We start from the raw sequence: 143,800 nt of genomic DNA on the forward strand, positions 1-143,800 counted from the left end.
TCTTCTGATTATGAGGCCACCCAGACAATTTCTGACCACATTACCTTAGAACCTGAGACTCTGTATAACTTTCTAAAATTAATATTTGTTTACATATTACTATTATCTGGATTTCCCAATAGAAAACTTCTTCTATTGTACATTTTTTTCTATTCTGGCTCAGCAAAAGTCCTTTTAGATACTGTCCATGGATGATTTCCACATCAATGCTGTAAAAACACCAACTGAGAGAACACTGACCAATGCTCTCCATATGGCAACTCCTCTCCTGACCATTCAGCCATCTGTTGATGGTAGGGAGAGGCAGGGGGCAGGAGCCAGGGAGAATAAGGGGCAGGAGCCCGGGAGAATAGGGGGAAGGAGCCCGGAGAGAAACGCAAAATGCTAATTTTTGTCATTCGTTAAGGCTTCAAATATTTTCAAAAACAAGAACTGAAAATGTTACTTGACTTTCATTTAGTGTCTTTAGAGACTTCTAGGCCGACGGGCAAAGAAAAATTCACCTTTGGGCTCAAAATGAGGCTCAAAATGAAACCCTTTGACAGTGGTTACGTCATAGGTCATTCACTTGAAAGATGTGGGTAAGAGTAGCAAGGCTGAAAATGAAGGAAAAAAGAAAAGGAAATGCCTAAGGACTGTGCAGCTAAATGACTAGGATGTGTTTTGAGTCTCTTAATCTACAGGGGACAGGAGCAGGACGAACAAGGGTGGGAGTCAAGAGATAGAGGTATGGGAAGTGGGAGGTTCTGACTCCACTGTCCCTTCCCCCACTTGATGCAGCACCTTGTCCCTAAGTAAAAGGTAAAGTCTGCATAGAGCCAAGTGGCCCATCAGGCCAGGCTTATCTTGGTTTCTGTAGCATGAACCGACTAGGAGTATTTCTACTACCCCTGGATAGGATGCTAGTTGATCACAGAGTTACCCCCACGATTAAATTCACCAGTACCCATATGTACACCTTTGTGGAGAGAGGCACTGTGAGAGTAAAAGTGTCTTGCCCAAAAACACAACACAATGTCCTTGACCAGGGCTCGAACACGGACCGCTCGATCCATTGCTGAGCGCACTAACCACAAGGCCACTGCACCTCCCACCTTGTCCCTTAGGCCTAACCTTAACCCTAAACCTAAAAAAAGGAGTCTGTAGATTTCAGTCAACTTTACCTCTTTTATCACTTGTGTATTTGACAAAATTTCTAATTTCCTCGCTTTCTGCCATTCAGTTTACTGTACTAAAGCCTGATTTTAAGTGATTCGCAACTACTGACGGACCTTGTTTTTGCAACTTACAACTTCAGACTTTGCACAAAATTTCTCACTGGAGAAAAGCAATGTTGTAGAACTTAAGTGATGAACTAAATGTAATAAATATTAATTTGTAAGAAATGTATCTGTTCTTTAATACATGCTTTTGTGTCTGGTATCTGAGTTAGATGCAGCGAAGATATATTACCAATGGTTTGTAGACAACAGTAAGCCAATTCAGAGACACAGTGGCATAAACAAACCCACTTGTTAGCCAATTTATCACAGGAAAAAAATAAATACATATAATTACATATATATAATTTATTGCCATCAGGTGCTATAATGTCTTGTAATAAAGTGGTTACAAGTTAAGTAAGAATCTTACAGAAGGGAGGATGATACAATATTATTACTAAGGGGATCATAATTAATTTCATATTGATTCAAAGCATGTGATATGTACATGTATGATTGCAATGTAAAAATTATTTTGTAGTGATTGAGCAAAGCTCATCTGAATTAAATTAAATGAAAGGAAAAACAACAACAGTCAATTATTTATATAAGTTGATAAAATGCACATGTCAGATAGGGAAATAGAAATCGAAAAGCTTCAAATGACTGAGTAAACAAAATAAACTAGTGGGTTTCATTGAGGAGTTGATTACTGCCTCTCTGAAATGTTGAAAGTCTTTTCAGCATCAAAAGAAGTGAAACTTGACCACATTCCATAAGTGGAAGCGGTTTCTTGTAAAAAAATACAGGTGTTTGGGCATTTTAAAATATTTAGTTACATGTGCATACATGTACAAGGAAACGGTCTTGAAAATTTCCATGTACTATCAACATTTAATCGATGTAAACAAAAAAGACCTCAAGCAAGGAAAAATTGTCAGTGAACCGAACATATTGAGCGGTCTTGCATGTTTTCAGTATTTCTAGCGTTCACTGCGGCCAACAAATCACAATATTTTCGATTTCTACTCCCTTCGCAAACGCCACCATTATATGAATGTAGGCTTAAACAATCTTTAATGATACAGAAATATCTTGTGAATGAAATGAACAAATGTAACAAATGTTTTATTCTGACAGCAAACGACAGGTACAAAAAATTTATTTCACCCGTTCCAAAAGGCGCAGAAAGTCAGAAAGGTGATAGAAACGCCAAAACGCCAGTCTTTAAAGACAAATTCTTATCAAAGTTTCTTGGACGCGTTGGAAATGTAATCTCAATGAACAAGCACCACACGTCGGCGCAAAGTGAGTGTGAATAAAACGATCCCGACTTACATGTAGTACCTTAACCATTTCGCGCAAATTACACTTTAAATCCAACCAGTCTTCAAAATCCTTGCAAAACCTGCATACAGGACCAATCTTCTACTTTGCTGGATACCCATCGTTGATTTTGACAATTCTGAGGCGAGGGCGGCTGAAGCAACGCTATCCACGCTTCGTCCGCTCGAGCTGGCTCGAGTCAGCAAACTACACATTACTCCACACAAAATGACTCCCCTGTACCACTATTCTTTACGAACATTGCTTGAGTATTAAAGACCCATTTAAGGGCGTCAAGCTCACCAATAACGAGAAGTATCAAGGATATTTTCAACCTTAAAACGAAGCAAAACACCGATCTCAGAGAACTGATCGATCGAAGGACAACACAGCCCGATGGTGATGACCACTGACCAGTTACTGTGACGTCAAAAAACGTATTTCCGCGGTGCCGTCACGCTCTCTCAAGCATGTAATACTGAGCCCCTCCCAGGGGGGGTACATGGATGTAACATACGTACCCTGCTTCCAGTTTAATCTCATCCGATCATTAATAAATCCCCTTATCACTAATTCCCATCTGATAAGTAAGTAGGTAAGCAAAAACCTTTAACTAAATACGATGAGATTAAAAATATTGAGCCCCTCCCAGGGGTTTTAGGGAACAAGGGAACTGGAGCATGTATTTTCAGGGAACAGGGGATATGTTCAGTTTATTTTCAGGGAACAAGGGAACTCTTGAGTAGATTTTTGGGAACAAGGGAACACCAATCTATTTTCAATAATATGTTGGTTTTTTTTTTTAACTTTCCGAACCCCTAAGGGACCGTTCATTTTTTATAAGGTAGGGGGGGCTGGTGGGATTTGGGGGGGGGGGGCCATGCGAAAAAAAATGGCTTTCGAGGGGGGGCCATCCCAAAAAAATAAGGGAAAAAGGGGGGGTCACGTGAAATATTTTATTAAAACTTTAAAATGGCATAATGTTTGAAATACAGTTAACAATAAAGATTAGCGAAAAAACTGAGCAACGACGTTTCGGTGTCATCCTGGCACCATTTTCAAGTTAAAAAATATTTGTGCGAAAAGTAAACTAATTTATACCAATGGTAGAAGTGCGAAATTGAATAAATTAAGATTAAGATAGCTGTTCAATGTTCATGTTCATTCCAATGAGGTGTCAAACACTGGTAATGAGTTCAGTGTCTGTTCAAAGCCTAAACAAATACTTTTGCGCGAATGGAGTCTGACTGTGTGTTAAGGCTCGGTTTCTTCTTGCGAATCCACAACATTTCGTGGATCAAGCAATCGAACTTTCCCTGACATTTCTTTAGGATCTTAAAGTTGTTAGTCAGGTCACCAACCAGATAAAGGTACAGGAGTAGTTGTTATGGATAAGGCAGAATATGTTCGCCTTTTGAGTGAATCTTCCATCAACGATACAGCTAAATTTACCGCCGTAAGTTCGGAGAGACCCAAGACGCGTGGACGACCGCTCAAAAACTACCACCCTTTACTGCAGAAAGAGAAACACCTTGAATCTGTCGTGCGCAAAATTCTCCCAAAACAGATTGCCGACTCAGTTTGCCCGAAAGGATCACGACTCGCCCATCTTTATGGTCTGCCAAAGACTCATAAAGAAAAACTGGCGATGAGGCCCATTCTATCCGCCACAAGTACTTACAACTTCGCCCTCGCGAGATGGCTCGACGATAAACTGAAGCCCCTGTCGATCAACAGCTACACAATATCTGACACATTTTCCTTCGCTGATGAGATTCGCAATCTGAACCTCAACGAATCTGACATCCTAGTATCTTATGATGTCTCTTCGCTATTTACGAACGTCCCACTACAAGAAACCATCGAGATCCTTGCTAATAGAGCTTTTGTTGACAACTGGTTCAACAAAACACACCATCTAAACATCAGCAAAGCTGATCTAATTGAACTGTTGTCAGTAGCAACAAAGGACCAGCTATTTCAATTTAACGGTCAACTCTACCAACAAATTGATGGAGTAGCGATGGGCTCTCCCTTGGGTCCCCTAATGGCCAATACTTTTCTTTGTTCTATCGAGGAAAAGCTACAAAACGAGAACAAGTTGCCAGACTTCTACAGACGCTACGTGGATGATACACTAGCCACAATGAAAGACATACCAACCGCAGAAGCCTTTCTGAAGACTTTGAACAACTGTCATCCATCCATATCCTTCACCATGGAGATCGCATCTAACGGTAAGCTACCATTTGTCGGCATTGAAATATGCAAGAAGGGCTGCAAGCTGGTAACAAGTGTTTACCGTAAACCCACAAACACTGGTCTCCTCTTACACCACCAAAGTCATGTCGACAACCGCTATAAAAGATCTTTAGTTAAAACCATGTTAAACCGTGCTTACCGCTTGTCCTCAACATGGGAACTATTCTCAACAGAATGCGAACGCCTTAAACTGATCTTTTCTAACCTCAAGTACTCAGATTCTCTTGTGAACTCCACCATCACCCGTTTCGTTAATTCAGTGATGTCACCAGACACAAGATCGACGCCTCCAACAGAGAATATCTACCGCATTGTCCTGCCTTTTAAAGACCAGAAATCGGCGGACATAGTAAAGAAACATCTCTCGGACTTGAGTAATAAACTTGATCACAAACTACAGCCGGTGTTCAGAAGCCGTAAAATTGGCGATGATCTCAAAGTACAAGAGCCAAAACCACCTTTGATCAATCAACAGTGCGTTGTTTATAACTATATATGTGATCTGTGTGATGCAGAATACGTCGGTTACACTAGCCGTCATCTTTACAAGCGCATTGAGGAACACCGATTTACCGCCATCGGAAAACACCTTCTAAATGAACACCGAGTTGATACAGTTGGTGACCTGACTAACAACTTTAAGATCCTAAAGAAATGTCAGGGAAAGTTCGATTGCTTGATCCACGAAATGTTGTGGATTCGCAAGAAGAAACCGAGCCTTAACACACAGTCAGACTCCATTCGCGCAAAAGTATTTGTTTAGGCTTTGAACAGACACTGAACTCATTACCAGTGTTTGACACCTCATTGGAATGAACATGAACATTGAACAGCTATCTTAATCTTAATTTATTCAATTTCGCACTTCTACCATTGGTATAAATTAGTTTACTTTTCGCACAAATATTTTTTAACTTGAAAATGGTGCCAGGATGACACCGAAACGTCGTTGCTCAGTTTTTTCGCTAATCTTTATTGTTAACTGTATTTCCAAATTTAATCTTATAATGTTTGAATATCAAAAAAATTGCTATAGAATAAACATAGAAGGCAGGATACAAATTTATTACAAACTTTCCTGCTTTAAAAAAACGTTTGGCGACAAAAAGCATTTGTAGCTACTGAAAAGAAGTATTTAACACTGTTATTTTCGAATGCAACTTTCACTGGCACTCATCTTCATCTCCGCTGTCGTCGAGTTCTTCGTCGCCGCTTGTGCTGCTATGGGAGTCTCTTTCACCAATGCTGCAAGAAGCAGCAATGCTTTCCGTCAGAGTGTACTCTTCAGGGTACATGAAGGTGTAAACATAATCTCTGACTTCCCGCTCAAGGTTGGTGGTGATTCTGCTTCTTGCAGCATTGGTGAAATAATTCCCTTCCAAGAGCTGTGCGATGTATGGCCCATCTCTTCTAAATATCGACTTGGCAACATCCTCAACTTTAAGACACTCTTCCGGGACGGCCGTTCTAGGAGGGTACACAAGGCATTGTGGAAGATCATTTCCTAGCGGGTTTCCAACACAGATTCCATAAACTCGTTGGACGTTGTTTTCAGTCCACTTCCTCTTTCTTTCATTTGACTTTCTGCGGTTTTTTTTTCCTTCTCCTTTTGTTGATGTGCTGTTTGAGTATGCCTTTGAATATGCTGTTGTAATTGCTCTTCTTATTTTCTAGTGCTTCCATGTCCTGCGTGACCTTCGTCAACTTAGCTTCTGTACATTTGATCTGTTTTACATTAAAACTGTGGGCAAATTCTTCGCCCTGCTTTAAAGTAAGCCCATTGGACTGAAAGAGTGTGGAATCGTGTTCCTTTACATCTTTCAATATGACATTCAACTTTTCCACCATTGCTCTGTGCTCTTTGATGGAGAAGTTCAGTTTTCTTCCATCACTGGGTTTCAACTGGTACCCTTGCATGGAAAACTCACTCGCCCTTTCTGAACAGCCATCCGCACCTAGAAAAATTGCTTCTTTTGCTTGTAAGATGTCAAACTGCCTGGATCGTTCAGCTGTAAACCTTTTCTTAAACGACTCGTCGCTTTCGCCATTATTGCGCATTTTGGAATGAGCCTCTTTCATGATGCTCATGTAGTAATGCGCTCTTTCCCCGATTGGATTAACAATATAAAGAAGAAAGAGCATGGAAGTGGCAGGCTGGTTTTATCTGACCCAGAGAGCGTTGCTCTATTTGCAGATAAGTTTATTGTCAAATCGAAGTTTGTGGTGGATTATCTTCAGCATCTTGAAGTGCTGGAATTTAAAAGGAAAAAGAGAGCAGAAGAAAAGGCAAAGTTAAGTAGGGAGGAGGATTATCCTTGGACTGAGTTGTGCGAAGATCTAACCAAGCTTAAAAAGCTACGTGTTCCAGAACTAAACAAGTACTCAAACCACCACGGGCTGAAGCAGCATTTGAAAAGCAGCAAGAGTGAGAAAGTAAAGGCAATTGTAAGACATTCATGCTTGCAGCAGAAGAGTCCTCTCAGAGCTGGCCAACCAACACTGAGAAATGCCAAGACATTGACACAAAATGACAACAGGGCAAGTGCTGACAGCAGTGAAACGGATGAAAGTGACAATGATGAGTATGACAGTGATGCCATTGACTCTGGGGGAGAAGATGACTCAAGTGACGTCATTCTTGCATTCATCAATTCAGATGAGGAAGATGCCAGTGAGAGGCCAAATACCACACACTCAGGGCGAGCCATAACTAGGAGATCCGAAATTGACTTCTCTTTCTTTTGATTTGTTTTTTAAACAACAGCTCTCTGTCGTATAGAGATTGTAAATATTGTCTTCATAGTGAGCACAATAACGTGAAGTAGGGGGATAATAGAGAAATATTAAAAAAGTTGAAATCTAAATATTGTTTGTTCAAATGTTTTTTTTGGGGGGGGTCATCCCAAAAAATGACCGCTATAAGGGGGGGCCATGTGAAAAAATTGGTAAGCTGAGGGGGGGTCATGCGATTTTTAAATGGTGCTTCCCAAATCCCACCAGCCCCCTCTCCCTCATAAAAAATGAACGGTCCCTAAAATATAAAATCTATTACGGTTAAGGTTGAACAAAAATCTATGTGCAGTTGTATTTCAGGGGAATTACCTTAAGGTTACCGTATACCTTCAGGGGTGTCTCACGTCCAAGCGATGTAGCGCGTCCGGTTTAAGCTGTAGATACCTAAACCCCTATATCAAATTAAAGCTTATAGAGCTGGCTATCAAATCATACCAAAAATTTTGAAATAAAATGAAGTGCCGATTTTTTCACGGCCACTAAATGCGAACGTCCTAATCACCTTTTGGAAGCTACAAGTCAAAGCGAATTTTGTTTTTCGCCAATTTATTTTTTTCCTCGGTTTCAGGACAAAAAGCGCTAAAAAAAGCGTGTCTGCGTTTTGCCATATTCAATTGCAGTAAAAAGTCACAGAACATTTTCAAAATAGGATTTAAAAAATGTGAAGTGATCGTACAAAAATTGCTCTCGGAGAAAAAATATTTCGAAATAAACAATTCGCAGACACGTTTTTGGTTTTTATATGTTAATCTAGCTACTGTTCAAATTTGAGGGTAATCAAACAAATCCCCTTTGAGTTGTAACTCTTTAAAGTGTCTGCTTCAAGCGAAAAAATTTATTCGAGAAAACAGCGCTAAGAAAAATCTCTTGCTTCGCAAACAAACTCCGCTCACAAACGCCTTCAACTGGGTTCTCAGATCACTGAGCCAATCAGCGCTTGGAAAATTTACTACCATTAACTCGCGGTGAAATTTACGCGTGAATCTCGAAAAAACCCTTGTGTTTCGCAATGCGCTCAAGGCTCGGTTTTTCTTGAAGCTGGTCTGGCAAAATGGGGAAGACGAAAAAGGATACGAACGCTAGAGTGGCTGGGCGACGAGAACAAACTGAACAAAAGAAAGCGTGGCGGAGCAAATGTGCATGGATAATATTCCAATGGATCTCAATGAGTTGGGCGATTCATCGGTATCGGACTCAACAAAAGAGTCAATGTACACGTCGCTGTTATAGCTGTCGAGTTCCCAAACTTTTACAGAATCTTTCTCTACTCTTGACTCGATCTTTTTGCCCGCTTGATACGATAGCTACAGCTTCATCCGCGAGGCCAACTTTCGCTTCTTCACTCATTGATGTGTTTTCATTCGTTCTTCGCTTTTTCGAACTGGTAAACAGAGTTTTCCGTGGTCCATGTTTACTTATAACTTAATAGAATTACATCTAATACGAAAAATGCTTGGATCTGAGTAGCCAGCCAATTCGTGGTATCCATATATTCCCGCGAAAGTAGTCTCGGTTGATTGCGTACACGTTATAGGGCTGTCAATCAAAAGGGAACTTTTACTTCCGGCCGTAACGTAAAACCTCCATTTCTCCGCCAATATTGAGTTTTTTTCAATTTTGTTTTCAGAAATTAGAGATTACTCTTCAACCATTACTTTGAACCAAAAATCCAAATTTGAAGAAAATTGCCGATCTGAAGGTATACTGTAACCTTAATAATAACTTTCATTCATGCCTAAACTACTTCGTACGTTAACGAAGTACTTACATAGAAATCTGTTAATTTGGAAAGCATAAAATTAAGACGCCATCACACTACGAGGGAGAAATATAAAAACGTAACCATCGCCGGACATTTTGGAATTGTGTTTGAGGAAAACTCGGTCGGGGAAACCACATGATTATCGTAACGTCGTCATTTTCGAAAAGCTCCGTTTCAAAATGTTTTGGCTTTTTTGAAACTAAGTAAATACAAAGATGGCTAATTGACGCCGATTGCTCTTGCCTGTAGATAACGACTTAGGTGTATTGACCACGTGATATGAAGTCCTCATCTCAGGCTTTCAAAGGAAACGTCCTCAGATGTAAGATATACCCTGTAAGTTCCATTATCATTGCTTCGAAATCCTTGAACTAAGTTACAAGGCTTTACCTTAAAAGAATAGCATAGATGAAACTCCTATATTAGCTACATACCAGTGAAGCAAGTACGTAGAGGAACAGGTAGAGGCTTTTTCTCCACCCTCCTCCCTCCCCCTGTTAAAAAAAGACGGCCCGTTCCTATTGAACAACTGTTTATTAATTGAATTTATTTGCCTTACAAGACATAGACTTGCATGAGAGACAATAACTGAGAAATGTCTTAATTGTAGCAATTTCTTACCTTAGCAGGGACCAGTCACCTCACAAATGATGGGCATCAAAACCTCTCTGGTTTGCCTTTGGTTAATAAACCTGCAATGTCTGGCAATTTTTTGTTTCAAATCGTATGTTTACTCAAGTGCTAGCTTGGCATCATTCACCAGAACAGTTGAAAAGTACTCCATGGCAGCATCTATACGCTCATTGGCACCCACTCCCGTTCCCGTAGCGTGGCTGCGATATCTCTAATGGAGCAGGAAAAGTTGGACGAAGCCAAAGAAAGCCTTGCACAAACAGCTTTGACATTATCTCTTGGATATTGGAGGAGGAGTGGCTTTGCCCGTGTCGGAGAAAAACAGTTGACTGCGTCAAAAACAGAAAGAAATTTCGAAACACCAAAGTGTGAGGTGAAATAGTACCTCGGACAAAATAGAAACACTCGCACGCTTGGCACTGTGAAAAGTGTCGGTCTCTTTGGTGGCTCGCCATTTGATGGCCACCTGATCCTTTCTGCCGCCGATTTTAAAGTTGCGCGAATAGGTGGGAGTAATGAGTATGAATTCAACTGCGAAGATTTGATTGCCGCTCGGTCATCTGCACCTCGTCAATTCCAAACTTCTCAGCTATCAATTAAACTCCATCGATCGAAACCCTCTTCTAACCACGTTTGCTTAAACCGTAAAAGAAACCCAGAAAAAAAGGTAAAATTTTTGGAAGTGCTGGTGAGGTGTAGCTCTATGCTTACATCTGTGTGAACAAAGAAAAAGACCGTTAGTGATCAAACAATGATGCACAGTGAACTGAATATAAGTTAACTTTACAAGTGGTTGTCTCGTTGCACTATTATCGGAAAATCACCTCGCAGAGGTCTGTGTCGGAAAATGCCTAGTTGCTTCACCTACATTAGTCCCATGGTATAAGTAGGCGGCAGTTTTCACCTGGTCCTTGCCATGCTTATTTTTTATCCGTTGTATTGTTCAAGTCATGTTTGTGTGTTCTTGGTCCAACACATTTACGGTTCTTATCACGTGATTAATTAGTCGTTCTGCCCAGAATACAAGAGCCCCTGAGAATTCCAGTTCGCGTCATTGAACTAGAGTAGCTACGTTTTCATAAAATTACTTCCAGTTTCGGGTTGCATTATCAAATGGCATCACCGGAAGATTTCTTGATCTTTGCTAATTAAATCAAACTGCTATTTTGTTTTTTGTTTTTTTGTTTTTTTGTTTTTTTCTGCAAAACAATCTTCCATCTCAGTGCCGGTGAATGGTGTAGAATATTGCCTTCCACGTGTACTTAAATAACTAAATAATAACTAAAATAATAACTGTACTGTTAAATGTCAATTCCTGACTGGACCTGAAATAATTCCCAATTCTAAACTTCTTTCATGCCTATATTCACACCTCCCGATATGGGGCGCCGTTTGTAAATTTATTATTTAGACCGAATTTATGCCATTTCCCCCTTATTTATAAATAATTGGAAATGCCACAAAATTTGTTTATAAATAAGACACAAGAACTTGTCCGTCGATATGCAAATAATTATTTTAGGTACGTCCTGATTTATAAATAATCTTTTACCATAGAGTTATTATATATAAATAACAAACTAAACAACTTCAATTATTTATAAATCAGGTCATCTCTAAAATAGTTATTTACATATCATAAAGTTTGTAAATCCCATTATTTATAAATAAATTACTTCGCCGGGAGTGTAAATTCATTATTTAGAAATAATAAATTTCACCTCGCCGAGTGTAAATTTATTATTTATAAATAATGAACTTTACTGAGTGTGTAAATTCATTATTTAGAAATAATGAATTTCACCTCGCCGACTGTAAATTTATTATTTATAAATAATGAACTTCACTGAGTGTGTAAATTCACCATTTAGAAATAATAAATTTCACCTCGCCGACTGTAAATTTATTATTTATAAATAATGAACTTCACTGAGTGTGTAAATTCACTATTTAGAAATAATGAATTTCACCTCACCGACTGTAAATTTATTATTTATAAATAATGAACTTCATTGAGTGTGTAAATTCATTATTTAGAAATAATGAAGTTTCACCTCGCCGACTGTAAATTTATCATTTAGATATAATGAATTTAACCGTGTGTGTAAATTCATTATTTAGAAATTCATTATTTAGAAATAATTAAGTTTCATCTCGCCGAGTGTAAACTTATTACTTAGAAATAATGAACTTCACTGAGTGTGTAAATTCATTATTTAGAAATAATGAAAGTATGAATGGCTGACCCAACGTCTCTTGCCCGATCGATTTCGGAGGCTGTTTTTCGCGCTATAAGTGAGACAGTTAATGCTGCCCTTGCTCAGGTAGGTATGCAGCCTGAAATTCAGCAGTGACAGATCTAGGGGAGGCTCCCCCCCCCCCTCTTATTTTGAATAATTGCGTTTAAGCGAGAATCACGCTTCAAATATCTATTGTGTAGTTCTTATTCACTCAACAATTCGGCAGCTCACACTGCAACAGGAACAACGACAACGACAACGACAACAACTACTCAAAGGCCGAGGTAACAGGTAAATTTTAAGACAAGAATTTGCTTCATGAAGAAAATGCAGAGCTTTTAAAATCGGGCAATCGAATAATGTATTTACTTGCTTAAATAATTTTTTGTAGCCTGCGAACAGGCCCACGTTGGAGCACGAACGCGCTCGGCGTAGCTGAGAGCGAGAAATCGACGGGCGAAGCCGCAAGAGGAGAAAGTCACTTCTTGGCGCCTCTTTCCCGCCGATCGCTATTCCTCTTCGTCACTCGCGCGTTTGACTCAAACGTGAGCCTGCTCGCAGGTTAAATTCTTTGTGACCTTTGTGACCTTTGGACGGATAGCTGTGTGACACACTTTGTTTGGCTTGATCAAGTCACGGCTAGACATGTCTATTCCAGGCAAGTCCAAAGATCGTACACGTAGAAAGCTAAATTAATTTACGTTTAAACCACTGTTGAATAGACCTTTTTCGACTGGGCGGTTTGTTGCCCCATTTCAGACCATGTGATGATACTCTTGAGAATTCTTCCTTTCAAATTTTCAAATAGTTGCGCGTATATGAAAAAATAATTTTTAGATGAATAAAAGAACAATTCTCTAGAGAATATCACGTGGTCTGTAATGGAACAACAAACCGCCCAAGCGAAAAAGGTCTATTTCAATAGAAATCAGACCTTTCACTTAACACGCCAAGCGATTTTTATTTTCTTCGTGCAGCAGTTTCTTTTCTTAAAATTTACCTGTTACCTCGGCCTTTGAGTAGTTGTTCCTGTTGCAGTGTGAGCTGCCGAATTGTTGAGTGAATAAGAACGACATAATAGATATTTGAGGCGTGGGGTGGGGGGGAACGGGCCCCCGGGCCCATCATCCAGATCCGCCACTGCTGAATTTCAGGCTGCATACCTACCTGAGCAAGGGCAGCATTAACTGTCTCACTTATAGCGCGAGAAACAACCTCCGAAATTGACCGGGCAAGAGACGCTGGGTCAGCCATTCATACTTTCATTATTTCTAAATAATGAATTTACATATTCAGTGAAGTTCATTATTTCTAAGTAATAAATTTACACTCGGCGAGATGAAACTTCATTATTTCTAAATAGTGAATTTACACACACGGTAAATTCATTATTTCTAAATGATAAATTTACAGTCGGCGAGGTGAAACTTCATTATTTCTAAATAATGAATTTACACACTCAGAGAAGTTCATTATTTATAAATAATAAATTTACAGTCGGCGAGGTGAAATTTATTATTTCTAAATGGTGAATTTACACACTCAGTGAAGTTCATTATTTATAAATAATAAATTTACAGTCGGCGAGGTGAAATTCATTATTTCTAAATAATGAATTTACACACTCAGTAAAGTTCATTATTTATAAATAATAAATTTACACTCGGCGAGGTGAAATTTATTATTTCTAAACAATGAATTTACACTCCAGGCGAAGTAATTTATTTATAAATAATGGGATTTACAAACTTTATGATATGTAAATAACTATTTTAGAGATGACCTGATTTATAAATAATTGAGGTTGTTTAGTTTGTTATTTATATATAATAACTCTATGGTAAAAGATTATTTATAAATCAGGACGTACCTAAAATAATTATTTGCATATCGACGGACAAGTTCTTGTGTCTTATTTATAAACAAATTTTGTGGCATTTCCAATTATTTATAAATAGGGGGAAAATGGCATAAATTCGTTCTAAATAATAAATTTACAAACGGCGCCCCATATCCCGACAACCCTACAAACGTAATTGATAAGAGATTCACGAACAATCAAGCCACTGACGGCAGATCCAGCGTGTTAAAGGGGAATTGCATTGAAAACGATAAAAGCGCAATCATCATCATTCCGTTTAGCATCAGAGATCGGCCAACAGCACGACGAAACAACTACAGTTCCTTAGCAACAAAGACGGAATACTTTTAAAACCCGTGTTCCTAAGCCGAAAAATCCATCAGAAGCATGTTAAAACCCAAGGAGCTGAAATCATCAGTCACAATGCGGTTCAAGCGATATGGACTATATTGGTTACACACCGACATCTACAACGCGTTGCACAGCATACCTAGCTTTTTTAACTCTTCAATTGAGAAACACATACTCGTGAAGCGCAGAACGCAAAACTGAATTTAATTAGGAACTATACGGTACTCAGAAAAGTGCATGCCGAAACAAATTATTACAGTGTCTCACTAAAGAAGTGTTAATAATCAACGAACACCATCCTCTGACCTACGAACAGACTCTATCCTCACCCTGTCCTTTCCTGTTAGAAACATCACAACGTCGGACTACTTGATTTCGATTGATATTTCTGCTAAATTTAATCGGTTGTTTATAACAGTTGCCACCTGCACGTGCTAATGTGAGATCATTTTTTGTCCGTCTGACAACTGTTATATTCTCATTCATGGTGATTTGTAGTGGTTTCCAATACGCATTGCATCTCTAAGTTCTGTGCCGGCAAACTACCAATAGTAATTAGCTCAAGTTGTGTTTTTTCACCAAACGATTCAAGTAACTCTCCTGATAATCCTGATAGGTTAAGCTCGTACCTGTTCTTGCCTATATTAGTTTGACCGCGTTATGACAACAAGCCCAAAGCTTTCATTAGAGCAAGTAATAAAACAACTGCTAAGCGCCTTGACAGACCTGTCATGTACGACTCTCAGATCTGAATTAACACACCTGCAGCTGCAGTTTATTTGAATTTTAATATTGTGCCCAATATTTTGCGCCATGAAACCTTCAAAGTACATTTAGCTACTCCGACACGGGCTTCCCAACACATCATCGAATCTGTTTTCTTCTTTTTTTCCCTCAAAGCTATTTTGAGCTGTTTGGATGGTAAGTCTTGTAAATGTTGATCTGTTTTCTAATAATTTATTGCGCTAGAGGCAAGATATGAACTTTTAAGCTTCATTAAATGAAGTTCCCTTCAACCCCCCTGCGTTAATGCCTTCAAAGCATCAGCTAGATAAGCCGCTATCGCTTTTATAACGCTCTTAAAACATTTTTGCGGGTTTTTGAGCGTGGGGGTATCTGAAATTCTCGATATTATAGTTTGTCTCGCTCTTTAAGGCTTAAAAATTATCTTGTCATAATTACTTGTTATTCTGGTGTAGTAGGTCGCCAAACTTAATGAATCTTTTGACGACGAAAGTTTTACATCAGTTATTCGCGTTACCTATCATTTTCCTCTCATAAAATCTTCTTATTTAAAGCGAAAGAATATTTTTCTAGAACAATGTCTCAGTGGGGAAACTTTTTTTACGCGGATTTTGAAGGAAAACGCAATTGATCGTATTCGATAAGAACCATACAAGGGTTAAAACGTTTAACAGCCCGAATTGACTTCTCTTTATCATTTTTCATCTATTCTTGTGTATTTTTTTGCTTTTTACGCCACATTTAGAGGGTAAACTGTTTAATTCTCAATTCAGTCGTGATAATTTTGCAACAGAGAGGTTTTCTTTACAGGTGTGACATATAATAATGGACTGTTTATCCTGCCGCTAGAGCATTAAAAAGTATCTTAAATTGCCAAGAAACTGTCTTTTGTTTAAACCAACTTTGCAGGATTAGAAAAACTTTAAAAAAAAATGAGGCATAGATCTCCAAATTTGACGACGTTTAAATAAATATATCTGGGAATAATTTGCGGGATTTACTGTTGTGCAAGGACCTTTATTTTTCCATGGAAATCATAATTTAGCCGACATATATGTGTTCCAAATCTTGATATCTCATGTCTTACTTTAAAAAAAACAAACAAAAAAAAACTGCTTTTACTTGTTTTTCAGTTGTTCTTCGCCTATTTTCTATGTTTTAGAAACATGGGCAATAAAATACTGATTAAATTAGGCGCGAAATTTCAGCATTCTTTCCATGTACGTGAATGAGAAAAATTGTTACGGCAACGGTCAGAAGAAACCAATGAAATCCAGTGGATTTTTAAGATTCCAAACCGTTTTTTCCCGGTCCCGGAACCAGTTTTTGTCCAATATCAAAACCGTTTTTTTTCCGATGCCAAAACCGATTTTCGCCGCTATCAAAACGGGTTTTTTTGCCGATCGTAAAACCGATAATTACTGTTCTCAATACCGGTTTTTGGATCGGCAAAAACTGGTTTGCGATGGGCAAAAAACAGTTCTGGGATCGGCAAAAATCGCTTTTGATATCGGAAAAAACGGTTTTGAGGAAAATCCAGTGGTTATTGCAGAACCCAAAACCAGTTTTTCTCGGTCCCAAGACCAGTTTTTCCGATTCCAAGACCAGTTTTTCCGATTCCAAGACCAGTTTTTACGATTCCAAGACCGATTTTTGCTGATATAAAAACCAGTTTTTGCCGATTTAAAACTGGTTTTGCCGATATCAAAACCAGCTTTTGCCAATCCCAAAACCAGTTTTTCTATTTTTTTTTCGATCTGAAAGCCGGTTTCTGTCTTGTATGAAAACCGGTTCTTGCCGATCTCAAAACAGTTTTTGCCGATCCCAAAACCGACCGGTGTTTGCCGATCTTAAAACCGGTTTTGCTGATCTTAAAACCGATGTTTGCCGAATCCAAAAGCGGTTTTTGCCGAATCCAAACCGGTTTTTGCTTATCCCAAAACCGTTTCTTCCCGATCTCAAAACCGGTTCTTGCTGATCCCAAAACCGTGTTTTTGTTGCCGAAACCCGAAACCGGTTTTGGCGATCCTAAAACCAGTTGTCGTCCAACTTAAGACCACTGTGTTTCTGCTGGTTAGTGAGTGATAACTGAATAGTGAGGGGACCTGAGGACAATTTGTCACGCACTATATTATATGATAATATATAGATTTAGCCGAGCCTAAAAGCGGAACTCCTCAGTATTTTTTCGGAATGCTGTTACTAATGAAAATAATCGAACATGTATGTGAGGTAAATTGCGAACTATTTAATAGTTTCAGCTGGAAATAGGATCACATCAGCAGATCGAGGTGTAAGATGGTGTGATTGTGAAATATAGAGCCATGATTTCAAGGATTTCTGGGAAGCCACTAAAAATCTTGATCACATAACAGAACTGTCTTCTGTGCTTTTTGGTGGCATTTCCTGTTCTTTCCTACCTTATTCAGAAAGACAAGACATTGTTATTAATCATTATATTCTTTCTTAGTTAACATGGGGACTCCCACACAAAAGAAGTTTAAACATTTTTTTGCTGTAGGGACTGATTGAAATGCAGCGGTTACAATACTCAATCCCTAAATCTCTACCAAATGAAATCTCGCAAAAATACCAAAATAGTATACATATGTGAAAAGTTGGAAAGTTTTGTTTTCTAACTTGTCCCCAAAGATACATTTAGCCATCTTCACTTTTGTCTGGAGTCTCCTCCTGCTGAAAGGGTTTGCAATAAGCAAAATCACTCTCGCATGAATGGTAATTGTGATATTTTTTTTTTGGTGATCATGAATACTTGCATAGGCTTCTAATAATAATTTTATTATTCAATTTCCATGTGATTTGTTCTTCTTCTTGACTGAGATTGTGGACTACAGGAGCTGTTATTGGGTTCCATTAATTAATTTTGCTATGATTAAATTATACCAAGAATTATAAGCAAGCTAAGAGTAAGTTATATTATGTACATGTATTTTGTCTGCACTACACAACCAAATGCACTCAAAGGTTATCAGGCATGGGTACATTTGTCAGAAGAGCCCAGCATATCCAAGATATGTTTTGATTGACACATCAATTAAGATAATTTACAGCAAAATGGATAAACAATACATCAATATCCTACATGCACCAAACTGGACATAGGGGTTATGAGGCAATCATTTAAACAACAGATTGAAATAATTTATAAACAAGAGAACACTATTTGTACAACAGTAGAGAACAAATTAGCCTTTTTGGACGTTGCGAATGGCAAGGCTGTCTGTCTCCATTTCGTGTTGGCAAAATATTAATTTATGCCATGTCCAATGCAGATTATCACAAAATTGATTTACAAACACGATAAATATCACTTTAAAGCCAAAAAAGCAATTATTTAAATAAACCATGAGTAAATTATCTCTCAGAAAAACTGATTAATTTAACAGGCACCTTAAATAATTAGTTAATATATGTGTTTCTTAATAATGTAATACAGTGTATCTGTCACAATGTTGCAGCCATGATATTACAACACACAGGATGGGTTGCAGAACTCAACTTCTAAGCCAGTTTATTCAATGACCTTGGTGCAGAAATTATAATCCCATCAAGTTGTCTGTAAATACAGAGAAACCAAACAAATCATTGCAATCTTAAGTAATAAATTATTGAACTCTGTTGCATGTATGTACGCTGTATGTTCCATTAACATTGGGGATCTCTCAGAAGCTGCATCCATCATAAATTAATTTGTTCCTGCATGCATTTGTTTACAGAACTTTTCACACTTTAATATCTCTGTCATACTTATAGTGATCTCCGTGTTCTACAACAATTAGTACACAAGAAAAATACACTCAGTAAGATATTGTTTACAATAAAAATCAATGCCTATAAGCAATCATAAGGACTTTAAATTTATATTTCTTCAGAAATATCTCACCAGGCCATGGTTGCTTTGAAAATCTTTGATGTCTTAATACAGGCTGCCCATGTGTAAACTGTTCATATATTGAATGACAGGAACAGACATGTAATCATACTGTAGCTGCTACTTGAACACCACTGTTATTCAGATAAAAACATATCGATTATAATTTATTATAATCTTTACACACAAACAGATGACATTCCTTTCTTTGATATACAGTGTACTTCATTGTTAGTTGTTTACTCAGTGTTAGTGAATCAAATGCTAGGGGCTGGTACCCCCGGGGGGACACTGCCATATATGGGCTATATAGGTATGTGCCGCTGTGAAGGGTATGGTTTTCAAGCAGTTTACTCTAGGATAGGGTATATAAATCAGAGCGTTTGGGTCTAGAGTAGGATATCATTTTCACAAAATTGACTAGTTGGTTGAAGATTTTAGTTAGACTAAGGAAATCAGGAATTGCCACTCAAAAATATAAAAAAATCAAATCAGCAAGTTTAAATTTAGGCAAATCAGCCTCAACAGTGTCGATAGATGGGGGGATTTGGGGAGTTTACTCTAGTATAAGGTAGCAAAATTCAGCTGAACTAGCTCTAGTATAGGCTAAGGGTTCCAGGGTCCAAGCGGCACATCCCCACCCAGAAATTCCCAAAGTACCTCCCCCGGGCTGGTACCCCAACTTTCACAGTGGCAGGCTCTGCCCTGAGATGCAAAGAAAACTTACTAACTGAAATGAGCTTGGCGACTTGCTTTTGAGATCAAATGCAGTTTGCTTTAAACAAGAAACTGGAACATTGCAAGTTACAACAATGTGCCCAGTCCCAATCAAAGGGCCATCCAGGCTGTTTGGTTGTACATATAACTGTACAACTGCATATGAGTTCAGCTTCCAAAAGAAAATCAGAGTTTGTCAGGATAAATACTGATGTTCTTGTTTACTACATGTAAATCTGAATGTGCAGTACCAGAAGATATTCACACCCAACACCCATTCATGGCCAGTCTTCAAAAATTCCAAATTAAAGTATCAGGAAGATAGAGCTCTAATAGAGAAAAAACCTCCATGTGGGGTATGAATCTTTTCTTGAAGAAAACAATGTCTGAGAAATCATTAATTACAAAATAATGTTTAAGAAATATCTTACCTGGTAATTCCAACTTTCAGAAAATTTTGTAATCTAGACTGTCTGGCCACTTCATATATTTGACAAGTTGACACTGGGCATGTTTGTCAATTTGTGGGCTTCAACATCACATTACAATAGTAGCATTGGTCAACTAAAAACAGCATAATTTGGTTAATTAATATACACTGTACATCATTACGTTGAAATATTGGTGAAGATCATTGCACACCAACAGATACAGAACCATCACAGATATGATATGATATTCTTAACCTCTCTGAAATTTCAGATTATTCAAGATTAACATGCACATACATCATTAAGGACAACCCTAAAAAACTGATTCCGGAAACCGGAATCCGGAACTGGAAACCAGAATCCTGAATCCAGATATTATGAATGATGATAGAAATAATTCACTTCAGTAATGTCTAATAAATAAATATGGGGAAAAACTATTTTGCTGTTATTTACTTTCTTGGCTTTACTTCAGCTACAAACTGTAATTGCTAAAAAAATTTTGACTAGTTCTGAACAACCCTTAGCTATACATCTGGCCCAATTGTTCAAAAGCTGGATAAAGCTATCCATTGGGTAATCACTTTCCAGTCAGGGTTAGTGATTTTTCAGGTGGATAGAGTTACTCATAGCCTGCGAGCAGGCTCTACTATCCGTCTCTAGTGCCTGAGCAGGCTAAATAAGTGTCCAGTGTTTTTCTGCATTGGCATGTCAGCAAGTGCCTTCATGCAGCTTTACCGCTCATGCCCCCAGCCCAAACACAAGAGCCTGCTCAAAGGCTTAGTTACCCATCTTTTGTTCAATCTGGCTCTGGTGAGAGTGCAGTTCTTCTCTAGATCAAATTGCTATGAGAAGACTGGTGAGTAGCACAATAACAACAAGCTATTTTGGTGAGTTTCTGGCAGTCTTTAAGCATCTTTTAACAACATGTGGTCCGATCTGTTAGCAAGTGAGAAGCAGACAGAGGTAAGTGTGCAACATTTCTATAAATTGTTTTAATATGATGGCCGCCAAGAATATGAAATGCTGATTTGTCACAGTATCAGTGTGGAAATAGTGTTGATCCAGAACTAGTTTGGTATCTGTTGGACAAATCAAATATTATATTAAGATGAGCCAGGTTAGCCTTTGAACTTCGAAAGTGGGGGGTGTGACCGTCAATGTACAGGGGGCTGCCACTGACAGACATCCTGTTCTCTATGACATTTTCTATCTTGTTCAGTATCTACTAGACATAAAGGGTAAATTTATACCTCCGGTAAATTGCAGATCACTTATTAAACAAAATGGCAAGAAGATCTTTTAAATCTTATAACCACGCTTTTAAAATTTAACTGTTTTGTTAATACTACAGTCACAACGCAGTGCACATTCCAGAGCAGTCCTTGATGATTCATTGATTACTGTAAACACATCACTTGATCAACACAAACTGTGTCATATCTTATTGCACCATCAGTCTTAGCCTTTGCGAAATCTATGATGATGTAATGGTCTTAATCTGGAAGTTTGCTCGGGACATGCCCATGAATGATACAAAAGGAAACGAGTGTCACACTATTAATAATGCTTTTAATAAACAGCTTTCTTCCTGAAACGTCAAAATTTAATTTGCTTGCGCTTTGAAGTGGTCACGCAAGTCCCACAATCAGGGGGGTTTACGTTATCCACAGCTAATTTTGGAACGGTTGTGTTTTTTCTCCTAGCACTGACTTAAACATTGCAAGTTCTGGCAAGCTCTTGTTTACCTCGGCAAATACTTAATTTTTCTTCATATCTCTTAACTCGCTGCGATGAAACAGCCAAAGAATTCGCTTCATTTGCCGAAACCCACAAGAAATACTCACAAAATTGCACATAAATTAATGACCATCGCTTCTGGCAAAATAAACTTGCAAAGTAAACATGATCTTACAGTGTATTTGCCATGTAGCGAAAATGAAAGCTGCAATGTCAGCGCATTCCATGGCTGACGTAATACCCTTTTTTAGCGTTTTTAGCGTATTTATTATTTCCCTTTGAATCCAACGCTTCGATAAAACCAGAAGAAAATATATATTATACACAAATAAAGAAAACAATATCCGTAACATTGTCCTTGTATTAATGTTTCAACAGCTTATGGCGAATAAACATCACAGGTTGCGTGATTCAAAATTTGGCTGAGAGGAAGTTTGGGTCTGGTCACCGACCACAAAAAAAAAAAAAAAAAAAAAAAAACACTGGTAGAACACGAACCGCGCTCGGCCCATGGCCGTGCAGTTAATTGCCAGCAAGCTTATTTTAGATGCTCTCAGGGTGCTTAGAATTAAATTATGACGCACTTTACTAAGATTTTCATAATTATAGCCCTCACTAGAAATAACGGTTGCACAAATTTCGACAGATGGGGAACTTTTGTGTCAGTTTGAGGTCCTTTTTACTTGGCCGCTTATTTTTTACAGGCAAAAACCTAAGCAAAACAATTTTCGAGTATTTGAAGAACTTGTTTTCTTCAATTTTTGGATTCTGGTTTCCGGTTACTGGATTCCAGTTTTTCATTCTGGATTCCGGCTTCCAGTTTCTGGGTTTTAGGGTTGCCCCACCTTTAACAGAGTGTTTGCTTTACATTCAGTTTACGCATGGCTGTTATCCAGCATAGGCAGACTTATAAGTTTGCCTTCAAAAATAAACTGCAACAACTATTGCATCTTTCATCACCTATTCTTGTGATGAAATGACAAAAAATCCAAGTACAAGAAGTCAAAAGCATAAAACAAACTTACCCGGTAATGCTTACAGTTCCTCTTACTGTCTGCATATGCCTTCCATAAACTGGTACTGCCTGGACATTGTACTCACTATTTTTGTGATCACACCTTAAAACATCACTGTTATATAATTTGTCCTGAAAAAGCAATGCATGAAATGTTATGCCTTTGGCACTCACCAAATACCTTTACATGATGTACAAAGTACACCACATCAACATTCACAATTCTCTTTACTTTCACTGTAACTTTTTTTTATGTCATTTTCCCTAACTTGAAGACAGGACTTCCACATTAGGTGATAATTTGCCTCTGAAATCTCTATGAATTCACAGGGAGTGATAACAATTAAATCGTGACTAATTTTAGCAAAGGAGGCATTCAAATGTCAGATTTTAATGTTAAGTTTATAACTTTACATTACTCTTCGTATATATATATAACCTCTCAATAATTGCACCTGTAGACAGAAGGTGTGCTGGGGGAAGAGATGTTCTAAACTCTCAGAACTTTTCCCCCTTACCTGTAATAGGATGACTATTATGAACTACGATTCGCAACCAACACCAACATCAGGTTATGTATACACATGTATATTTTGTTGTCTCCTGTAATCATAAAAAAATAAAAATTTAAACCCTCCATAAAGTTCATACCCAATAACTCTGCCACATGTAGTGCTGTTACTGGGAATTAATTTAAGTGAAACTGTTGAAACAGCTCTGTCAAAATTGTTTCTAGCAGTTAAGACAGGATAACAGAATATACACGTAGTACACAGCAAAGGCCAGAGATACACACATGTTGGTTATTAGTTAGGATTTTGTGAGCTTCTGTGCTAGGTATGGTGGAAAATAATGGACTATCAAAAATGAAGGTTCCTAAGACATTTTGACAGCAATGAGAGGAATGAATGTATAAATTTACAAAAGAAAGAGAAGTTCTTGCCCTGTCCAGTTCTCTGTCATAAAAATATCATTTACATACATTTATTACATATGGTTTGTGTTTAAAGCTGATATAATGCACACTCTGATTGGCTAATTCTAGTGTATTATTTACATTTGAAGAAGCTAGTCATAAAAGGGGATAAGTGACGATTTTGGTTGCTTTTCTTTTTTCTTGCTCCAAATTAGCTGAAGTTTTGCATGTGGTCTTCAATGTAATAGAAAAATGTGGTTCTGTATTTTTGTCGCTGGTTTTTGCTTTGTTTTCGAGTTAAAACGTAGGCAAAAAACTTGGCTTTTCCTAGCCATGTCTTTAGGAGTTTATTTGTTGAACAGCAAACAGGCAGACTGTTTATAGTGTATGAAGTCAAAACCAAATCCCACAGCATATAGAGCGGAAATCTGGGAACGGATTGTTTACACCGGTTATTGTGACGTGAGCACAACACGTGAATCGATCGAGCGTCAAACGAAATGCCATCAAACAAAAAAGAGATGTGCCGCATTAGAGCTCTGTCAACTAATATCTTAAGCATTGTTTTAAAGTACCTTGTGTGCCTACCTGGTGGTTGAGAGGCATCATAAAGCCTCGATAAACCCGTAAGTCATCAGCACGTTTTAAAGAATCAAAATGTGTTCTGAAACTTCGAAGGCAGCTGATATACCGTAATCGTGTTATCGGCGTTCGAAGTCAGATCGAGCCAGGTAGCAAAGTCCAAGAACAGTTCTTGCCCAAGAAAAATACCCTCTGGTGAGTTGTGGCCCATTTGCCAAGCGTTGCTAGCGTCAAAGTTTGGAAAGCGAGAACTGGTTTTAGAGTGATAAAATTTGTCTTGTATCGACCGCCATGTCTTCCCGCGCACGAGGTGTAAAGACCCTTCCCGGCATGGATTGCGATTACGTTCTGCGGACGTTTCTCGAACTGGTAACTAGATTTAAACATAATAATGGCCAGCAAGTGGCGATCGATTGTAACAGATCTGTGATCCAGTTTGCGTTGATTTTATTTCAAATCGGCATGATTTGTAGTGTTTTGAGCTTCTGGGATCAGGGGACATGCATATGTATGGAGACCCGTACGTTGCGCAGAAGGGTTAATCTGTTAATCTGTCAGCCCTATTTATAGAGCGTTTTCACGTGGAGTCATCAAATTCTTAAATCCAAAACTAAACAGCCGCCAAAGTTGTTATCCTCATCAGGCATAAGAGGTACCAGCGCATTTTGAACTTGGAAGTTATGGCGGTGCGTGACATCAAGCTACGATCGCGTTTGTCGAAAACTATGTTTTATCTCGTGATTTTTTTAGCCATTGAAGACGTTGCCAAATTACCATTTTCAGGAGCCCATCATGGGCTCCTACCATTTTGCTGTTTTCTAAGTGAAACCAACATCCTTGCCGTCACGCGTTAACGTCAAATTAACATTTTAACCTATTTAGACCTGAAATCAACATCATCGAGCTTATGCGCTGCGTAAAATTGACATTTTGCTGGTCTCTAAGTGAAACCAACATCCTTGCCGTCACGCGTCAACGTGAAATCAACATTTAAACCTTTTTTGACCTAAAAGCAACATTTTTGAGCTTATACGTTGCGTGGAATTGACATTTTGCTGGTTTCTAGGAGAAATCAACCTCCTTGCCGTCACGCGTTAACGCGAAATCAACATTTTAACCTATTTAGACCTAAAATCAACATCATTGAGCTTATGCGCTGCGTGAAATTGACATTTTGCTGGTTTCTAAGTGAAACCAACATCCTTGCCGTACCGCGTTAACGCGAAATCAACATTTTTACCTATTTAGACCTGAAATCAACATCATTGAGCTTATGCGCTGAGTGAAATTGACATTTTGCTGGTTTCTAAGTGAAACCAACATCCTTGCCGTCACGCGTTAACGCGAAATCAACATTTTTACCTATTTAGACCTGAAATCAACATCATTGAGCTTATGCGCTGCGTGAAATTGACATTTTGCTGGTCTCTAATTGAAACCAACATCCTTGCCGACACGCGTTAACGTGAAATCAACATTTTAACCTATTTAGACCTGAAATCAACATCATTGAGCTTATGCGCTGCGTGAAATTGACATTTTACTGGTTTCTAAGTGAAACCAACATCCTTGCCGTCACGCGTTAACGTGAAATCAACATTTAAACCTTTTTTGACCTAAAATCAACATTTTTGAGCTTATACGTTGCGTGGAATTGACATTTTGCTGGTTTCTAAGAGAAATCAACCTCCTTGCCGTCACCCGTTAACGTGAAATCAACATTTTAACCTACTTAGACCTGAAATCAACATCATTGAGCTTATGCGCTGCGTGAAATTGACATTTTGCTGGTTTCTAAGAGAAATCAACCTCCTTGCCGTCACGCGTTAACGTGAAATCAACATTTTAACCTACTTAGACCTGAAATCAACATCATTGAGCTTATGCGCTGCGTGAAATTGACATTTTGCTGGTTTCTAAGTGAAACCAACATCCTTGCCGTCACGCGTTAGCGCGAAATCAACATTTTAACCTATTTAGACCTAAAATCAACATCATTGAGCTTATGCGCTGCGTGAAATTGACATTTTGCTGGTCTCTAAGTGAAACCAACATCCTTGCCGACACGCGTTAACGTGAAATCAACACTTTAACCTATTTAGACCTGAAATCAACATCATTGAGCTTATGCGCTGCGTGAAATTGACATTTTGCTGGTTTCTAAGTGAAACCAACATCCTTGCCGTCACGCGTTAACGTGAAATCAACATTTAAACCTTTTTTGACCTAAAATCAACATTTTTGAGCTTATACGTTGCGTGGAATTGACATTTTGCTGGTTTCTAAGAGAAATCAACCTCCTTGCCGTCACCCGTTAACGTGAAATCAACATTTTAACCTACTTAGACCTGAAATCAACATCATTGAGCTTATGCGCTGCGTGAAATTGACATTTTGCTGGTTTCTAAGTGAAACCAACATCCTTGCCGTCACGCGTTAGCGCGAAATCAACATTTAAACCTATTTAGACCTAAAATCAACATCATTGAGCTTATGCGCTGCGTGAAATTGACATTTTGCTGGTCTCTAAGTGAAACCAACATCCTTGCCGACACGCGTTAACGTGAAATCAACATTTTAACCTATTTAGACCTAAAATCAACATCATTGAGCTTATGCGCTGCGTAAAATTGACATTTTGCTGGTTTCTAAGTGAAACCAACATCCTTGCCGTCACGCGTTAGCGCGAAATCAACATTTTAACCTATTTAGACCTGAAATCAACATCATTGAGCTTATGCGCTGCGTGAAATTGACATTTTGCTGGTTTCTAAGTGAAACCAACATCCTTGCCGTCACGCGTTAACGTGAAATCAACATTTTAACCTATTTAGACCTGAAATCAACATCATTGAGCTTATGCGCTGCGTAAAATTGACATTTTGCTGGTTTCTAAGTGAAACCAACATCCTTGCCGTCACGCGTTAACGTGAAATCAACATTTAAACCTTTTTTGACCTAAAATCAACATTTTTGAGCTTATACGTTGCGTGGAATTGACATTTTGCTGGTTTCTAAGAGAAATCAACCTCCTTGCCGTCACCCGTTAACGTGAAATCAACATTTTAACCTACTTAGACCTGAAATCAACATCATTGAGCTTATGCGCTGCGTAAAATTGACATTTTGCTGGTTTCTAAGAGAAATCAACCTCCTTGCCGTCACGCGTTAACGTGAAATCAACATTTTAACCTATTTAGACCTGAAATCAACATCATTGAGCTTATGCGTTGCGTGAAATTGACATTTTGCTGGTTTCTAAGTGAAACCAACATCCTTGCCGACACGCGTTAACGTGAAATCAACATTTAAACCTTTTTTGACCTAAAATCAACATTTTTGAGCTTATACGTTGCGTGAAATTGACATTTTGCTGCTTTCTAAGTGAGATCAAAGTCCCTGCGGTCGCGGCGGGCCGATCCTTTGTTATGATAAACCGAGGCGAGACTTCGACTTATAACAAAGGCTTGGCTTGGTTATTATAACAAAGGATCGGCTCTGTTTATCATAACAAAGGCCCGGCTTCGTTTATTTGCAACCTCGGCGGGAAAAGGGCGTTAGGTATTTTAATCAAAAGTGAACTTTGTCGAAAACGCTCCAAATTTCGCATAGAGTTTTGTTTAGGTATGTTTAGCAATGTCCCGTAGTTTTTGCGATACACCTTGCTTCGTTTTCAGGATATTGCGTATGCAAAAAACCACTCGGTTTTCCTAGCTGCGTCTTTATAAAGCGAAGCAAAAACCAGCGGCAAAAATACAGGAACACGTTTTTCTATTACATTGGAGACCACATGTAAAAATTCAGCTAATTTGGAGCAAGAAAAAATAAAAGCAACCAAAATCGTCACTTATCCCCTTTTATGACTAGCTTCTTCATTTACATGGTATACGTCGGTAAAATCATAAAACATCACATGTGACTAAAATAAAAAATAAAAACGAAAAAGAAATGCCTACATGTAATTCATAATAATTTAAAAATACTTAACACTAAAACAGATCTAATTCTTTACTTTATTCAAAATTATGCCCATGGGTCAATTACGAGCATGCTAAAAGGTCCTAACACAAAGTAAAAGGAAATTAAGAAAACTATTGCTTTTTTCCTGAAAATTGTAGCGACTGAAAACAATGATTGAACACTCTGAGAGTGCATTCTATCACCCTAACAAGATAAAATTTAAGGAGAATAGAGAATTCACAAAGTTATATTACAAAGGAATTGGTACTGGACAGGACAAAGGAAACAGCCAGGAAGAAACTGAAACTTTCTTTGATGAGCAAAAAAAGTATGCATGCACAACAAAGAAAACAGTGAGTGACATTCGGTTAATGAGTTACAATGTAGTTATTAACAAAATTAGTGTGAAGAAAAGAGCAGAGAGAGTGTGTGTGGAGAGAGGAGAGCGCTCTCACCAACTAAATTGTGTATGTATGTATGTATGTAAAAACTTATTTCTATTACCGAGAAATGGTCAGGGCAAGAACTTCTACTCCCTAATTTTTTTTTCTAAGTATGTAAATGTCATTTACACTGTTCAATTTACCGAGTAAAGCTCTTCGCATTTTTTTTTTCCATTAGTACTATCTCACTTTTGAGGGACATTTCCATATTAAGTGTAAATACTGCATATTTGGGGAATAACCCATGTACCCCCAACCAAAAGCAGTGGCACTAATAAAATGAAATAGTAAATCAAAATGAAAGTAGAGCTTTATTTGCACACAGGATTTACATGCACAATCGTCTACTCAGTCGACATTTGGACTATATAAGCATTTCACCAAACCGAACTAATTGGACAGACAACAAAATAAAACGAGGAAATCTACATTATAAACACAATAATTATGCATATCACTTCATCTGAGTATCAAAAGCAAATCCTTCTCATTGAAAGGTAACCCAATGAAAGAGAGGATAAAGAAAATCGTTTAACCTTGCAGTGTTAAAAGTTTAATAATTATTCACGCTTAAATTTGAATATTACAGTGTGCATTTTTGCCGAAGGCTTAATTTAGCTTTGCAATCATTTTATCGGCGGTAGCTTTGCCAGTCTTCAACCAAATTAACCTGGGAATTCACCCAAGCATTTCGCCAAACCGAATAAACTGAACTAACAAAACGAGGAAATCTGCATACTTTGTAATCACAATATGCAAATCTTCCCATAGGAACGTTGAAAGTAAATTTAGCAAATCCTGTTTGTACACCTTTCTTGGTTTTCAACAACAGAAGAAGAAATTCTAGCTGTCTACGAGGCGGCTGTGCCAACTAACACAGAGAAAACTTCAAAACTCGCGCCGCCGTGTTAACAAATACGGTTTTGGTTAAGCTTATTTTTAGACGTGAGGTTATAAGCTTAGGTTGACGACGAAAATCGACAGAAAGCTTAATTTGTTTACAACTTACAACAACCTCCACAAAGCGATTCACTTGCTATTGTTTAGAGATGAGAGAAATTAAAACGATGCAGTTTATAAATTGTCTCACAACATGGCTTCAAATAAGGAAGAATTTCAAAGGATTCCAATTGAAAATAAGCTTATATCGCTGAGGCAACTTGTTAATTTTCATAGCAAACGCAACAGCAAAAGTCACTTACCGCAAGTTAGCAACATCAGTTCGGCCAGTGTAAATCTTCCGGGCAGAAACTTGCAGCAAAAGTTGTGAAGACTGAACTGAACTAATCTGTTTGACAGATCAACGAATCAACCACTTTTTCCCGCTGTGTTTACTGTTTTGTAACACTCGGATATGTTTGATTTCTCTTGTTCATCACCTGACCAAATCATGTGACTTTTCTTGCACGGCTGCACAGCGTCACAACGCGCGAATTTTAAAAAACTTGGCACTGCAGTCTTCTGAGTACTTTCACATCCTATCTATGGCCCTCGTTAGCTTTGGTTAACGGCATTGTTCGGTATTATTTCACTTCCTTTCTCTAGCCCTTGACTCGCTATAATTCACGCCATTGTTCAGTACTGTTTCGCCTCCTTCCCCAGCGCTGGCCCGCTCTTTTTCGCGATCTTCTTCGCTACTTCTTTGCCTGTTAATTCTTGCTTTCTTTTTAATTCCTTCACTGCAACCCTATCTTAAAAACATTAGATCAACCTCCGCTATCATTTGTCGACATAACAAATAGAAATGCGTTTTCTTTTCTTTAAAAATCCCGCCAAGAAAAATGGCATTCTTCTGCTAGAGACCGAGGGTGCATGTCTCTGTCGACCTATTAGCTGGAGTATGGCCGCCATGTTGGGCAACTCCGCCGTCGCCGTCGTCGTCGTCGTCGTCGTGCGTACGCGCCCACGAGCAATACCGCTAGCCATGAAAACCATGAGAAAATTCATTCATGGATTTCCTTTTGTTTCCCATATGATTATGGGGCTCCGCTTGGCGGCCCTTCGGGCCGCCGGAGCTCCGCTATTAAATTAGCCCGTTATTCTTACACCTTTCACACTATAAATTAACATCTCCACCGTTATTTTCTTTTCTCTACTCGATAATGGGTTCTGGTTACTGGTTATTGGATAATAGTTACTTTGGCTTCTTTTTTAACGGGAATGACGTTAAATTAACTCACAGGAACCCATAACTCCAGAGTCTCCATATGAATTATACCCTTGATTCAATTAACCCTTTCCCGTGTCTTTCTATTCATGAAACAGCATTTCCCGCGAGCAATACTGTTTTCGTCGCCGACCACCTGGGCTCAATTTTACGGTTAAAAATAGCCTGCGATGTCGACGCATATTCTCGTGTCCTTCGTCTGTTTTATTGAACATTTAGGGGTATTCCTTCCCTTTTTACAGCCCAGAGAACTTGTTTGAGGTTGAATAAACATTTTTCCTGATCTTGAAGTTATCAAATGTTTAAATTAAACATCGAATCGTGCTCGCGCTCGCGATCGGGAGCCGTATGTTGTTCGATTAGTCTGATAAAATAGCTTATTAATTAAGAAAAGCTTTAGAGCTCTTTGGATTCTTTGGAGAAGGTCGTTCTCAGGGTGAAAACAGAGATTGAGAACTATGTTATGCGATCTCGGATGGTGGCGATAAGAATACGCGAGGATTACCAAGAAGCGCAAAACTACTTGACAACACCCAGCAGTACTTGGGTCACAACCTCCCCCGTCATTGCTCTCTAAAGAAGAACTCATTCGCACGAAGAAACAACATTGAAGTTTGCTTCGAATAGAACAATTTCGATATATTAAATTTCAGCCTAAAACAATAGACCTCAACACGAGGCTCTGGGGAATAAACCCCACAAACTCTAAAGTTATTCCCCAGAGCCTCGTACTGATGTTTATTGTTTTAGTTTGAATTTTCATCATCATCATCTTGCCTGTAGCCCCGTCTGGGGCAAAGGCCACTAATGAGCACCCTCCAGTCATCACGGTCCTGGGCCAGTCGTTGCAGTTCTCCCCACGTGTAGCCATTTCTCCTCATGTCTGCCTCTAGGTCACGGCGCTACGAGTTTCTTGGTCGGTCCCTCTTCCTTTTCCCCTGAGGGTTCCAGGTGACGGCTTGCCTTGTGATGTTAGATGAGGACTTCCGAAGGGTGTGGCCGTCTCTTTCGTTTCCATAGATCTTGGTTGCTGATGATGTCTGGCCAGCGTATCTTAAGAATCCTTCTGAGGCAGGTGTTAATGAAAGTCTGGATTCTTTTCATAGTGGCGACGGTGGTTCTCCAGGTTTCGGCTCCCTAGAGCAATACAGGCTTCACGATGGTGTTAAAGATCCTGATTTTAGTGCTGGTGCCGAGAAGTGATGATCTCAAGACATTCTTCCGCTGTTGGAAAGCTGCTATCGCCTTGCTGATGCGAACTCTTACATCAACTTCTGTCCCCCCGGTGTTATCTACGAAATTGGTCTCTTATATTAGCCAACCTTCTTTCTATTGTTATTTAAAAAGCGCGAATACGGCTTGCCTGACAACAATGGAATATTGTTATAATTGCATTCTAATTGTTCGTTTTAAAGACAGGGCGCGGGAAAGGGTTAAATCCAAGGTTAGTATGTGAGATTGAGGTTCCTGGTCATGGGTTTCTGATTAACTTTAATTAAGTTTTGATTACCCATACATATTATCAGTAATGGTAGGCTAACAGCAAAGAGCTAATGTGAGATTATTTGAACCTCTCAGATCAATGCCGTGAATTGGAGTTTCCAGGCTCTTATTTCTTCTATGGGGAACGATTGATTAATCACGTGATAAGAACCATCAAAGTTTTGGACCAGGCTTTTTTGTGAACTGCAATGCTACCTAGAACACAACTGCGTCAGCGTTAATTTTGAATATACTGGAACACACGACTGTGACTTAAACAATGCAACTCATAAAGAACACGAGAACGACCTGGTGAAAACAGAAGGCTACGTGTACCATGGAACAATTGTATGTAGGACGTCAGAATTTTGCATGTCCGGTCTCCCTCTGCATTTAAATGAAATGTCGACGTTTAAAACGGTAGAATGTTTTTGCAACATTTGTCAATTGAAGTAGTAATCAACATTCAACAGACAACGTCGTCTACCTTCCACGCGAATACCCTCGCATATTTGACTAGTTGATGTGCCGGGAGGGGAGGGGAAGACGAAAGTGCTAAATGAAGGGCTCCGACTGTACAGTAACTTTTTTGGCTCAAGAAAAAGAGCCTTCAAAGACTTTCTACTCTATTTTAACATAGAGAATTGCTCGTGAATTTCGAATTTCTAGTATATTTTAATAGAAGAAAAGACAACATCTGAAACCGGCACAATTAAATTTTTACGCTTTTATTTGACGCCTAATGCCCCGTAGGGTTCCTGGGACATATAACAGCTGGATCTCCGAATTGGTCATTACATAGCTCAATAATAACTTTCGAACTACTTTTGAAAGTCATCCTAGACGACGTGCAAACGAATAATAATGATAAAAAAAAAACGCATTTTTTTTTTGGTCCGTGCTCGTTCAATCGCCACGGTCCTCATTTGCTTAAGCTCTCAGCGATCTTAAGAGACATTAGCTGATCCACTTCTTGCACGGAGTGATTTACTAAACCACTTGTGGACGAAGATATGACATAATGTTCAAACACCACTTCACCTTCTTAACAAAAGAAAAAAACGCGTTTTTTAAGCTATTTTGAATACGTCCAATGGTTACTGTGAAAAAAAAGAACCACAAGGGTATGTGTGTGTATTTTAGCTAATTCAATGGGCGTGGTAATGATTAAAAATAGCTGAAGATTTTATGTCATCGATTTAATTGCGCTTTTTTGTTAATTTAGAATGCTTGTGGCAACGTTCTTTGTCAGATCAACGGAACCTGTCAAACGGGTTTTACCAGCAAAGGATTCCGCTGTTTATGTTCCTCTGGATTCACAGGTGACCAATGTGATCTTGGTAAGAAATCATTTTTTGAACGATAAACAATCAGCGTTGGTAATATTGCAGGTGCAGCAATTCTGAGTAATTTGGCACTAATGCCATCATCTCGGGTGGCTTTATGGGTTGGGATAGAGAGCAGTAATTCTACAACCCTCCTCTGTGTTATTGTCCGGAGGTCAATTTTAGGGGAGTGTCCATCGTATCTTACCAAGATGTTTGTTAGAAATGCAGACGTGAACGGAAGAACGAGCTGGCATGGTCAGTTAAGCCTTTATGCAAACGTTGCACTGATTTCGACGAACATGGTTTTCCACTGACGAAGGGCCAAGCCCGAAACGTCTGGAAACATTACCCGAAATATGGTACTTTTATTCATGATTATTCTTACTGACAACTTTCATGCAAGTCTTTACCCAGTGCCACGCAGCTGTTTGACATTTTTCCGTCAATGTTTTTCAATTAAACCTTGTCTGCCCCCGATTAAAACGGGAGACTGAGGATGGAAGGTATTTCTCAGTAATTTTAAACATTTTATGGACAGTTATGAGGAAGTGGACCATTTTATCACCTAAATTTTTAAATTTCTTAGTTTAGACTTAATCTAATGCTTTGTTTTTTAATATCTTAGTGTGTCTCATATCTTAGTTTTTTATATTATCGTTGCATATTTATGAATAATATTTCTATATTTTTAATTTTATTCTGTAAATATTTATATGAAGGCCACTGGTTTTCAGTGATTACTGTTGTGTGCTACCCTCAATTTATATTATTATTATTATTATTATTAAAATTACTATTGTTATTATTATTATTATTATTGGAAATACGTAGAAACATTGTACATATTATTTTGCTATTATTTATATAATAAACAAAGACGGTAACGCAAAACCTCCAAGATTTCAAAATACTGTACATATTTTTTTGACTATTTTGTATATGGGTATTAATTTTATATTGTTACTGAGATATCGACGAGTGCAAGGAAAAAAAATTCACAGTTGTAATGTGTGCAATAATACTATTGGGCCATACATTTGCACTTGTAAAGCCGGATGCCATTGGGACGGCCATGTCTGTGCAGGTAAAGAAAACCTGTAACGCTTTGAGGCTCTGTCAGTGGATGTAAATAGAAAGGGAAAGTTTATAAATATTGGAGAGAACTCACTTTTCCTCTCTCACCGACGGATCGCTCTGCTAAAATTTCTGCCTAGCCGTTCATACCGTTGGCCAAAAAGTGGGATTGGTGACTAAAGCTGCATTTACATGTTTTTCTTAATTCTTTCTCGTTTTGTTTTTGTTTTCTCGGTGAAGCCATAGATTTTTGCGCTGGGCAGAATCCATGCCAAAACGGAGGTGAATGTGAAAGTACACGCGAAGGTTACTTTTGCAAGTGTGAGGTCGGTTTCGCTGGGAAAATATGCGAAACTAGTAAGTTGTTATATAACAAATTTGTGTATAAATAAAAAAAAAATACCCACCACAAGTGTGTCATCCTTGAAATTCATCAGTTGCACAAGATCCCCGTCGCGGTAGATGAGAGTCCGTATTATGGTATAGCATGTATATGCATTTCTCTTTCTCCATGCGAGCAAGTGAACTGTGCATAATGCAAAAGCATTTACAGCTTTGGAGGTGGATATTCGAGGAGAGGTTGGACTGTATTTTTATTTGATATTATTAACCCATCACGACCTTACTTTTAAACTTTCTCTTTCTATTTCAGAGCTCCCAATAAGCTCAACAATACTGTCGAAAAATGCACCTTATGTCACTCATCTTCTGCATTTTCTTGGGCCCTCTGTTGGGGATGACTCTGAGTGGAAGCTGTGTTACCGCGCTTCCTTACATGGCTGGGATGCTTTTACCTTTCACAGCCGTTGTGATGGAAAGAAAAATACTGTTACAATCATAGAAAGTAATCAGTACGTCTTTGAAGGATACACAGACGCTCCATGGGGTAAATGACCATGCTACCTCCTTATTCCATTCAAGTACTTTACCGCATACTGTTCTGTCTGGGTGTCTTTCTGTCTGTCAATCAGTCCGTCTGTCTGTCTGTGTGTCAGCCATTAAGTCAGTTTGTATGTCTGTGGCTGGTTACTTTAGTTGGTTTGTTGGAATCTGTTTTTTTTTTTGTTTTTAAATTAAATTATAAGACAGGGAAATATGATGTGCTTATTTATACATCTGGTAGAGAGAGGTAAATTTTTCCAAGTGCAAAGTGGTACAGCAGAATACCCCTGGCCAGGGTTCGAACCCAGACCACTTGGTAATGGGTCCACCATACTAAAAGACCATGATCTAACGAATCGAGGATCATGGTCTCTTGGCATACTAACTCTGTGACACAACTGTGCTTCCCTTTAAAGAACATTGCACTGAAGATTAAAACAGCTCGATTTCGATTCATTACCATATTCAATCAGCCCTTGGTAGATAATGAACATCATTGACTTTCACAGGGAGTCTTTGTCCATCGCCAGGGAAATGTTGTTACTTTCCTTTCAACTTTGAGGGGAAGACCTATCACCACTGTACCACAGACGGAAGTTACTTTTCTTCCCTGTGGTGTTCATTGGACAGTGTCTACAACGGAAAGTATGTTTATTGTGGTAAGTTGAACTAGATCTAGGAAACGAAATATTAAATCAGCCCTCAGACGTACATGCAGACACATACCCAACAAGAGTACAAGGGCCGGCTCTCCTCAAACTTGTTCCCAGGGCGTTTCTGGGGGAAAGGCCCCGGGAACGATCGAGATTGGGCTCTTCCAGGTTTTCGTTGTAATGGGATATCCAAATCGTTTTCCTTCAATAGATAGCATTGGTCCTGCTTTGAATGATGGCACACTTTTTGTTGGTCATGCTGCCATTTGACGTCAAATTACGTCATTAAGAGCCACTGCCTCTAAATATGGAGAATCTGATAGCAAGTCGGAAAATTCGAATTTTCTTTATAACGTCAAAAAGACCCTTTTGGTGAACTATTTTCAGAAACATACTTTAACCCTAGGACGTACAAGGGGAGAGGGGTTGTAGATGCCACCCCCATAAGCTTTTTTCAAAGTTTTGAAAATACAAGTTACTCTAAGGAGCTTAAACTTTCAGTAGCTGTTCCTTCATTCTCTGCGAAAATTTTGACATGTCAACTGCGTGTCCATCTTTTTTGACGATGTTATTGCAGCCATCAAATCTCATGTAGGCCTAGCCAAAAATCAACTTTTTTTCTTCCAGTTTTCTTCATAAAATTGTACAAATTCATGAATTATTTCCGTTATTTCTTGACTTTTAAGAAAATAATGCAAGATGGCGGATCCAAGATGTCGGTTCAAATGACGTCATTGAACGCCATATGACGTCATAGACATCATAACCAACCAAAATGGTTTTATCTTGTAGAGCAAGCCCAGGGCTATCAAGTCAATGAAATTTGTTTCGCTCGAAAACCCAATGGGAAGGTCCCATCCACCCCACACCACCCCCCTACCCCCTCCCCCCTTGTACCACGGTAGGGGTACGAGTTCGCTTGTACGTCCGAGGGTTAAAAGTTCCAGCGAGTTCATATTTTTTGTGAAATCTAGAAAAGTTCGAAATACTACTTAATCAACCAAGTTGGCATATGGAACTTACGCAAAATTGTGCATTTTAAACAAGCCGGTACAGAAAGAAGGAAACTTGACTGGATTTCATATTCTCACAGCTTGTGATTTTCGGTTTAATCATTTCTCTGAGCTAAAATTCATTTTGAAGTAAGTACATTTCGTCTACCTCTTGACCACTTGAAAAATACTAGTGTCGCAATTTAATTTACCTGCCAAATTTCAACTGATTTGAGAGAGTCCTAACTCTTCTAGTATACCAAAATCTCGTCAAATAAGAGGTTCTAAAGAAAAAGTTATGCTATGGTATACCATATCTAAATGGCCAGTTTGGCCCGTGAAAATTAAGCGCGCTAGACGAAAAGCTCTATTAAAAGAGTATTTTGACCAATTGCGCCGTTTTCAGACGACCGAGCGAACACTTCGATTTCGCAGTCATTCCCTTTTCTTTCTTTTATATACCGTAGGAGATACAGATGCCAGTTCCAGCCATCATGGTGGTTATCGCACTACTGACAAGGCCTTTATTTATTCTTTAAGCAATAAAGAAGGATTAAGGCCATTTAAGAGTAAGGTGAAAAACCCATCACAAGCAATTTACATGAATCCAAGTTACGGTCCAACATTTGGTGGAGGGCACGATATTTACATTGCTGACAAGGCAAATAGTAATATTAATTCATATGCACAGATTGGTTTCTCGTACAATCGTCCAAGTGGAGTAAAAGACCAGAAAACAATTCTAGCTGGAAGTTTTTGTTTCACTCCTGGTGAGGTGGAGGTATTTTATCTCTTTTGAGAGACCAGCACTACAGGATCATTCACCAGAAGTATTCTAGAGAAACACACAACAACGAGTCGAAACTTAAAAACAATTTAACACTGCTACCACTTAAGGAAGAAAAATTAACATGCTTTTACTTGCAAATCATTTTCTTAGCTATAGCTGAAAATATTTTCTCGATATTGTCGATGATACCTAAACTAAACTGATGTTTTCTTAAGAAAACCACGACGGCAACGGCAGCGAGAACGTCACTAAGCAAAAGGTTTAATGAGCAGAACAATGGCTGGGCACGTGCGTTATAATTCTTGGTACATAATAAAGTGTATTATCGTTTGTCTCACGATGTAGTCGAAACGTCGCGATCTACATCTCAAGTGACTACATCGTGAGACAAACGATAATACACTTTATTATTGCATCTACCACAATGAATAACAACAACCTTTTCCTCGACAATTCTTGGTACATTACGGCGAAAATGTCAGGAACAACGAAGATAGCTCTGAAAAAGAGAAAATCGAATTATCATTGAACAGTGCGAGCAAGAAAGTAAGGTGGTGTTTTATTGTGTTTTATGAAACCAATTTGCAGTGTTGTGGTCGGCTGGATGAATTCTTGTGAACTATGCCGCAATATCAATTGCATTCCCCAACCCTAGCAGAGAGAAGTCATAACTGTTGTACACAAAAACTGTGAATGGATATGAAGTAAGCCGCTGTGCACACGTCCCAAGGTTTTAATGAACACCTTTAAAGGTTTAAAACTTCCTTGACAGATATCCCAGCGATATGTGCGTGTGTGTAGATAAGCTTTTTTACTTGGACATCTTTGTATCGAGTAGTTCATTCCTTTGACTCTATGTGTATAAGCGAACGCATCTTACTTGCTTCTCCCGCGTTTTCAAGTGCTACTAGTTTCTAGTTTTGAGCTGGGAAAAGATGCGATTAAGGGTAAAATTAATGTGATTCGTGACTAAATCGCACCACTGAGAGCCAATCAGATTACAAGAACCACCACTGATCTCAATACACTTGTGCGCATTGCGTACCTGTTTTCTTACAGTCAGAAAATCATGAAAACTGACTTAGAAGGATCTGAGCTAAAATGATCTAGAAATGTAATATTTACCTGAAAAAAAAAGATCGTTACAAATTTGAAAATAATAATAAAGTAGTTGAATAAAAATCGTACTACAAGTTAACCCTTTCGCGGCCAGTGTTGTCCCCAGACAACATTTGGAAAGGTAGACAAAGAACTAATTGTGACGTCATCAATTTCTACGTCAGCAGATTGCTCTGATGAACAACAAACTCAAGAGAGACAACTTTCTACACGTGTGTCCGTTTTGAAAATCGACTGAATGCTGACAGAGCTACTGGAAAAACAAATGTTCAATCATTGATGCAAAATAGACCAATTTCGATATGTTAAAATTCAGCCAAAAACAAGACCTCAGTACTAGTACGAGGCTCAAGGGAATAACTACAGAGTTTGTGAGGTTTATTACCCAGAACATCATGCTGAGGTCTGTTGTGTTAGGCTGAATTTTAATATATCGAAATTGGTCTATTGCTGGTGAAATTGGCCATTACCTCCATAATTGATCAATGTCTCATTTGTCAGTACAAATTCTTTTGCAGCTGATAGAAAGGAAGTAAAGAGTAGAAGATAGTGAAAAAAGAAAGAGAGAGAAAAAGTGAAGGAAAAGGAGGCAGAACAAAACTCGCAACGCATCAGCAAAATAATGGCTTATGCGCATGCGCTAAAGTAAAACGTTGCTCATTAGACTGTGGAAAATAGTGGAAAATCTAGATGAAATGTAAAATATTGTATTCCTAGCAAAATTTAGTGCAATTTAGCAACATTACATGCCAAATAAATAAATAAATAAATAAAAAAATAACGGTAATAAATACGGCTTTTTTGGAGCAAAGTCAAGCATGAAAGGGTCAAAGTACATGTTTGCCTTGCGGAAGGCGCGAGAGATTTTCTCCGATACACTTTGTACATGGGGGAGAGGGACACTCGGGGTGCGTTGCTGTTAACCTGTACCCGCTGCTCCCTGGCTGCACGGTACAAACACCTACAATGTTCCCTTCAATACTCTCCGATCACAGCTTGTACATGGTTCGTGCCAAGTCCGCTGTAGTATCTTCTCGCTCTCCGTTTTTGCCTGGTTATGCTGCTTCGCTGTTGTCTCGTCCCACCATTAAGTCTGCTCCATGTGCTGTTTCATCCGTTTTGTCTTCTCGCCCGTCTTCGTCTGTTGCTGCTTCTACGTGTGGCCTAGCTGACATTGATGTTCCCAAGTAGGTGTGTGAGCCTGATTGTTTTCCGCCTTGCCCGTTTCTGTCTCGTCCACGTATTGACTTTGCTGACCTGTCGTCGCCTTGTTTTTCGCCTGGCTCTGGTTCTGTTCCTGCCGTCAGCTCTACTAGTTCCGGTGCTGTTCCGGCTGTCCAGTCCAGTTGTCCTATTGCTTCCGTTGCTGTTTCGCCTGTTCGTCCTAGTTCGGTTGCTTCCGTTGCTGGTTCGCCTGTTTCTTCAAGTCCTGTTACCCCTGTTGCCGTTCCGCAGTTTCGTGCTGTTAGTTCCGTTGCTGCTTCGTCTCCTGTTATGCCCAGTTGTTCTGCAAGTACTGTTCCTCCTCGAGTTTGGTCTGGTCCTGTTCTGCCCAATCGCCCTGTTCGTCCAGCTGCTGCTCCATATCGCTCATTGCCTAGTCTTCGTTCGCCTGTTCCCACGCCTGTCGTCCGTCCTTTGTTGCCAAGTTGTCGTCCCGTTTTTCCCATGGCTTGTTTTGCGTTGGTTGTGCTTCCTGTTTTGCTGCCCACTCCGTTTGGTTTCGTTCTCTCGTTTTTGCCTGTGCTGCGTTGAGTTTGGATTGTTTGGCTCTGCTTGTTGGATTTTGGTCTGTTTGTTGAATTTAGACTGTTTGTGTTCGGACTGTTTTTGTTTGGTCTCGGTTTGTTTTGGTTGCATATTGGTGGCGAACCTATGTTTATAGGATTAGTCTGTCGACAAGTGTCCTTTTTTGGGTCACCTTTCGCCGTTGCTCTGAAACAGTGTATGTTTGTCCTGTTGTCCGACGTTTATTGCCTGTTCGTCCCTCGTTCGTTTGTCTTTATGTTTTTTGTCTGTAGGGGCGGGGTTCGATCCCTCGGTGAGTTTGACGTGCTGGTGCACCCCCGTTTTTGGTGAACCGTCGTTGTTTGACGGGCTAGTTCTGTTCGACTGGCAGGCATTGCACTCTCCCTTTTTAGGGTGGCCTGGCCATTCACCAAAAACACAAAAAACTAGGAAACCGCCCGATCCTTTTACCCGTGCACGGTCCGTTTAAAGAACCGTTCTAACACTACTAGATTGACACTTTCCGCCTTTGGAGAACACCTTAGGGAAACAGACCACAAGTTAGAGGAAAATAGGTCGACTGTCATAGCAAGAGAAGAAAACAACTTGATGAGAAGAAGAATTTATGAGGCCTTGGAGATTCTGTGCCAGTCCAATCGAGACAGTCGATTTGAACTTCCGGCCCTATACAGAGATGTTTTGGCACGTGACTTGGTTCACTCAAGCTCACATGACAAATATATTCCCGCCATATTCACTTGAGAAAGACGCTGTGACAGTGTCGAAAGCTTGTGATCGCTGAAACATTGCCTCTGCTTTGGTGTCTTGTTTCTTATTGTCCCCTACAGATTCGAGAAAAATTCATATCTTTACTCGATGTATTGTTATTATTTACCTTTCATAAAAACTGCCTTCACCCTTTTGGCTCGTGTAAAACATTTCCTTTGATAGTATATCCAAACTTGGCATATATGCTTATTTTAGCCTGAATACATGTTATTGTAGGTCTAGGCTGAGATATAGAACACATTAAAATTTTTATTTGCCTTAATGCGTGCTCCACCTTGAAAAACATTTCACCGGAAAAAACATTTCTTGACTGGCATTAAAACGCATGTTTGGACATGTTTTCAAAGATCTCAAAGCGTACTCGGATACGAATTCAACATCTATAAAGCCTTATATTTATAAAACGTCCAACTTCAGCATGAACCATAAGGAGAAAAGAAAGCAACATGGATATTAATTTCAAAGCCGTGATCATCTTTCCAATCTTGTGTGGAAAACTGTCTAACGGGAAGTCAAAGTGACCGCAATTTCCAAAAAGAAAAGCTAAAACCGATATGTATAACGTAGTAAATAGAATGTTTTATTCCTAATGATGCACAAATTTGGAAAATTAAACGTACTTCTTAGAGTAACCTAGGCTATTTAGCGGGTATGAAAATATTTTTAACGTCTGTTTGACTACGTCAGTAGATCATTCAATATAAACACATTTAAAAATGGAAACCGCATTTAATATTTAATATGTAAAATAACGATGAGTAAATTTTCAGTGAAGCTACAAAAACCAAGATGGTCTGTTGGCAAAATATTGCATTTTTAGGAATTTTAGAATAGGTGTAATTTCATGCTGCAAAAATAAAAAGTTGATCGCCATCTGGGGAGGAAGTCAAATCAAAACATCTTTATATCCACTACGTCATAATATTTAATTATCTTCCTTAGCTCTCCACAACATATTAAGAAATACGTCAAAACAATACCCCCGAGCACGCACTTAATTCAGAGCTGTGTGACATTCGAATTGTAAATTCGAAATACAAGTATATTTTTTTGTTTGAAGAAAGATAAAAATGTTATCTTAGTTAACATTTGGCATTTCAAATTTACCCAACCTAGCGGAACCCTTTCAAGAGTGGCTCAGTTCGTTTGGCAAAGTTAAAACTGAATCGTGTCGGATAAATTTCAAGAAATTAGCTGCTATGGAGTTGTTTGACTACTTTTCAACTTCCTGCACGACAACCTACTAAAATGTTACAAATTTCCCTTAGCATAAAGTGCTAGTAAAAAACCGACGTATCATTAAATATTCAAACAACACGACTAAAATATTTTATTTTGGTATTATTTCTAATATATCTCTAAGTTAGTCGTCGTTGGTTGTAAACAAATTGCATTTCGGTTTTATTCCATTGGTCAACGGAATGGCATTTTCCACGCGGGATGTTCCGTCCTTGTTCCTTATCTTCCTCGTTGGCTCATTTTCTACGGCAGGTAAAGTGAGTTGCGTCGAAGTTGAAATTGGTCATTTTTTCTAGGTTTTATACGTCCCAAGAACATACAACAATATTCTTCCATCGGAAGATGCTGCAAGTCTGAACACGAGCGGACGTGTTGGGCAAAAACAATATTCTTAAATTATGCAGAGTGATTATAAATTATAAATATTATTGACTTTTGAATCTATTATCGTTAAAAGGTAACTTTTCATTCGACGCCGATAGAAAAGTATGAAATTAGCATAAGAGTGTTGAAAACCCTTCGTAAAACATGCTTCGTGAAACGTGGCGAGATAAAAATTTCATAACTCTCTTTCAAATTTGCCAAACGCGCAAACTTTTCTAACATATTTTTCTCCATACATTTTCGCATTTAGCAGTTGGGAGAAAGTGCGTGCATATCAACAGCCATATTTCCCTTATTGTAGTCATCTTCTTAAAAGCTCTTAACCAGAATGCTTACTTAATAAGTATTTCCAACATGTGGAGAAAATTAGTGCTGATCGCTATTGACACTTGAAGACTTAACGATAACCCTCGATAAAAAAGTACAAATCGCAGCTCCTCGTGTAGAGAACAAAGTTGATCGATAATCTAACGATCAAGGATGAGCCGATCTCTAAGTTTTTCCAAAGGTTTAATCTTTTCATTTTACAAGTTCTTCAACTTTCAGGAAGGATAAAACTTATCTACTGGAGCAGGTGCTTTATTTTCCGTGTAGATGTTAACATAATGTTTATGAGTAAAACGTTTTTATTTTTTATTTTTTCCTCATAATTACGGGATTATAGCTACCGACATGCAGTCGATTTCATTTCTCTGGAAAGCTTCTCCCTTGAATTGAACGCTTCAACTTTCGGACCGAGAAAACTTCTCTTCTGGAACAGCTACGTTATTTTCCGTATATATGTAAACATTAATTTTTGAGTAAACGTTTTTTCGATAATTGCAGGATTAGCTTAGGTCACTGAACGAACAAAATTGTGTAGTGTTGTACATATATCGAGCGATTTTTATATCTTTTTTTCATATTAAAGCTCAACGAACTTTTTTTTATAGCATACTTGTCTCGCACTGTTCACAAAGCGGAAATAAAACGTCTTCTTTGGAAGAATAGTTAGTTAGCTTGAGTAACATGCACGGTGGTGGGCGTACGAAAGACATCTGTTGGGTAATTAATCCTTCTAAGAACTGCTCTTTAGTAAATTTGTTTGCGCATTTTATTATGTTTCTTTAACAACCCTTTTGGCGAGTCTTCCTTAAATAGAAATATAATCTCTTTTAATAATGACGATGTCAAACTGTGAGAACAAACACTGGTCGCATAATGATCACAATTTTTTCAATCTTGATAACATGTTTAGCTAAACTAATAGTTCTTTATAATCTTTATCTTTTTCGTTCTTTGCTTGTTGAAGACTCTAAACGATTTTTGGGAACAAAGAATCAGTCATTAGCATGGGACAAGGGATAATTTTGGATTATTTCAAGGGAACAAGTGCTGTCTGGGAACTATCAGGATAAACTTGATGTTTTGAGGCGAAATTCCAAAAATGCAAAGGTTTTAGACATCCGGAGAAAGTGTAAGCTTTGACCAGGAAGTCTTTTGCCATGGGCTTGATAGATGTCTTAGCGCCTATTTTTCAGTCACATTTAACTTGCTGTGGTATTCAAAATCTAGAACTTCTCATTGCAGCAAAGGATAGTTTCAGGGAAAAAATGTAGGAGCGAAATCATGTGTGAAGAAAAAAAACGGAAAAAATTCATTAACAAGGGATGCATAGATGATATTACACGGTGGCGAGAAGATATGAATTTTATGTTCGAGTGGCAAGAACAATATCTCACGAGTGAGCGCAGCGAACGGGTGAGATATTGTTCTTGTCACGAAAACACAGAATTCATATCTTCGGGCTAACGTGTAATGTTCTTTTTATTATATCGACATACTGATGACGGCGTTTTAAAAGATTTTCCGAAGATTTTCGATCACTTTCCGAAGATTTCCGAACATTCTCCAAAACTTCTCCGAAGGTCACATGAACGTTGCCGAACATTCTCCGAAAATTTTCGAAGATTGCCAAAGATTGCCGAAGACTTTCGAGGAAGACCTGGAGATGTTTCGATCGTACACCAACGAATTTAAGTACAATTTAAGAGACAAATTTGATATGAGTGAAATCATCGATATCTTCACTACTGAGGATATGGAAAATACGCCACTCGAGTCCCGGATGTAGTTTCGTATGAATTTTACGAGTGGTGTATTTTCCAGTAAAACACTCGTGTCTATATAATAAAATCTTGATAGACCATCCTGTTCACAATAATAACGTTCAAACAAGTGAGAGTATACCAATAAAGAATCTTAATGCGAGACTAAATAGCGGGAATCAGAAACTCAATCATCGTTGCACTTGGTCTAAGAAAGAATCATATTTCTTACAAGGAGAACAGGGACTTTAGAAATTTATTTTCTTCTTCTATCCAAGGTGTAACTGCAAAAAAATCTCTTCTATAATCGCTTGAGGACAGTGAATTAGCTCAACTTTGTGGTTCATTTCGAACTTAAACTAGAATGGCTCTCCTTCAAATATATTCAGCCAACCTACATGTAGGCAAAAAAATATACATCAATAATTAATTGAATAACCGTATTCAATTTTTTCATCAAAAATGCGCAATTAGAATGGGAAGTTTACATGTACTGAATAATCTGTCAAGCGAAGACGTAACATGATTGGTTTTTTCTGAGCGTTGTTTTAACTGTGAGCCAAATAATGCCATCTTTCATTAGTCGCTGTTAGCTTTTGTTGGAGCTTAATTCGACCAGACTTCACTGGTGCTTAGACAGCACTGGTGCTTATTCAATACTGTATTGACTTGTATCTGGGACTTATTAAGTGGAGACGTCCGCCGCAGGTTAAGAATGAGTTTTTCTCTGCTTTTCGTTCTCGTGTCATGGATTTCAGTAATTCCTTGTCCAACTCGGGCGCAGGGTGAGTTCGAAAAATTTCCTTTTTACCTGCTTTTTGTTTTATAGATGCTATCTTTATTCAGGTTTCTTCAGTTGGGCTAAAGATGGCTGTTAAATTAGGGTAATTGATCATTTGTGAAACGAATCTATGGTCGGAAATTTTCACCGAATTTCTACGAATTAGCATCACATCCTTTCCATTCTGACTTACGCAGAGTCGGCGCCAAATCTCTCCATGCTGTATTAATATTGTCAAGTGGCGGACACGTCAAGAGAATAAAGAAAATTAGGCGTAGAATCCATTGATATTGTCACAATATTCTGTCCAATTTTGAAAATTAAGTGGCATCTAAACAGGCCTGTCTACTTCTGGTCGTGATCAGGAGTTAGTTTGAAGTCTTCCGTTTGAATCGGGGGCCAACACATTCGCTGATGATCTCCAATTAGCCGTAGATTTGGAAGCAATGTGATAGAATGCTGCAAGCATTTGTGTTCATAACCATTTCATTCTGGAAAATTACGCATTGTCAGCATGTAAAGCGAGGAAGTGACACTAATTTTAAACTAGCTTTATGTCTAAAATATAAAAAGCAAATGACAGCAGTTTGAAGAAACCTTGAACACTTGAATAAAGGTTGATGCCGAGCATTTTCCTCTTCATTGGAAAAGGTGTCTACTAGTTAACGTGAGGTGGTTACCGTAAATCCTTAGACAATCACTCGATCCATATAAGTCTATTAAACAACGTCGAATTTGGATTTTCTGGAAATAATTAGAGGTTACACCTTTTTGGAATTCAAATGAGTTACATGGGACATGCGAATATTCTTTTGCTAATTATCTTATCTGAATACAATATCATGTATGAGAAACGTACGTACATCAGCCATGTTTACCAAATTCAAATTACCTACAAGTTTCTTATCTCCTATTTTAAACATAATTTTACTATGCCACACATGCATTTATGGCAAACGCTTTTCATTAAATCAGTCCGTTTCCTAGCGTGAGAAGTTTAAACGCTTCACTACATTATTTTAGCCAGTAAATCGAAACTTGTATGTTAGAGGAAATTGTTACAGTTTGTCTAAAACCACCCACAATGGAGGCAAATTTGCGTAGACAACAGAACTCCGCTCTGTTATTGATTTGTTCGATTTTGGTACTCGTTCATGTAGGAGTCTTCCTTGTATATTTCGAGAGAAACACAAAATTAAAGCTTTTGACATTATGATGGCCCGAGTAAAGAGAATTCATATTTTGAAAATAGAAATGAACGAATGATCTTTCGTCGTTTTCTCGTATTTTTTTTTTTCACCAACGAAAAGGAAAATAAAACATTGTAGCATACATTAACTTTAATTCAAGATCGTAAAGCAGGTCATAGTCAGCTACTTAAGAACCAAACGTCTAGCGTTTCTACCAAGTTACGGAAACACTCGTGAAAGTAACAGGAAAAAAAAATATGGAAAAACATCCATAGGAACACAGAATTTTATTCCTTTTTTCATTTGTAATAACTAAAACCGCCGTGATCCTGATCATTATCCACCGCTAATTTAAAATAACAATACTCTTACCAGAGGTTGTTTAAGCGAAAATTAAAAGCTTGCAGGGGTTTGACGCAATAGTAGAAATATTATCGAATTAAATGCGAATTGTTTTGTAAAAAAATTTAAAGCCGGATGAATTTCCCTCTACCAAAACCGTTTTGACTAAAACTGCAGCTAAACTGAAATAAGTTTATGATTTAAATCCAATATAGACGTTGTCTCTCGTATTAATTAGCCATTTCCATGTCACTCTAATTTCAGTCTTGTAGCAGGGAAATTTTCCATAAGACATAATCAGACCTCTCAGCCCACAAAAGCTAATATTTCGAAGGGAGGATTTATTCTCCTGCCACAGAGCGAAATTTCGGGTTCCACAAGTAGTATTATTATTTTTTTCCTAACTAAACTTGAAAAGCTTGATCAGCACTCTCTATTGTCAGAAAATTAATATGCTGTATGAATAGACAGGTGGCAAAACCACCGTGGATATTCATATTGATATACCACCAAATTCTCACAAGGACAGTAACTGAGAAATGTGCGATGCTTAGATAGGAGAATTTACATTTGATATCGGCAAGGGGAAGATTAAAAAACAAGCCGTCACTCGCACTTTAAAAAATCGATTTTGAGTTTCAGACCTTTTTTACGTTCTTTGCTAATTATTTCTAAATTATGACTTCGAGGTGTCCAGTCTTCAAAATATTGGTAGTTTGCTATTCCATTTAAACAACAAGTAAGCGATTAAAGCAACAGCGTCGAATGTTTAAGAAAGAATTCACCTGAGGTACAAGTAACATGTAAACAAACACTTTGTACTGAGATTATTTACATCGTGTTGCAAACTTCTGTTTGACTGTTTTAAAATTCTTCTGAAAAACTACTTATTTCTAACACACTACATAGAGAAAAAACACTTGAAAGTACTAGTGAAGTGAAACTAATGATATAATTTTACCTGCGTTTGCATTATTTCTTTGAACTGTGAAATTTATTTTATCTAGTTCCCATAAATAAGATGTTATCAGTGTTATTCAACGCACCTAGTTGATATATCTTTAGCTTTAAGAAAATGTAAAAGGCACTGAAAAGTACCTAAAATTAATCTGGTCCACTAAAAACTGAAATTTCTCGATTTACTATCGGATTTCCTCGTAAATTCTTCTTAAAAAAGCGATGACACTGAAAAGTGAACTCATAAATAAATTATGCAGTTATCATGGATCCTCACAAGACTTAGCAAACGGGAAAGAAAATTGCGACTACACTCTTAGCTCCCCTTTAAAGAAGTTATTTCATATATATTTGGTATCACAGCAATAACGAACCGGTTAGAAATTGAAGTTTCACCGATTTGTTTATACAAAGGTCTGGCAAAAAATCAATCTTGTGCGTGGAGTGTAAAGCGAAATAAAGATATACTGCATGTTGATAGGAGATACTATGTACATAAGCCCTCATCACTCTCTCCTCAATTACTCTGTTCTTTTTAAAATGTTTGACTATTTATTTTTGTTTCAGACTTTAATTACAAAAGCCTGTTTAAAATTTTCTTTTATTTATTATAAGCTCTAGATAAACATGTTTATATTTTTTTTTCAGATGGAGGACGTGAGCTGTACTTTCCAGCCTACTATTCCTATGCTGAGAAACGTTTAGTGAACCACTGGATAAAAACCATGATTGTCAAGGACTTGGACGAGTGTGAATACCGTTGCTACCTGGATGCAAACTGTGTCAGTCGTAATATTAAGAACAAAGATCCTAACGGAACACATGAATGTGAGCTGAATAACTCCACTCACTTGGAGCACGACGGGCATCTGAAGGACAACCATCTTTACTACTATCGCGGCGCCGAAGTAAGCAACTATGAAATTTTTAACTTTGCGCCTTCAATGACTTTGTTAGACTGTATATTACCACCGGAAGCTCTCACTCACAAACGTTTCGGGCTTGAACAAGTAATGAGAGAAAGCAGGCCTGAAGCCAGAAACAAGAAGCGGGAGCTCAGAAGACAACACAAGTCATCCTTGCCGGGAGGAAAGGGTTCGTTGGGGGGGGGGGGGGGGGGAGGAGGGGTGGGGGGTGGGGCAAAGGCAAAAGTCTGTTGTTTAAACAAAGAAAATGAAAGAGAGAGTACAATGGTAGGATAATGCTGACCTATATATATCCAACCAGTGTATAAATATGTAACGAATAATCCCGTGGCTCATGACACAGTTTGGACAGCTGATTTCAACCTTTTGCTTTGATTTTTGCAGTCTGTTGATAAACAGAAATTTACAAGGTGACTTATTTTGTTTCAAATACGAGTAGCATCGTTCCAGTATAAACGTTGTCAGCCTTCTGAGCAAAGTCTCTCGAGCTAGCTGTCAATCCATTTTAGAATATTGCGATCAATATAAGATACTGTGCTGCAACATACTCTTTAGGCTAAAGAGTCGTTCTCGTTATAGGTTTGATGTAAATTTTGGTTGGAATTAGGCGATACGCGTAAAGTATCCCAGTATTATATCACAAATTCAATGGCTTAGATCACACTCGGGTTTTGTTTAATAATACCTCCTTTTTCTTCCGCCTTTTGTCGGGTAACAGAATTTCAGTTTCAAAAGTAAAGAAGAGCTGTATCGTGTCGTTCGAAGATACCTCATTCGTACTTAACCTCGCGCGTTCTTAATTTCGCGAGGTTTTATTTCGCGACTTGAGGATACGATCTTAAGTAAAGAAAATTAAATTTCGCAAAAGTACGTCGACAAAGGTCAAATAACACTTGATGAGGCAATTGCTTGGCTTCGTAAATTTATTACCGTAGTTAATTTCGCGAGCGTTTTTTGCGAGTCTTAAAATTCGGGGAAAATCACGAAAATTAATACTCGCGAAAAAAACTGACTGCGCGAAAAAATATGGGAACTTTAATACCAGATTATGTAAGAAATAATCCTTGGCTAATTTTAAATGATATTTAGTCACGGGTTCGTTGGTAATTGTTGATTATTTTTCCTTAAAAATATTCAGTATTTATGTGGTCTTGTTTTCAACTAATTAGCTCTCTTCCTCCGATTCACCGTTATCTTCAGCTTGTAAATTCGCCAAAAGCCCTTAAGCACAGTCATCAAATTTTCCATTTGCAGACTACTTCTAGGGAAACGGGCTCCTCGGATAAGGAACTGGGATATTAAAACAATGGGAAAGCCGTGAAATTAAATCTGCTTGTGAAATTTCCCTGCAATCGCGAAATGCAGCTCCGAAATTTTCGCGAAAATTACTCAGAATAAGCTAACTACTTTTTGTTACTTTGATTTAGAATCATTGTGGAAAGAACCAGGAGAAGTGCCAAAACAACGCAACTTGTCTGTCCGGTTTTACGAGTAAGAAATATCGATGTGTGTGCACTCCTGGTTTTGAGGGCGAAAACTGCGAGCACGGTAGGTATAAAGGATATCTCAAATATTATGACTACTTGCAGTGTTCTTAACATCTTGCAGTTAGCTGTCATTTAACACAAGTAGAGGTAAGCATCGAGTATTCGGCAGCAGAGGTTCCAAAACAGATATCTCCTATACCATCGTCGTTAAAACATAGCAAACGGCCTAAAATAAGCCAGTAATATCCAAGGTGGATCTGCCTACTTGTCCAATTCAAATGAAGTTTTTCTCAAAAGTTTTGAAACTTCCAAATAACAGCATGAAAAACTAGTCAAAAAGAAACTAAAGAGCATGGGTTAAAATGCCCAGCACAGTTGTTAACCCCAAAGTTGAACACCTATCAAAAATTGCGACCAAAAAAATAAACCTAAGAATCGCGATGGCATCCATATACATATATAGATAGATAGACGTGGACGTTTCGCCCATTCGGGCTTCTTCAACACTAAGAATATCAATACTCGGAATAAAATTTACAAACTTATTCTCTTCCAGCCTTAATTACCTGAGGGTAAGATGGACTTTCCTTTACATTTCTTGTCAAACTTGTTAACTATATCATTTAATTCTGTAGACATTAACGACTGTGCTAATAATCCTTGTAAAAATGGTGGAAGCTGCATCGATGGCATTAACGGATACACGTGCGACTGTGAAGATGGGTATATCGGGAAAAACTGTGAAACAGGTGAGCTAATTATCATTTTGGATAAAGTTTGATAGAAAACGTTTCTGAGGCTAGGTTTAGTTAAACATTTATTCCGAAATGCAAAAATAACTTGCCTAGGGGGATGCATTCACTCCTTCACCCTACCCCTGCCCCACCTCCCTCCCATATCTTTTTTAAAGGTTTAAAAATCTGTGACTTCCTTCCTCGGGTTGGTTGTTGGGGGAGCCTGAACCTAGAAGAGAGACATACGAGACACGGGGTGAGCTGAAGTACTGGGTTTTCACAGTTATACGCGTGAGAATGGGCGGAAATAATGCGTGAATAACCGTCATCTCGAGGAGGCCAAATAGGGAACCGTAGTCAAGAGAAGACCGAATCGAAAGAAGTTGAAATAAATTTCGGCTCTCGACTTTTGAACTTTCTGAATTTTAAAGAAACGAATTATCGTCCACCACAAATACACGAGTTCTTTGAGTCTCGGATTCATGTGAAACTTTTTTTGGCCCATGTATCTGTTTTGACACTCCGGAATATCTCGGTTTATAATCCATCAAATATTTTCGCTCTCACACGATTAGCCTAAATGTAAATTTATCACGTGGCTGAATCTTCCTCAGCAAAAACTGGGGACTATCCGAGTAAAAACTGCGCGCGTTGCGAAAAATATTTGAAGGATAATAAACACAATAACCTCCATTTGGAGCGAAAATATGCTCGCATTATTGTCCTTGGAAATCATCCGTTCCTCAAAGCTCACAGTTCTCTTTTCCCAAAAAAGATTTTGCCACAATTGCTACTAATCTCGCAATCTGATGGGCTAATTTGTCGTTGTCAAGAAGAGTCCAGACAACGCTGCTTGCGTCAATGTGTCACGCAAAAAAAAAAAACCACATTTTCTTTGACGTTGATATTGTGGTAAAAAAAAAACATATGGATTGTGGTTCAACGTTGTCTGTACTCTTATCGAAAACGGTATGCGTCATCACAGTGGTCAAAATTTGTTGTAGACTTGGATTAACTTTAATCGGCAACCGGTCCTCGGATAATGAGAAGCATTTTGAAAGTAAAATTGTCCAAGACCATAATGACCCTGACCAGAGTTGAACCAAGGCCTCTTGACTAGGAGTCCAACGCGCTCTGTAGCAAATACGATTTCTAAAGTAAGTCCGTCAAGAAACCCAAATGCTCGTGACGATTGTCGAAGATCAAAGAAGAACAGTGTTTCACTAAAATTTTGCGAGTTTTTTTTTTTTTTCCTTTTTGGGGAACTAATTTTTGGGATTGCCAAAAAATGTAGGGAAACAAAGTCAAACTAGTCGATGAAAATGTAGACAAACAAAGTCAAAATACTCAAGTTTTTGTTAACAAATTAGGTTGGTAAAGGTCAAAGGCCAGAAGTTAAGTAGCGGGTTTGGATTGTTGACAATGATGTTCACATAATGTGCAGAGTGCAGTTGCTGAAGACGGACTCGAGGAAATCTCCAGTCTTGTCGTGAGCCACCACCACACTGTTATTTTGACGAAAATCGGTGGAAGAAAACTCGGTGGAAGAAGACTCGGTTGTGCTGTCAGTTGAGAAGGCTGTTTGACAGGACCTCACGCACTTGCAAAGCTAGGGTGTGGATGAGCGCGTATTGAATTAGGGTGTCTCAAAATCAAAAACGCCTATTTCCATAGGAAATACTGTGTTGAAACAAGACCCTTCGACCGCTAGCTAGTGACAGTGACTTCGTGACAGTGATTTCGAGAACTTTTGAATTTTGCTGTGGTCATGTGAAACCAAACTACATAGATTGTGATTTAAGAAGTGTAGTTGCATTTATTATTTTATTCTTTTTTGGCTCTGAAAAAGTATGATTTAACTTATTAAAAGAAACGCAGAAACCTGTATGTATTAACTAAGGATCATTATGATCGTTTAATCATGTATTTATTATGATTTATTGATATCATTAAATGACTGTGACATAACTCGCGATCCGTTGTGATTGGCTGATGGCAGGCCAATTTATCGCTATTTTTGATATGCACTGCAATACAAGTTTATTAATGCGCGCGCGTCCGTACCCCTCTCAGTCATACTTTTAACGAGTAATCGTATAAAAATCTCGAGCAATTAAGAATCGATTCACCATGATTGAAAATACTTTAAAATTGCACTCGCTTAAAAAGAGAATTTTCGAATATCTCTCGTAGTGTAAGTCCTTTCAAATTTGTTTAATTGTAGTCGTTTTCATACGAGTACTCATACTTATTATTCATATATTTCTTTATTTCAACATTGTTGTTGTTGTTTTTAGCACATACAGTATTGTGCAAAAGTAATTCCAACGATAATCGTCGGTTCTTTACGTACGTTTATGTTTTTTTCTTTTTTTTTTTTTTTTTTAGTTGACATATGCAAGAACTACAAAAATCTGACAGATGCAGAAAGAAAATATGACTACGAAACAACTGAAAACTCCAAATGTGACAACGACCTCAATGGCTGGCATCGCTTCCAAGGAGATGCAGGAACAAAAATGGTGACCACATGTCCACTGATTAAGAGATGTAATGCAGACCACCCTGTCTGGTTGAGTGGAGATCATCCTACAGTGGCTGAGGGTACAGTCAAAAGAAAAGTGTGCATTAAGACGTATGGGGGCTGTTGTGAATTCTTCTTCTCCATTGATGTAAAGAGCTGTGGCTCCTTCTATATCTACAATTTAATTCCCCCTGGGTCTTGTAATGCACGTTACTGTGGCACTGACTAATCCAGTTACAAATGACCTTAGTGTTAAACCTGATAATTTGACGGCTCTTTCGTGACGTGATTCCCGTACGTTTACTTCCATTGGTCTTCCTTTTATTATTTGAAAACTGCGACTACTAAAAAGACAGCCAGTAAAGAAGCAAATGGAGAAAAAAAGGACATATAATTTACACACTGTATTATTATTTATTTGAAAATTAACGATAACATACCTTAATGAGAAATGCTCCTCTGCTTGACCTTTGCAGGCTCAGTTTGACCTTCGCATGTCGTTCTACAAAGATTATTATTCGTGGTCGACCATTTTTTTTTTTTTTTTACAATTAAACAGGGTGTCCAGTGGGTAAGGTGAAAATGTTGGGTATATTTTAAAGTCCTTTTTGCAATCTAGGTTCCTTGCAAAGTTCTTCGGTCTGTTTGATCTGATATTTTGATTTTGGTATTTGAAGGGGGAAGTGCTCTTTAGGATATTAGGGAGCTTTAGATTGGACTACGAGTACGAGATTGAGTACGAGTATGATTTTCAAATTTCAAATCAGTGACGTTTCTAGAACTCTCGCTCTTCATGTTAGTTTTAGGCAAAGAGGTTAGCTTGTGGTATGAGGTGGGTATGTGTTGTGATAATGTGAAGTCTGCAAACTAGAACTGAAAAGTCGTTCTCGTAGTCGATCTCTTACTCGTACTCAAATATAAAGTCCTCTAGTCTTTTCAATTTTTTTTTTTTTTCTATCACCAATATGTATTCTTGCTACACTAAACGACTCCACAGCCACTGATTGAAGTACTGTTGCGCGGTTCGGAAGTATATCATGTATTGTGCCTGCGTGTTGTATCACAACACTTAACGACATTCTAACGGCTCTGCGATGTTAAGGTTGATAATATTCAGGTCGATCTTTCTAGTCTCAAGTTGTCGGCCAACAAGGAGATCGCGAAACCAAATAACAACAAGCATGAAACCGGACGAAACTCCAGGCCTATTTTGAAACTCCTTAATTTTACCTCTTTCCCCGCTTTTTCTTATATAGTTGTGTAAAAAAAGAACCTTATTTTTAAATACTTTTTGGTTTAAAAATGTTAGCAAAAAAGTATGCGTTTATCCCTAAATTTTTGCTGGATGAGTCGCTTTTCCGATTTAATCCGTTTCTTTAAACCAAGGGAACAGGCAAAACGTTAAAGTGCAAAGAGAGGTCCCACAAGCATAGCTTTGACTTAAAATGTTGCGATGTAATTTGCGACTGCTCCACATAATGATATCTTGTTAGCATTAGAACGTGAATGACGTTCATACACCATACAGATTACAAAGAGTTCTCTAAAGGGGGATTTTTGTCCCTCGCTCTCTCATATATAAGGCTGCAATGTAGGGTATTTGTGCTATAGTATTAGAAATTCAGAAAGAAAAACAAGAAATACAAAGGAATTTAGCATAGCTTAAAAGTGGTATTGAATATATAGAGGGGTACCGTGTAGGAGTGGGTGGGGGATGGAAGAGTATCGTTCACTTTAGCTTTGGCTAAATCAGTGAAAAGGATTGATTTGTTAACTTTGATGAAGTGTATGGTTCCAATGACTATTCAGTTCACCAATAAATGTGAATATAAAGTAGTGTTTACTTCGATGTACGTAGCAGTTTATGGAAATAGCAAAGCATTTCTTTTCTTTACGCTGATGTCTTCACAGGTAGCTGAAACGAAGTACGTGAGAGTTATTATCACTTTACGACCCTCACTCTTGTTATCTAAAAATAGAAATAAAAATAATTAAAATTGTTACAGTAAAGTGCACTAGGAATAAAAGATCTTATGGAAAATACTCCTGGCGCTTCAAAATGTACAACACTGACATTTAAAAAATGCTACCTTAAACTTGGCTATGTTGTCTTTTTGTAATATTTCCCACTTAAAGCTGAAATTAAGGGAACTTTATTTAGAGATAAATATTTATACTGTAGGTATGGTATAACCTATTATGCCATGAACATGACTGTGCACAACTTGTTCACCAATAATCAGGAATTTGTGTGATACCATCTTTTAAACAGGGAGCCTTCTCTTTGATTTTTTTTTTTTTTTTAAGGCTGCAAGGGTTGTAAGCTACTTTCTATGACATTTGCCTGCCAAAAAAGCAAAAAACAAAAACAAAAAAAGACAGAAAAAAATCTCAAATTATACCAGGGACCCGTAATATTCTGCTTGGGAAAATCTATAATTATATAAATCCGTTAAACGTGTATCGTGAAGATCCCCGATAAAGACGTTATTTCTACTCTCAATTTCGATCAACAAAACAATGAAAAAACAATCTCAGTAAGGGACGAACGAAAGAATAAACAAAGGAATACATTGACACGAATACGAAGACAATTGGAAGCTTGAGTACACTGAGACGCTGGTCTCTCTGAGTCCAGCTTCTGCAACAAGTCGGTAAGGTCCATCTTGAGGCACTTAAATGGCTCTGCTGCCCATAAATGAGCCGAATTTTACCATAAATTTGAACGTCACTTAACTGCAGATGAGGGAAGCTACAATTTTGCATACAAGCAAAAACCTGTTCAAAGTAAAATATACGCTAAAATTTGCAAGCTGCGTTTACCTTAATTTTAATAGTACTATATAATATATTATATATAATATATAAACACCTGTATTTCTAACACGTCTTTCAGTAGACAGAACATGCAATTGTGGAACGTTTTGTCGAATCTAATGGAATGCAATGACGTATAAAAAGGTTATGAGAATAAAGAGAATTGTCCAATGTGGGATATTCTTTTGATATATCACCAAAAACACAAATCAAACCGGCACATAAAATGGTAGAAATTGCTGAGAAATATGTTGAGGTGCTTAAATGCTGTAAATAAAATAAAACGGTTGTGCTGTAACCATTCAGGTTACAGCAGATTCAGGTCTCAGGAGGAAATAAATATGTCAATCTTGTGCTTCACTATATGATTACAATGCACCTCCTCTTTCATGCAGTCTGCCGCCGTGTGCGTCTTGATACCCTGCATATTCTCCCGAATATTTTAAGCTTCCCATCTTTTAATTAACTCTGTCGTTCCCAGCCAGCCGGGAACCTGAAAAACAAAACGAACCCTAACAAAACCGAGCTCGAGGCTTGTTATGAGCTTCTCCGTAAGGTGTACCATGCTCATCAAAACAAAAGTTTTATTATCGTTAAAGCTCCTGTCGGTTTATTCGGAGCCAGTAGAGAAGTATGAAACTAGCACAAGAGTGTTATTTAAAAAGGCATCGACGTAAGCTCTGCTTTGTGAAGCGTGGTGAAGCTAAAATTTCACAACACTCTTTCAAATTCTCCCAACGTGCAAACCTTTTTAATACACTTTTAAGCGGCCTCCACACCGCAAACTTAAGTTGGCAAACTCGTGTTGGCAAACTTCAAAAAGCTGGCAAACTCGTACCTTCACACGTCAAACTCGCGTTAAATCACAGCACACGGTAATTTGAAACATGTCCGACTTAGTGAATGGGCGCTCGCGTAGAACAGTAAAACAGAGGAAGAGAAGAGAAAAAACAGAAAGCGGTTGAGAAATAAAAAGGTTTGGACGAAACCCAGTTTGTGCGCTAGCTCCTCCATTTTCTTTTGTTAGTTTCTATTATCTTTGTAGTCAGCTACAGATGAAACGTTCCACTCAGCCGGACAACTGTGAACCTCTTCGATAAATTCAAAAGTGGCCTCGCGTTCATCTTGAATTGCTTCCGCCATTTTGTGAAGTGTCACGCAGATAAATCACGTGAATAGAAGCCGTGTTTTTATCGGTTGAAAGTCAACAAAACACGTTTGCCAATCGTTCACACGTCAGATACGAGTTTACCAACACGAAAAAGTTGGTGAAAAAGTTGGTAAGAATAGAGACAAGTTCTATTTGTCGCCAACAGTTTGCCAACGTGTTTGCCGACTGTTTTTGTGTCGTTCACACACACCAACTTGAGTTTGCCAACACGAGTTTGCCAACTTTAGCTTGCCGTGTGAAGGCCGCTTTACTCAACCTTGCTATTCTCCTCAGTAGTTTTCATACATTTTCAGATATAGCAGTCGGGAGAAAGTGCTTGCACATCAGGTAGATATTTGTCACTCTTACCGCAGTCTTCCTCTTTAGTTCAACCCTCTCTGCCCTGCTTGCTCATATGTCTCACTTAGCGCGCGCGCTCGATGTGTGACGTCGCTTGACGTTGCAACATGAATTAAAAACTGGCCAGTATCAATCGCATTAGTGTGGACAGCGAAAACAGATCCTTTCGAAAATGCTAACGCCATTCACATAACACCGTAAGCGCAGATTATGGTTGTCTGTTTACAATACTCTTCACATATTAACCTCTTGGAGCGTTTTAGCGTGAATTTGTCTGGACGACGAATGTGCTACGAAAATAGTAGCTTGGACGTGAAGCTTTTTATACGTTTTCAGTAAAAAGAAACATCATTGAACACGCATCATTTTCGGAAAACGCACTGAAAACAGATTTTGAAGGGGCCTAGATCAACTAATATTTTAATCAACGGTCTTACTCAGTTAAATAGGGAGTTTAAGAAAACCACGACGGCAACGGCACCGGGCACGTAGCTAAACAAAAGGTTTAATGAGCAGAACAATGGCTGCGCACGTGCGTTATAATTCTTTGTACATTTCTTTACCGTCCTCTGAGAAACAACAACGTGAAATGACTAAATTCTGCGTTGTCCGGGGAACTTGTTTAGTTTTATTTTCATGACTGTAAAGCGATATAGAACTTTGTATATACTCGCTATATGAATAAAGTTATTGTAGTATATTGTTGTGACGTGAACCACGACGGCTACTTTTTTAAATTTTTATTTAAAATTTATCGCTGTGTCCCAGATTCAGTTTCGTGACAGTTTTGGCAGTGATAAACAAAGTAAGTAACTTTAGAGTACCGCGAAATTCGTAGGTAGAATATAAAATCTTTTTTTTTTTTCTTTTAATCGACGTTGTCCTCGGCGTCGCCGTCGTGGTTACTTAAGCTGACTCCCTAAGGGTTTTGTGTGTGTGTGTGTGTACGCATGCAGTATTTACATGTAGGAAGTAAAACATTCTTAATAAACTAAAGTTACTAGTTTAATTGAGTTTCGATATATACAAATATGAATGATACAGGTATCTACATTACAACACTGTTAAGTCCATGCAGATGAATAGCGGGCACATAAGTACACTAGATTCTGACTTACAGAGCGGTCTGACTGACTGGTCGGCTTAGTGGGGAAAAATGGCTGGCGGAAATTATATTTCGTTTAGTGAGATAAGCTTACTATAGTCAGATCTGCCCAGCCGGACCGGTCAAATTGTAAGTCGGTATGCATGTTTATACACGCAATTATTAAGATATCGATCAGTGTTAACCGCAATTCAAGAGTTTTCATAGGGTTATCCATCATAATTGTTCGCGTTGTTAGTTGTGGACCAGGATGTAGATTCGTTGGCGTGCAGCTGATATTTAAGAAGTTTGTCCGTTAGGAGTTGTCACTCGATGGTGTCTCCGTTTTTGATCACTTCATTCTGGAAATTTTGTTTTTGGTATTTTTTTTTTTTTTTTTTTTTTTTTTGGCTTAGTACATTTGTTGTATCGATAAGTACCCTAGGGCCGCCTATGTTTGTAACAATAAACTATGCTAGGGCTGTTTATGTTTGACCAATAAACAAGATGCCCCCTCCTATACGACTTGTGTTTCTTACTAGTGCTACGTTAGAAATCATTTTGTTTTCGTTTCACTAGTACTGCAGAGTGATTAGACAACAAGAGCCATTACACCCTGCTCTAAAAATATGCCAAGCGCACGCGTAATTGTTTGGGTCCTTTTTATTTTCATTTTACTCTAGTTTTCTATATTATTGTGGGGGCGATTTTTAATAAAACAATTACTTCAATCGCGCTTGTTGGATATGAGGTGATCATAGCTTCGTTGGCTATCTATTAAGGAGTTTAAAAAACCACGAGGGCCACTGCAACGGGAACGCCCCTAAACAAAATATTTATTGTTATAGGGAGCTTTGCCAAAGCACGACGGCGAAGGCAACGATCGAGGGCGTCGCCAAAACAAAAGGTTTAATGATGAAAACAATCATGCTGTGCACTTCCGTTAAGGCTGCCGCACACTAACCGATTTGTTGCTGTTGAACTGCAAATTTTTTGTCGCGGTCAAATCGGGTTAAAATTTGTCGGACCATCAGCTTCCCGCACACCAGCCGAGGCTTGGGACTGAGTCATTTAAAATCAAGATGGCGCCTCTTACGCTGACGTGACTCTCATGACATTTTCTACTTGGTTGAGGCGCGCGCGAGCCCCGTCAAATTGTCTTCATCCACTGCACACTAGCCGAAAAGGCCCGACAAATTGTTTTTGGATCTCGCATTGTCAGATAAAATCGCCTGACAAGCCCCGATCTTGTTGCAGACTTGTCTGAATTCACCGCACACTAGCCGACAAGTGAAGATATTTTGTCGGCCGACAAAAAATCGGCTAATATGCGGCGGCTCTTATAAATCCATGTACATTTCTTTGCCGTTCTCTACAAAACAGCGACGTGAAATGGCCAATTTTTCGTACCTTCTTTAAGAATTGAAAGCTGTCGGTGCATGTTTGGCCTGAGCAAGTTTTTAGACCGCTAGGCGTACTGAACAGATTTACACAGTTGCAATATTCGAAGATAAAATATAAATACATTTTCTACGAGGCATCGTCCTCGGCGTCGCTGTCGTCATTGTTAAAGCTCCCTGAATAGCTTTACCAACGACGAAGAGGGCAACGCCGAGGACGATGCCTGGTCAAAACTGAGCTTATTGTTTACCAGCGAAATTCCTAATTGTTTAGATCTGCTCAGTTCGCCAATGGCTCTAAAAACCTGCTCACGCTAAATATGCAATGACAGCTTTGAAGTTCAAATGGAAATACGATAAATTAGCCGTCGTCGATTCCGTCCCTCAGGCTACGCAGAACTTGGTTATTTCAATTTCTTGTTTTTTAGAGGGCGGCAAAGAAATGTAAAAATAATTATAACGCACGTGTATAGCTATTGTTTTGCTCACTTTAAAAACTTCTGATTAGTAGCGTTCTCGTTCCCTGTTGTTAATTTTGCATACGGAGACTAAACCCACAGTACGAGCGCCAGTCAAAACTGTCCTACTAAAACGACACGATATCAAATAGTCTTTTTCTTCGCAACTAACAAAACTTTAGACAACGCTCAAATTGTTGTGGCCTCTTTGAATACTTAGCTCGAGAATTCAGGGTTCAATTTCACGAGGAAAAACTTACATTTTTTTCTTCAAAATTACACAACTATTTTTCTACCTGAGACACTCGACGAACTACAAATAAGTTGCCGGACGCGTGACATCCATTTTCTGGCTCCAAATTAAAGGCTTGGAGACACAAAATGTTTCATAAAAATTTTCACTATATATATTTACAATCTGATAGAGTTTTCGGAATTATAAATCCCTTTTCGGGAATATATATTCGATGCCGCCTCCAGTGAGAAAGGCTGTCTGACTACAATTATTACTTCTACTTATGGCCCAAGACAGTTCAATGGGCGAAGTTTTAGGGAAACTGTTTTCCGATCTGAAATGCAGTGGACCGTTTTTACAAGTGCATTGTTCCCTCGTCTTTGCACTTCTAAGGCGACGCTTAGATTTATTCATAACGATTTTTTTTTCACTGTATAAGAAATTAAAACGACAACACCGTATCAATCGGATGGGCCGTAATCTTTTTTTCTCAGAGTTAGCAAATGTAAGATTTGAAGAGAAATGTAAGCTTATCGTCATCGCTCGTATTTTGCGTTGTGTGGCGGCCGTATTAAAATTTAAGTACGCGGTCAACTGGTGCGAGGTCTGGAACCAAGCATTTAGGAAAATAAGGACTGCAAACCGTTATAAAACAAATCAAGAACTGCAATGGTGGACAAAAGCCCTTGGGAGACTGATTTAATTCAACGTGCTTGTCCGTGTTTCTCTTTTATCTTTTACACTGAAGTTTGAAAAAGCACTGCAATTCTTTTAAAGAGGCGTTGCTATTCTCTCCTCCCTACTAAATACAATGTTAAAACTCAGGCGAAATTACACATTGTAGGTAGGGTGGGGGAGGGGGGAGGCTGAGCAGGTAAAGTTGTTTTCGCTCGCGACTGTTGTCTGGCGTGTGTGCAAAAGCGCCAAGAGCGTAAATTTTTCTCAAGACTTTTGTCCATGATTGCAGATGAAAACTAAATTAACTGAATCCTCTTCGTTTTATGGGGGTGTCTGGTGAAGGGTTTATAGTGGTAGCACGTTTACATACCGGTCGAACCGGTCCAAGTGGAGAGAAGCCCTGACCAAACACCTCAAATCAGGGGAGGAGAAGCTGACATGCCGCCACAGAGAGGCGGGTCCGCAGAAAACAAAGCGACAGCCTCGACAGACCAGAGACAGAACACAAATACAGCCTCTGCAACAGAGACTGTCACTCCCGCATCGGCCTCCACAGCCACAGACACCGGTGCTCCAGCCAAGCAGACAACTAGGATGCTACCCATGGTCAACCCTGACCGATGGAGGCCTACAACAACGTTTACAGAAATGTGGTCCATCTTAGTGCCAGGCAACTGGTGAATGACTGACTGGCTGTACTGGCTCACACATACGTTGAACGCCCCAACTCACACCTTTTGACATGGTGACGGCCACACTCCGGGCAACGGCATCGACCTGCCCCGTAAACTACATAACTAATAACTGTCCACTGTATGCCACGTGGCATATAGGGCCGCAACATCTTCCCTCTACCTCAATTTGTCTCTAGCCCTGACAGTGCTCTGTTTCTCTCACAACCCTTTCGCGAGTTCTTCTTCAATAAAAACATGAACTATTTTAAGAATGAAGAAGTCAAACTGTGAATATAAACACTGGTCGCATAATCATCACAATTTATTCTATATTGACAACGTGTGGTTTAGCTAAACTACGTCTACTTGACAATCTGTATCTTCCGCTTTCTTTGCCTATTGGAGATCTAGACTTAAAGATATTTTCGGGAACAAGGGGGCGAGCTTGTCCTGTTACATGGAAAAAGGTATAATTTTGGATTATGTTAAGGGAACAAGTGCTGTCTGGGAATTATCAACAGACACCTGATGTCAAGGAGCAAAATTGCAATAGTTTTATGATATTATGAAAAAGTGTAAGCTCTGACTAGAAGATCTTGCGTTGTAAACCTTATTGATTTTGAGCACCTTTTACTCCCAATATTCCGTAACTCCTCTAGGTATTCAACAGCGAGAATTTATCATTTGAAATGAAATATACTCAGGTACAACACGCCGGATGAAAAAGGGAAATCATTAACGATACCAACTTGGTAAGCCATACAGTTCACAAAAATAATATTCAAACTATTCTCACTGCATAATTAATTAGCTCATTGCAAAACATGCTATTATTCCATAACATTCCCCCGTTTTCGCCCGTGCTGGTGGCGTCGGTAATGCTTTGCGCCATTTGGAGTTTATATTTGGTCTGCATGTCCGCTTGAAGCGTGGTCTTTTCGTACTGTACTCTACAAAGACAGTCGTCTTTTGCGATCCGCCCACCTCCCCTGGTGGCGGTTGACCAAGCTCCTATTTCCTCATATCCTCGTTGCATGCCTACTGCCTCATCAGTCGCGGACTCTTCCATAACTTAATCTTATACGATGAGGTAATGAGTATGCAGTGAGGATATGGTACTAATGAGAGTATACCAATCAAGAAGCTTGATGCGATGAGAAGAAATAGCGAGAATCTGAAGCTGTGTCATCTTGCGCGTAGTTATTTGCGATAAGTAAAACCGGAATTTTTGAAGTTTGTTTTCTTCTGGGATCCAAAGTTTAACTGCAGAAAGTCCCTTTTAATATTGCTTGAAGACAGTGAATTAGCTTACCCATATGTCTTTTATTTCGAAGAAAGAAAAAGTTCACATCTACATAAGAATAGCTATCCTTTAGACATATCCAGCCAACCTTGGTAAACGAATTAATTAAACAACAGTATCCTCTTTCCTCATTACAAATGTGCAATTAGAACAGAATTAAAACATATACGAGCTGTGGTCTGCTGAGTCGTCCGTCATGCGAAAAAGTGACATGATTGGCTTATGTCTGACATTAAAGCGTTGTTTTAACTGTGAGTCATATCATGCCATCTTTCATTAGTCGTTGTTAGCTTTTGTTTCAGCATAATTCGACTAGACATCACTGGTGATTATTCGATATTATATTGACTTCTATCTGAGAGTGATTAGATAAAGACATCCGTCGCAATTTAAGAATTAGTGTTCTCTGCTTTTCGTTTTCGTGCCATGGATTTCAGTAATCCTCTGTCCAACTCGAGCGCAGGGTGAGTTTGAAAACGTACTATTTACCTGCTTTGTAATTTATATAGATAGTATCTTCATTAAGTTTTCTTCAGTTTAGCTAAAGATGGCTGTTGAAGGATTCTTGATAATTTGGAAAACGAATCGATAGGCAGAAATTATACCTAATTTGTTCGAATTCCCATCAAGCCCTTTCTATTCGGTCTTACGCAAAGTCAGCGCCATATCTCTCCGCCGCACCATATTAATCTTGTCAAGTGCGGACATGTGATGAGAATAAAGAAAACCAAGCGTAGCACAGACTGTTAATGTCAAGATATTCTGACCAATTTTGTAATGGAATATTTTCAAATCACACATGCTGGAGAAAATAAGCGTTATAGCCATCATAGAAAACACAGTGTCAAGCTGTGTACAATAGGATCGAAGACTTTATGCCCACCATTCGCTAGTGGCAAAACTACCAATCACAATCAAGAATTATCGATCCGCCGAACGAGTATATAATACCAAAAAAATATGCCAGGTGCGGAGTGTTACCGAGCATTGGTCTCTACCACTCCATGTTATCGGCAATTGATGAGATCCAGAAGGATCGAAACCGCGGTCTTGCCTGATCTACAAGGCTACGAGCCTTCTAACAAAAGAGGGACTATTAACAGTCTCAAGAAAACCTGACAACATCGCAAATAAAAGCAATGACAACCACAACGTGCAGCTGGATGAACAATCATAGGAAGAACTCCTAAATTCAGAGCTTTTGCCTGAACAAAACCACACAATATCATAAACAACACGCAAAACAGTCCACAGACTTGCGCGTGAACATCTACATTTGCAGTTCCAGAAAGAACATACTGGAAGGACAAAAAGCTCGATGAAATTGATGCAAGAAGCATAAGAACGTCTCTCTAATACAGACTCATAGCTTTCAACAAGGCAAGCTACAGCTATCTCTGGCGAAGCCGGACAAAGATAAATATGACACCCGTGATAACAAGCAGCATAACTTGCAACAGTAAATGAAACAGCTGGGCCCGGCGTAATAATACAAAATGCAAGTAACCAACATGCTCAGGGAATATTTCAAACTTTGTTCCTCCAGAGCTAACATTCAGAGAGCTTAAAACATATCTTGCAATCAAATGAGCCAAAAAAAGTAATACGTGGCCAAAAACAGAGGTGTCAAACTCAACAAATTACACGCGGATAACAGCGGACGCCACGCAGACCTATGACCTCTAACGGCTCTACTCTGGTGAAATATCCTCCTAAAAACAGGAGTATTGTTTAGCGAAATATTCAAAGATCCCCCTATCGTACAATACAAAAGGGGCAGATCCTCAAAGATATACTAGTTCGAGCAAAACTCTCAAAGCGGCTATTACACGTGGATAGGAGTTGTGTAGGCCTGTCACCCCATTGTTATCACTAAAAATGATATCTTAGCAGGCCATCTGCTTCTCTTCGACATCAAGGGTTATAGTTTTAAGTCTTTTGTTTGAATCGGGAGCCAAGACGGTCGCTGATGATCTCCGATTAGCCGTAGATTTGGAAGTGATGTGATAAAATGCTACACGCAGTTGTGCTCATAACCAATTCATTCTAAAAAGATGATGCATTGTCAAAATCTAGAACGAAGAAGTGAAACGGCTCTTAAGTCAGCAGCTTTACCAGTAAAATATGAAACGAAACCGACAGCAGTAGGAAAAAAAAAACTGTTTACTTGATAAAAGGTTGATGCTGAATATTTTCCTCTTCATTGGCAAAGTGTCTAACAGTTAACTTGAGGTGCTTACCGTAAATCCTTGAACAATCACTCGATCCTTTTAAGTCTTGTAAACAATGTCGCAATTGGATTAATTCAGTTATCAAATTATCAAATTACTTTAATTTTCTTATCTTGTGAAGTGAACATAATTTTACTTTGTATCATATGTATATAATCGATGCTTTGAATTAAAATAGTTGGTTTCTTAGCGAAAGAAGCATAATGTTCCCTACCTTTTCTTAGCCTGTAATTCAAATTGCATGCTAGAGGAAGTTAATTTGCTACCGTTTGTTTAAAACCACCCGCAATGCAGGCCAATTTGCGCAAGCAACAGAAATCTGTTCTATTATTTATTTGTTCGGTTTTTCAGCTTGTACTTGTAAGAAGGTTTACTTCCATAATCCGATAGAAACACATAACTCGAAAAAAATCTCGCGAAAGTATCCGAAAAAAGTGTATAAAAAGAAACTAAATAGGAACATCAAATTTTATTATATTCTTATTAACAGTGAGTAGTCAATAGCGCTCGTTGGGGCAGTAACCAATCAGGAGCCAGGGATCATACCACGTGACCACTTTTTTCCCATACATTCTCTTAAATTTGAAAATCCAAGATGGTGTGTAGGTAGGTAAAAAATGGCGCCCGTGACGTCACAGCTCACGCATGCCCAAATAAGGGCAACATGACATCGAGGTTGTCACGTGTATGGTCAAATAAGGCGCTAGCCAATGCCTGAAATCGAGGTTCGGATGTGGAAATAAAAGGGTTTGCGTGAGTATCGAGTGGGTATTGTTGTTTTGAGATCGACAAGAAGATGTCTTCAGAGGAGAGCAAGACGAAGGTGGAGGTGATTAGTGTTCCTGAAGAGGAGTTTCCAGACGACATGACGAGAGAAGAATTTGCAGCGAAGGTGATGGATGCTGTTCATGAGGGTATTCTTGGAAAGATAATGAAGAACGCCGTTTCTCACGCTATGGATGTCGTTCTGAGGAAAGAAATTACGAAGCTGGCGGATGAGGTGCTGAGGTTCAGAAAACTCCTGTCTGAGAAGATGCTTGCAGACCAGTCAATCTCGTTTAAAGACCCAGTGTGTTTGGAGAAGTTACCGGATGGATTTTTGGCCGGATGGAATGAGTGGAAGAGCAGTTGGGCCAACAGAGAAGAGTTAGCGTACCAAGCATTTATCAAACAAATTGTAAAACCACCAGAATCAGAGGAGTGAAAAAACATTTTATTTATGTCTGTAACTAATAAAGATCCTTTAACGAGAGAATGTACATGGTTTGTTGTGTGATTTTTTGCATCATCTTGAGTGCTTGCACGTCATTGGTTCCCAGGTGCACGAGGGATAGCATCATGGTTTGGGGGGTGAGAAATTCTCCGTGAAAGCCTGAGGAGGATTCGAACACGCGTCCGAAGGGCCAGACCTTGGAGAGGTCTCTTCTCATGTACCAGGGGTAGGGAAAATGTTGGGTGAGGAAGAGGAGCATGACATCTTCGTCGGGGTGGGACTCGTCCAAACGGATTTTACAGGCCAGGGGTCTCTATGGAAAAAAGAAAAAAAATTTTAATGCCCCGACCAGGAATCGAACCTGGGTCTTTGAGGCCACAACTCAACGTCTTAACCATTAGACCATCGAAGCGCTTACCTCTTTAGGACTTGGTTTTGGGGATGTCATCGGGAGGAAGTCCGAAATTCACGGTTTTGCAATGAGGGCAGAGTCTTTGGGAGGGTTTCAACCACCAGGTGTGGAGGGCTTTGCAGCTTCCGTGAAAGAATTGGTCGCAACGCGGTGTCAGGAAGTAGTCTTGGATACTGTGATTGGGAGTGTATCCTTCCTTACACCATATACATTCGGGTTTAGGAAATCGTGACATGGAGTCTGAAAATAGAACAAAAAACAGCTTTTTAATGGACACTACTTAGTTTACATGGTGGGACGTGTGCACGGTCCTATTGACCGGCGCCCTCTTTTTCCTCAGGATAAACATCAATGAAAGATTTGACGTGATTGACACGTGACAGGGCCTGGTCGTAACTGTTTCCCAGGAAGACGGATTCGTAACAGTTGGCTTCCACATTGTAGTACATGCCATAGATGACCCCGCAACAGGTTGCGTAGACGCACCCTAGCCCCCAGTCTTTTCTCAACTGTCCCGAGAGCGCGCGTACGAATCGGGTGTGGTTCCCTTTTCTGCTCAATTCTAGGATCGGTTGTCGGCAGCAGGGTCTCAGCTGTTTGCATACGTGACAATGGAGGGGTGGTTCCATGTCTAAAATTGAAGCAATTGTTGGTAAGTGTTGCGGACCCAGTCTACATGAATCACCAAATCATTGGTATCGTCCTCGTCAAGGACCCCCAACCTCTCTTCCAACCACAAAAGATCTAATTCGTCCAGGGCCACTCCGATAAAATCTGAAAGTTGTTCTAGGTCCCTGTACAAAGGGGTCTCTTCTTCTTCGTCGTTCATCCACTTTCTCACCCGCTTTTCCCAGGTAGTCAACTCTACGTTACACCGCTCTAATACTTCCATGCTATACTCACTTGGTACTTCGAGAAGCCACAGCAACGATAGTATCCACAGTCTTCTGTAATGGGCGCTCATACAAGTTGAAATAACTCAGAGTGCCTTTGACGGTCCGACTCGCTTATTTTATAGGCACGGTATAATGGTGTCCAGTCTCCTACCGTGAGTGGGCGTGGTAGGGGGATACCCCCTATCCCCTGGGTCTGGGGTAACACGTGACTTCGTCTCGATCTGTGATTGGCTGGACGGATCTGCATAAAGCGAATCCGCGTCGCCCCGATCTTCACTCTGAGTTTTTAGCTTGTATTGAGCGCTATCATGGCCTTGAGGGAGAGATATATTCAAAACAATTTCAGACCGAGAAAGCCCGAGGTTACGTATGAAGAAGCAATCGATAGAATGGACGAGGACTGGACCCGATTCTATGAGACCATGAACTTTCCCATCCGGGATTTGTTGGCGGGTCGACGTTGGCTTTCGCGCATCAAGGATTCCAGTCAGCTCGAGGTAATGCTGCATCAGATATTATTTTTCATGGATGAGCAGAGGGAAAACTGGACGCGGAGTTTGTTCCAGTACCGGAGCATTGAGAAGTGTTTCGGCAGGACCTTGTTCAACTCGATCTATGCCATACGTAAGAACATTGTATGGGACGTGAAAGTGAAGCCGCCCGTGGACCGTATCACATTTCATAGATTGATGCTGTGTTACGGTTTCGAACCATTTCAGTCCACGTGGACTAAGAGACAAAAGAAGACAGCGAGACGCTATATCCTCACAATTAACTTTTATTACAGTACTTTTAACCAATGTGACCAAGTAACGATGCGATCGATGATCGATGCGGAAGACAAATTACCCAACATGTAAAAATATTGAAAAATAAAAATCAGAGTGTGTTTTTAAAAAACTGTGTCTGTCTTTTCTTAGTTTGGGTCCTGTCCATTGATCAGTTTTGCTTCGGCGACTCCTCGCGGGTATTCGTCGATCCATTGGAAGAACTTGCAGTTACGCTTGGGACACTTGAGATAGAGCCTGTCTGGGTTGGACTGGGAGTGGGAGGTGGCTAAGACCAGGGACTTGTTGCATAGACATCGGAAACGAGCTGGGTCGATGTTCCTGTAGCAGGGATGGGTCTGTTCTTCGACGCGTCTCAGGTAGGTGCTCACCTCGTTCGCGCCACAGGTCACATAACACTTGGTGTAGAATCTGGAAGAGGGGCATCGGTAATACTCCCACCAGGTACCACCTTCGGGGGTTTTCACTCTTCCAAATTCCATGGGTACCATACAACGCGGGCAGGTGTAATCTTGTGTTTTCAGTTGGTTCAGGAACTGATCGGGGTCGAATTCCTGCAACACTTGTACTTCGGTGAATTCTCCTTGGTCGTCCACTTCAGGTGGTAATTCTACGAGGTCGTCTTTCTTGAATTTGTCGAGTCCCATGGGTTCCAGGACTTGCATGGTTCGAGGAGGTGATTCTCTTATCACGGTCAGGCATCCGCCTTGAATGGCAGGTAGCTTTGAGTCTGTGAAGATAGAGATTGAGTTAGTATCCCAACAAGGTGTTCTCCCGTAACATTGTTTCTAGGATGTGGGTGGTCTTTCGCACGTTTTTGGGTGTCAGTCTTTGCCTTCGCTTGTAATGGTTACTTTTCATTTGGCTTTTGGCTTCTTGGCGTTTGATCGAAAAGACGCTCCACGGCTGCGAGAAGCCTTTGAGAGGGACGGTGGTCCAACTGACAGAGTCCGGTGTGATCTCTTTGAAGAGGACGCGTTCGTTGAAACGTAGTCTGGTACGAGGTTTTTTGAATAACCATCTATCTAAGGTGGATTGTAGTTTACCTCCTTCTCCTTCCACTCTCTTGGGTAGGACCAGTTTCAGTTTCTTACGCGCCTCCTTCTTTTTGGACGATTTTTTCTTTTTCCTGTCGGGTTCGACGTGTGAATCCATGACGACTGCTGGAAAGTGACTCGTGATGGAATGCGTGGTTCGACTTTATGGATGTTTTTAAGACCCAATCATAGACGTGTGGTGTGATGGGATCATGTGACGGTCTTCGTTTCCGATTGGTGGGATCTGAAAAAGGGCACGTGATACGTGAAAGTACGGAGTGAAAGTGGATCCGCGGCGCGGGTATAAAAGGAGCCCGTTTGACGCCGTGAATCATTCTCGACTTGCTCTTGATGCGGTGATGACCCATAGGATTTTGGATGAGAGAGCCGTGCAGGAGATCCTTGAAGATCTGAGACAAGAGTTGAATCGAGCTTCTTTTGTTTTGGCTAGACTCGAAGAAGGCGAAAGACCATTGCATGTAAAGATATTAGACTTGGAGTTACGTCTTGTTTCCCCTTTGTACTATAGGCTTCAGAGGCACTTGATAGACTGGGGCGACCGTAGTTGCTATCCTCATTTGTCGGGCTTGGAGGTCACCAACTTGGCGGATCGAGAAGGAAAGAAGTTTAACGAGGCTGTCGGAGAGTGGGTTTCAAGATGACTTACTATAGCAACTCGAACCAGATTCGGGACCTAGTGGAGCGGATCGTGGATCAGAAGGTACACACTTTAAGAGATCTCGATGCCATTCCGGAAGCCAAAGTGGACATGTACATTTTTGACAATCTCTTCGAACCGTTAGGACAAATACCCGATTGTCTGTGGTCTTTCGAGCTCTTGATGAGACGTCGTCCTGACTGGGATGGTACGATTTTGGAGATGATGAAGAGGTACGAAAATGTGTACCTTTTCTGTGGTGAGTGGTGTCGCGTGATGTACAGAAGTGGTAGCGGTCAATTCAAATTCATTCATTGTCGGGATCCCGCCCTGGACGCCGAGCGTTCCTGTTTGATCGCCACGGATAATCTCACGTACATGATGAGCGATGCCATCCGTGATCTGTTTGAACCCTTGCGGTTCGCTCGAGACCTGTCACGACGGGTGTTGGAGTCAGACAAGAGTCCCAGGGTGGAGGAGATACTGACTTTCAACAGGTGCGCTCACAAGGAAACGTGTCTGAAGTTGGAAGAGTTGATCTACGATGTCATGCGTCAGCGTGATCTGTGGAAGGATCGGTTTTTCTTCCGTGCCCTCGAGGCTGATGAGGATGACCTGTGTGGTGAGTGTAGAGAGAGTATGCGACAAGCATTCTATGTGAAGGGGGACGAGGAGGAAGCCCTGAAGTGGAGACCCGGTAAAGTGGGTTGTGATTGGAGAAATTGTAAATATTATGCCATGGATACCTATGAGGAAGACTGTGATAATGAGTATGGTCAAGAATGTAAGAACACGGAATATGTTGCATACTTTTCAGATTCAGACTAGTCTTTTTGCCTTCTTTTTCGTTTAGCCAATCAGATCTGTTTTTCGTAAGAACCAATCAGGCACGACGTTTTTGTACATATAAGAAAGTCGAAATAAAAAATTGGGTTCAAATCATTATGTCTCATGCCTTGAGTTGGTTGATCTCGAGAGTGTGTGCGACCATGGCTGATCGATGGTGTTGGACAACCTTGTGTTCCAAGTGCACTAGAGTCTACGAGCGATACGGTAAGGGTGAACCCATCCCTGACCATTTCAGTGATTCGCCCTTGGAGGTGTTTGACTATACCGACGTCGAACCCAACGTGATGCGTTTTGTCGTTTATATCTTGTGGTTGAAACAGCAACCCGATTCATTTAAGAAGTATCTCGAGGTACGTGAGCAGCGATTCGAGTTGTGGAGACAGTGCGTTTACAAACTTTATCGACTATGAAGAAAGGTCAAAAGAAGAAGCCGCTTTCGACCGGGACGTTACTGGGACGTTATCGGGATCCTTCTAGACCCGGTCGTCTGGGCGGTCTGACGCGATTCGCCAAGGCCAATAAGATCTCGGTACGACGCGCGCGCGAGGTCCTGCAACGGGATTTGGAGTACACGTTGCACAAACCCAGACGTCGTCGGTTTCCCACGGTCCCGGTGGTGGTGTTCGGAATCGACGAGCAGTGGACGGCCGACTTGATCGAGGTGATCAATATTTCAAGGTACAATCGAGGGTATCGTTATCTCTTGACGGTGGTGGACGTGTTTTCCAAGCACGCCTGGGTCCAGCCCTTGAAGAGCAAGACGGGTAAAGCGGTGACGGAAGCCATGGCTAAGATCTTGAAAGGAGGTAGAAAACCCCTCAATCTCCAGACGGACGACGGGAAGGAATTCTACAACAAGACGTTTCAGGATTTGATGAAGCAGAAAGGCATTCATCATTTTTCGACTCGTGGGGATACGAAATCCAGTGTGGTGGAACGGTTCAATCGGACCCTGAAAGAACGTTTGTACAGGTACTTCACCGTGCAGAATCTGATGAGGTTTGTGCCCGTGTTACAAGATCTGGTCCGAGGGTACAATCGATCGTATCATCGCAGTATCAAGATGGCTCCCGATCAAGTGACTTTAGGCAATAGCGAGGACGTGTGGGAGACTCTTTACGGGAAGAAAAAAGGAAAAAAATCGAGACGACCTCCACTGAAAGTCGGGGATCGTGTGAGATTGAACAAGAAGTTCCGTCAGTTCAAGAAAGGGTATTTACCCGGTTGGACCGAAGAGGTGTTTGTGATACGCCGGGTGCGTCCTGGTAGTGTCACCACGTACAAGGTGGAAGAATGGGACGGCACGGCGGTCGAGGGCACGTTTTACGCGCAGGATTTGCAAAAGGTGTCCGTGAAAGACGACGATCTGTTCCGCATCGACGAGATCGTCAAACGAAAAGGAGATAAAGTATTGGTGCGTTGGAAAGGTCGGCCAGTCAAGTACGACAGTTGGGTGGATAAAAAAGGCTTGCACGTGACCAAAAAGCCAAAGACGAAAAAATGAAAGACTTTTACGTGCATTTGCTGAGCAATGCCAGCACGGACGAGTTTCCGGACAACAAGGCCAACAGTTTCAAGAATCGTCTGCCTTACCCGCTCCTATTTGACTCAGACAAGGAATGGAAGGTGGGCTTGGTGAGTGTTTCTTACCCGATACCACCTGCACGACCGCATCAAGTACCGGCCCCTCAAACGCACGACTTTGACGATGATGATTATTTGTTTGGTATTGAGTGGACCATTGAAACGTTCATCCTGCAATCCGATGGGTCGACGTGGCTTCCTGGGCGTTACCGCGTGAAATTTGAAGTCACTGGGAAGGAACTGAACCGTGACCGACACAAGGTGACGAGTGGTAGATCTCTCATGCAATACCTCATTCATCGTTTTCACGAGCGCATGTATCATTATATGGATCGCGCCAACGAAAGTCTACGAGCACCGGACGGGAAAAAATACTACCCCGTGTTCCGATGGGAGGGAAACGATTTGATTCTGGACAACACCGACACGTTCCTCGACGAGTCCGGAGACAGACAACGTCCCAGAGTGTTTTTTGGTCCTAAACTGGTCAAGACGTTGGGTCTGATTCGCGAGGAAGCGTTTTACTCCGTTCACATGACTATGAATATGATCAAGATCTTTCCCAACGACACCGTCCCGTCTGATTTCAAGAAAGACTGGACCAACGAACACGACCTTCGTTTTCGTAACTTTTGGGATTTGAGCAGCAACGGTACGTTACAGCTCAGTCCTTATTGCAACTGGCGCTTCAGTTATTTGGACGAGGAATACGCCAAGACCTATCATCGTGGAGTCGTCGTTCATACGGACCTGCCTACGCCTCGCAGTCCCCTGTACCTATATTCGAATGTGGCTCGTAGCACGATCACGGGGAATCGAGTGACGGATCTCTTGAGAGAAGTCCCCCACGACTCGATCAAGACGACGCACGAACCGACTCAGATTCAATATAAACCCGTGCGCAGCAATATTCTGGATATAGTGGAGGTGCAACTGGCCGAGAACGACGGAAGACTAGTGGACTTTGAATCGGGCGTGACCTCGGTGACATTACACTTCAAGGATGAATGAGTCACCCGACGACTTTTACGTGCAACTGATGAGCAATGCCAGTACGAACGAGTTCCAGGATAACAAGGCCAACAGTTTCAAGAATCGTCTGCCTTACCCGTTACATTTGAGAGAACCGGGATGGAAAGTGGGTATCAGCGACCTGTCTTTTCCTTCGGCTGATCGTAAGATGGGTTTGAAAGATTCTCTTCTGTTTGAAATCTGGTGGATCGATATGGTGAACGTAGATCGAAACCTATACACCCAGGTCTCTTCAGTGACGAGAGAAAGCGATTTGGAATTCACGCCGCGGAATGGTACCGAATTACTGAACGCGATACGAGATCGATACATGCATAGGTTGAGATCTAGAACGGATGACGATGTGACCATGTACAAGAAAAAGAACAAACCCGACGATCCCACCGAATTGCTGTACACGGTCATGCATCGGGCCGAGAATGGAGAATGCGTCCTGGACAACTAGAGAACGTGCATCAGCCTCCTGATCAATGGTAAACGCGTCTTTCCCCAAATGTCCATCGGCATCGAATTGGCCAAGAAGATGAAATGGGTCAAGACGGGAACATTGCAAAACGGACGACCCGGTTACGTCTTGGGACCCCACCTGAGGAAAGAATTTCCCAAGGAAGTCATACCCACGGCCACGGACTTGATCATAGCCCAGAATGACGGGGACGAACTATTTTACAAGATCGACCCGGACACCTTACATTTGAGTTGTTTCATCAATTGGGTCTTCACGGACCTGGATCGCAGTTACGAGGAAGCGTTCGGATGCAATCGTCGTTCCTTGTTCGTGTATTCGAATGTGGGACAGAGTATGGTGACGGGGAATCAAGTCACGGATCTGTTGAAACAAGTTCGTTACGATCCGGAGGTGGTCGACCTTCAACCGAGACACATCCTATATCTACCGGTGCGCACGGCCGTTTTGGACATTGTCGAGACTGAAGTGTCGGAGAACGACGGACGACTGGTGGACTTTGCTTCGGGTGTGACCACGATCACGTTGCATTTCAAAAAAGGATGAGTGATTTTTACATCACATTGCCCAGTAACAGCAGTAAGAACGAGTTTACGGAGAACAAGGCCAACAGTTTCAAGATCAGGTTACCCAATCCCATACGTCTGGAGGGATATGGATGGAAAGTGGGGTTGTTCAGTATCGACATGCCAGATGCGCACGTGACGCTTCCTTCTTTCAAGGATTCCGCAGGTAAAGTCACCTTGGCCTCTACTGCGTGGAGACGCATTGAACCCGAGACACCCAATGGCTACACGTTTGGAAAAGCTTCATTCAACACGGATGACCTCAAAGAGGTTTACAGTAACGTGAACGGTGTTGAATTCATGAAATCCATTATAAGCCACTTCGAAAGGGAACGCGTCTTCAATAACTCTGGACCGAGAGTGAACTCAAAATACGTCACGAATGATGGGAGAAGAACCTACGTTGCGTTCAAGTGGGAAGGCGAAGACTTGGTCACGGATAACAAAAACGTCTACCGTCCCAGAAGGGAACCACCTGAATTACAATTTGACGCCGATCTGGCTTTGAAAATGGGATGGTTGCTGGAGAAGGGAAATGGTTACGTGCTGGGTCCAAACTTGCGAATCGAATTTTTCGATGATATCATTCCAGACATTCGAACCAGAAGAGACATACAGGATTCGAGTGGAAATCGTCTTTTTTCCAGGTCGTGAAAAACCCCATCAGAAATACTGCATTCTTGGAACTCAGCGTCTTTTGCAATTGGCGTTTTCTGAACCTGAACAGAGCGTTTGAGAGTGTGATCGGAAGCAGTTCGCGTTCCTTGCTCGTTTACTCCAACGTGGGAGGTGCAAGTGTGGTGGGAAGTCAAGTCACGGATTTACTGAGAGAGGTCAACTTGATTCGTAAAGGTGCCGCTGTTCAGTACTTTGAACCCACCCACATTCAATATATTCCCGTGCGCAAGGAGGTGTTGGACATTATAGAGGTGCAAGTGGCTGAGGCAACTGGAGAACTGGTGACCTTTGGAGCTGGTAATACGATCGTGACGTTACACTTTATGAAATCATGATCGGGGGAACTTTGATACGGTTTCATCCCGACGGATACCAATCGGGATCTGGCATGTTCGGTCAGATTTGGAAAGGCATCAAGAAACGAGGTCCCGGCATTCTCAAGGACGTTCTGAAAGAATCGGCCATGGAGGGTCTGAAAGGTTTAAAATCGGGCGGCACGGGAGGAAAGCCCAATTGGAAAGGTGCACTCGCCGGGTTAAAGCGGGGAGCCCTACGCTCCGGGAAACGTAAAGCAAAGCAAGAGCTCCAAAGCTTTTTGGATAGTAAAAGAAAAAGAATAGACCTGTTTGGATCATGATTCCCATCTACTCGAGACGCGTGAGACGTCTCCCCGGAGGGATACGCACGTATAAAGGGGGTTCGCTCTTCCGGAGACGCTCAAAACTCCCAGACTACCGTTGGGTAAAGTCAGCACTGAGAAGGAGACGAAGACGACGTAGACGACGATGACGGACCTAGTGGCTCATGCTAGGTCGGCGGGGGTTCGTAACCCTCGCCTGGACATGTTCACCACTCCTCCCACGGATCTCAGCATGTCGTCTCGACGTGAGGTGAGAATCAATCCGTTCAATACGGGGATCAACCCAGTGACCTTCCAAATCGATCCTCAAGAAGACTTTATCGACATGAACGAGAGTTTCTTCGAAGTGGAGTTGGCCGTCAAGACAACTGCCGGAGGTAATATAGCGCAAGCGAGTACCGTAGGACTCGCCAACAATCTGGCCCACACCCTCTTCAAACAGATCAATGTGAGATTGAATGGTACTCTCATCAGCCCCCAGACCGATACTTACCACTACAAAGCCTACATCGAAGCGCTGTTGAACCATGACCGAGACGACGGTGAATCGATCCTGACACCAGAGGGTTGGTACAATTGTCTTGGTGTACCCAGTCGCGGAGAAGCGGATGTGATGTCAGGCAATAAGTTGGATCCTGCTCACGACGATTACAAAGCTTTACCCCAAGATCTCAAGAACATGGTTCAGAGTCGAATTCAGTTTTTTGGTGGAAAGAGAGTGACCTTGAGGTGCAAACCTTACTTGGAAGTGTTTTATCTCAGCAAGTTACTGGTACCTGGCGTACAGATCCAGATTGACATGTACTTCAATGCCCCCACTATGTGGACAGTCCAATGGGCCGGTGCCGATACTCTCAGACTGACTGACGTCGACGTGAAAGTGAGATTGTTCCTGTCTCAAGTGAGAGTGACTCCCTCGGTGTACCGAGAACTCATGACCAGCATGAAAGGCGGAAGAGTGGCCACTTACCCCACGTGAGAGGTGAAATTCGCACTTACTCTCATCCCAATGACAATCGTCATTTTGAGTGCAACAATCCTTTCCACAATAAGCTACCTAATCAGTTAGTGGTGGCGATGATGAAACAAACAGCCTTCAATGGAACTGTGACGGTCAATCCGTTCAGTTTTGAACAATTCAATCTCGCTTCCATCAAACAACTGGTGAGAGGTGAAGAGTACCCCTACGAGACCTTGGAGCTCAAACACGATGATGACAGTAAAGATCTGAGAGGTTACCAAAGATTCCTCAAAGCCTCGGGAGTATTGTGCAGAGGAAAAGGAAACATGGTCCGAAAAGAGGACTGGGGACACGCCAAGAGATGCAACCTGTTTGTATTTGATAACACAGCCAATGGATGTTTGGACAGTCCAGTGTTGAACCCCAAGCAGGAAGGTGAACTGCGTCTGGTAATCGATTTTGGAGACGCCCCAGGCTCAAACCTGACCATCTTGTTGTACGGCGAATTCGAGAACATGCTGGAGATCAACGAGAACCGAGTTGTCATCTACGACGTGTACCAATGAGAAGAAAAATGGAGAGATTGGCCTTGAATAATTTAGAATTGGATTATTTGGCACGGACGAATCCGTCACTCTGCTGTGTTTTTCACGGCACGGTACCTTGCGATCGGCTTCCAAGAACAGTACCTCAAGAAGGACCGACCGCTTACATCGTGAACACGGAGCCACACGATAAACCGGGATTTCATTGGATCGCTTTGTGGGCCGACAAGAACAAGTGCGAGATACTGGACAGTTACGGTCTGCCGTTGGACACGTACGGAACTGCCGGACCGATCCAGGCCTGGTTGGACCGTCATTTCAAGTACCAGATTCACAACGGCAAGAGTCTACAGTCCCTCTTCAGTCAGAGTTGCGGCGGTTACTCCCTGATGTTCCTGATCGACCGAGCCGAAGGTCGTGACATGAACGAGTTCTTGAATCGTTTTAAGAAAAACGAGTTTGTGGAGAACGATCGTAAAGTAGGACACATGTTAGAACGTTTGATCGTGGACGAGTTGGATTGGCTCAAGATTTGTAAAACCCCGTGTCACCAGGACACGTGCGGTTCCTCCAGAGGAGTGCGTCATTTGTTATAAAGTACGCTGTTCGAAATAAAAGATGTTCATTTTCGAGAGAACAAGGATGTTGCGTGGTGAAGGCAGATGGTTCCCTCGATTCTTAGAACTGTGTCGAGAAGAGTATACGAAATTGTCCTCGGACGATCCTCTTCGACAGGTCATGGAACGCATTTTGGATTGCGACAGTTACCGTCGAGTCCGATTCATACTGGACCGGAAAAAAGATCATTGGCTTCGATACGTTCTGTTCCACCTGAGTATCAGAGCCAGACTTCAAACGAACGCTAGTAGAGATTACAAGTGTTACCCGTATTGGCACGTTCTTAGCTACGGCAATAAGTCCTTACGCCATCACTTTGTGAGTGCATAAAAAGGTGCGACGGAAAATAAAATTGTTCATTATGGAGTTACTGACAAAACAAGGCACATCATGGCTCTTCAGCTTCAAGGGCATAGACACTTGGACGACGTGATAGCCAGGTTAGAAAAACGCTACGGAAAATCCGGTAAAAAGACGCCTCAACCCAGTGAAGCTCATTTCAAGAAAAACCAACCGCCAAAACGACGACTCGATCTTAAAATACTTCAACCCGCCAGAAGACAAGTGTCTTTTCAACCGCCGGCTGTCCTTGACACCGGTGAATTACCAGCGACTGTGACCACCCGCAGGAAACGCAAGAGAGCCGCCACCACCATGCCGAGGCTTTCCGAGAAAGAAGATAGGAAAAGAAGAATGAAAAAGAGGCATTGGTACGAAGACAAGTTCGGAGATTTGAGTAAATTCGCCAAGAAACCTCGAAAAAGGAAATGGGCGCCTGCCAAGCGTCCCAAGAGAGCCGCGGCTAAGAGAGCCATGGCCAAGATCAAGAGTCGTGCCAAGAAAAAACCCATCTGTTTCAATCGTAGAGTCACCCTATTGGGTCTGTTGAGACGCATCCCGGCCGTGAAGACCCCATTGGCCAAGTTGTTCGGATAAAAAACGGAGCGTCTCGAGACCCTGGACCATTTCAAGATCATGGAACGACGCAAAGCGTTTCAATTTCACACTCCGTCGAGTTTGTTGATAGCGGGTCCGTCTGGGTGCGGCAAGACGGTGTTCACTACCAAACTGCTCTTGGAGAACGGCGACTTGTTCCAACAAACACCGAAGAGTATTCATTACTGCTACGGATCGTGGCAAGATGGTTTTCAAAAGCTCAAGAAGGGTGGGGTCAAGTTTTACGAAGGCATCCCCGACAGCGAACAGTTACCCCGATGGTTTCCTGGAGGGGGTGTGTTGGTCTTGGACGACCTGATGGACGAGGGTGGTAACGACAAGCGCGTGTTGGATCTCTTCACCAAACATTCGCATCATCGGAACATCACGGTGCTTTACCTGTGCCAGGATCTATTCCCTAACGGAAAATTCGCCAAGACCATTTCCCGCAACGCTCATTACATCGCGGCCTTCAAGAACCCTCGGGATCAGTTGGGGATACGAAATCTATTACTGCAATCGTTTCCCACGCAATGGCAGGAAGTGTTGGACACGTTTCGAAAGGTCACCGATCGACCTTACGGATACATGCTATTGGATCTTCATCCGGCCAGTCAGGACGATCAACGCGTCCTCAGCCACGTGTTAAAAGACGAAGGATTCGTACGATGCCATCAGTTTGCGACACCGTCATGTTGAGGAGCGAGGTCGAGTGGTTTCCGCTTTTCATTGTCATATGTAAGACCAGACTCAAATACTGCATGAATCCCCATGAGCTGGACTACGAACCGATGAGACAGGTCACAGAATGCGAGAGTTATCGTCAAGTACGGTCCATCATAAACGCATATAATGGTGAAGGTTTCGATGATTTGGTTCATAAACAACGAGAACTCGCCGAGAAGAAGACAGAAAGAGAGAGGGGAATGGATAAAAATGAGCTCTTATGGTAGTGACGATTTCAACTTCTCGGCTTTGGACTATTATTCGCCTTGGGGGACACCGGTTCGGACGAGTACTCCGATTCCACCTGCAGCGGGTGTGGGTGTGAGTCTGAACGCTCTCTCACCGCTATCGTCACTGCCGACACCGCCTCTGCCCAATGTCTCGCCCGTCGGAGTAGGCACTCCTGGCTCGGGTGCGTCACAGACCAATGTCACGGTGGGGGTCGGTAGCGCCGGTTCGGGGTCGGCGCGCGCCAACGTCACGACGGGCGTGGGCACGCCCAATTCGTCGCGTCGAGGTGTAAGACGTTCACCCCTACCGACGTTCTCCACACCTTTGGCACGCGCTGTTCGAGGAGGGAAACGACCGAGACGCGTCCCACGTCAAAATACACCGACGTCCTCCAGTGATGCCGGCAGCCGCAGAAGAAGTAGCGCTAGTGGTAGCGGTGGTGGAAGAGGCAGAGGCAGGGGCAGAGGCAGAGGTAGAGGAGGTGGAGGTGGTGGAGGCGGAGGTGGAGGCGGAGGTGGAGGAAGTGGTAGTGACTCCACACCGCCTTCGTCGATTCGATCGGGTCGCGGAAGAAGGCGAGGTACCCGTGTTCTCGACCAAGCCCAGATGCAGCAAGAATTGGAGGAGATTTTGCGCCAACAACAACAAACGGCGGCGGGTCGACGAATCGCAGGCATCGCAACCACGAATACGATCACGACTACCTATAAGAACGGACAACGTCCTACGGTGACTCGCAATTCGACCAGTGTGCGAAACTGAGAACATCAACATGTTGAGAAGCGAAGTCAAGTGGTTCCCCTACTTCCTGCATCTATGTCGATGCTCTCGCTCTTACTGGGATGCGACCAGCATGGATCACGAAGACATGAAACGTATCGCGGACGAATGCGATAGTTACAGACAAGTCCAGGATATCCTGAACCAATCCGTAGAAACCGCCTTCAAGGACGAGATCTGGGAATACGAGCAACAAGCTAAAAGGATCGAACGTCCCGACAGAAAGTCAGACTACGTTTGGCACTGGTTAGAGAAGAGTCATGAGTACTTCGGTCTGTTTATTGGATGAACCTTTTACCACCGGTGGAATTGGACTTGTTGAGACGTTTGGACGGACTGTATGCTTTCTACCGCAAGTATTGGTGGTGTCGAAGGCAGATGTTCGGTTACTACAAATTGTGTAACGCCCTTCTCAACGCACTGGCCTTACTGACTGCGGCAGCGAGCATCGTCGTGGGATCCGTGTGGAAAGATGGGTACGTGGCGGTAGGATTGACTGCTTTCGCCACCGCACTGAAAGGATGGAACGATTTCAAGAAGTATTCGCTCAAGATGGACATGACCCAATTCGCTTACACGACGTACGAAAAGACATTGACTGAACTTAGGAACTACGCTCTGGGTGGTGTGGAGGAATTGGATGGATTTTTGATCAAGATGCAAACGTTGGACGACGTGGTGACGGATTTCACACCTCCCACGTACGACCGATACCTTCGAGACTACGAAACACGATTCGTTCACGCGCCTCTATAAAAATGGACACACGATACCCTTCGTGAGTCATTCAAGGTGGAAACCCGACATGGTGAGGAGAAGGAGACGGCAAGTGGGAAGAAGGAGGGTCCAAAGGGGAAAAGGGTTTTTTGGCAATTTGAAAAAAGCATGGAAGTTGTATTCAGATGTTCAAAGAAGAATGAGGCCGCAAAGTGGAGGTGGTGTTGGTGTTGGTATGAATAATTGGCGGTATTGGATTCCCTGAAACGTTCATACGTGCCTCTATAAAAAGGACACGTGATCACCTGCCTACGTCATTCAAGTGGAAAAGTGCGTGCGTGTCAGAACACGACATGGTGAGGAGAAGGCGAAGGAGACGGCGAGTGGGAATACGTCGAGTAGGAGGAAGAAGGAGGGTCCAAAGGGGAAAGGGTCTTGGTAAACTGGTCGGCACCGTAGCCAAGACGGTGTTGAGTCTTCTCCAAGACTTGTGAATAAAAGAGCGTGACGAACCAACCGGACGTTAGACGTGAACGATGAAGCGGTTGCGACGACAACGTCGTTTCTTAACGAGCGTCCTGAAAGAAGCCAATCGAAATAAACGTCAACGGATGTGGCAATACGCCGACAGAGATCAGATCAACGCCATCAGCGAGATGGTTCTCAATTTGCTGAAAAAGAGGATCCCCATCAACGCAACGACTTATGGGAAACTGAAAAGACATAAAAAGGTTCTGCGCGAAGTGGGTAGACGCAAAAACTCTCTCAAGCGCCGAAGAGAGCATCTCCTGAGTCAGAACGGAGCAGGGTTCTGGAGCGGATTACACGGTTGTTTCAAAGCATGTTGTGTACGGTGAAAGGACGCAGCGAAGACGGTTACCCGCTGGAGGGGATCGACGTCATACCCAATTTCCCGCCGAGAGAAGACGAGTCCAATACCATTCCTAAACTCGTGCAGTTGTTGCAAGATGCCAATCGTCGCGAAGCCCGATGGAAAGACTCGTACGATTACTTGAACAAGAGGTACCACGACCTGTATCAAGAGTACATGGCTTTAAAGTTCGGTGACTTCTGCCAAACCTGTCAAACGAAACGAGATACCACACCGCCCGGTGGGTGCATCGAGTTGTGCAGGGAGTGCGGTAAAGGCAAGCAAACCGTTCAAAGTCTTAAACTCGAGTTGGAAAAGAAAGACGAATCCATACGGTACTGGCAAGACTGTTACGAGACGGCCTTGAGAGAATTGTCCGAGTTTCCTGACACGACCCTGAGTCAGCAGAAGGCATGAACGAAGTCATGATGGTACCCGTTCAAGAATTCAATCGTTTGCAAGATTATTACAAGGGTAAGATCACCCAGAGCGCCTTGTTGAACAAAGCGGGACGTTTGGCCGCCGAAGAAGATCTCATCCTGAGAGACAAACGTATCCCCGCCAGCATGGCCGTCAAGATGACCAAACCCATGGCAAACGAAGAAGTCAAACTAGTGAAACGTATACGGACGGGCATACGCGGCACTCCCACGTACCAAGGAACGACAGAACCCGAAGGCATGGCCGACGCACCTGTCGAACGTCTGTTGAAACAGATCATCAAGGGAGTCAACCAACCCCCCGCAGCACGAGCCCCCGTGATCATCAAGCAAGAACCCGCCACACCTTCCACGTCAGGTTTCAAAAAGGAGTTCAAATATACCAAACCATCCACAAGCAAGAAGCCACCCGTTCCACCCAAACCAACTGCCAAATCAACCCCAGGTAAACTCATGACCGAAGCGCAAAAAGAGTTCTTAAGATCCATCGGTGTCGCCGAGAAATACATAGACGACGACGGTGGTTACAGTCCCAAAGGCAAAGCCAAGGGCAAGACGTACAAGAAGGCCAAGAAGACAGAAGCGGAAAAGTTACAAGAAGGATGGGAAGATTTCGAACCTTTGAGAAAGGGACTGAAATACGACTCTGCCTGAGACAAGAAAACGTTTGAAATTGTAAACTTTATTGTTGTTGATGTTGTAAACATTAAATTACACACTTTGTTGTTTTTTCAAAAAAGAGTCTCTTTGTTTTTCTTCTTCAACTCTCGCACGTCATGCCATTGTGGTACAGAGTATTCGAGGCATTCGACGTCACAAACAAACGTTCGAACCTTATTTGGTCCCCGAACGTCGACGAAGATATGAACAGCAACCGAAACCTAATTCTGGAGGTGAATTCGAACACTAAGAAAGGGGTGTTGAAATAAAACATGCGATACACCTCCATGCGTATATGATCGTACGAAATGACATTGAGGGGAAAGAACACGGTGCCGTGAATGTACATGGGACTTCGAAACTCCGAGGATCGCACAAAGTCCTCCATCTCGCGATAGTACTGGAACCACACCGTGACAGGAATGGGATAAGGCAAATGATTCCAGGAACGCGTCAAGGAATTGTGCGTGTCGAAGGGTTTTCCATGGTCTCTCATATAGGTAAGGGCGTCATGAATCATTCTGCGATGAGTGTCCACTGCGAATGAAAAAACAGTGTCAGGTCCATAGTCCGTCCTCATGGTAAAGCGAGGGACCCCCAGGAAAAGGCAGTAGACACAGTTGTCGAATCTCAATATCCCTTTGTCCTTCCGCGCGTCTAAAGAAGAGTCTGAACCTTTGAATTCGGATCAAGTTATAGGTATAATAAGGGGTATTGTAAATGAACAGACGGTACAAAATGGCTCTGACCTCTCGGGTCGGTTCCACGGGGAGATGCACACTACCGTGAATGTACAGGTCTCGATCCCGATACAGAGTCACGAAATTTCTGAGAAAGGTATAATAACGTAGCCAAACGCCAGAGTCCAAGTCATACGGTAAATCATTCCACAAGTACGACCCCTCGCAATGGCAGTGGTTAGGTCTACCCTCACTACGATATCGCGCAATCTCTTGATCCATTCTAACTAAACGATCATTCGCACCTGCCGTTAACTGGTGCTCCTCATGATCATCTTCCTCGAGTTCCTCGTCGGTTTCCAACACGACCTCAGGCTGAATATCGTCGATCACGCGTCGGCAGTTGCCGCAGTTCATAACCCGTCTCTCCATCTCCTGGTAGCAACGTCGATGCATCCACACACCGCAGCAAGGAGTACGCTGGCACGATGCCAGAGAATCGACGTGAATATCTCTCTGACAAATAAAACACACTTGTTGAATCGGTGTTTCTTCGGGTAGATGACCCTGAAGGCGACGACTACGTCTCGGTGGTTCATCGTCATCGTGTGATCGTGCACGACGCCGACGACGTACGCGTCTCGGTGATCCTTCGGGGGACGGACTTCGAGGTCGGCGGCTGCGGCGCCCAGATTCAGTCTCCATCACCAAAAACCGAAAAAATGTCGAATGCGCACCTCGCTTTATGTCAATCATGCACCAATCAAACGAAAAGGCCGACATCACGTGTACAGGGTAGACACGGGGATAGGGGGTATCCCCCACTCACGGTCGGAGACTGGGACCAGGTCGAGTGCAACCTGGGATCCAGTTTTACCGTAAGTATAAAAAGATCGGCTCGAACCGTTCACGGCACTCTGAGTTTTTGACTTGTATCGAGCGCTTAAAATCATGGCACAGGAGCTGACCGACGAGGAGATGAACCAACACATGGATCAACATGAAGCAGTGAGTATAACGTGCACCCTATGTAAGAAAGTCATCCTTAGAACCGAAACCTGCGCTCTTACTAAGTGCTGTCGTCACTACGTGCATTACGATTGCTTCGTCAGGGCACTCGATGATCAGTTGGTGAACAAGGGGGTGAACAACGAGAAGTTGCACTGTCAGATCTGTCACACACCGTGTATGCTAAGTACGTTCGTGGCTTCACTGGACAACTGACCCATGGAACTGAGACTCGTCGTCGCCTCCTTTACCCTAGAGTTCTACCTCCGTTTGGACTTGAGATTTTGTTTCGTTGTGTTTTGTGGTTACAAATTCGCACGACATCTTTGTCACGCTTTGTTCATCACCTTCTTTTCATAGAGTTACTGGGATTGTCTTCCCCCTGAGATGCAGGCCTACATCCTCCACCTCAGAGAATCCCAGTCTCTCATCGAGAGGCGCGAACGTGAAATCAGACGAGAGCTTTGTAACGAGATACGAACCTTCGCCCAGGTCAAAGCAGAATGGGGACTAGGTGCAATCAAAGTAGTTCTAGAGACATGTCTGTTAGATTATTGTCCCAAAGGAAGAATTCCAGGAATGAAAAACAAGCACATGGTCGTGCATGGACGCTACACGGACGAACACAACTTTAAGCGAACCATATTTTTAGGGTACGGGTTAGATCATGCTTATCTCAGAATACCGGACGTTAAGAGATTGATGTCTTCGCCCCCCACAGAATAGCAATGACTGGGATCGATTACCTCGTGAACTACAGGACTACATCATGCGCCTAGCCAGGAATCAAATCCTACTCGAGCGCAGAAGAAACAAAAAGTTACGACGTCTTCTCAAGGAAATAATAGAATACGGCAAACTGAAAGCACAATGGGGCATAGGACACATTAAGATTGTGACAGTTCGATGTAATTCGTCATGTTGTATAAAAAAGAAGAAAAGAGACAGATTCACACATTCGAAAATAATTGGCTGTTACATTGACATTGACGACAAACCGAAAGAAACGTATTTGGCTCCCACCATAAAAGAGGCCAAGAAACGCGCCCCCATAGAAAAGACTTTCCTCTACCCTGATCGCTCCACCAAGTACGCTCATAATAGGTGGTTAAGAAAGCGTTCCTGCTCTCCTACAGAGTCACTGGGATAGGCTACCAGAAGAACTAAAGTGTCACATACTTTGCCTGGCAACCTGGCAACACATATTCGACCGCAGGAACAATGAACTATTGAACAAACTTCACGAAGAAATTGTACATTACGATATGTTGAAAATACGATGGGGGTACGGTCACATAGAATTAAGAACCAAAAAATGCGATTTCGACGCTTGTAATGAGATGTACGGGCGATTCAAGCCTGATCACATGACTATCCACGGTCATTATGTAGACATTCATAACAGCGAAAAGAAAGTCTTTTTAGGATATAATTTCAAAGACGCACTCCGTGATGTAAATGACAAAAGAGCGTATGCGTTCTCAGATGATTAAAAAGCGATGTTCGTAACATTTGTCTCATTCATGTCTTCACAGAACAGACGGACCCACGACGAAGCCTTCCCCTTCGACGACGACGATGACTGGATCTTCGATCCGGCTCTCGACCGAGTGATGATCCAAACCGGAGGTGGTAGTACAAGACCCCTCCTAGAATTTGAATTAAGACCCGTAGGCGCTCGACGTAACTGGAGAAATGTCCTCAACAAAGAACGGTTCGAAGCCACGCTCAGACAACACAGAGACGTGACTCCCAGGGACAATCTAGGCCAAGAATTGACTCAGGCCCTTCAACGATCCATGGAGCAACAAATCGCTCAGGATCCTACCCTGACACCCAACTCCACGGTCCATTTCACCATGCAGTCCAGTGCCTTCGCGCACGCCTTTCAATCCACCACCTTCACCGTGCGAGAATTCGAAGAAGGGAGTGAAAGACTAGACACTTATCTCCAGTCTCTCGCGGTCAAACTCAACTCCAACGAAGAATTCACCCCCGACGACACATTCACCAAGGAAACCACCTTCATACGCACCCCAGGTCCAGGGCGCGGGAACGGAAAACGATACAAGCCGAGTTGCGCGGCCGTACGGGGAATCGTCAAACGGTCGCGCGTGACCATCAAAAACAAAGACAATCTCTGCTGCGCTCGCGCCATCGTCACCATGAAAGCCCTGGTAGACGCGAACGGAAATTCGCGTGACCCCGATTACCACAACCTCAAACAGGGGTTACCCGTACAAGAGCGATTGGCCAAAGAACTCCACCGTCTAGCCCACGTCTCCGAAGGACCTTGCGGCATTCCAGAACTGCAGCAGTTTCAGGCCGCGTTACCTGGGTACCAACTCAAAGTCCTTTCCATCGATCCACCCCACATGCTCATCTACGCGGGACCCGAACCCTCGGACAAGATCATTCGCCTCATCAAAGAAGACAGTCACTATGACGGATGCAATTCGTTTAAGGGATTCCTCAACAAATCCTACTTCTGCGACGAATGCAATCGAGGCTACGATCACGAAGACTTTAAAAGTCATCCCTGCGACGGTAAATGGTGTCCCGCCTGCAAACGAAAGGACTGCCCCGATTTCATCGAAGCCAAACGACCCCTAGCACGAGGCAAGTTTCCTGCACCCACCTCGATCTGCCGATTATGCCACAGAAAATTCTTCGGAGACCAATGCTACAACTACCACTTGCAACGCCGGAGTCTCAACATCCCATCCATCTGCGATACCTACAAAAAGTGCCCAGACTGTTGCCACGTCTACGAACCTAAACACAGGACTGGACGAGGAGGTGACCGTCGTACCCCCGATCACAAGTGCGGATGGGGCGAATGTCACATCTGCGAAAAGAAAGTCTTTCTGCAGACGCACCGATGTGACATCCAACGCATCCCCGAAGACGAAGACGAGCCCAAAAAGAAACGCGTGCCGCACGACGAAGTCAAAGGTCGACCCTTCGAAGAACCCGAACCCGATGATCCAGACACGCGCGTCTGGGTAGCCAGAGATCCGCCCCTTCAAGTATACTGCGACTACGAAGCCATCACCGACGCCGAAGGGAATCAGACACCCATTCTACTCTGCCTAGAAGACGATGAAGAGGATCAATTCTGCTCCTTCTACGGTCGCAACTGCACCTCCGACATGTTCGACCACCTCGAATCCCTCGCCGTCGACGTGGACGGAGACGATCGGAACGTCATCGTCCTCTTTCACAATCTCAAAGGCTACGACGGGATGTTCATCCTACAACACTGTTACGCCACGCATCGAGAAGTCACAGACCAAATCACCGTAGGCACCAAGATACTGTCCCTGAGATCTGACAGACTGACTTTCAAAGATTCCCTATGCTTTCTCCCGTTCCCGCTGGCCAACTTTCCAGCCACCTTCGGAATCCACGAACTCTGCAAGGGATTCTTCCCTCACAAATTCAACACCCTAGAAAACCAAGAGTACGAAGGACCCATGCCGCCGCGAGACATGTACGATCCCGACGGCATGTCCGCCAAAAAGAAAGCCGAATTCGAACAGTGGTACCAAGAGAAAGTCAACGATAACTACCATTTCGTACTAAGACAAGAAATGGAAGCTTACTGCGAATCGGATGTCAAACTCCTCAAAGCGGGCTGCCAAAAGTTCCGGCAAGAATTCAAACAAAAAGCCGACTTTGACCCCATGGAGAAATGCGTCACCATCGCCTCCGCCTGCAACCGATTCTGGCGCAAGAAACTCGTACCACCCAACACCATCGCCTCCAGACCACCTCGAGGATGGCACGGCGCACGATCCAATCAGTCCGTCAAGGCGATCGTATACGCACCGTGCGAAACGGAGGTGAAATCCGTCTAGCCAATCAATTCGTGGACGGATACTATCCAGACACTCGAACCGTCTACGAATTCCACGGATGTCTATGGCACGGATGTCCTCGCTGTTTCCCCCGAAAACGAGACCGATATCCCATCTGTCACACCGATCGCACCCTACAGGAAGTCTACGAGTCCACGCTCAAGAAACACGACCTTCTCAGTCGCCAAGGCTACCAGCTCTGCGTCAAGTGGGAATGCGACTGGGACCTGGAAGTCAAAACCGACTCAATTCTCCGAAAGTTCCTAGACACGTTCGAAATCGTCGAACCGCTCGAGCCCAGAGAAGCCTTCTTCGGAGGCCGTACGAACGCTGTCAAACTGCATCACGTGACCGACATGGCCCAAGGAGAAAAAACCAAGTACGTCGACGTGACGTCGCTCTACCCCTGGGCCAACAAGGAAGGCGAATACCCTGTAGGACACCCGCAAGTCATCGTCAACCCCCAAGATCAAGACATCCATCACTACTTCGGAATGGCCAAAGTGGACATACTGCCGCCTCACGAACTTTACCATCCCGTTCTACCTTTCAGGCACGGAGGTAAACTCACCTTCCCACTCTGCCGCTCGTGCGTGGAACACGAAATGACCAAACCCCTCCTAGAGAAATCGCATCGATGCCCTCACACGCCCGAGCAACGCACGCTACGAGGGACCTGGTGCACACCAGAAATCCAGAAAGCCGTTGCCACGGGATACACGCTCAACAAAATACACGAAGTCCACCATTTCCCGCCAGAACAACGCCGTAAAGGCCTCTTCGCCAATTACGTGAACACCTGGCTAAAAATCAAACAGGAATCCGCTGGCTACCCCAACTGGTGTAACACCCCCGAAGACAAGGCACGGTACGTGCAACAATACCAACAGAAAGAAGGCATCGCTCTAGATCCAACCATGATCCAGAAAAATCCAGGACGCAAAGCCACCGCCAAACTCATGCTCAACTCCTTCTGGGGCAAGTTCGGTGAAAACCTACACAAACCCACCATCCAAGTCGTCTACAACGCAACGCAACTCTTTGACCTCGTTTCCAATCCCTTCAATGACATACGACAAGTCAGAATCGCCAACGACGAAGCCCTAGAAGTCGTCCACACCGAACTCAAAAACAATCAACCCCATAACGGACGAGTCAACATCTTCGTCGCCGCTTTCACCACCTGCTGGGCGCGTCTCAAATTATACAGCTACCTAGAACAGTTAAAACAACAAGTTCTCTACTTTGACACTGACTCCGTCGTCTACTCACACAAACCAGGCCAAGCCGATGTTCCGTTAGGAGATTACCTGGGAGAGATGACCAACGAACTCGACGACGGCGATTTCATCACCGATTTCACCGCCGCTGGACCCAAAAATTACGGATACAGAACCCACCAAGGCAAAGTCTGCTGTAAAGTCAGAGACTTCTCACTCAATGTACGAGGATCCAGGCAACTCAATTATGACGTCATGCGACAAAATCTACTCGACGAACTTACACAACCTATCGAGGATGAACGACGCAATATCCACGTCGTCAACCCCAACTTCTTCTGGAGAAACCCAGCCACCAAACATCTCAGAGTCATCACACGGACTAAACGCTACGGACTCGTCTTCGACAAACGCGTCGTAGACACGAACACTTTCATGTCGTTTCCATACGGATACTCACCATTGTAATTTTTACTTCCTGTAATCAATAAAAATCAATTTTTAAATTCACTTCCGGTCTATCTCCTTATTTGGGCGTGCAAGCGCTGTGACGTCACGGGCGCCATGTTTTACCTACCCAGGCGCCATCTTGGATCTTGAACATTTAAGAGAATGTATGGGAAACTCTTGGTCACGTGGTATCATCCCTGCCTCCTGATTGGCTACTGCCCCTACCAGCGTATATCACTACTGGTTTCCATTGTTTACAGCTAAAGAAATTTGTTTCTGAAGCGATCCGTGACCTACAGTTAAAATAAAATAGTTAAGTCAGCTGTTAGCATCTTTAAGAGTGGTTTTCAGGTGAGTGTCGTGAAGAAATTGGTTTTGCATTGCAACGCTGCACAATTGGATTAAAAAAAACTCGCTCCACTTTTTCAAATTAAGAACGTAAATAACAGAAATGTTTTGAAACGCCACTGAGGTCACTGAGAAACGAAAACGTCTCTCAATATCTAGCCTTTGCATGTAATTATCTTTTTTACGTAGTTTTTTAAAATGAAATACATGCGAAATAAATTTTCTTTTTCTTTTGTATTTCTTTCGTATAGTTCGCTCTTCTTGTTTTTAACATGAGAGAATAATATTCACATCTTCTAGCAACCATGTAATTTTCTTTTTATTAGACAAACTGACTGTTTGCACAAACAACCGTGAAAAAGCGGAAAATGACGTCATTAATGTCCTCACAAGCAAGGATATGGAAAATACGCCACTTGGATCTCGAATGTACTTTGAATTTTGCGAGTGGTTCATTTCCAGTAAAACACTCGTGTTTATATCATAAATCGTAATTATAGCTAAACTGAATAACGAAGACGTCTTCTCATTCCATATATACTACTGTAGTTTTATTTCTTTTCAAAGCTCATCCTGATAAACTTCCTCAAAGGTAATCGATCCACATTGAATAAGCTATTAGCAATAATCACCTTGCGCCATTACGTAAGCCTATTATAAGCAGGCGCTCGAGTAACAATAGCAAACGAGTTTGAGTTCACGCTCGTGTACTAGTCGAACGTATTGGGTGCACGAGAGGTCCACAAAAATTATTGTTAGTTCCGTTATCAGCATGAAAATTTCCCATTGGCTTAAAGCGACCAAAGGAAATAATTCGAGAGTTCAATATGTCAGACTAGTCGCGTAGGCAGCATAATTTGTAAAGAAAAAACCGTTTTGTTCAAAACTCTTTCATACCCAGTTGCGTGCAATTTCGGTCGATTAAATAGAATTTTAGCGCAAGGGTGTCGGGGCGACAAAAATACTTGCCGAGGATTTTACGCACAAAGAGAATTTAAAAGAGTTATCCTGCTAAGGCAAATGTTGTTGTCGCTGAAAAAAGAAAACAAACATATAAAGTATTCCGAGATGCCCCGATTACGCTGCTCTCAGCACTAAACTTACTTTTCACCGAGGCAACTTTAACTGTTATTTGATGAAAAAGGAGCTTTCTGGAAAACTGTAAAAATCTTCTTACAGAACTCGACAAAGTGTTATTACAATTTACGACAGCTCGGATTATTAGGAGACATTATTATATGGCTTTGGCTTGTGGCCGATATAACGCGCGCTCTGATTGGCTAAGAGCGAGATCTGAGCGGTCATTATGCAGCCGTAATGCCCACGGGCCGATTACGGATTATGCAAATTGGAAAGAGCCCGGCTCTGAAAATTCAAGCGCATTGAAGCGATGAAAGCCGATTAAAATCAGTACGAGAATGTAAGTAGCTAAAAGTTTAGAGATATTTCTTTAATAAAATTTATAGAGATGACTTACCAGCCGGTAACCTTGGCGGGCACTAGTGAAAAACAATCAAAGTTTGCCGAGTCTTAAGTAGAGCTGAAATCGCTAAGTGATAAACACCATCGTCAGATCTGTCATGCATCCTGAGCAGAACACCACGAAGAAACTTATAAGTTATCATCTTAGTCACAACAATTTACCGAAATATTGAACTCCGTCACAGTTCTCATGAAATAGATTCCCTCGCTTTAACACACGCAAGTGCAAATCAGCTTCCAGGATCATCAGTAAACAATCGGGCGGTTTCTATCGGTAGCAGTGTTTCTGATAACTGCAGGAAGTTTTAGACGTTTACAAGGCTTGAAAAGTTCATCGATAAATCCCAGAATGAAGAAGGCGAAGATATGTTGTCGAAGCCGAATGCGAAGATCGAGTTATTCTGAGCAGTGCGTTCTGAAGTATTAGTATTTTCTTTCCCCGAAAGACCGTTTGTTTCGACTACCGTATTGACCTCGCTATCGCTCGGTCAATACAGCAAGGCCTCAGTTTGAGATTTTCCCGCAACGACCTCACGCTCGGTTATTAAGTAGTTATTAATACAACATGTAACGTAATATTGCAATTTGCGATAGGTGCGTTAGAAAAAAAAAAAACCAACAACAACAACAACAACAACAAAACAAAACAAAAAAAACTGCAACTAACAATGTGTAAGAAAACTTTCGGCAGACATTTGTTTTTGGCCCATTACTACTAGGTGAAGGTAATGTCTGCATACTAGCCGAGTGGCCCATCAAGCCGGAGCTTATCTCTGCTTCTGTAACATGAAGCCACTATAGGAGTATTTCTACTCTTGTCTTGTCCACGAACACAACACAATGCCTCAGGCCAGGACTCGGACCCGAACCGCTCGATACGGAGACGAGCGCACTAACCATGAGGCCATCGCACCTCCCTGGCCCATTATTAGGCAGACGACAAATTAACCTGACGATGGCAGAGAGGGGCGGGGGGGGGGGGGGGTGGGAGGCGGTGTCAAGATTACGTCTCACGGAAAATAAATGGGGCCTTCACAATTCACGGGAAGTAAAATCGGCATTTCACGTTTTACGAAAAAAAAAGGGCATTTTTGCATAACTCCCGAGGACTCAGCCTTGTTATTTAGATTTCTTTATCATTCGCCCCCTTCTTATTCTGCGCGCAGCAAAAAGAAATTCGAGCAAGAACACGACGGGGGATGATTGTCCTGTCACGGCGTCGCAATATTGTTAATTACGGTCGGAAATAATAGAAGACACAACCAGAATCACAGTTCACGACGAATTAAATACTTTTTTCTCATTTCACGGAGAATTATTTTGAAAAATTACGGTTCACGGCTTCTAATGAAATCACGATTCACAAGAAGAAGACATTTCACAGGAAAAAAATTAGGCCATTCGCGAATCACGAAAATACCCTTCACCACTCTCTAACCTGTGGTCTGTTTCCACCGTCACCAACAACAACAAAAAAATAGACAAACTGACTGTTTTCTGAATATCTTCTTTAATTAAGTTACTCAATCGATATTTTAATAACGCTATGAATCTTACAACAAATTCGTCTTTAATTTCTAGCGATATTACCAAGTTTTGTTCTTTAACGTTCTCTACAGTAGTAAGCCTAGTCGCTCTTTTCGTCGGTCACTACTTAAATCACATGAAGCTATTTTAATTTCATGACCGTGAAGCGCGGACTCAATCTGGGCACACCGACTAAAGAAACGCGGCGGGAACATGCATATGACCAGTGTAGTATGGTATTGTGTCACAGTGAAAGTAAAGCAATACCGAATGTCATCTCAAGTCTCCTCGATACAGAATACGGAAGAAGCACTAACTCGTCCCCTGGCACCTCTTGTGTCGTGGAGGGCGATAGTCGAGAAACATGCAGTCCGAGTGATATTCCGCGGGATCGTTCAATAGCCCATTGCAAAAACGTGAGAGGACTGGGAAAGAGTATGGTTGTTTTTCGTTTGTTTGAAAAACTAAGATATTCAAATGAAAGATCAACTAAATTTGAGAGTCTTAAGCAAGAATAGAGGTATTTAGAGGAAGAAAAGGGCAAAATGATAGCTCCTCAAGTATCACCTAAAACAGAGAGTTTGTATCGATTGGGTAGACAGGCCACAAAATTTTAAGGGTTCACATGGAGTTTTGCAACTTTGGCAAGGTTCCCATTTGGACAATTTTCCGCTGAAGGCTCTGAAACATGACTGGGTAGCTTTTCATTTAGTAAACTTTCTATTTCAGTTGAACTGTTTAGATTTCTAATCAATATAAGAAACTTGTCTCAGTCCTCTCACGTTTTTGCAATGGGCCTATGGAAGCTTCAAGTCAGTAAGTAACATTAGCGTTGTAGCCTGCAATTCTCTTAATCAGTTTTTCTATGTTGTTCCAGATGTTAAGCTCTTCCTATATTTTAACTTGTGAATCATCACTCCGAAGAAAATACGCAAAAATACGCAAAAATACGCAAAAATATGATGCCCTGTAGACTAATGATTAAGAGTCCCTGTCCATAAAAATGGAAAATAACTCGGCAAGGGTCGAAAATTCGATTTCGCTCATATTTTCATGGTAGATAGGCTAGGGCATGACAAAAACTACTGGATAGTTTTTTTGGCAAAATATCCTTTTATTTCAAAGAAATATGCAAATTACCAACTTCCGTTAAAATCGTCATTTGACGCACCATTTTACTAAGCAAGTTTGAGAGCCTCGCAATGTTGAAATGTGTACTGGGTTGGTTTTAGGGAATGTTGCGTTGTCTTTTTGGGTGCAAAATAATTAAATTTCGAAGACATGTATTTCATTCACTTAAAAGTACTTCGTGTATATAATTAATTTTCACCATGTGCGAAACCTTCAAATGGATTAAGCTTCTGGTGGTTGAATCGCAGAAGGATAATCTACAGATTCCTGTAAAAATTTCTTTGGGCAAATGATTGTGAGCGACGCGAGAGCTTTTCAAAGTACGTCAAAAAATGCAAATATTTGACCATTCCCTCGTCAAATTTCAATTTACGGGTTAGACGTATATTTTAGCATGCGCCACATGATCTTGACCAATGTTAAGTTGAAATAGACACAGAGCTGATAATTTCGAAATGTTCTAACCTCATTTGCTGTAAAAGGCAGGTCCAAAGCCGATTTGACGTGTTTCTCTAACCATTCGTCGCATATAAAGCGGAAGTTTGCTTTTGTTTACATAACGTCCGATGTACATCGCCAACTCTCAACTTATTTAATGGTCGAATACCATGAATCTGTGACCCTCTTTCGACACATATGATCACCACTGCATCTAAGTCAAAAACGGCTACGTCATTTGTAGATAGTTGCTTGCTTTGCACTACACCAAAATATTACGTTTGATTACCATGGTTTGATGGCTTGAATCCTTGCTTCCAGCGGTTCCTTGTTCGTCACGCAATGCTGTCATCCCATTTTAGGGGGTAGGGGTAGGACAATTTCTATCCTAATACATAAGGTTCCGTAAGGTTGGGAACCACTGGGAGCACACAATCGTGTTGAGTAGGAAGAGGTTAAATTAAGAAATGAGAAGAATGAATAGTTTAGCATTGCCCGTGTTGTTATCTTGTACTCGACCACCACTACCTACATGCCCTGCGTAATACTGTAACGCTAAACTTATACCTAGGTCTTTTCGCGCTGTGCAATTATTTTTGGTTTACATGTAACACAGTGGGCTACCCCCGGGGAAATGGGTGGTGACAGCTTAATGGGGCTAGCCGCTTAAATAGAGGTTGGTGTACCTTGAATATTTAATTTTTCACTATCGGATTATAAATTTCTTGGTGAACATGGAGTCAATTCAATACAATCATGATAGACGTGTATTTGAATTATCACTCGTCATGCACCTTCAATTTTAGACTCTTATCTGCCATCGCCCTTTCCAAAACAAAGTTTTTAAATTTTGGGTGGCCGCTTAATAGGGGTAAAGACAATACTGAAACCCTTATCGGAACGACCAAATGGTGGCCGCGGAGGTAACCGGTCAATAGGTTTTTTTATTTACAATATTTTACTGACAATAATTTTGGACTGTATTGACAACAGTCCTCTATTTTCTGTTACAAACATACCAATGCCTCGCCACTAGGCAAACAAAATACGCCAAATAAAATGGCATGGCCAGGGCTATTTACTCACGTAATTAGTAATTAAATTTAGTCTGTTTTTCTCGCGAATTAGACACGTTGTGATTTCCTATTTTTATTTCAGCTAGTTCTTGCTTCATTGATCTATAATTTGTTTTATGGCGATTTTTTTTAAATTCTAGTGAGTACAGGCACTAGCTTTATCAGCTGTTGTCTGAAACATCAAAACGTACAACAAACGTGATTTGGACCGAGGCCACGTGCACTATAAAATACGATTATATAAATATACACATATTATTATATATATGAACAAACAGATGAACAATGATTAAATGGTTTCATTTATCCTGAGAGTGCTCTATACGAAATAGATCAAAATGTGCAGCATATGCCGTGACAGCACGGCGTGACGAACAAATAACGGGTGTAAGATTGTGCTGCGCCGACACGCTTATCAGCAATGGTCAGCAATCGATCAAACGTATTATTTTGGCGCAGTGCAAAGCAAGCAATTATCTACAAATGACTCAGCCGTTTTTGACTTAGATGCAGTGATGTTCATATGCGCAGAAAGATGGTCACAGATTCATGGTATTCGACCAATAATAGCTTGACAGTTGGCGATGTCCATCGGACGTTAACCTTGTGTAAACAAAAGCAAACTTCTGCTTTATGTGCGACGAATGGTGAGAGAAACACGTCAAATCGGCTTTGGACCTGCCTTTTGCAACAAATAAGGTTAGAACATTTCGAAATTATCAGCTCTGTGTCTATTTCAACTTATTATAGGTCAAGTCATGTGGCGCATGCTAAAATATACGTCTAACCCGTAAATTGAAATTTGACGAGGGAATGGTCAAATATTTGCATTTTTTGACGTACTTTGAAAAGCTCTCGCGTCGCTCACAATCATTTGCCCAAAGAAATTTTTACAGGAATCTGTAGATTATCCTTCTGCGATTCAACCACCAGAAGCTTAATCCATTTGAAGGTTTCGCACATGGTGAAAATTAATTATATACACGAAGTACTTTTAAGTGAATGAAATACATGTCTTCGAAATTTAATTATTTTGCACCCAAAAAGACAACGCAACATTCCCTAAAACCAACCCAGTACACATTTCAACATTGCACAAAAATATTTGAGTGTTTTAAAGACGGAAGAATGATGTGGTTTTGCATGCGAGGCTCTCAAACTTGCTTAATAAAATGGTGCGTCAAATGACGATTTTAACCGAAGTTGGTAATTTGCATATTTCTTTGAAATAAAAGGATATTTTGCCAAAAAAACTATCCAGTAGTTTTTGTCATGCCCTAGCCTATCTACCATGAAAATATGAGCGAAATCGAATTTTCGACCCTTGCCGCGAAATTAAGAATTTATCTGATTTTTACAGGCAGGCACTCTTAACTACCTTCTATTTCTTTGTTTGTTTGTTTTGTTATTTTCTAACTCATGTAACTACTTCTGAACCGTGTGCTTATTACAAAACTGATTATATGCCATCAGTAAACCTCCAAAAAAGCCATGTCATGGATTAACTATATTCCGTATTCCATATAACGAAAAACTGAAAATTATAATAAAATGTATATTTTTTAGCTGTATAACATGCAATTTTACTACTACAGGTATAATCAATGTAGGAGAGCGATTATAAACAATGTGTACCACCTTAAACTAAATCAAGACAGAGAATTGTTTCCTTTTTTTTTTCAGTGCCGAGGTGGACAGAAGTATCGACGTTTCTGAATCACTTCTAATCGTCTTTCTTTTATTTGGTAGAAATTTGAGGTTTACTCACTACGTACATGTAACAACCGTATTTTTTGACCTAGTCAGTGCCACAATAGCGGAGAGAACAGCCGACTGGTGTACCGTTGAAGTAATACACATAGAAAGAGCCGCAGTTTCTCACTTGAATGTTTCTGGACCAGTTACAACAGTTTGAACTCCAGTGAAAGCAGACCTGCCTGGTGACTTTGCCATCAGCCACTGTAGGATGTCCACCAGTTAACCAGCCGGTTGAATCAGTGTTACACCTGTGTGTAGGTGGACATGAAGTAGGCATTCTAGTTCCCGCAGCTCCTTGGAAACGGAACCAGCCAGGACCAAGTCCACTGTCACACAGGCCGTGGGCGTTGCCGTAAGTGACCTTTCTGTCAGCACTGGTTAAAGATTGATAGTTTTGACATTCTGAGAAACAAAGATGTTTATCTGTTAACCGAGCTGAACTTCAATTTGGCGATCAGTTCACAGTGACGTCAATTCGCGATTACATCATTACAAAGAAATTATAGGAGGTCAGTCCACCGAGCAAGTTTAAGAACACCGAAAGTACGTTTAACTGTAGATCGCGTGTAAATAGCTATGTGGGTTTGACAACTATACATGACAAACTGAAAAGTTTAAACAATGTTGTGTTTTTTTATGCATGCATTCTCTTATTCAGAGTTTTTGTAATTTCTTAATATTGGGTGAGATCATACAGCACCTTACCTTAAATCCATTAAAAATTAAAGTAATAATGACAAAAAATAAATCTGGCCCTTTACCCACATAGGGTTATGGTTGAAGGAGAAGAAGACAAAAAATAAATAAATAAATAAATAAATGAATAAATGAATAAATAAATAAATAAATAAATAAAATGAGCATAGCCCTAAAAGTAAGACGTCGCGTTGGTCACTTGATAGTGCTGTTAAATGACCGAAATATGCAACAAACAGACACCTTTTCGAGACTGTATGCAACTTTCTTCAACCAACAGCACTTGTTGACTTTAAGTTTTCTACTGAAATACGTGTCCCTTGAAGGCAAACATAATATTTATGTCGTTTAATGAAGAATACCTTTTTCAGCGAAAACGGTCAATGCGCAGCAACAGGTATATATCTTTAAGACATTCAAGGGGCTGCACAGGATATATTTGGTCAGTTCCAACTCATTTTAGCGCCTCAAAGTACACGCATGCAATACGCGTGTGCTTTAGTTAAGCAATAGACCACTCTTTCTATGGGTTTACTGGCGCAATAAACCACGCGGGGTGTTGGGTGAACACGACAAAAGCTTGTAAATCACTCGCCTAACGGCGACAAGCTTTTCGAGTGTTCTCCCAACATCCCAAATGGTTTGTTGCGCCGGTAAACTCATAGAAAGAGTGGTCTATCGCTTTTAGGTAATAACTATGGAAAAAGTCTGTCAATGAGAGGAAAATGTATTTTACTTTCGTGATCAAGTTGCTTGTTCTCATCAAATTCATGAGATGATGCAACAAACCAATCATAGGACTGAAAGAACGAAAGCACTCAGCGCCGGACACGAAATCCGCAGAGCAAAGCGACGAAAATATTTCACGCTAAGAAAGTTTGAAGAAAGGAAAGGAAAAGGTTATCGGTGAAAGGCAAAAAGTATATTAAGAAACTCAAAAGTATTCTGACGGGAAAATGCAAGGATTCGTAGGTGTACTGATCGGTCATCGCGAAAGTAAAAGGCTGTACGAAAAGTGTGCAAGTAGTCACTTCATGTGCTTGGCGAAGTGATTCAACGCAGTGTTTAACGATAACTTTCCAAAGTTTTGCGAATGGAATAAAGGTTAGTTACAGAAACGCTGCTCCCGAAATTTATTCAGAATTTACTTACTTATGCTGAAAGCTATGAAGTCCGTGTTTCTCTCTGTATTTTGGTACATGAAAACTATATTGCTTGAAAGCTAAGCTTATGGAAACCAAATTCATATATCGTGTTATACATGCATGCATTGAGTTTAAACTCAAAATTTCTGGTAGAAAGAAATCTTTTCCCTGCTTTTGTGACAACCTAAATTGATCAGTCTAGCCCCCCTGACTTCGTCCTCCACAGACCGTGAAAAGTACCGAAAAAGGGGTTTAATAAAACTTCCTTAATTTTTGCCGTGGAAAAAAGATAAAGCTTTATACGACGACCAACTTCTGGTCCTTTTTTTCCTTACAAATTTCCATGTATATGTTGAATGAAAAATCATTCGTATGATTAATATCTCTGCCAGTGAAAGGCAAAACTGTTTGTTACATTTGTTATCGCTAGAGTTCCGAGTTCTCAAGTTCCCTGCTATAGATCGGGAACCGTGGTATACCGGCATAATTGAACATAGGTTTAGCAAATCTAGTGACCAATTGACCAATCACGTGCGTAGCGTAGTATCTCAGTTATTTTATAAACAAATATATAGCTTTCTCGAAGTAAAGCTACGGCAGTCTCGAAGATATGATATCCGTGATAACGTGATAAGAAGCAAAGTGCTGTACGTGCAAACAGTTCTACTGAATCAACCAGTCAGGCGGCACAATATAAGCGCACAATTCAAGTTCACGAAATATGTTAGACTTTTCCCCTCGAAAGCCAATACTTAGAGACTTTATTAAATCCATTTTGAAATCACTGGTTATCCTTGCAATCTGATTGGCTCTCAGTGGTGCGATTTATTCACGAATCGCACTATTTTTTGCTCTAAATCGCATCTTTTTCTCAGCCAATGAGAATGGGCCAGTAAAACAAAACAACCAATCAGATTTCAAGATTAGTTTAAAGTAATCAATAAAATTTCAGGAAAATGAAAGGCAAAAAGCCACTGTGTGGAGAATTTTGCAAATACCATTGCCAAAACTTTGCTGTTATTGTAGCTTTTTTTCCAAAAAAATTGACGAATTTAATTAATTACAGTTTCTGAATGACTTTAGGCTGAAGACCTACTTTAATGGAAGTTCCCAACTTTCAGTGTCCATTTTGACGAATATTTTGGCGATTTTTCTTCAACATCTGCTCAAGATCCGTATGATACTGAGTCCAGTAAAACATAAACAAACGAAAACCACACAACAACAAATTCAGAGTCATCTCAAGAAGGTAGATGTTTCCAGGTTTCCGGTAGTTTCAAACGAAGCAACAAAACAGCTGAACTCTGTTGCTGTGAATAAACATAGTCAAAATACGCCACACTGCACAAAATAGTGCATGAACGAACGTCTTACGAAGCCGGTGCCAGTCCCGCCATCTTGGAAATATCTTAAAACAAATGGCGCTGCAAGAACTTGACAAGGTCCTGAGTATTGAGTCCTACAACGAGGTTACAAAAAGAAACGGAGATGATAACGAGCTGGACCCCTTAAAATCATGCCATTGAACGGTATTAAAAAAAAAAAAAAAACGTACTATCCACTGGGCATCGTGCACTCGAGGGAGTTTCACAACTCAAAAGAAATCGATAGCAGAATTACACCGGATATGCACCTTCAAATTCCTTCTCCAAAGACAATGAAAAGTCTCAGCTTCAACCACAGAAGAAAGGTAGGCCTTCCATAATTGATTCAGGCGACGAGAATTGTACTTTTATACCTGAAGTAGACTATTTTCGACTTCAGATCAGAACTGCTTGTTTCTTTGTCATGCTCGAATGAGTTTTCGTCACATGACATCGTTTTGCATACTAAATTAGACGTAAAGGCGTTTCCGGTTCCGCTTTTTTTAACAAACCGGCTACTGGAACAATACACCAAAAATCTAAAATTTAAGGCGATAAAATTGTGCGATTTCAAAATGGATCTAATAAAGTGGCAATTGAACTTCATGTCGTGCAATTTTGGTCTGAAATCATACTTGTGATTTCAGACCAAATTGCACTCCACTCAGTTCAATTACCATTATTTAAAACATATCTTGCAATAAAAATGAGTCGCTACAAAGTGTAAGCTTATGGAAAATTTTAAAAAGAGGCGTGAAACTCTGCGAAGCGACCTGTAGATGACAGCGGTAACCATGAAGAACTATGACCTCTAACATTTGCAAAAGCACTAGCATTGTCTGCCGCGGGATCCACTCAGTCTACTTAAAATTTCTCCTAATAACAGAACATGAAGTTCCCCTCATAAACAAATGTGAAGCAAAGAAAGGTGGAGAGACCAAAAAGAGAACGGCAAATGTACAAATGTCACAAACCGTAAGAGTGCTGGAGTGGTGTAGCCCCGTCAGCCCCATTTTACACTGGACAGACCATGAGCTTTTGGAATTTTCTCCTTCACTCCCACAAGTATTTGATAGCTGGATTGCAAGGACATCCTGTCCGCGGACTAGACTCTAATGGCAGCTTCCTGCTCCGGTTTTAGATTGATGTCATTGTCGTTTGGGGAAAGATCTTTCAACGTTTCCTGAACAGAAAATTTGAACGATTCCTCGGACTCGACCATATGTATATTTTGATGTAGACGTGTTCCGGTTGTCGGATTATGACGGAATGCCAAATTTTTGATGTCGCTTTTTGATTGACGGACTAGTAACCAATCAAATTGCACTATTACTTTCCGTTCTTGGACGAAAGGAGTTGGGTAAAATGTTTGGGATTGACTACGAGCGATTCCTTTTCTCTCCACTCACTTCTCCTTCTCGTTCACCCCCTCCCCACTTTTCCCCAGTATTTTGCTCACACCAGGCGCGCTCCTTCACTCGCCCGCTCGCTCGCTTACTTGTTCGATCTTTCCGCCTGAAAAAGGAAGGAAGTGGCTTCTATACAGGCTATTTAAACCGTAGAAATCGCTGACGCTTGATATTCTAAACACGTGCCCGATATTTCTTTTCTCTTAACCAAGCAGTCCTTTAAAGTGAAAAATAGAAATACGCGGCAGATAAGGAGTTGAACGTACCATAGTTTATGAGCTCGAGCTCGTTCAAGCGCAATAAAGCGTGCGCCTGCGGTACGAGCAGTGTACTGCGTGAGTGTAGTGAGTTATGTTGTGCGCACACTACTTCTCGAAATTGAGCACACCGAGGGCATATTTATTTGTAGCATGCGCGTGCAGCAGAAAGCGAAAAGAGGTATTTGCTTTTGTCGCATTCCTGGTTATAAGTAAAAGGTATACGATGTCAACTCCGAAGCGTGGCTGACTAATTAGGTACTTCCCAAGGAAAACCTGTATGCGCATTGGCTAGTCCATATACAGCAAACTATTCTGAACACCAAGAACGCCTAATGATGGTAGATTCTAGCATATCGGATGCGCATTTTCCAGTTAGGTTGAAAATTCTCGACTACCTTTCAACACGTTCCTTTCTTGGCGAAACTTTTCCCAGTGGGGCAAGCTAAAAGAGTCCTACCGTTTTTGTTTAGACCAAAATTGCGTATTGTTATTTTTTTTTCTAGCTTATTTTTTTTTATTTTTGGAAATGGTAAACAACTCGATAGCGATCTCTTAAAGAAAGCACCACATTTCTGCTGAGTAAGTGTTTTATCTGCGCGATTGTTCCCCTTCCAAAATTTAAGAATGAAAACCGAGCAAACAAAAACACCACGTGACTTAATAGACCCTATAGGAAATTATTACTCTGAATATGTTATTTTGCGTGAATTCCCAGCACTATGCTCCTTTTGATTTCTAGTTGAACTAGAGCTTTCTTCTATTTTGTCCATCCATGGAATTAAAAGGCATCTAGTCTTTGGCTAGAGCAGACCAAGAGCAACAATAACAAACTGGACAAGTCAAGTTTGTTTAGAGAAATATCGATGATAGATAAAATGCCATTCATTGTTTCTGTTTTACAGAACTCTTAATTAAAGATCAAATGTTGTTTTCCTTTTCAGCATTTTATTTCGCAAGGAAGGGAAAATCAAAAACAATTGCAATAAACACTGAAAAAAGGAGTGTCAATTCTGAATTTCTAGAACATGACTCGGTGTATTAAAGCCAAATTTGTATTCTGTTGTGTCATCTCCAGTAGGTAGGTAGGAGTTTATGGTCACCTGTGCATGCTTTCATGGATCGACATAGAAAACTTGATTTTGTTTGTTTATTTGTTTGTTTGTTTGTTTTTATCTGCAAACTCTATAAAACTTTCGGAAGTCAATCTTGGTGAATTCAGGCTATTTGAATAATTTTAAAATGTATCTCCTATTTCTTCGCTTAAGATATTTTGGTAATGGAAATCAAATTTGACAAACATCATTTTGTAACATGAAATAAAATGTATTACGCTTCACTATATCGCAGAGGTACGGCATTCCAAGCATTGTACAGCGACATATTTACCTGATGTGGAATGCCTGCACGTTTTTCCATCTCCATTAAAAGGATGGTTACACGAACAACTGAAGGATCCAACAGTGTTTGTACATGAAGCTGAATTGTGGCAATCGTGTACACCGCTGACGCATTCATCAATATCTATAAGCGTTAAAGAAAAAATAAAGTTCTGAGGCTCGTATTAGTAATTTTGTTTGTTTGTTTGTTTATTTCGTTTTGTTCTCTTTTGTTTTTTTCCTTTTCCTCAAGTGAGGTATTACCCTTGGCATAGAAAAGTGGAACAAATAACGTTATAGAAAGTGAGGAAGGTAGTCCGAGTATTGAGCGATTTCGTGGTGGCCACATATGAATTCCTAAACGGGTCCCAGTTGTTCAACTCGCGGATAACGCAATCCACCGGATAAATCACCGCACTTAATTAGCTGTACATGAATCTAATCACTAACTTGGTTTGTTTTGACAGCACTTTATTCTCTGTATTGCAGTTGTCCTCTGGATAGCGTTATCCATCCTTTGAACACCTGCTATTTGTAGGATGACTTGATTTTATCGATGATTTGATGATTTTGACAATTTGAAAATCATTTGAGCATTTCACACACGCGAGAAAATTTACAGCTTGGAAACACCAACATGGTCTTGATGTAAAAAAACTTTATATAATTACTGGTTATCACTATGGTACAATTAAACTTTTAATGATGCATTGTACATAGTGAGACTTTCTTCTTTACGTATGGCTTCATTCTCATGATATTCCTTTCAGAAGCCTCTTGCGAATCTTTCTCTAAACATTTAAAACTCGTGGATATTCAAATGCGTTATTTCAGAATGTCGGAATCATCCGTGTAAAAATCTTTCAACATCATGTTCTGTAACTCTTGACTCTTTTTTATAGTTTTTAGCTTTGTGACTTGTCCGGAAAATGAAGTTGACTTAACTATTTAAATGTCAATTTGTCGCATGGATAAGCTAACATGCTCGCGATTCGTTGGTGCTGAACGTTAATTTTCCAGTTTCTATGAAACAATTGACTCACCAGTACAACTTTTGCCATCTCCAGAATATCCAGCTTTACATGAGCAATTGTGAGATCCTGGAGTGTTACTACAGACAGCATTGACATCACAGCTGTGAGAGTTGGTAGAACACTCGTCTATTTCTATTATAAGATACATAAATAAATTATTTCAGTGCAAAAGTTCTTGTTATTTTATACATTACGTCGACTCAGTCAAGCTGAGAACAGAAATATGTTTGAAAGTTATGACGATATTGACGTACCACTGCAAGTTTTGCCATCTCCAGAATATCCAGCTTTACAGGCGCAAGTGTAAGATCCTGGAGTGTTACTACAGACAGCATTCACGTCACAGCTATGTGGGTTTGAAGAGCACTCGTCTACGTCTAAAACAAAGTTCAAGGAGTAAATTTCGCACAAAAGTTGGGGAAGCCGCCAGAGTAAAAGTAACAATTGAAAAGGCATAACAAATCACGATTTTGGAGCAACTGCCAACAGTTTCAATCATTTTTAAACAGTTACACTTTTTACGGGTCAGTACCAGTACTTAATATCAATGAACGCTTCAATAGTGGTGTCACAAAGATGCCTTATCATTGATGGTCAGATTTTAGTCATTCTCATGGCAGAATGGATTACCATAAAGATACAGCCCTAATTTTTCTACGCTTTGAAACTACATGGACAATTTTGAAAAATTAACAATGTAAGGCAGATTGAGAGCTATGTCAATTTTTTGACAATTAACGATAGCCCTGGATTTTCCCCATAAAATTTTTTCAAACTTTGCAAAATGTGCCTATTGCACTTCCACGATAAAAACATTGAGTTCACCAAGTTAATTTTTGGAGTTATGAGCTCTTAAAGCTAAAATAAAGGGTGCGTGTTTTAAAATGTTGTTTTCTTTGCTATCACAGGTAACCTATTTACAGTTATATAAAAGGAAAACAAAGCATCTTTAACAATAATTGAGCATTTTTATATTTATTTACACAGGTAGCTAACCAATACTGCTGTATACTAAATCATCTATAGCAGTGTGAAAGTGAAGAGATTTCGACGTTGAGCTCCTGTAAGTGCAATAAAATAATAATAAAAAAATATCAAGTTGTTATTTTCATTTATTTCCAAGCGCGTTTAATTTGTTTGTTCCCTGGCTTGTTGGTTTGTTTGACTTACCATTGCAGTTTTGTCCGTTTCCAGTATATCCAACTTTACACGTACAGGAATATGAGCCCACGGTATTCGCACAATCCGCATTGACGTCGCAGTTATGAGTATGAGTATTACACTCGTCCAGGTCTGCAACAATTTAACACAGCATTGAGCAACCTACATGTAGTCTATTAAATCTAAATCTGTAACATTTCCTGGTCTTAAGGCGCATATTTTTTTTTTTTATTGAAAGTATTCTTTGCGGCTGCTACTGTCTTCCTCAACAATAACAGTACGTTTTCTCCGCAAAACTAAAACCCATACGCGTATCTCGGTCACTCAATCCACCGGTCAATCAGTTAATAAATCATGATCGATCAACGACACCTGTAAAACAAGTAAAGTTGAGGCACTTATTGCATGGCGCGTCCTTCCAAGTGTATCCATGCCTCGCTCCTAGTGTGAGCACACAGTCTTCCCGCCCTAAATGCGCGTCTGTTTTTTTAATGGAAATTATTATTGTTCGCAACTACTCATCTTTGCCTCAAAAGTGCTGTTAACAATAAACTTTCGCAGAAAAACTTACTTAAAAGCATACCTTAATCAATCGGTCTACCAATCAAACAGTTAATAAATGGCGATCGACTATGCGAACAATAGATTTCTCACCTGTAAAGCAAGTAAAGTTGAAGCAGTTATTGCATGGTACGTCATTCCAAGTGTATCCATGCCTCGTTCCTAGAGTGTGCACACAATCTTCGTTGTTCCAGTCGTTTGGTTGCTTTGGAGCCCAGAACCTAAAGCTGCTAATTTCTTTGTTTGTCCAGACAAAAGAGCCTTCAACACTGCGGTCATTCAGCCCTATCCAGGATTTATCGCCGTCATGACGGTGCTGAATAAACACATTCTCCTCCTGGTTGTGTACAGTAACCAGATCAGAGTCCATCGCAGAACAGTTTGACTCAGCGGTCAGCCATGAAGCGCACGCGGGACTCGTGAAGTAGCAATAACCACCAAAGTAGGTCCACCCTGACTGACAAATGTCTGTAGATACAAAGAAATACACCATAAGTAAGAAAAGCCAATAAAGTGATTGCCCTGTAGTTGTGTTTTCAGAGACACCTATCTGTTTGTATTACACGGCCAGGCTTCCATTTTAACATGTTTTGCCCCCGTCACCAAAAATTGGGTTCTATTTTTCTTTTTAAGATAAATCTCTGACCTTGAAACAACATGAGACCAAAACTCATATATCGCTGATAAAGGAAAACTGAAACCAACAAGACATTTGTTTGTCCCTACCTGACAGAACAGTGTACGAGATGGACAGAGGATCATACTTTGTCGCGTACAATTCCTTTAAACAAACTCGGACACCGGTCCTGTTGATGTACTAAAAGAAAGAATAGAACAAAATCGGCAGTGTCCAAGAATGAAATTAAATTGGGTAATACTTCACAATGGTTATTAGCATATTTCTAGTATATAATTTAATAAACCAAGAAAAAATATTCCAAATCTCACAATTTGCTCACAAACAAAGCTTTAAAGTACTTATCTGACATGTCAGATAAGTGCCTTAAGTATGAAGGGTGCAACACATAGGACATTTTTCTTACCCCCCTCCCCCCCGCCCTCCAACCAACTACAGAATGCTATTCTTACACGCATAAGCTATTTACCGTAAGGTGTACGCAACCCTTAAGAGTATTTGTCTAAACCATTTGGTCTGAAAAAGACCGGAATGCATTTTGATCATTTTGGTGTGCAATAGGGTATGTGTTGTCGTTTATTCTTGAGCTTGGTGTGCTATTTAGGTGGAACTAATTAATTTCCCTATTTACGTCAGAATTTTCTTACGTTGCTCTCAAGAAGAGCCAGTGGGTGCTAATAACATAATCCGTAAAATTTGGTAGAATTTTTAATTATTACGTTGCATGTATGCGCACTCTAATTTTGCTATGAAACTATTTCCATAAATAGCGGAGTGTAAATATAAGGCCTTCATCCTACCTCTACCCAAGCAGTTATTCCATTGTGTACTGGTTGTTGATTTCCACCGCTAGTTGAATGGTTCGCGGAAACAAATACGTTCGGGGTGCTGTTATAATTCCTAGCAAAGCGAATATCCTACAGAAACATTAAATATTCACGTTACATTTGTCCTTACATCCAATCAGAAACCTTTGGAGTTAGTTGGCAATGCAGGTTCACTGGTATATAGTTTCAAGTAAAAACTCTTAGATTTACTTTGACCAATTTAATCGACAAAATGTAGATGTTTCTCATTAAAAAGACTCTGATACTGACCTTGCAGAAAGCATTGTTGTAATCTGCAGGAGGATGCTGGGCGTTAGCAAAATAGACTGAACTATGCTCTGTGAAAAGAGGCTTGTGGAGAGAGGAAAACGCCAACCATTTCTATTAAAGAGAAACGAAAAAGTTTAAATATATGAGCAAATACAAAGAGAATGGGTGAATAACTGCATCGTTATAACTGTACTTAACTATAATATACATTTTGATGACAAAGCGTACTATAGAGTAACCCCTATCACAGATTACAACTGAGCAAGCCCAAATTTAAATATAAATATATAAGGACATATTCAAGTGGCCCAGTTCAATAAAGGTCCCGTTTGGTGGAAACTGTAACACTTACAATATGAACGTCTTCGTGCGATCCTGCGTAGTTCTGCAGCTCTCTCAAACAAACTTTGAATGAAGATTGCGTGATGTCTTCAATCCACACACTGGCAGCGTCACGCTTAAGTCCGGCGTGATGATGAGCAGCAGTTACAAATACTGAGGGTATCACTGAAAACTTCCCCTGAGTGGGAAAAAAAAAAAAAACGAAAAAAACAAAGAGAAATAATAAAGCAAACAAACAAACTAAAAATCAGGACATTTATTTGAGATAATATCAGTGGTTAAGTGGTTCAGCAACCTAATATCTATAAAAAGGAGAAACCAAGATTCCTAGCCTGTAATAAGACTGTCTAAAGCCTAGGATGAGTTAATGATAAGTATCATGTATTCAGTGGTCCAGTGACATCGTAGGCTAAAGTGAAGTTAGGGCAATGTCAGTTAAAACAGAAAAGACTAACCGATGGAAAATTGATAGCTTTACAAGTCGTTCCAGTCCACCATTGTGATATTCGTACTTCCCCGGCAACACCACCCACTGGAGCCCCTTGGTACGCCATCCAATCAACTGTCACGTTAGCATGTGATTTCCGCTCATTGTAGCCCGCCGCCATTACACAAGAAGTGAATCGATCATAACTGACATTTTCGATCCACGACACAGCGGCATCATGTACATATGACTTGTCACTGGTGTCAATATGATTGACAGTGATCTGAACTTCAAGTGGTTTGTCTGGATAGAACACATAAGGCTTAAGGTGGATAACTTCACAATGTGAATATCCCAGTGACGGAATATGTGGCATGTGACGGCGACCTCGCTGGAAAGGGAATCCTTAAAAACATAATGAGAAAAATCATAAGCTAGTCAGAAGGAATGATTGAGTTTACTAGTTGTACACAAGTCAATGGCATCCTCATCATTATCGTTTTGATCATCGATGTCGTCAAAAGATTCATTTTAAAGCAAATCAAAATATTACATTCTGACCTTCACAACTACCAGGGTGTTGAACGGAAAAGTTCAATTGCAGAAGACACATTTCCTGTCGAAACAAACACTCATTGTCGTATGTTGTGCCATTTGATGAGCAGACTGGCTCTTGGTAGGATGGACAACTGTCCTCAGCAACGCAGCGAGCATCATTTGGTCCAAACGCTTTACATAGACAGTGATAATGACATGTCACGTCGATACAGGGATCCAAGTCTGGCAAAGAAAAAAAATTGTAAAATAAATAACTAAATCAGTAAACAATTAAAAAATAAATACACACATACATGTAAAGTAAAAATAAAATATGTTTAAGTAAGTAATGTTTTAAGACAAATACGAATGGAACTCTCAAGCTGATGTTTCTACGTTGTTTCAAGTTATATGTGCAAATAAATTACACTTAGTATAGGCAATCATAGGGTTTTGAGTTCAATTTGGAATTAATTTGCACGAGTGAGCTTTTTGAAAAACTCACAAGTGCAAATTAATTCCAAATTGAACGAGAAAAACAGTATGATTACTTATTAATAATATAAACATGAAAAAATTCGCGGGGAGGAACTGCCGGAAGATCTTTCTTGAAGCCATTTTTTTCTTATTGAAGAAAACTTTTTTAAAAATTTCTGGACAAAATCTTCGTCATCATTTTACGTGATATCATTGGCTTAGAAAATTCGCTATTGTCTTTCGGCCAATCATAATCCAGAATTACGATGTGTAATTTTCACTGTTGTTAAACTTTTTGCACTGGTTTTGCACTTTCTGCACTTGTGTTACACTTGAACTGCGCTGCTCTCAGCCAATTAGAATCGAGTAATTTTTTCATGCATATTATTAAAAGATAAACGGTGTTGAATGGTTCTTTTCACGATTATTTACTATTTACGCCTCGAAACCTTTAATTCCGGGTGTAATCAATGCTCTTTTTTTAACCTTCTATTACGAAGTTTGAGTGCAATTTTTCTTTGCTTGTTAAAGACATTTCGAATTCATTCTCAAGCCTTAAGTCATTCTTAACCATAAGCAGGTGGAAAGTTTCTGACTGCCTACCTCCAGTGACCACGTAGTCGACAGTGATAACATCTTTGTTGTTGGGGTCACTGTTGTAATTCTTCACACACACCTGTGCTTCAGTTGTAGATGTATGCTGAATAATAAAGGAAAATTATATCGAGCGTTTCTACCCTTCGCTAGTCCACTCAGATACAGAGATTCACGAAAAATACAAAAGGAGGTTCGAAAAAATTTTTCATATGATTTGTGCTTTGATTGGTTAATACTAGGGCTAGTAATGACTACGGACCGATTTCGTGACTCCAAAAACCAAACAAAAAAATAAATAAATAAATAACTTACAAAAAATAAATAAATAAAAAACAGACGCTTAATTACAAACCATAGAAAATAGACGGCGTTAAGTCCTCTCCTGGGCAATGAGTGTGCCCAATTATCTTGCAACGTATTGCTTACCTCAACCCAGGCAGTAACGGCATTACAACGTGACCCAGACAGATTAGAATTGTTATTGTTGACGCTGCGCTTTGGCGTCACCAACACAACTGGAGAAGCATAAAATGGCTCTGTGAAGTTTATTGTCTGCAGTTTTAAAGGAAATAGTACTATAAGTATTGTTCAGTTCTACAAGCAAGGGAGTCTTAAATTTTCTAGGAGGAAAAATACAAATTGTACATATCTGATAAGTGATTGGCTTTCTACCGCTGTCGATTTTAAGTCAATCTTTCAGAGAAACCTCTCTATAAACCACTTGATCAACTAAAGAGGAGAACGCTGCAAGGAAGACTGGGCTTTAGAAACTATTTAGCTCTCCACATCATCAGCACAACGTTGACTTGACAAAGGAAAACAGGAAATTAATTGTCGCAACTGACCACTTTTCATGGAAGCAAACTATTGTTTTGTTGCTGCTTTTTCCATCCCATAACAGAATATCGGTAACATAATGTAGAAATAAGGCTGAGTTAATCCTTACTTGACAGAAAGCGTAGTTATCTTGATGAGATGGTGAGTTTGTATTGGTAAACACGTGGCTGTCGGTTATAGTAAAATTGTCAACTCTCAGATTCGTGAACGCCATCCAATTCTGCAGCAGAATTTGGAAACACGTAATGAGAAAAAAAATATCAATAATTGCTAAATAACAAAATAAATCAGAAGAAATTTTGTTAAAGTTCAAAAGGGTTAGGCCAATAGGGCCAACAAAGAATTTATGAGCACGGCAATTTTACTATAAGTGCATATATATGTACATTTTGTTGGGGGCGGAAGGGGGGTATTTTGTTTCCTTGGTTTTTTTTTCTTTAGTTTTCAATGATGTAAACGTCTAGTATTTTTGATGAAAAAAATATTAAAAACAAACAAACAAACAAACAGACACACAGACACACAACAAAATAAGCAACATATTAAAAAGCATGAAAATTGAAAATAAGTGGGCATTTTTTTTTGTTTAATGTATAGTAAATAATTGGATTAACCTCTGCTGTACTTGGCAACATCCAAACGGACGTGAATACATGTATTTGAAGACAACTACTTATCGTTTCTCTTTTCTCCTAGATTGTAATTTGGGAGAGAAAAGGCGATCTTGTTGATTAAGAGGTAGTACAAATTATCCAGTAAAAGAGAATTAATATCTAGCTCACTCACTATTTTGATGTTTTTATGAAGTCCGTCGAAAATCTTGGCTTCTCGGAGGCAAATTTTAAAATTGTCTACCTTCAACTCCTCCACCCACACAGCCATGGCATCCTGGGGTCTATTGGGAATTCGGTGCCCAGCAGTTACAAATATGCTTGGAGGAGTAGAGAAATGCTGGAATAAATAAAAAGATAGATAAAAATAAACGAAAAAAAGAAAAGGAAGAAGAGGACTTGATTAGATGAAAACATTTACAGTAGTTAACTGACCAAATATTACAAATAATTAGACATAATTTAATCGAGGGGCGATTGTATAAAAAGTAAGAGCAAAACACACTCACCAAGCACGATGTGAAAAAGAGTAATAAGGCAAGGACAAAAATCGAGGAAGGGCGGAAAAAGTGAAACCAGGAAGTGAAGGATCAATAGAAAAAGGCAGCGAGGCAACGACGCAACGAGGCAACAAGGTAACGAGCCAGCGAGGCAGCGAGAAAGCGAGGAAGTAAGCCAGCGTGACACCGGGATAACGAGGCAACGAGGACACGAATCAACGAGGCAACGAGGCAACGAGGCAACGAGGCAACGAGGCAACGAGGACACGAATCAACGAGGCAACGAGGCAACGAGGCATCGAGGCAACGAGGCAACGAGGCAACGAGGCAACGAGGCAACGAGGCAACGAGGCAACGAGGCAACGAGGCAACGAGGCAACGAGGCAACGAGACAACGAGGCAACGAGGCAACGAGGCAACGAGGCAACGAGGCAACGAGGCAACGAGGCAACGAGGGAGCGAGGGAGCGAGGGAGCGAGGGAGCGAGGGAGCGAGGGAGCGAGGGAGCGAGGGAGCGAGGGAGCGAGGGAGCGAGGGAGCGAGGGAGCGAGGGAGCGAGGGAGCGAGGGAGCGAGGGACTGAAAGAACGAGGGAACGAGGGAGCGAAAGAACGAGGGAACGAGGGAACTAGGAAACGAAGAACTGGGAAACGAAGAACTGAGGGAACGAGGGAACGAGGGAACGAGGGAACGAGGGAACGAGGGAACGAGGGAACGAGGCAACGAGGGAACGAGGGAACGAGGCAACGAGGGAACGAGGCAACGAGGCAACGAGGCAACGAGGCAACGAGGCAACGAGGCAACGAGGCAACGAGGCAACGAGGCAACGAGGCAACGAGGCAACGAGGCAACGAGGCAACGAGGCAACGAGGCAACGAGGCAACGAGGCAACGAGGCAACGAGGCAACGAGGCAACGAGGCAACGAGGCAACGAGGCAACGAGGCAACGAGGCAACGAGGCAACGAGGCAACGAGGCAACGAGGCAACGAGGCAACGAGGCAACGAGGCAACGAGGCAACGAGGCAACGAGGCAACGAGGCAACGAGGCAACGAGGCAACGAGGCAACGAGGCAACGAGGCAACGAGGCAACGAGGCAAGGGGGCAACGAGGCAACGAGGCAACGAGGCAACGAGGCAACGAGGCAACGAGGCAACGAGGCAACGAGGCAACGAGGCAACGAGGCAACGAGGCAACGAGGCAACGAGGGAACGAGGGAACGAGGGAACGAGGGAACGAGGGAACGAGGGAACGAGGGAACGAGGGAACGAGGGAACGAGGGAACGAGGGAACGAGGGAACGAGGGAACGAGGGAACGAGGGAACGAGGGAACGAGGGAACGAGGGAACGAGGGAACGAGGCAACGAGGGAACGAGGCAACGAGGCAACGAGGGAGCGAGGGAGCGAGGGAGCGAGGGACTGAAAGAACGATGGAACGAGGGAACGAAAGAACGAGGGAACGAGGGAACTAGGAAACGAAGAACTGGGAAACGAAGAACTGAGGGAACGAGGGAACGAGGGAACGAGGGAACGAGGGAACGAGGCAACGAGGCAACGAGGCAACGAGGCAACGAGGCAACGAGGCAACGAGGCAACGAGGCAACGAGGCAACGAGGCAACGAGGCAACGAGGCAACGAGGCAACGAGGCAACGAGGCAACGAGGCAACGAGGCAACGAGGCAACGAGGCAACGAGGCAACGAGGCAACGAGGCAACGAGGCAACGAGGCAACGAGACAACGAGGGAACGAGGCAACGAGGGAACGAGGGAACGAGGGAACGAGGGAACGAGGGAACGAGGGAACGAGGGAACGAGGGAACGAGGGAACGAGGGAGCGAGGGAGCGAGGGAGCGAGGGAGCGAGGGACTGAAAGAACGATGGAACGAGGGAACGAAAGAACGAGGGAACGAGGGAACTAGGAAACGAAGAACTGGGAAACGAAGAACTGAGGGAACGAGGGAACGAGGGAACGAGGGAACTAGGGAACGAGGGAACGAGGGAACGAGGCAACGAGGGAACGAGGCAACGAGGGAACGAGGGAACGAGGCAACGAGGCAACGAGGGAACGAGGGAACGAGGCAACGAGGGAACGAGGGAACGAGGCAACGAGGGAACGAGGGAACGAGGCAACGAGGCAACGAGGGAACGAGGGAACGAGGGAACGAGGGAACGAGGGAACGAGGGAACGAGGGAACGAGGGAACGAGGGAACGAGGGAACGAGGGAACGAGGGAACGAGGGAACGAGGGAACGAGGGAACGAGGGAACGAGGGAACGAGGGAACGAGGGAACGAGGGAGCGAGGGAGCGAGGGAGCGAGGGAGCGAGGGAGCGAGGGAGCGAGGGAGCGAGGGAGCGAGGGAGCGAGGGAGCGAGGGAGCGAGGGAGCGAGGGAGCGAGGGAGCGAGGGAGCGAGGGACTGAAAGAACGATGGAACGAGGGAACGAAAGAACGAGGGAACGAGGGAACTAGGAAACGAAGAACTGGGAAACGAAGAACTGAGGGAACGAGGGAACGAGGGAACGAGGGAACGAGGGAACGAGGGAGCGAGGGAGCGTGGGAGCGAGGGACTGAAAGAACGAGGGAACGAGGGAACTAGGAAACGAAGAACTGAGAAACGAAGAACTGAGGGAGCGAGGGGGCGAGGGAGCGAGGGAGCGAGGGAGCGAGGGAGCGAAGTAGCGAGGAAACGAGGGAGCGAGGGAACAAGGGATCGAGGAAACGAGGGATCGAGGCAGCGAGGCAGGGAGGAAGCGAGGGAGCGAGGAAGCGAGGGAGCGAGGGAGCAGAGGAACTAGGGAGCGAGGTAGTGATGGAGCGAGTGAGGATTGATGGGGGACGAGGGAGAGAATAGGAGAGGAGACGAAGAAGTTACGAAAATGTAAAATACTTTTTTAAACTTTCTAATCGCTGAATATGCTTAAGTAAACTTTTCTTTTGTTCAGAAATAATAATCAGCTGAAAACAAATGAAACATAGAATTTCTACCTGCTGAAAATCGATCCTCTTGCATTCCGTCCCCGTTGTCCAAGAATTTAAAGATGTAGTACCAATCTGAGATCCACGCAGCGAAGCCTGGAAGGATAACCAGTTTACCTCCACCGTCCTGTTGGAACCATTTCCGAATTCAAGCACACAAACAGTAAATTCACTTGCTGTAACAGCTTCAACCCAGACTGCAGCGACATTCCGAGGCTTTTGGCTTTTTGCGGTATGGCCAACTGAGGCAAGAACCGTTACTTGCTGTCCGCCGTAGAAGGGACTTGGGAAGTAGATCACCTTGCAAGCAAACAATCCCGGTGTAATGGTAGTTATGTTGTCTTTTCCAGCTTTGAAACCGAGTGCTGTGAAGGAATAGAGAACGATTTGTTTTTGTCTTTGATAAATCATAGTGGATGCTCTTAATCGGTGCGCCCCTCCCTCCATTCCCTTCCACTTTAAATTTCTTCGCGAAGGCATCAAAGAATCTTCAACTGGCGATTAATATAAGGTACACGATCGCGGAACTTTAAGAGAAAAACTATCATACCCTCGGTGGCTGGAGCAAGTGCACAAATGAATAAGAAAACCGGAACGAAGTAGATCGAGTGTTGGCGCACAGACGACATGTTACTTCGACTAAACGGGAACTGTACTCTGATGAGTATTAAAACGACTACGCACAAGAGCTATCTGTGCATACGTGCTAACTGTCATCTACGTGATAGGACAAGCCGAATTATAAGATTATCATGATGACAATGATGGCAAATAGCCCGTTTTTCTGTTCTATTATGGAGATGGTTGCTATTTGGTGGGGAGGACAGGAGGGGGCGGGGGGGGGGGGGGGTTCGGAGGTGCTTGGTCCGTAGACTAATGGCCATAATTATTGCACGTTGTACAATAAAAATATAGGATTTGCCTGGGTATTGACCTGATTTCTCCGTCGCAAGTGGGAATTCATGCAGGTCTTTGACAAAACAGCGAAAGAGAAATGTCGCATGTGCAAATTCTGTTCAACTTTAGAGCTGTCTTGTCTCGCCAAAAGTTATTTTTCAGACCACACCGTATATCCCTTTTACCCATTCGCGTCTACCCCCTTATTACCAAAGATTAAAATCAATATTCATGAAAAAAAAGTATCCAGCTTTAAACATTTCGCATTATAATATAATAAATCAATCTCTCGTCTTCGAGTTTCTAATTGTCGAAGCTAAATGAACTTTTTAGCCTACATGCATATTTCGTGTTTGCCTGGCATGCTAGTGCCTGTGGCCTAATACAAATTGAAAAGGTCAGCAAATCGTTTGAGAAAATGTCATATTATGTTATGTTTGGGCTCTCGTCACCGCAGGTCTCCCGTTTTTAAAATTCAGTTAAGGTCATCACACGTTGAAACAAAGTTAGACTGTCTCCAGTGTTTTTGTTTGGTTTTGCCTTATTTTTGCAAAATATTTTATTCGATCTATCTTAACTTCATTATTTTGCAATTCATGTTCTCTCTTAGTCTAGTTTCATTCAAAGCTAATGGCAACATGTTTTGTCGGTTTTATGTTGACGTGTCTTTTTTTTTTGTATGGGAAATGGCTTATAAGTAGTAAAAAATAAAGCAAAAAAGACCATTAAAACAAGAATGCTCTATTATCTTACATAACATAACAGTTAAATCAATCATCTTAATTTGTTGGACTTGGTTGTAACTCAAACAGTGCCCCAACATCGATAGCGATAGAAATGAGCTCCTATGTCGATTTGTCTAATGGATATTGACTTAGTGTACGGAATGCTAAAATAATAGCTCCGTGGTTTAGCGGTTCAGGCAAGCTCTAGTGATAGCCCGTTTGATTCAATTGTTTTTACAACAATCGACGACGACCTAATGGGTTTATATTTATGCCTTGAAAGATGTGGAAAAAGTCGTGAAAAACTGCGATAGAAGTGATATTTCCCAAGCAAATTACTTCCGTCTGTTCTAACTCCCATGCACCGCTCGATTCTATTGTTTATAAACCAATCAGATACTAGCAGGTAACTTGTATTGTGTCCTACATAAATCTCTAGGCCCAATGATGACATCGATGCTCTAAATTTTGACAGCTCGGTTTTAAACCCGGTGATATATTTCGTGTGATTTCGACAATTAAAGCGCCTGCATGTGATTTCTAAACTACATGCGATTCAGGAAGAAAGCGGAAGTCACGCCATGCCTTGCACATGCTCCGAATCGTGAGGCTACCTTTTAAGATTTCCTCTTTCTGTTCACGTTCATTAATGCTTGTCAGTTCGTCAATAAATAAGTTAACATCACAAGTATAGCAGTTGTTATTGGGGATATCGCTTGCATGTCGGTTTCATGGATTTGTAACTTTATCGAAGAAACCACGACTTCTTTCAAAGCTTTTAACCTTTACCCCCAACCGTATGACAGCTTTTCTGCAGATTTCACAATCGCGTAGGTAAATACAAATATTGGTTAATCTCGGCCTTCTGGGAAAAAGGAAAAAGATTTTATTCCTTCTAAAACTAACATCAATTTACTATTGCCCCTTAGCAATAAAAAAGATGAAAAAAAGAACGAGTACAAGCGCATGTTAAGAAAAAGATTACCCGTTCACTGCTCTACAATTTATGAACTTTAATACAGTTTTAAGAGATTGCAGATTGATTCGTAGAGATTGCCCGCTATTATAAAGCCCGTTGATCTATAACAATTTTTTGAAGTAAAATCGTATTCTGGCTCCTGAAGAAGTCCAGTTTACGCCGTTTATGAATGAAGAAAATTATCAATGAGACATTTATAGAAGAATGAAAATTAACTCTGGCAACGAATTTACGAAACTCTAGCTAGTAAAGTATTTAAAAGCTGATTACAGCGCAGGAAAATCGCCCTTATTCAAGACGGACTAAGCCTTTTAGTGAGTTATGAAAGGTCAGTTCTTCTCGGTGATGGCTTAAATTAATTTTAATGTAAATTCTGATAATTTGGTGCTGTGTCAAAACAATATCACTAAGTTTATGATCTTCTCCGTTTTCGTCACATTCCTGCTGGTTAATGTGTTGGAACTGTAAAGAGAACTATAAGTTTGATCACTTCTGGTAATTAAAGGGCTAAAAGTGCTAGACAATGGTCTTATTATGTGAAATGTCTCGATACTGTTCGATGTTAGTTTTACACTATATGTATGGAATTAGGCGAAATTAAAGTAGATTCGTACTTGGTCTGTAACATGCATGTCCTAAGTCAGCGAGGAAAATGCGCTCGGAGGATAGGCTGTCTTTAATATTTCAGGTGTTCAGAGTGGCCTCCACGTCACATAACGTGTCTGGAATGTGTCAACAAATCATTTAGAGAAAGCAGCCTCTGAGAAGGATCTATAGGATTGTATTGTTCGTTGTGTATTATTTTCTATTGTAACTTTCCTAATTTGAATCTCATTTGATGTTTTATATGGACGAAGACTTTGCATGTTTGGCACAGAAAAAAAACTCCTGTTTACATAGGGATAGACTGTTTTGTGGTTGCTAGGTTCAAGCGGGTTTAAACTAGAAAGACCTTTTAAAATTACTACGTTAAAACAAACAGCGAACAACACTAAAAGAAAGGAGTGGAATCTTGTTCGTGAAATCCTCCTCACTATTAATTGGGGTTTACAATTATGCTGCTCCATCGTTCCTCTTTTGCTTCGCATTCGTGAATTCGCGTCACGCGCTCGGAAAATAAAGGGTGTGACTGCAGTTTATTGTTACTGCTTAAAGGAATGTTAAATATTTACTTCCCTTTCCTTGGTTTAGGAGATTTTTATCTTAAAGAGGTGAAATGACATCGTATTACAAGTACAGCCGCGTCTCTTTGGTTGTTAAATTACTTTTAAAATCGACGTTGGACATGTTTCTGTTTCAGTGATGCGTACGAAGCATGACCGCTCATATCCCGGACACGCATCCCTGTGACGGCTTGTCATAGGGAAGCGTGTCTCAGTATTTTTTCATGCGTCTGATCACAGACCCGTGGGAAAATACTGAGAAATGCGTGTTAATCTTTCCGGGAAAAAAGAGAAAAGGTTTTTATGTTACAAAAATATAAGCCGCTTACTGATTCCACTTAGCAGAATTAAGAAAAAAAAAAAGAAAAGAAAAGAAAGAATACAACTATGTCGAGAAAGCATGCTCGTTGAAACAAGACTGGTATTTTAATGATCTTTAATGACAGTCAGGTCTCGAGAAGGTTATGGTAACACAGCTGGATAGACTATATTTATGAATAGCTCAGTGTGTGAAAACTGGATCACGTTGTAAACAAATATTTTTGACTTTGGAACAATTATGTTATGTCCTTCCTTCCAAAAGTGAGTTAACAGAAGAATAGAATTAAGGTGATTTCTTAGTATCAGACTGGGCTTTCTTCATCAGTTACATGCGTGACTAGCGCGAGCAACCATTGAAAAGATGGCGGCTTTTTTTGACTTCACGGCTTAGCCCGTCTGAGCAATAAATCGTCATTCTTTGGTAAACGAATATAGTCACGTATAATGTCTCGCTTATTGTGGGTCATCCCCTTTCTATACAAAGAATATCGACCTATTACTATTCTCCTGAAGAAGAAAAAAATGTGTATTTTTTTTCCTAGCAACATAACCGCGGACTTAGCGAGAACATGTGATAAAGTAACAGTGGCCTAAAGAACACTGCATGCTAGAAGCAAGTGGAGTCACTGTTTATATTTAGCACAAATGTGGAATTGAAACAGAACTTTACTTATCATACATGACTTTGAAGCAATATTTTGCTTTTTGCAGGCTTATTTTCTCGGCTCTTAAAAGAGTTAAAAGAACGGCTCGAATAGAAATCTCTCTGGGAGCTTACATTGTAAGGAATTTTGAAGTGATTTATTCGTAGGCATTGTGACCTCTTTCGTCCTGCCTAAATTTTCAAATCACATCAGTTACAATGGTTAATTCGTAATCTGGCAAAGTTGAGTTAAACGGAAATTTTGCATGTAACTAGCACGAGCTTGAGAAATTTCTTCCTGTAATTCGTAACTTGCTTTACCTTTTTTTAATAACTTACTTTAAGCGAGGAGCCTTATATAGTAGAGCATCTTGGTTTCCTATCCCTGCCCGATGACACACGATTTCGACCTAAATAAATGAAGTTTCGGTTAGCCTAAATAGCGTTCATCGTTAGCACGCACCAATCAGTTAACCCTCTTTAACTTCTGTGACATATTTCATGGCAATTTGTAACTGAAGCGGGATCATTAAGATATCAGAGAAAATATATCATCTCACCGCAGTCCGGTCCCGGCGTTGTAAAATCGATTCTAATGAGATTGTAGGTGACTATGCACTGAATCACAAATCTGTAGCAAATTACGTTTAAGATCCTTCTATTTGGGACAATCAAACTACGGAAGCTGAGGCCTTATGCAATTGAATCAGGTCATCCGAAACATTACCTGAAACCAGCAACAAAAATTCCACTGAACTACATTCAAAACAGCAAGTCAAACAGCAAGTCAAACAGCAAGTCGATTTAGGCGGATTGAGGCAAGAGCGCGAAACGTGACACACGAGCGCAACTCGCGAATTGAAATAACAATAATAAAAAAAATGTATACTTAATTGGCCACCTCCCATTGGGGCTTTTCAGGACCAATGTAGACAAACAATGATACATAAATACTCAAATAAACACTCGGTTAAGAATCCCAACTGGCGAGAGACAGACCAGTTGGCTATTTACAAGCGCAGCCGAGAATTTGAACTCGGGGCTACCGAGAACAGCATCAGCTAGCGGTCAGAACGGGATATAATCCTAAGACTTACGGATTTCAAATCCGGCGCTCTAACCACTCGACCACACTGCCTCCACACGTTCCGCGCTTGTGTTTCACGCCTCCCCATGTCCCGACTACCGTACTTCAACTGTAGAGGAGGCGACAGGTCAAATCGGGCCGACGCCGTAGAAATTCGTCACGCCAGAAGAAAGGATTAGGTCCCTTTCCCATCGTCATAACTATTCTAGCCTGCGTAGCAAGCGTTTCCTTGGGGTTGGGGAACAAAGAAAGACCTATGAACGGGATTTTCGGTGTTTTGCCCTCGCGAAAAATGGGGCGAGAGCCAAAAAAAGATTTTTTTACGCGGTAATTCTTTGCTTCCGAACCCCACGAAAACACTTGCTACCCAGGCTATAACTATATATTCTCCAAACTAAAGTAGATTACAATATGAAGCGGCAAACAGCGAACAAATTGTTAAAACACTACCGTGACCGAACGCAATGTGTTTGAATTTCTAGAGCAACGAAAAATACTCTCCCCAGTTTCGCTCGCGTCAAGAGACCAAGATGGCGGCCCATCGAACTCAACGATAGATATATACGATCTCACAAAAAAATAGAGGAATTCAATTAATCTAGCCTGTTATCGTCCCTTGCCACAAGTTTCCTGGAGTCGTTTGCCCACGTACGGATGATTAAACTTGCACCAGACATCATGTAAAGCTGCTCTTTTTGGCTAATCGCAACAATTTATTTTAGACTTTCAATTACAAATATAATCACTGATTTATTATCTTTTTGCGTAGGTCCTAGAAATACTTAGCACCTCTCAAAATAATTTATGGAACTTCTACAGAACATCGGTCCTATCCAACTTGCATGGGACATCACGCATCGCTACTTTTTGGCTAATCACAGCATGTTATTTTAGATTTTTAACAACAAATAAAATAAGTTAATCACATTTTAAGAAAGGTCCTGAAAAAATTTAGTTCCTCTTTAAAAAAAAAAAAAAAACAGAAAAAAGCAATAACTATAACATCTACAAAACATCGGTCGGTTTTAAAATTGACGTATCTTGTATATTTTATTGACTTTATATGAAGACTTTCAGTTACAACCGCCTGATGCAAAGTACAGTAGCACATGAAAGTACACGTGATCCTCAGTAGTTTTCACTTGAACGGTCATAACCTAGGAATTCATCCACAGCACAATAAACAGTACCACATGAAAGTACTTCTCGCTTTCATTTGAATGGTAACAAACCAACGTTTCATCCAAAGACTTTAAAGTAAAAACCATCTTTTATAGCATAAACAGTACAACATGAAAGTACTTCTCGCTTTCATTTGAATGGTAACAAACCAACGTTTCATCCAAAGACTTTAAAGTAAAAACTATCTTTTATAGCATAAACAGTACCACATGAAAGTACTTCTCGCTTTCATTTGAATGGTAACACACCAAGGTTTCATCCAAAGACTTTAAAGTAAAAACCACCTTTTATAGCATAAACAGTACAACATGAAAGTATTACTCAGTCGGTCTCATTTGAACGGTAACGCACTAGGGTTTCATCCACAGACTTAAAAATTAGAACCACCTTGTACGGCATAATAAACAGTACCAAATGAAAGCACTGCTCAATAGCTTTCATTTGTATGGTCACATGCTAAGGTTTCATCGCAGACTTAAGGTCATTCCCCTGTATTGTATTGCGCGCCCTTACTGCGCATAATTTATGGCGTCATTAGCGCGCGTTCGTGCACGCGCACATTGAAAACATTGCGGATTTGCCTTGATATTGAGTTCTGTCAGTTGAAAAATGGCTATAGCTCACTAACGAGCTCGGGCATTTTTTTCTAGTCATTTTAATCAGCTAATCATTAGCTTTGCGTGAGAAAAAACATCTGATTTCTATGTTTGAAAATTGAATAAATAAGAAAAATAGCAGCTGCATTGTAGTCTTTTCTATTTTGCAGTTTGATAGCCGTGACAGGCAATTTGGTTCTAATATTTTAACAAGGATTCAGCTGTCTGTCATAATCAAACTGAAAAGGTTTATTTGTGTTCGACACAAGTATTGACTGTAGTTTGAGGCGTGTTTGATTTCATGAGTCTGGGCTCAGAAAGAGTTTACAATAACTTAGAATATGTTCTTGTAATAAACATTAAATAACGCTAAAATAGGACATTTTCAATGCCTCACTGCTCCTTAAGGAGCATGGGCACCCCCCTTTTTTATTTTATAAGTTAAGTTCTCATATAATAAATATTCGTTGGACAAAGTTTGAACAAAAATTTATGTTCAATTTTATTTCAGGGAAATTACCTTAAAAGTTATAGCCCCCTTGTACCGCATAATAAACAGTACCACATGAGAGTACAGCTCAATAGCCTACAGTTGAATGGTCACACACTAGAGATTCATCCACTCATTTAATACACTTAACCAATATAATCAATAGTACCACGCAATACTATTACTCACTAACATCTTAACTTTCCGCTGTGTATGATCTTAGCATCCATTGCTTGCTCTTAAAAGACAGGGCATCCAGCACTTCCATTTGTATGGAAATTGAAACCCGAACAGTCCGTAAGTGTAAGGGTATCTGAAAGACAATAAGCGTTCCGGGGAGTTGGAAATTGCGACATGGACTCCGTGGAAATTGATCCTCGCTGGTGGCACGACCCATGACTCAGGAAACGTCTCCAAGGTATGATGGTATTTAAGAATGAAGTTGTCCCCTTAGTTCTCCTGTTAAGAGCCAAAAATAACCAGAATTGTTCATTTTGTGATAAAAGCATGAAACTTCCCAGGATGACTAACCTCTATAAGGTAAACATTTTCTGATATGGAGCCATCCCAAATTTCCACCCAGAAGCACGATACGCGTATGTCAAAAAATGACATATTAGGCCCCTACATGGGAGCGAGGCTGAGTTAAAATGCTTATTTCTAAGCCTTTTCCGGAGTACTTTGCCTAGATTTCTTCCTTTTTAATATAACAGCAACTTATAAAGCATCTGGAAGTCGAAAAATTTTTCACGTGATTAGTCACGTGACCATCATTTTTAATAAACAATAAAATAATACGGAATATTGCATTAATACGATTAATTTTTTTCTCCTCTTTTTTCTCGTTTTTTCTCGCAAATAAAAAGAAGTTATTATTTTGAACATTATAATATAGAGTAATAAGATATTCAAACTTAGAAACCTGTGTTTCGGCATGCTCAATGTCATATTGGGGCTTTGCATCAAATCGAGGCCGAGACAAAGGATGGATCTATGTTGGCTATTGAGGTGATTTGCTTAAGTCTGGCTTAACGGGATATAACTAATTTCGGTGCGGAATTCAAGAGAAAACTCTTGATTGGTTTAAATCGTATTTAACTAAGCGCACACAATGGTGCTCCGTTAATGGCTGTCTCGGCGACTTCACCACTCTAAAATTTGGTGTGCGACAGGGAACGATCCTTGGTCCTCGTTTATTTCTAATTTATATTAACGATTTGCCTAACTGTCTATCATTTAGCATACCTAGAATGTATGCTGATGACACCCACATTACTTACGCTGGTTCTGATTTGCATTCGATTCAGTCTAGTCTATCTGACGACCTTGAAAAACTAGGCAAATGACTTGTGTCTAACAGACTTACCTTGAACGCTACAAAACCGGAATTTATATTGATCGGCTCCAGGCAAAGATTAAGAACTCTATCTGATACACTCGAACTCTCCAATAATAATGTTCCAATTGAACAAGTTTCCTCTGCGAAATCACTTGGAGTAAATGTCAATGAAAATCTGACGTGGCATTCCCACATCAACTGTGTAAAAAGATCGCTTCTGCAATTGGAGCCATAAATTTAGTTAAGGTAATTCCCTTGAAATTGTTTTACTATCAAACTTTTTTGCAACTTGGCATGATTAACATTCATGATATGAACATTAAAAAAATGCAATAAAAAAAATGGGGTCACCGTGCTTGTTAACGCGTCAGCAGGCTCTTAAAATGGGGTGCTTTTACTGGTTGCGCGTTAAAAATTCGAATCACCTTCATACAGAATTGAATTAGGTAGTTGCCGGTTTCGCCCCATGGCGAGTTCGCCCCCACCGAGTTCGCCCCTACCTCGACTCAACTTGATCGAGTTCGCCCCCAACCAGATCGAGTCGCATATAGAGATTATTCCTCATTCTTTTACCCACTGCCTTATTAGATTACTGGTGGCGAGGAAACTTCGCTTGGTGGCGAGGTGACTTCGCTTGGTGCAGTTGACTTCGCTCAGTGGCGACCGGGAGTTCGTTGGTGGCAAGACTCCCCGATGGCGAGATGACATAAAAATACATAGACTGAAATGATTCTTCGAAAACTTTTAATAACTCGATGACAACTACGTAAACACGAACACAAAATTTTGGGGCGAACTCGAAATAGAAATTTTATAGTGGGGGCGAACTCGCCATGGGGCGAAACCGGTATCGTTCCAGAATTAAGTCTTGGTTGCTTGAAAGACACAAAATTTTATGTTGAAAGTAAAGCTTATTTTATTCACATAAGCAGTATTGTTTTATTTAAGCCGTTTTTGATTGCCTGGTTGTGAGAATATTGCACTTTTTCGGACCGTTCCGTGGTTAGCTTGAAGTCCTCGCCTTGGCCAAAATACACCCAGTACAGAACTATTTTCCAAAAAAAAATCACGTTCTACTATCAAAACTTTTTCCTTCCTTAAATATGTTCTTTATTAGACTGTTCTTAGCAAATACCCGAAAAAAAAATCGGGATTCACCGTGCTCGTTTAAGAGAAAAGCAGCATTTATTTCGCTATCGAGCTTAGTTTCAGGGAAATCTCTTACGTTTTGCACGCGCACGGGCTCATGACTTAGGGATGCGCAATACAATACTAAGGAATCACATTAAGTCATTTGTGCCTCAATCTACCCTGCTCTGCATATGCAACATCACTACCTCAACCTCACTTTGATTACTGCAGCCTAGTCTAAGGTAATTGTGGCAAAACATTATCTAACAGGCTACAAAAACTACAAAACCATGCTGCACGAGTAATAACTTCATCGGGCTATGACGCTGATGTCGATTCCTTGTTTCACAAACTCAGCTGGAAAGACTTGCAATTTCAATGTCAAATTCAGAAAGCTCTAATGGTTTTCACTTTTCTAACGATTTGTCTAACAAATCTAGAAGTGAATAAATCACTTTTAAATTTGTAACACGAAATGAATCAAATTATGCTCTGAGGGACTCGGTTAAGAAACTTTTTGTTCCCTCTCCGAGAACTAACTACATGAAAAATAGTTTTAGTTACAGCGGCGCAACCCTTTGGAGCAGCTTACCCTGTAATCACGGAAATCAGGTTTATAGGTGGAATGTTGTTGTAAGTTAATTTGATATTAGAATTAGAATTTTAGATTTAGGATCTTAGACATGTTATTCTTACCGTATATAAATAATGATTAAAGATTAAAGATTAATATACCATCCAGTAGGTCGTATTACAAGTTTCCTTGTTTTCTCATTTAAGTTTAGAACGTACTTTAAAAGCAACCTAAACAAATTCAGAGGCTGCATTCAGAGGGATCTAAATTGACATGATTGATGTATTTTACATTTTAATGCTATTCACATTTTTTCTGCATTTCCTTTGAAAAATACTGCAGCAAAGTGATTGGAAACTCTTGTTCTCTTAAAAAATTAACATATGCTTGAAGACTAATCTTGAGTGTACCGGTTTGTGCAGTTGTGGTAGAAATTACAACTAAAAGAACTTTTATTCAGCCAGCGTTTTTAAAAGCAGGCTTAGGAACGTTATAGTCAATGAAAGCTGTTTTTCAAAACGCTTCCATCAGACCAAAAAGTTCAGCTAGTGTTGTGACATACCTGATCTATTCCGGCATATTTGAAAGTTTCAAACGCGAAATAGAAAAGGTGTCTCAATCACAGTAAGTAAGTAACTCACGAAAATCATGTCAATAAAACCTATATAAATCGACTCTGTATCTCAGCCTCGATTTGATGCATATTTCTGATATTACGTTTTTGGCACATTCAAAACATACATTCAAGGTTTGAATTTCCTAGCCTAGATAATAGAATCTACATTGCAAAAAATAAAATTGGTATGTAACAAATCATCATCATTCATCATCATCATTTCATTTCTTAATAAACCTACATTTCACAGTTGCACTGGCCAGTCTTTCAATAGTTACAAATGATTTATTATTATTATTACTTTTATTACTATTATTATTAACATGATAAATAGAGAAAAATAGAAAGTTAGAAAAAAATGAACAAAATAAAAAGAAAAAGTGGGAAAAGAATGTGATTTAATAGATAATATATTTTTTGTTTGTTTGTTTGATTGTTGGTTGGTTGTTTTTTTTTGCTACTGCTACTGGCATTTTAATTTAGAATGATCCTGTAAACCTCAGTGAAGGAATCTTCATCTTCGAGAACACTTAGTAGTTTGTTTTTAATTATGAGTTTGAATGATTTCTTTGGTAGTTCTAAAAATGGTAATGATTTCATCAGTGCGTATTGCTTTGCTGGTAATTGAACATAATGGTCACGTGACTATCACGTGACATAATTTAAGACTCAAAGGCAATGATTAATTTGTTGTTGTATTAAAAGAGCAAGACACTAGGCATAGTAGTCCCAGAAGGCAAAAAAAATTGGTATTTTCCATCAGCCTCGTTTCCATGTAAGGGCCTTGTATGCCATATTTTTGACATGCGCATTCCATGGTTCTGGAAGAAAAATTTGGCATGGCTCCATATCAGGAAATATTTGTCTTATAGAGGTTAGTAACCTTGCCAAGTTTGATGCTTTTATCAAAAAACGAACAATTTTGTCCCTTAACAGCTGGACTACCTGACGAGGATGGATGGAATTTGTGAAGCATTCATTACCTCTGTTTTGGCGCTAGTTGTCCTATTTGCTGGCGTCCACCTCACGAAATCAGCGGTCGCATTCCCAAAGATTGCCATGAAACCATTTGCTTTAATTCCTGATCTCGTCAACTCCGAGTAGGCGTTTAAGCTCTGTGTTCTTAAAATAAATGATATATCTGCGTCGTGGTCGTGTGGCAGAATGTCTCCCGTGCGATAAGCACCAAGAAGGGTTCCTGAAACGAATTAACACAAACAAAAGTAATTTTAAGTCTTTGCAGTCACGTTTTTTTTTTTTTTCGAACAATGCAGGCTAAACGAATCCGTTAATTAATGCATGCTTAGTCTCTCCACAGAACCTCTATTTAGCCAAGCAAATTTTTAAAGTAAAACCAAAGGATTAGCGTACCCCTCAATATTACATTAATGAATTGATTATTTGAATATTGAACACCATTAAAAATGGTGAATTTTCTTTCTGACAGTACTCGGAGCTACTTGTAAATCACCGCAAATCTGCTTTTTGTTTGGAAAATCCACGGTTCTACATGTTAAGAGTTTCACCTCTGAATTGGTCGGAGAGAGGTTTCCGAGCTCATAAATTCGGCCGCGCTGGCTCATTGCCGCCATTTTGAGAGGAAATTGTATTCTCTAAGAAGAAATCGTCTTTTAATTCGAACAATAATTCTCGCCTTTTTTTAAAACGAATACGACTTAGTTACTTATAACCGCAAAATTAGAGACTCGCGAAAAATGTTTTCGCGGCAATGAATCACGCTTTATCTAATGCCTGCTATTTAGTTCTTTATTAATCAACGTTCACGTCACTTGTAAAGGGCTCATAGACTTTGCCCTGTACTCTGTATAGCTCTGCTTTATTTAGTCAAGTGTCCAAGTGAATATACGAAAGATCATAAATTCGAACTGCGGAGAAGGGTATGTAGATATGATTGATCATCGCAGTTATATTTATTGTGAAATTAAAGCCTGAAAAAAGTTCAGACTTGAACGGGATTCGAACCTATGACCTCTACGGTACCGGCGCAGTGCTTTACCAACTGAGTTATCAAGCCAGCTGGGTAGTGAGTTCGTAATATACCCGTACGTGGTGAAAACTACAAGTGAATATATAAAAGTGATCATACATTTGAACATATCTTTGACACTTAGTCAAGTATCAATGCAATTAACTATCGATGAGGAAAACTTTAATCAGTTGTGCCAATTCTGAGACTAAATATAAATGTTCATTATAAAATAAAGATCAGTATTCTGACAAATCTCGCGAAATTTAGTTTAATTTCGCGTATTTTATAGACAAATTTGGGCCCCGCAAAATTACTCCCTCGAAAATAAGTAGTAATAAAGCATATACGTGTACGTGCGAACGTATCTTAAGGTCTTAATATCACAACTAATTCCATTATTACAAGCATAAACAGCAACTCACCATATAGTCGAGCCAATGCTGAACACTAAACTTGTCAAACACCCTCAAGATATTCTGCACCATAATCCTCAAAATTTTGACGTTTTTCATCAGTTAAATAACGCTCGTCATTATAGCCACCACTCGCAGATGGAAGAATAACCAGGTGCAGGCTAACAAGAACTACTAGCAAGATGATTAACATGACTGTCAATCCTTTGTTTGTTAGGTTGCGTCGTCTTCGAAGTGACAACTTACAGCAAAACATACTCGGTTTGATTTCTGGCCGATACGATGATATGATGAACTCAGAATGCTTCGCAGCAGCTTTGACAAAATAACGCGAGGAACAATACTGTATTAATCAAAACAAAACATGTTGAGACAGGCGTATTTGTAGCTGGTGGTTTTGTCTCTCTCCCTTGGATCCTGGCTTCGAATGCTCATCTGCATGCAACGAATCCTGCATGTAGAAATAAGGAATCTAATTAGTAACCGGATGCATCATTAAAAAAATTCAGTCTTTCTTTAGACGTGCTTCAAGGCTGCCGTAACGTCTCCATGTCCATGAGATCTCCTGCAAAGAATTACAAAAACACTGCTGGTGTAAAACAAATTCAACTCAGTATGTCAATCTATTAAACTCGAATTATTTTCCCTGGGTTATGTTCAGTCGATCACTTACTATTGTAGCCTGCGAACAGGCTTCTGTTTCGCGCTCGCCGAATTTTTTTTTCTGCCCTCGCCGGGAGCCTGTTCGCAGGCTATTACTATTGGATTTCGCTCCCCTTAATTAGAGCTAGTTCGAGATAGTTGGCCTCCGCTGTACGCTTTTAAAATCATTTGTAGGGGGATGCCCGTTACCGAACGAGCTAGGACAACGTCGATTAAAAAATGAATTTATATTTTGCCTACGAACCTCGCGGTACCCTAAAGTCATTTAGTTCGTTTATCGCTGTCAAAACTACCAAGAAACTGAATCTGCGACACATGGATGAATTCGAAATAAGAATGGGAAAAATCAGTCGTCGTGGTGCACATTCTCCAGACAACGCAGAATTTGGTCATTTCACGTTGTTAGTTTGCACAGAGGACAGCAAAGAAATGTACCTCTTGTTTAGCGACGTTGCCGTTGCCGTTGCCGTTGCCGTTGCCGTCGTGGTTTTCTTAATTAAGCTCCCTACTTGTAGTATAGAAAGAGTGACAGTCTTAGCTTTGACGATGATTTTCTGCAGCAGTGAGAGGGTATTCAGCGATTACTCAAGAATATAATCGGTATTTGGGCCGGGTAGTTCGAAGAGTCTTCGAAAAACGACGAGGCTAATCGGGGAATCAATGATATAACTTTAAAATTTCTCTGGTACACTGATATACACCATAAACGTAATGTGGTTTTTCTATAATGATGATGCAGTGGTTTTGATTTCGAGAATCATGTACGTGGTGGTCAACATCGAACTGGAGGACTGAAAAGAGAAAAGCTCATCGACATGTCGCGTTCTGAAAAACCGAATAACATACTAAGATCTCCAATTATTATGATACTTAGGCCAAGTTCAGACGCCGTACTTCATATGAGCTGAATCGAATGCAAATGAGAAAATCCTTTGTTCTCCCTCATTAGCATTCGATTTGGCTTATGTGAAGTACGGCGCCTGAACCGAGCATTTAGATAACATGAAATGTAATGAAAGCAATAAAGCGTTGTGATGTTGCAATAGCAAAAGAAACTGAAGCAAAACACGGGCAAGTCACGTAATGTTTTATCACAGTGAGTCTGACACAAATGAACGCCCAGCGATTCCTCCGAAGAATCGTTCACAGTTTTGAGAATCGCTTGACATTTCTGAAAGATCGTATAATAATCTCAGGAGGTCCCATTGCTAAGTTGGTCCGTCGAAATTCTACAAAAAATTCTAACTCTGACTATAAATTGTAGGTGTCGAGAACAGCAAGTGCGTGCCCCCACAGAAACAGATACCTACTCAAGAACTTTGTGAGCAAGTAACGCAATCTTTTAGCAACACGAGATTTCAGATTTTAAATCCCATAGCAACTGCTTCATTTTTTTTATTCTTATTTTACTTTTTATTATTATTCTTATTTTATTTTATTTTTTTTATTTATTTATTTATTTATTATTATTATTATTTTTTATTGCCAGTTTTTCAATGTTATATAGCATCTGTTTTTCCATATCATAGCAACTGTTTTTATATCTCATAGCAACCTAAAGTTAGCTTTTAATTGCCAGTTTGTGAAATTTAACGGTCATTCGTTGATATTGCCTGATGAGTGTGGTCATCCTTTGACCATACGAAACAGCGTTGTCGCAATAAAACGATGAATTGAAGTCTTGCTACCATTGTTTATTATCTATCTAGATAATAATTAGATTTTCTAAACAAACATGGAGTGTTTAAGAGCTTTAACATGGCATTTCGTGGAAAATCTGTCAAAATGTCAGACTGGCGGGCAGGTTTAATATAAGCGAATCCATACAAAACCGTTCCCGATCACCAGGTATACACACGCCAGCCTCTTGGGCAAATACATTTAACGATTAAAGAAAAAACCCCTACAATTTTGTGTACTTTTAAGCCTAATAGTTTAAAGAGCAGCGCACTGCAGGTTTGTGTTGTTCTTAGGACTAGCATATTTGTCCCCGAAGCTTCGCTTTTTCTGGCAAATATTTGTTTTAAGAGTATCAAATTTCTGCGGGGCAACTATCAGCCGATAGTTCCTCTACAGAAACACTCTATTGTTTCAATAAAAAACGAGGGCGAGTAGTCTAATTATTAAATGATATCAAAAAAATTATAAGAAGAGCTGGTGGCGTGGCCGAGTTGTCTAAGGCGCTGGTTTTAGGCACCAGTCATTTCGATGGCGTAAGTTGCCACACCATTATCTTTTGTGGAAAGTCATTAGCGAAACTAATCTGCGAAAATCTAATAAACCTGTAGAAATATTGTGGTAATATACACAGCTGACAATTGCAATGACTTTAAAAATTTCAGTAGTATCTGAAGGCAATTTTTCTTCCCATTCAGTGTCTCGTATATATGTCTGCCTAGGTAGTCTCATTATACGGGGATAATCTTGTAAAACAAGCTAACACAGGGTCTATATTATTCAGTGCAATACGCAGTTTGGAAATATGTTTCAATGATTTCAAAGAGGACACTGCTGCTTAATAATGTACCAATCTTTATTTCATGGCAGGTGTTATTTTTATAGTATTGCTAACTCGTTAAATTTTGCGGTTTAATTTAATTGCACGAAAAGTAAATACAGGACAAGAAAGCTATCTCTTTGTTTGATTACTAGTGACGGGAAGAGGATATGAAATGAAAATATGACGGAAATTCAGAACTTTTATAGAGCCTTGTGTTTGCTCCGATCCAAAGACAAACAACGATATTAAACTATCAGATTCTTCTGTTTCACTAACAAAGATTCTCCTTCCTTTAAGCTTTGCAATGGAGAGAGCCTTTGAGAAATCACTGTGCCTTGGAACTGGAATACCTTTTGCGCTGCTATCAATAGCCATTTCTGTTCCTAATGCAATTGTGTTGATCGCGTTGTACAGAAATCCTCTTCGCTGCTTCAGGAAAACGTTCTCGGTAGTCTTGGTGTTCATGGCAGCGGTTGATCTATACGTTGGACTCGTGGTTTGCTCCTCAGAAGCAATCACTCGATTTTTGTGCGCTTTTGGTGATAAACAAATCACACAAGAAGGCGGCATTGCTAGACTATTGGGTTACATTGGAGTTAACAGTTCTATTCTGTTGGTGACGGCGATGTCAGTGGATCGCTTCGTGACTGTAGTGTTTCCTCATTTCTATCTTCACAAAGTAAAACCAAGGAAACTTGCGTCATGCAACACAAGCATAGTAGTTTTTTCATCGATTTTTGCCTCAATCCAACTGACTGGAATTCCAATTGATGTTTACCTTCTAATAGATATACATTTACACACGACATTTCCCCTTGTGACGACCATTTTAGCCTACATGGGGATATTCTTCTTTTTAAGAAAACGCTCCCGAGTTGATTTTCAAAAGCAAACATCAATGCCCAACAACCCAACACTTCTTGATAGGAGACGATTAAAAACTGCACAAATGGAACGAAAAATTGCTACAACCTCATTTCTCATCTTACTTTTCCTGATCATCTCACTCATCCCATATTTTGTGACAATTCTTCTGGAAGCAAGCTGTGGTGGTTGCCGCGGTGAAAAGTGGTTGTTTGCGCTCAGAGAGTCATTATTAGTATTTCTTTTTCTTAATTCAGTGATTAATCCTTTCTTAACTGCATTTCGTATCAATGAATTGCTGCATTCCGTAAAGATTGTCCTTGGTCTTAGAAAGCAGCATGGTTTAAGCGGTTCTGGTAATTTTCTGCCGCCAACCTCAGTAGGCAATGTTGGTTCTTTGTGAACAATATATTAATGAAGGATTTACCGAAAAATGTCCGTCAGCTGCGTGGCACTTGGGTAAAGACTTGCATGAAAGTGTTCAGTAAGAATAATCATGAATAAAAGTGCCATATTTCGGGTAAAGTTTCCAGACGTTTCGGGATTGGCCCTTCATCAGTGGAAAACCATGTTCGTCGAAATCTGGGCAACGTTTGTATACACCATGGATCTAAAATTGAAATTAAAAAAGCGTTGAAGTCGGAATTTATGCCGCGCGGATGACTGGTGGCAAGTTTGAAAATCAGGCGCAACTCTAGCCGCTTCCGTTGTGAGGTCACGCCGCAGAGCAAAATTCCACGAACAAGGACATCGTCAATAGAGTGTCCAGCTGCGTTAAAATGCTCAGTGACGGGAAAATCAGACAGGTTTTTCTCGATGCTCTGAAGCTAGGTGCATATTAATCAGTTGATTTGGGAAGACTGGTAAAATGTGAACGAAAAAATGTGAACAAACGACAAATGTGAACGACTAACGACTATTATAAACTCTCTCCGCAGAAAGTTCGAAGCTAAGTGGATTATTTTCTACATTTGCGATTCGTTAACTGTAAATTTTTTTTTTCCTATTGTACTTTTTTGGACAAATGTTCCAATGTCTGTTTTAATATTCCCAATAATGAAAGTGGCACTGGTGCCATGTTTGTTATTTCTGTACTTCATGTTGTAATTATTTTTTGTCCTTATGTGTAATGTAGCCTAAAAGCTTTAGCGATGTAATGTAATTAGCGTTAGTTTTAGTGCTAGTTGTTTGTGTGCGATATTTTTAGTATTAACATTAGTGGTGTGCTTGTAAATCATTTTTTTGGTTTGTGCTTTGACAAGGTGACAAAAAACATTGTAAGCCGTGTATTATTAAGAATTTATTGTATTAGCATCAATTTTGTAAGCAAGCAGGTTAAATGACTGGTGTGACGATAAGTTTTCTCGGTAAGCTACTGTGACGATAGGTTTTTCCTGCAACACTGTAAATTTTCGGACTGAACGGACACTTGAATTGACAACTGGGGGAATCTAACTCTGGAGAGCACTGCTTTGCTGCGGGAACGGAAATTCGTCACGATTTCCTGGTACACGAGGATCTACTTCAATGGTCTTCACTACGGACGTCAAGGAAGAGACATAACTTGGTCCAACAGTAGTTTATTCTGCACTCTAACGTCGCGGGTGAAACTGACATACTCGGCGGAGTAGCCGCTGTAAAAATCGTAACGATGTAGCCGATGTAATCGATGTAATCGATGTAATCAAAAAAGCTTTACAAACGTACTTGCTTATATATCATCCTTTACACGTCAAGTGTTTACAATATGCTAATGTAACTTCAAGTATACAATACGAGCAGAAAGTACTTAATTAAGGAAGCGAATTCTAATCAACACCACGAGGCTTCCAAAATTAAAAATAGAGTGCTAGGATTAAAATTACACAGGCTGAGATTAAGATAGAACAAACTTAGGAAATTAAAAGTGAGATACTTAAATATGAATTGGTGAATTGGTGTTACCGACAGCAAGGAAAAATTATCCTATGAATAGAAAGCATTAAAACTCCATTAGTGAAAAGTAGTTCAGCTGGCTAACTTCCGAGAAAACTAATAAAACTTCGTTAGTGAAAAGTAGTTCAGCTGGCTAGTTTCTGAGGGAACGGAAAGTAGATTGTAATAATAAAAGAAACTCAAATGACCCGATAACGAACTACTTGTTTCTAAATGAAAGTTAGTGAAACAGCGTTGCACACGCTCAGGTGTACAAAGAGTCGGCAAAGTACAAAGTAGAACAATAACTTTAGATTTCTAGCTGTTAACTCAAAAGAGGCTACTGTTGGCTTTTCTATATTTTCGTGTCGGTTATAATATTCCTCGAAAGCGAATACATGCATTCCAACTTCGAATAAATGAACAAACTGGTGAATAAAACTGCGATCCGCAAGTTCCCTATTACTGAACCAAATTACATTTAAAGGGCTCGGAAGCGAGCAATTTACAATATTCTCATAACAATACTCCGAGTGAACGTAAAATAATAATAATTCGGTCGCGGTAAAGAACGGTTGGGACTACTTCGCCTATTGCTCCGTAGCATTCCTCCCACCTTAATTCGAGACCTCCTGGTCGAGCAAGACGTATAAAAGGAATTTACAACTCAACTTGACTATCTGAACATGGTTTACAAGCGTTAAAATGGTCTCCAGAAAATTCCTAAAAATCTTTCTTGGTACTTTAATATTCCTTATCAAATTTCGTTCCATTAGCTTGTCTCTTTTGGAAAAACTGTCTACTTGTCTACTTTGACACTGAAATCCCTCCTATAATCTCATTTCTGTGAGGATATATTTCTCATTAACCTGTTTGTCTATATGCGTCAATAATGCGTTACTTCTTCAATGTCATCAACACCTCTTCCTCTCTCAAAATTCCTGGTCAATGGTAAACTGGCTCTCTTGATTCTTTACATTTCGGTAGACATGAATCTCTTGTAGTAACCTAGAACTGTTTTCTTTGCTTGAAGACATGGCCCTTAAGGTTTTCTGAACGTCACCGGTTCCAAAGAGCGATACGGCTGACTTCAACGTTTTAACTCTCGGTACGTTTCTTTCATTTTGGGCTTCACTCTGGTCAGATCTCTTGTAATTCGCTAGGCTAAGTGGGGCACAAATTTCGTGACCACCTTGAAGGATATCATTGGGGGTTTCCTGGAAGAAGAACTTGGGTAGTTTCTGAATAACGGGCTTGTCGTTGTTTTCCGTGGGTGGCGTGCATGAAGCAGTCAGTAGGTATAGGACAATGAGCAGCAAAAGTAGGAGTGACTGGTGAGAAAACATCAGTTTGTTCTTTTCATTACGTTGAACAAATTTGGACTTTAAAATCTCTGGTAAAGGCGCTAGATTTGCATTACTGACCACGGTGTTCTTTTCATTCAACTTCTGCTGGGAAAGGAAGGTTCCCATCACTGGCACAGTCTTTGTGCTGGCTTGTTCTCCAACGTATCCTGTTCCTTTGAAGGAAAGAGTACCATCTACTAGATCAATAAGGGCTCCGTTCTTATGTAGAAAACCTCGACCAAGGATAGCATCGTAGGTCAGGTTCTGCATGACATGAAACTCACAGGTATATTCTCTTGCTTGCAACTGTAAAGGTATCGTAATCTTTCCTAACACTGGGACTTTCTCTCCGCTTACTGTCTGGACGGCCGATAAGGAACCTTCGCTCATATTAGGCGGGAATTGACCATAAATCTTCGTGAAAAACTGTTCGTGTATGGCCGATACGCACGCTCCAGTATCCACGAGTAACTGAACTGCTTGGCCTGCTATTTCACCTTCTGTAGTTAGATCACTGCACTTTAGCTTGAAATCCTTTTTACCAGACGAGAAATCGTTGCTTGGCTGAGCTGCTGACTTCGATTGACGGTGTTTTGTTGCGGGCAAAGATACTTGCTTATGCGAGATTTGTGGTTGTCGCTTATTGGCTCTTGTCAGCTTCACTTCTTGTTGTGACTGTGTTGTACTTGTTGCTTTTTCCTGGCTGTTTGTCTTCTCCTGCTTTGGTAGCGCGGTTAACACACGATCTGACGAGTTTTCTTCTCCTTCAAATGTTAGTTTGCAAGTGCGTACTGGCTGACGGGAGCTTTGTTCAGCTGATCCTGAACTCCTTACTTTGTTGTCATGGTAATTTAGAACTCGCTGGGCACACTGAGCATCTAATACGGACAAATGCGCCGAGGGATGAGTTGCCAGACGCTGATTTTCTTCCTGATTGTAATTCGCATGGTACTCTTGGCTCCCTTCTTGGTTCTGGTACGGGCTTTCTGGCTGGTAATAATAGTAACAGTTATATTGGACATGGCCAGTGCGTCCACACCTATAGCACACGGTGCGGTTACGTCGGGCGAGGCGGTCCATGCGATTTACTCGTTGGTTCAGATTTTCTAAACCGTTTTCCATTCGGCGAATTTCTTTAAGCAACTCCGACGTCTCTCTATTGTTGGCTTCTGAAAACGCGGCGATGTTACCTGTATTTCCATCTCTGACGTGACTGCCGTCAAATTTTCTTGATACTTTTTCTCCAACTTTGAGTTTCTCCAACTTTGTTTGCAATTCTGGTGGTTGCTGATTACTTGGGTTACCTGGGAAGCCTGACTTGGGTAGTTCACCCTTATAGATGTCTCGTGTAAACTGTTTATCAATTACTGTCATGCCTGCTCCGGTATCTACGAGTAACTTAATGTCTTGGCCATGTAGCTGGGCGGTGACTGTTAGGTCACGTGGCTTGGCTTGCTTATTTGTAATGTTACACTGTTCATCGGTTGAAGGTGAAGTTTCACGTTCTGTCTGGACAGGATCTGGCTTATGGTTAGGCAAGCTGTCATTATTGACTTCAGTGGATTCTCTTCCGGCGGAAGTACTATGTCTTGGCTGAGAGAGATCTGGGTCCGAGGGATTCCGGATGTTCTCGTCCGTGCACAGGTCAACAATAACATCCGTATCTGCTGTAATTCTGGTTTTGGTACGGCGTACAGCGTTAGGAAATGGGACATGTTTTTTCTGACTCTGTGGTGAGTTACTCCTCTGGTTTCCGCTGAGTTCGTTCGGTTTCAGTGGACTAGCGACCAGGTGCTGACGTATTTCCGGTTCGGGCTTAGTTTCCAGGTTTCCAGGTAACTCGCGCTCGGGACGGGCAGCGGTTGTTACTTCACAAGTTGCTTTGTTTTCATTATTTGGCTCCATTGTTCGTTGACCACTTTCGGAGTTTGGTTTTGATACTTCAATAACCACAGTTGGCGACTGGTTTTCCTTTACTTGACCTTGCTGGAACACTTTTGGGACCAAGTGAGACGTATTTGGCAACTGCTGAGATAGTTCCTTGCCAATTTGCGATCCGACAAGGCTCCAGTTTATTCTTGGAAACTCGCCTCCTTCTTTTGGAATTGTCTGGTGAATTGTATTTTGTTCTAGCGGAGCGACGAAACTATCCTCGTAATCTCCATCATCGAGCACGGCCATTCGCGGGCCACTTGCATTGAACTGAGAAGGCAATTCGCTCCGTCGTTGGGATTGATTGTAGCCCGAGCGGGAAGGATAATTTTCACTTGTTTGACGTCGCTGCTGGTTCGGCTGGAATCGGTCGTAGTTACTGGTTTCGCGTGAAGATCTCTGGTTACAATTTTGTTGAATATGTCCAACTCTTCCGCAAGTATAACAGATGGGTCGACCTTCTCGTGTTCGCTGTCTCGGCTGATCAACCTGATTTGGCGGATTTCGTCGAGCCAGCCCTTTAATCCGAGCATCCATTTGGCGAGAAAGTTCTTCTAATTTATCTTCCATTCGTCGAAGTTCGCGCATGAAATCTGGATTTTCTCTCCTGTTTGGTTCTGCATATGCTGCCAGAATCGCTGTATTGTCACCCTTGGATGGCGTTTTCTCTACAAGTTCATTTAATTTTGCTTGTAATTGCGACAGTTGCTGTATACCTGGGTTAGCCGGGAGGCCTGCAATCCATGCATCAAGCCTGGCAAGGAGTTTAGCGTCAGTTAACGTATCCTCTGCCTTAGCGGGTTCCTTATTTTTTTGAAGTTTTTCGCTTATCTCTTCCATTTTTGCTAAGAGCGCACGGCTGGTCGCGCTTACCTCAGTTATTCCAGTGGGATGACTCGGTTGTCGCGCCACGCCAGTTACAGGAGAACCCATGGTGTTTTTCACTGCACAAGTCAGCCTTGCTATTTCTTCAGCCTCGCGGAATGACTTGGGTTGTCTTAACAGTACTGTCTCCCTGACTTCTGGCCGTAACCCTTGGACAAAGTAACGCATCTTTTCCGCGTCAGTAATGCTCAACCGCCTGAACTTGTTTGTTAAGTCAGTTAGATATGTGTCCAAAGGTTCTATTGCTCCCTGTTGGCGAGTGGTAACTGCCTGCCAAATTATCCAGCTCTGGTTATCATTTGCAAACCTCTCTCTCAAAGAATCCCTCAGGTCGGCGTACGTGGACTTCTGATCAAGGGGTAAGGAGTAATAGAAATCTTCTGCGGGTCCGGCTAGATTCATTACCAGCTCCGCCTGTGCTGTTCTACTGGTTAGGTCTATGCGGCGAAGAGTTAGGTAATTTTCTACTTTATCCAACCATCGGTTCACATCTTCAGAGTCATAACCATGGAAAGGGGCTGGTCTTCGCGTGCTGACTGTTTCTGGAATTGGTGCTTGCTCCAATGCACTGGCTGTTTGCTGTTGGGCCCTCTGTTGTAACCTCAACTGGGTATGTAGAGTAGCCATTTGTTCTCTTAATTCTCTAAGTGTTTCAGCTTCCATGATGACTGATAGGTCGGGTTGATTTCTCTCGCTTTCTATTCTCTTTTCTTTGTTATTGTTTTGATTTTCTTCGTGTTCGCTATCCTCTGAATCTTCTCGCTCGCTTTCCGTTTCTGTGTATCTGAAGTCGGCGCTAGGGACAGAGTCGCTGCGAGTCTTTGTTTTGTTTTGTTTTGGTTTTTTATAATTTATGCTATCTCCTACTTGACTGTGATTAGTCAACTGTGAATTAATTAACAGGTTTGAGTTATGTGCTAAACTCGAGTTCTGTTCTAGATCTGGCTCTTCGTTTTCGGGTTCGCTGATTTCTTCGACTTCTAAAGCAATCTGAGGGCCGATCTGTAACTGCCTGGAGTCAATTGGAGTGAAGTCTTCTAAGGAACTGCTATCGCTTGTTACACGCGGTCCACAGGGAGTGGCTTGTTTTGATGAACTCGGTTGAACAATGGACGACTCTTGGCGTTGTTCTACACTGATATTTATGGCTTCTCTGTTCGTACTATCGGCCTGACTTGGACTGGAAAATGCGGTGGACAAACGTGGGCCGTCTCTGGGTCTGCTTGGCTGGATTTCTTCGTTTAAATCTAACGCGTGCGTCGACGACTCGTGGACGACACTTCGATAATATGGTAATTCACACAACAATG

At 40.9% G+C, this 143,800-nt stretch overlaps 11 protein-coding genes, 1 long non-coding RNA gene, 1 other non-coding gene and 2 pseudogenes across 17 annotated transcripts in view; 10 read left to right on the forward strand and 5 right to left on the reverse strand.

The window, feature by feature from the left end:
• Positions 1–3,891: 3,891 nt before the first annotated feature.
• Positions 3,892–5,852, forward strand: LOC149104627 (uncharacterized). The gene has a single exon (XM_089270898.1). The coding sequence runs from the start codon at positions 3,916–3,918 to the stop codon at positions 5,551–5,553; it is 1,638 nt and encodes a 545-aa protein (XP_089127024.1). The 5' UTR covers positions 3,892–3,915; the 3' UTR covers positions 5,554–5,852.
• An 8,989-nt stretch (positions 5,853–14,841) lies between these two features.
• On the forward strand, positions 14,842–39,919 carry LOC149104628 (uncharacterized). The gene is made up of 6 exons (XM_089270922.1): positions 14,842–15,351; positions 33,745–33,859; positions 35,162–35,278; positions 35,574–35,807; positions 36,313–36,462; positions 37,916–39,919. Exons 1-6 carry the CDS (start codon positions 15,349–15,351, stop codon positions 38,245–38,247), a joined length of 951 nt encoding a protein of 316 aa, XP_089127048.1. The 5' UTR covers positions 14,842–15,348; the 3' UTR covers positions 38,248–39,919.
• Positions 17,403–30,205, reverse strand: LOC149104629 (uncharacterized). Of its 3 annotated transcripts, XR_016201251.1 has the most exons (6): positions 30,073–30,205; positions 23,488–23,572; positions 22,980–23,101; positions 20,215–20,347; positions 19,079–19,200; positions 17,403–18,751 (listed from the first exon to the last, which is right to left on the reverse strand). It is a non-coding gene; the product is annotated as an uncharacterized LOC149104629 (long non-coding RNA). The 3 variants fall into 3 exon arrangements; XR_016201252.1 differs by lacking the exon at positions 23,488–23,572 and having other exon boundaries at positions 30,073–30,203; XR_016201250.1 differs by lacking the exon at positions 30,073–30,205 and having other exon boundaries at positions 23,488–24,792.
• Positions 39,920–49,496: 9,577 nt separating the features above from the next.
• On the forward strand, positions 49,497–56,949 carry LOC149104630 (uncharacterized). The gene is made up of 4 exons (XM_089270941.1): positions 49,497–49,762; positions 51,208–51,328; positions 51,903–52,016; positions 54,390–56,949. The coding sequence occupies exons 1-4, from the start codon at positions 49,580–49,582 to the stop codon at positions 54,752–54,754; spliced, it is 783 nt and encodes a 260-aa protein (XP_089127067.1). The 5' UTR covers positions 49,497–49,579; the 3' UTR covers positions 54,755–56,949.
• A 10,672-nt stretch (positions 56,950–67,621) lies between these two features.
• LOC149104631 (uncharacterized) lies at positions 67,622–68,119 on the forward strand. Its single transcript, XM_089272245.1, has one exon. The coding sequence runs from the start codon at positions 67,712–67,714 to the stop codon at positions 68,117–68,119; it is 408 nt and encodes a 135-aa protein (XP_089128371.1). The 5' UTR covers positions 67,622–67,711.
• A 349-nt stretch (positions 68,120–68,468) lies between these two features.
• On the reverse strand, positions 68,469–68,540 carry Trnah-gug (transfer RNA histidin (anticodon GUG)). Its single transcript has one exon. It is a non-coding gene; the product is annotated as a tRNA-His (tRNA).
• A 3,379-nt stretch (positions 68,541–71,919) lies between these two features.
• On the forward strand, positions 71,920–72,750 carry LOC149104632 (uncharacterized). Its single transcript, XM_089270937.1, has one exon. The coding sequence runs from the start codon at positions 71,920–71,922 to the stop codon at positions 72,745–72,747; it is 828 nt and encodes a 275-aa protein (XP_089127063.1). The 3' UTR covers positions 72,748–72,750.
• Positions 72,751–73,061: 311 nt separating this feature from the next.
• On the forward strand, positions 73,062–75,468 carry LOC149104633 (uncharacterized). Its single transcript, XM_089270844.1, has 2 exons — positions 73,062–73,750; positions 74,386–75,468. Exons 1-2 carry the CDS (start codon positions 73,175–73,177, stop codon positions 75,361–75,363), a joined length of 1,554 nt encoding a protein of 517 aa, XP_089126970.1. The 5' UTR covers positions 73,062–73,174; the 3' UTR covers positions 75,364–75,468.
• A 217-nt stretch (positions 75,469–75,685) lies between these two features.
• Positions 75,686–76,396, forward strand: LOC149104634 (uncharacterized; annotated as a pseudogene).
• A 1,471-nt stretch (positions 76,397–77,867) lies between these two features.
• LOC149104635 (uncharacterized protein F54H12.2-like) lies at positions 77,868–79,261 on the forward strand (annotated as a pseudogene).
• A 6,515-nt stretch (positions 79,262–85,776) lies between these two features.
• LOC149104636 (uncharacterized) lies at positions 85,777–86,682 on the reverse strand. Its single transcript, XM_089270927.1, has one exon. It carries the CDS (start codon positions 86,680–86,682, stop codon positions 85,777–85,779), a length of 906 nt encoding a protein of 301 aa, XP_089127053.1.
• A 1,724-nt stretch (positions 86,683–88,406) lies between these two features.
• LOC149104637 (uncharacterized) lies at positions 88,407–90,767 on the forward strand. Its single transcript, XM_089272246.1, has one exon. The coding sequence runs from the start codon at positions 88,407–88,409 to the stop codon at positions 90,765–90,767; it is 2,361 nt and encodes a 786-aa protein (XP_089128372.1).
• A 9,404-nt stretch (positions 90,768–100,171) lies between these two features.
• Positions 100,172–118,953, reverse strand: LOC110065685 (uncharacterized). 3 transcript variants are annotated; one of them, XM_089270802.1, is made up of 18 exons: positions 118,791–118,949; positions 118,250–118,605; positions 114,941–115,105; positions 114,264–114,374; positions 113,744–113,869; positions 113,324–113,420; positions 112,268–112,486; positions 111,735–112,111; positions 111,290–111,457; positions 110,938–111,048; positions 110,641–110,757; positions 109,930–110,020; positions 109,297–109,671; positions 108,652–108,774; positions 107,736–107,858; positions 107,491–107,613; positions 106,458–106,592; positions 100,172–100,599 (listed from the first exon to the last, which is right to left on the reverse strand). In XM_089270802.1, exons 1-18 carry the CDS (start codon positions 118,867–118,869, stop codon positions 100,238–100,240), a joined length of 3,258 nt encoding a protein of 1,085 aa, XP_089126928.1. In that variant the 5' UTR covers positions 118,870–118,949; the 3' UTR covers positions 100,172–100,237. The 3 variants fall into 3 exon arrangements, with proteins under 3 accessions (XP_089126928.1, XP_089126929.1, XP_089126930.1); XM_089270803.1 differs by lacking the exon at positions 107,736–107,858 and having other exon boundaries at positions 118,791–118,953; XM_089270804.1 differs by lacking the exons at positions 106,458–106,592; positions 107,491–107,613 and having other exon boundaries at positions 118,791–118,950.
• Positions 118,954–135,303: 16,350 nt separating this feature from the next.
• LOC149104638 (uncharacterized) lies at positions 135,304–137,750 on the forward strand. The gene has a single exon (XM_089270917.1). It carries the CDS (start codon positions 135,854–135,856, stop codon positions 136,814–136,816), a length of 963 nt encoding a protein of 320 aa, XP_089127043.1. The 5' UTR covers positions 135,304–135,853; the 3' UTR covers positions 136,817–137,750.
• A 1,449-nt stretch (positions 137,751–139,199) lies between these two features.
• The window catches only part of LOC149104639 (uncharacterized), a 4,942-nt gene continuing 341 nt past the window's right edge, over positions 139,200–143,800 (reverse strand). Inside the window, exon 1 of the mRNA XM_089270780.1 lies at positions 139,200–143,800. This exon is cut by the window's right edge and continues 341 nt beyond it. Coding sequence (XP_089126906.1) covers positions 139,260–143,800 — 4,541 coding nt within the window. The 3' untranslated portion in view covers positions 139,200–139,259.

The sequence above is a fragment of the Orbicella faveolata genome, unplaced genomic scaffold (genome assembly GCF_042242905.1).
Source record: "Orbicella faveolata isolate gen_17 unplaced genomic scaffold, um_ofav_v1 contig_34, whole genome shotgun sequence".
Classification (NCBI taxonomy): domain Eukaryota; kingdom Metazoa; phylum Cnidaria; class Anthozoa; order Scleractinia; family Merulinidae; genus Orbicella; species Orbicella faveolata.

Excerpts from the sequence above, each read along its gene's own strand:
- LOC149104627 (XM_089270898.1), top strand. The coding sequence starts at position 3,916 with ATGGATAAGGCAGAATATGTTCGCCTTTTGAGTGAATCTTCCATCAAC.
- LOC149104628 (XM_089270922.1), top strand. Across the intron at positions 35,279-35,573 it reads TGGGAAAATATGCGAAACTA|AGCTCCCAATAAGCTCAACA; the intron begins GTAAGTTGTTAT and ends TTTCTATTTCAG. Across the intron at positions 35,808-36,312 it reads ATACACAGACGCTCCATGGG|GGAGTCTTTGTCCATCGCCA; the intron begins GTAAATGACCAT and ends TGACTTTCACAG.
- LOC149104630 (XM_089270941.1), top strand. The coding sequence starts at position 49,580 with ATGATTGTCAAGGACTTGGACGAGTGTGAATACCGTTGCTACCTGGAT. Across the intron at positions 49,763-51,207 it reads ACTACTATCGCGGCGCCGAA|AATCATTGTGGAAAGAACCA; the intron begins GTAAGCAACTAT and ends ACTTTGATTTAG. Across the intron at positions 51,329-51,902 it reads GGGCGAAAACTGCGAGCACG|ACATTAACGACTGTGCTAAT; the intron begins GTAGGTATAAAG and ends TTAATTCTGTAG.
- LOC149104631 (XM_089272245.1), top strand. The coding sequence starts at position 67,712 with ATGTCTTCAGAGGAGAGCAAGACGAAGGTGGAGGTGATTAGTGTTCCT.
- LOC149104632 (XM_089270937.1), top strand. The coding sequence starts at position 71,920 with ATGACTTACTATAGCAACTCGAACCAGATTCGGGACCTAGTGGAGCGG.
- LOC149104633 (XM_089270844.1), top strand. The coding sequence starts at position 73,175 with ATGAAGAAAGGTCAAAAGAAGAAGCCGCTTTCGACCGGGACGTTACTG. Across the intron at positions 73,751-74,385 it reads GTTTGTACAGGTACTTCACC|GAATGGAAGGTGGGCTTGGT; the intron begins GTGCAGAATCTG and ends GACTCAGACAAG.
- LOC149104636 (XM_089270927.1), bottom strand. The coding sequence starts at position 86,682 with ATGTCGGCCTTTTCGTTTGATTGGTGCATGATTGACATAAAGCGAGGT.
- LOC149104637 (XM_089272246.1), top strand. The coding sequence starts at position 88,407 with ATGTTCGTAACATTTGTCTCATTCATGTCTTCACAGAACAGACGGACC.
- LOC110065685 (XM_089270802.1), bottom strand. The coding sequence starts at position 118,869 with ATGTCGTCTGTGCGCCAACACTCGATCTACTTCGTTCCGGTTTTCTTA. Across the intron at positions 112,487-113,323 it reads CGACTACGTGGTCACTGGAG|ACTTGGATCCCTGTATCGAC; the intron begins GTAGGCAGTCAG and ends TTTCTTTGCCAG. Across the intron at positions 108,775-109,296 it reads CAACTTTACTTGCTTTACAG|ACCTGGACGAGTGTAATACT; the intron begins GTGAGAAATCTA and ends AAATTGTTGCAG.
- LOC149104638 (XM_089270917.1), top strand. The coding sequence starts at position 135,854 with ATGGAGAGAGCCTTTGAGAAATCACTGTGCCTTGGAACTGGAATACCT.